This window comes from Salvia miltiorrhiza, chromosome 2 (assembly GCF_028751815.1).
Source record: "Salvia miltiorrhiza cultivar Shanhuang (shh) chromosome 2, IMPLAD_Smil_shh, whole genome shotgun sequence".
NCBI classification, from domain to species: Eukaryota; Viridiplantae; Streptophyta; class Magnoliopsida; order Lamiales; family Lamiaceae; genus Salvia; species Salvia miltiorrhiza.
In genome coordinates, this window is record NC_080388.1 from 53768452 (window position 1) to 53878127 (window position 109676).

The 109676-nt window shown below is 37.7% G+C and overlaps 7 protein-coding genes and 1 long non-coding RNA gene across 23 annotated transcripts; 3 read left to right on the top strand and 5 right to left on the bottom strand.

Annotated features, from left to right (window-relative positions):
* The first annotated feature begins 7324 nt into the window (after window positions 1-7324).
* Window positions 7325-10303, top strand: LOC131010234 (patellin-3-like). Its single transcript, XM_057937657.1, has 4 exons — window positions 7325-8825; window positions 9288-9412; window positions 9540-9681; window positions 9775-10303. Exons 1-4 carry the CDS (start codon window positions 7614-7616, stop codon window positions 10024-10026), a joined length of 1731 nt encoding a protein of 576 aa, XP_057793640.1. The 5' UTR covers window positions 7325-7613; the 3' UTR covers window positions 10027-10303.
* A 25707-nt stretch (window positions 10304-36010) lies between these two features.
* Window positions 36011-40671, bottom strand: LOC131010235 (uncharacterized). Its single transcript, XM_057937658.1, has 7 exons — window positions 39829-40671; window positions 39306-39384; window positions 38659-38810; window positions 38326-38449; window positions 37997-38182; window positions 37215-37286; window positions 36011-37113 (listed from the first exon to the last, which is right to left on the bottom strand). The coding sequence occupies exons 1-7, from the start codon at window positions 40242-40244 to the stop codon at window positions 36304-36306; spliced, it is 1839 nt and encodes a 612-aa protein (XP_057793641.1). The 5' UTR covers window positions 40245-40671; the 3' UTR covers window positions 36011-36303.
* Window positions 40672-46745: 6074 nt separating this feature from the next.
* Window positions 46746-49939, bottom strand: LOC131010236 (patellin-3-like). Its single transcript, XM_057937659.1, has 4 exons — window positions 48787-49939; window positions 47513-47637; window positions 47272-47422; window positions 46746-47185 (listed from the first exon to the last, which is right to left on the bottom strand). Exons 1-4 carry the CDS (start codon window positions 49765-49767, stop codon window positions 46943-46945), a joined length of 1500 nt encoding a protein of 499 aa, XP_057793642.1. The 5' UTR covers window positions 49768-49939; the 3' UTR covers window positions 46746-46942.
* Window positions 49940-57708: 7769 nt separating this feature from the next.
* On the top strand, window positions 57709-62565 carry LOC131010237 (pheophytinase, chloroplastic). 6 transcript variants are annotated; one of them, XR_009096514.1, is made up of 8 exons: window positions 57709-58415; window positions 60618-60729; window positions 60847-60940; window positions 61035-61212; window positions 61298-61367; window positions 61471-61791; window positions 61952-61994; window positions 62066-62565. XR_009096514.1 is itself a non-coding variant. In XM_057937663.1 (7 exons), exons 1-6 carry the CDS (start codon window positions 58015-58017, stop codon window positions 61780-61782), a joined length of 1167 nt encoding a protein of 388 aa, XP_057793646.1. In that variant the 5' UTR covers window positions 57779-58014; the 3' UTR covers window positions 61783-61791; window positions 61886-62565. The 6 variants fall into 6 exon arrangements, 4 of the variants coding, with proteins under 4 accessions (XP_057793646.1, XP_057793645.1, XP_057793644.1 ...); XR_009096515.1 differs by having other exon boundaries at window positions 57779-58415; window positions 61949-61994; XM_057937663.1 differs by having other exon boundaries at window positions 57779-58415; window positions 61886-62565.
* Window positions 62566-63324: 759 nt separating this feature from the next.
* Window positions 63325-66057, top strand: LOC131010238 (MICOS complex subunit MIC10-like). 4 transcript variants are annotated; one of them, XR_009096516.1, is made up of 4 exons: window positions 63325-63638; window positions 64136-64257; window positions 64959-65432; window positions 65781-66057. XR_009096516.1 is itself a non-coding variant. In XM_057937666.1 (3 exons), exons 1-3 carry the CDS (start codon window positions 63506-63508, stop codon window positions 64971-64973), a joined length of 270 nt encoding a protein of 89 aa, XP_057793649.1. In that variant the 5' UTR covers window positions 63325-63505; the 3' UTR covers window positions 64974-66057. The 4 variants fall into 4 exon arrangements, 3 of the variants coding, with proteins under 3 accessions (XP_057793649.1, XP_057793647.1, XP_057793648.1); XM_057937666.1 differs by having other exon boundaries at window positions 64959-66057; XM_057937664.1 differs by having other exon boundaries at window positions 63345-63638; window positions 64136-64261; window positions 64959-66057.
* A 1736-nt stretch (window positions 66058-67793) lies between these two features.
* Window positions 67794-73033, bottom strand: LOC131010239 (uncharacterized). Of its 8 annotated transcripts, none has more exons than XM_057937674.1 (13): window positions 72897-73033; window positions 72692-72775; window positions 72183-72560; window positions 71989-72100; window positions 71319-71794; window positions 70956-71177; window positions 70475-70801; window positions 69976-70335; window positions 69337-69414; window positions 69145-69243; window positions 68687-69058; window positions 68175-68306; window positions 67794-68085 (listed from the first exon to the last, which is right to left on the bottom strand). In XM_057937674.1, exons 3-13 carry the CDS (start codon window positions 72543-72545, stop codon window positions 67939-67941), a joined length of 2688 nt encoding a protein of 895 aa, XP_057793657.1. In that variant the 5' UTR covers window positions 72546-72560; window positions 72692-72775; window positions 72897-73033; the 3' UTR covers window positions 67794-67938. The 8 variants fall into 8 exon arrangements, with proteins under 8 accessions (XP_057793657.1, XP_057793654.1, XP_057793653.1 ...); XM_057937671.1 differs by having other exon boundaries at window positions 68687-69061; XM_057937670.1 differs by having other exon boundaries at window positions 69337-69417.
* Window positions 73034-93859: 20826 nt separating this feature from the next.
* On the bottom strand, window positions 93860-102909 carry LOC131010243 (uncharacterized). The gene is made up of 8 exons (XM_057937680.1): window positions 102654-102909; window positions 102086-102204; window positions 100640-100708; window positions 99941-100060; window positions 99786-99860; window positions 95575-95709; window positions 94895-95036; window positions 93860-94237 (listed from the first exon to the last, which is right to left on the bottom strand). Exons 1-8 carry the CDS (start codon window positions 102715-102717, stop codon window positions 94077-94079), a joined length of 885 nt encoding a protein of 294 aa, XP_057793663.1. The 5' UTR covers window positions 102718-102909; the 3' UTR covers window positions 93860-94076.
* On the bottom strand, window positions 96652-98397 carry LOC131010247 (uncharacterized). Its single transcript, XR_009096517.1, has 3 exons — window positions 98355-98397; window positions 97025-97112; window positions 96652-96679 (listed from the first exon to the last, which is right to left on the bottom strand). It is a non-coding gene; the product is annotated as an uncharacterized LOC131010247 (long non-coding RNA).
* Window positions 102910-109676: the final 6767 nt, after the last annotated feature.

Genomic DNA, 109676 nt, shown 5'->3' on the forward strand with positions numbered 1-109676 from the left:
ATAGGGTTAAGTATCAAATAAGCCCTTATCATAGTGGCCCTTATCACGTTTAGCTCCCTATAGTTGAAGTTGGGCCAACTAAACCCTTGAAGTCCTTAATTTCGAACAATCAGGTCCGCTGCCCTAACGGCGACTTAACACCGTTAACTATTTTTTTTTAACACGTTAATTTTCGTCGGAAACTGGCCGGAAACACCCCCTTCACCCTCCCCGTAGTGTCCGAAGAATATAGAATTGCCGCCATGTCGTCCTGGAATTGTCGTCCTCATCTCCCACTTCAATTTCCCACAATTTTTTTAGGAATTCGATCACAACAAACATGTCGACCTTCATCCTGCTCTCCCACCCTCTCTCCCCACACCTTCATCTCCCCAAACCCAAATTCTGTCCCCCCATACCCTCTAAATTATCTTGTTTCGAGCTAAAAAATGTTTCCATGCACTCACCCTTCAAATCCCACTTGACGGACGGCCCTCAAAAGCTCAGGAAACTCGTATTAGCGCGAGTGGTGGAAACTAAAGCCGAGAGAGGTGAAGTTTCTCCGCTGTTGGGTGAGGATTCTGCCGAATTCGTCTTGTCCGAGCAGAAAATTTCTTCGTGGGTTTATTTTGTTATTTGGTAGTGTAGAAAATAGAATGACGATAAATGGAAAAGATACAGAACCGAGGCGAGAATAAATTATCTCTCCGTAAGGCAAAATTACTTCCGCTCTGTGCTCGCGGATCTACAGTAATTGCCCCCAAGATACAACGGTTTCGGGATGATAGACGAGTCCTTAGCACTAGGAGATCGCTATCCAGTCGAACAGCTTTGATACCCGGGACTGAGTATGTAAACTAAACTAATATGACAAATTGATTATCTGAATTCGTTGGTGTGTTTAATCTCATTCTGGAGGGCCCTATTTATAGTAGTCCAGGGGTTTCCTTGAACTGATGTGACTGTTTGGCCAAACAGGAGGTCCGAACTGGCGTGTCTCTTCGGTCTTGAACCGTCGCCACGTGCCCTGTTTGGACAAACAGATCTGAACCATCGTGTCTCTTCGGTCCTCAACCGTTGTCACGTCGGTTTGGGCAAACAGGTGGTCCGAACCATGGATATCTTTGGGCATTAATTACTCATTCAATTCTTTACAGATTTGAACAAGTAAATATACCAAAATAATCTACTCAACATGTAGATTCCAAAAATATCATTTAATTCCATTAATTACAAAGTAATCATGACATTAAATAAGTTATTTATTCCAACATATTTCACTCTGGTTTTAGGCGTCGTGCTTTATATTCTCAACGTGGCTTGGATTGACAACTCCACCAGCTACGGTAAAGTATTCAGCGACGTTGTTTCGAGCGTTTTCGGCAGCCCCCAGGTTCGAACATGAGTTGATTCTTGTGTTAATTTTTGTGTGTGTTTTGCAATGCGGATTGATTTGGCGAAAGGCATATTTGTTGCTCGTGAATTTTAATGTTGATATAATGTTTTGAAATGTTGATTTTCGTGTGGTTTTAGGCTAGTGGGGGCTTGCAGGTAATATACTCTGTTTGGATTGAGGATTTTTCATTCAGGCGACATTTGCTTGAATTCGATCTGCCGGAGTGTTCCAGGATGACACGACGGCAATTCTCTATTCCTCGGACACTACGGGGAGGGTGAAGGGGGTGTTTCCGGCGAAAATTAACGGTGTTGAAATTAAAAAAAAAAGTAAAAAAAAAATAGTGAACGGTTTTAAGTCGTCGTTAGGGCAGAGGACCTGATTGTTCGAAATTAAGGACTTCAGGGGTTTAGTTGGCATAACTTCAACTATATATAGAGAGCTAAGCGTGATAAGGGTCACTATGATAGGGGCTTATTTGATACTTAACCCTTAATTATATATTAGATATTTCTTGTAATTTTTCTTAAAAAAATAATAAATTCAGCAGTAATTAGTTTTTAGTTGGCATTTTAATACTAATATAATTGGAATTTGGAAGCATTTATAAGCACTGACTATGATTTTTCTAATAAAAAATTAGTTAGAAACAATCCATTTGATGGGTATTAGTTCTCCATTCGTCCCTGAAATAAGTTTCTCTTTTTTCTTTTTGGGACGTCCCCAAATAAGTTCCTCTCTTTGATGAGTGTTAGAAACAGGTTTGTCATCCTTGTAAGTTGTAAGGACGAGTTGAACCCATATATTAATAATTTAATTGTAATTCTAACATAATTTTATAAAATTAAGAGGTTATATTATAATTGCAATATTTTAAAGTTTATGTTATAATTGTAAAGTTGTGTTAAATCAATAATTAATTTCGGCAACAAAGCACAATTCAATTAATAAAATATTTTTCCTCTAATCAATAAGGTTAGGAATCCGAATCACTCAATATTCATGAGTGTGGTATGTGTGAGAGTTATAACTAATTTATTTTAGCAATTAATCATTTTTTTTCCTAATTTTGTTGTTTAATTAACACTATATAAATTAAATGTTTAAGAGGTGGTCTTGGGTACAATCGAGTTGATCCGCACTCAAATCTTGACTTGCATTTTAATCCAAACCCGTATGCTGTTTCAAATTATGTAAATGACATTATTCGGTTATGCAAATGACACTGCCTGTAATTGACACTATTCTGTTATACAAATGACACAGTTTATAAATAACACTATAATATTGTAAATGATATTATGTATAATTGATAACATTCAGAAATATAAATGACATTTTTTGTAGTTGATACTATAATATTTTAAATGATACTATAAGATTCGTTTTTTAAAAAATGATACTATAAGATTGAAAATGACATTATAATATTTAAAATGTTAAAGTGTCATTATTATAATCGAGTATTGTCAATTATATACAGTTTTATTTAGATGATTTGAGTTAGAATGCGGGTTTGGATCATGATATGGATCAAAGTTTGAGTATAAGTCAATTCGATTGTACGGTACACTCAGTTGTACCCAAGTTTCCGTGAATATTTAACAAACCGTTTATTAGACTTGTTAAAAGAAATTCAGTGCATAATACAGAATATTTAGAACTCGAATGTCGTAAGCAATAATGCACGTATTATTTAACAAGTGTAATCATTTATTGGTTAAATACAATTTGGAATATAAGTAGCTGTTTGGTGAGCCGGCTTTTTAAAACGAGACGATGATTACAGAGAAACGTATGGGATTTTTTATACAAAATTGAGGTGGAGATCATACGACAGACTATTAGATCACACAAGTTTCTTAAAATAGATAATTTAGAAAAGAAATGAAATAATTTTTGGACTGTACGAGATTTATGGTAAAAATAATGTTGCCCCTTTCTTGATTTTATATAGTTATGACAGCCTTGTCGTGCTGGAAAAAGTTAAGTGGGATTTTATTTTGGGTACGAATGAAGGTGGCGATGACGAAGGTGAATCTTGTATATATATGACTTCAAATTATGAAAAAAGAATGATTAAATAATTCGTGGATTATTTATTTCTTATTTAAGTCTTTAGCCCTTTAAGTGTAGGAAAAAAGAATGATTAAATAATTCGTGGATGATTTATTTGTTATTTAAGTTTTTAGCCTTTTAAGCGTAGGAAATTTGTTACTGAGTTAATCAATATTTGACTAATTTTTTAAGTATTGAAAATATTTAATTTAGCATAATTAAATGGCATATAATCGATTTACGTTTCGAGTAGATGATCGTAGTATATTTGTTTACTCAAAACTAATTTCCGATGAGTGAGAAATAAATATTTTGGATACTTGAAATATGAAGTTGTGAGATAGTGATAAACAGATATATTAATGCTTATCCCACATTGATTTGTGGATAATAATTATTACAGTATATAAGTTATTACATCAATACATGTAATAAAACCGTGTGCACAAGTGATGGGTTGCAAAGCTTACACGCTCGCACGCCGCCTGCTCGGTCCCGACGTTCAACGTCCAAGGCCCAGCCTCGACCGTGGACTTAAATCCTGGCAATTGATGACTGGATTCAAACAGCCTGCTGTTACACTAGTAACTCCCCAACAATATTTGAATCTCCCTTAATGGGAGTTAAGGCTGCAGGCTTCCCCATGGGTGGGTTGTGTCTATAAATAAGACAACCTTAATGGGAGTCAAGGTTAAGGCTGCAGGCTTCCCCATGGGTGGACTGTGCCTATAAATAGGACAACCACTCCATGCATCCATACGCAGAAAATTCTGCATACAAACTTACTCTGCACTCTCTGCATTTCATATAGTTCGGAGCTCTGTCCTCGTCTCATTCCAGTTCACCAGAGCTCGTTGGTCTGCGGTGCTGCTACCTACGATACGAAGTCGTTTCATCTTTGGAGACGACACGCCAAATCGAGAGCACTACTGGGGCGTATCTCGTCTTGCGGATAGAGGATCATCTTCGGCTCAGCTACTATCTTTCTTGATTTCGTTTTCTTGTAATTTCTATATAGTTTATTTCAATGTAATCTGATCTTCTACATTTCCCATTACATCGGTAATCGCCCGCAAACTCTATCTCCAACAATAAGTTTTTTTTTTTTTTTTTTTTTTTTTTTTTTTTAGAATTAAGAAATGTATCTATTATATAATCCAATAAGCAACCCGCGTGCAAACGGGCTCACACAAAAGTGAAAAAAATAACCGCACGCAAGCGAGATCACTATCCACATAAAAGTGGAAAAACTACCCGCATGTAGGCAGGATCATATAAATCTAAAAAAATAACCGCACACCAAGACTTTTACCAGAGAAGAGCCTTTAAGTGCCTCGATTTTACCATTTGAGCTATGTCTCATTGGCCTTTAGCCTTTTAAGTTGATTATTTATTTAATCTGCCAGAGATTAAGGTAAAAAAATTTGATTCAAATTTTATTAGCATGGAGTAGAAAATAATTATTTTTTTCTAGATATACACTTTTCTTTAACTATATTCGTGATTCGAGTTCGGCCTCATTAGCTTTTAGCCTTCTAAGTTGATTATTTATTTAATCTGCTAGAGATTAAGGGGAAAATTCAAATTTTATTACTAGCATGGAGTAGAAAATATTTTTTTTTTCAAGATATCACTTTTTTTTTAATTATTCGTGATTTACACAAAATATGAATTTTGGTGGAATTTCGATTCATAAATATCATCGTAATTTATCTTAGATACAGTTATATGTGACATGTTTTCCATTTGTCTATTATTTTTATTACTTTCAAGAAAAAAATAAAAATAAAAATATATAAATAAATAACCATGAGGTTACGTAATCTTTTTTAACCAAAGTTTATCTGGTTGATATTGTGGCACATAAGATACCCACAAAGTCCACAATATTTCATTTTCTATCTCAATGATTTATTAAATTACAAGACTGTGTTTATTTATGAAATTGACAGGTTCTTTCCAGGTCGCAAGCCTTATCTAATTAGCCTAATACTATTCTATAGTATTTATTTCTCTAGACGATATCAATATCTGTTTGCCAAGTGTCACAAAATAATTATTATGTAAGTTTTATATCTGTGGATTGCTTGTGAGAATTGACTTATTACGCCATAGTTTATTTTATTTTCTTTATTTCTCATATCATGACAAAATTCCCTTTCAGTGGGTGAATCATTCATTCCAAAGAAATTCATAATTTCCCAAGTATTAGGTATGATGTAAAAACCTAATTTTATAACTGCCTTTTATTGGTAAATTTTAGTTACCAGACTATGCGCTAATATAGCTGTATTATTGTTGTTATAATATATGATAAACATGTGTTTATAATACAAAATATTATACTACGTAACAGTTTTAACAAAATATGTGGACTAAAATATTTGGAGAAGTCGATACGAATTATGTAACTGATGGTTCTATACTTCTATATATATATATATATGATTCCTCAAAACTCGTCATTGTAATTATTTTTCTTTTTCGAAAGGAAAACATTTTTTGTTTTGTTTTGAGAATGAAAGGAAATCTTATTAATTATTGTATTATTCTTACATCTGATCTGACCATGAATGAAGGCATGAACAAGTCAAGAGGGGAAAAAAAGGAAAGAAATAAAATACCCACTGGATTATGATTATTGATTAAAACAATAGACTAATAAATCATTATTAAACGATTATTAAATAATTTTGAAAACAGGATAACAGGTTGTACTTCAACTTCTTTTTAAAGTATGCAAATCTTTCATAGGCTTTCAAAGAATCAATGTATGCAATTATCATCACGGATGCAATCGGGTACTACGGCTACGGATAGTAGCTGTTCCTGTTCATATTCATACTCACAAATTAAATGAATAGTGAATTTTTAACCATAAAATTATTCATCGATATCAAATACTATTATCCAAATTCGCCACCCATCGATACCCGTCACCCATCCAGTATCCATCAACCCGCCACCCGTCATTTACCGGATACTCGCGAAACATAATTTAAATATAAATTAATAATAAATTTAACACACACAAAAAAAATCGACACAAATCATATAGTTCAAATTCACATCTTGCATCGATGTTCAAATTCACAAATAACAAAGTTTAAATCCAAAGTTAATATCTAAATTCATTAACTAAAATTTAAAATCCAAAGCCCATATTTTAAGGATATTTCACGGGTGTTTTTCGCAGGTAAATGAATTTTATGAATATGGATAGTAAGTATTCAAATTCATACATGCAACCAAAATGGATAGTGAATTGTAATTACGAAACTATTCGTGAATATCAAATATCCTTCAAACTCACACCTATTAGGGTCTGATAGTCGTGAATATCTGGTGCGCACGATTAAATTGTCATCGCTATATATTATTCTAAAAACAATAAAGAAAAATTCGAAGTTAGCTGCGGTAGCAAAAACGTTGTCTGGTATAAGAATTGACACTCGTTAACTTTTAGAAAAGAAATTAAACTCTTGATGTTATTATTGAGTAAATAAAAGAGCGTTTTTCTCCTTAAAAAGAGTTGTGACCAACTAAAGTATTAGTACTCCATAAATTCGTGGGCTTCTTCAAAATATATAATTAATTAAATCATTTATTCATTTGTTACGTTATTATAACATTTTTATATAACATAGTACTCCTATTTATTTTACTTCATCAATTCAATACATTTTGCATTGTAAAATATAAATATTTTTCTTTGATAATATAAATATTTAATATGGATAAATATGATGTGAGAAGATATTATTCTTCCAAATTTGTGTTATAAATTTGAAATATTGTAGTGGTAAAAAGTTAAAAACTAAAAAGGACATGATTTGCAGCGCAAGAAAAGTAAAAGAAATAACGGCGAAAAAAGTATTTTTAATTTGATTTTGGAGAAGAAAAAGAAGAGGGGTGTGTGGTGGAGGTGGGTCCCCTTTCGAGAGTGGTAACGAGCTGGCAAATTCCCAAAACTTGACAGACTGTTCCGCTTCACACACACTACACACACTCAGCCTCCTTCCTCTTCAAATTCCACCTAAAAAATCTCATTTCAATCCATTCGTCTCCCTCAATCACCCTCTCTCTCTCAAAAAGATTCAATCTTTCCACCTTTTTCTTATCAAAATCTCCAAAATTTTCCAGTTTCCTTTTCTGAAGTTAACAACGTTGTTGCTTCTACATGGCCGAGGAAACCAAGAAGACGGCGGCTCCCGAGGCGGCAGCATGCGCGGCTGAGGAGGTGCCGGTGACCGACGTGCCGGTGGCGGAGAAGCCCACTGCCCCGGAGAAGGACGTACCCCCGCAGCCGGAGCCCGAGCCCGAGCCGGAAAAGGTGGCGGCGCCTGCTGAGGAGAAGGAGAAAGATGAAGCGGCGACGGCGGATGAGAAGATTGCTGAATCCGCTTCCTTTAAAGAGGAGAGCAACAAAGTCGATGACCTCGTCGATCCGGAGAAGAAAGCTCTCGACGAATTCAAGCTCTTGATTCAGGAGGCTCTCAACAAGCACGAGTTCACCGCGCCGCCGCCTCCGCCGCCGGCGAAGGAGGAGGAGAAAAAGGAAGAAGCAGAAGCAAAACCAGAAGAAAAGAAAGAAGCGGAAAAAGAAGAGACCAAAACCGAAGAAGAGCCAAAAATCGAATCTTGCGAGGCCCCACCTGCTGAAATCCCGCCACCGAAGCCGGCAACGGAGGAGCCGGCGGTGGAGAAGAAGGTGGAAGAAGCAACACCACCACCATGCGAGGAGAAATCCGAAGCCGCGGAGGAGATCAAAGAGACCATAGTCCACGAAGTGACCGCCCCAACCCCACCCCCCTGCGAGGAGCCCGCCACAGCCCCGGCGGCGGAGGAGCCCGCCCCACCGCAGGCGCCGGAAGAGGTCTCCATCTGGGGCGTCCCCCTCCTCGCCGACGAGAGGAGCGACCTCATCCTTCTCAAGTTCCTCAGGGCCCGCGATTTCAAGGTGAAGGAGGCCTTCACCATGCTGAAAAACGTGGTTGCGTGGAGGAAGGAATTCAAGATCGACTCCCTCTTGGAGGAGGAGGAATCCGCCATTGTTGAAGGGCTTGAAAAAGTTGTGTACTTGCACGGCGTCGATAAAGAGGGCCACCCTATTTGCTACAACGCTTTTGGTGCGTTTCAAGACAAGGAGCTCTACAACAACACCTTTGGTGATGCTGAGAAAAGGTCCAAATTCTTGAGGTGGTATATCCTCTTGTTGGAGAAGAACATCAGGAAATTCGATTTCAGCCCTGATAGCATCTGCACCATTGTTCAAATCACTGATCTCAAGAATCTGCCTGGCTTGATTCTCTTCAAGAAAGATTTCAGACAGGCCACTAATGAGGCCCTCCAGCTTCTACAAGATAACTACCCTGAGTTTGTTGCCAAACAGGTACTCTCTCTCACACACACTAAGGGAGGTGTTCAATTTCGTAGTCTCATTATATGCTGTTCGTTTGGGTGGCCCTGAACTTAATTTCGAGCTACTGCCATGTAGGATTAGTCTGCCTCATGAATCTTGACCTCTCTCGTATGAGAATTAATCTCCGATAATTTCTAGCCAATTTAATCTCAACTAACGGAGCACCCCCTAAAGATCCGATGTTTTGACTTGGGGATGTTGTCTATATTGTCTGTATGTTTGTTCTTGAATTGGGTTGCTGTGGTTTTGATTGATGGATCGATTGTTTCTGTGTGTTTCTTGCAATTTCCTCTCACACACTTTAAAGATCCAATCTTTTGACTTTGGATGTTGTGTAAATTGATGGATTGATTGTTTGTGTGGTTCTTGCAATTTGGTTGTGTGTTTTTTTGGGTATATCTGTGTTTAACTAGAGCTGATTTTGTTGTGAAGGTGTTTATCAATGTTCCATGGTGGTATGTGGCTTACAATAGGTTGATCAGCCCATTCTTGACGCAAAGAACCAAGAGCAAGTTTGTGTTTGCTGGCCCTACTAAGACTGCTGAGACCCTCTTCAAGTCAGTGCAAATTATGACCATATTCTTTTTATTGCAATTGATGATTATTTGAATTCTTTGAGGTATATATGTATACTAGGTTATTATATGTTGTTTTAATTACTGAGTTTCCACTTGTTGTTATCAGATACATAGCACCTGAGCAAGTTCCAGTTCAATATGGTGGCCTAAGCAAGGAGGGTGAGACAGAATTCACCACTGCTGATTCTGCAATAGAGGAAACCATCAAGCCGACTGGCAAACACACCGTTGAGCTCCCGATCACCGAGGTGAGCTTCATTCTTGTTTCTTGAGCTTTGTTCGAGCTGACATCAATGGAAACCTCGATTTTAATGGTGATTCTTGAATTCTATATGATGCAGGCTTGCACACTGATTTGGGAGGTGAGGGTGGTGGGCTGGGAGATCTGCTACGGGGCGGAGTTCGTGCCCTCAGTCGAGGGGGGTTACACGTGGATTGTGCACAAGTCAAGGAAGATTGGGCCCGGGGACGAGCAGGTCGTCGGGTGCAGCTTCAAGATTGGTGAGACTGGCAAAGTTGTGCTCACATTTGACAACCAAACATCCAAGAAGAAGAAGCTTCTCTACAGGTTCAAGACTAAGCCCTCTGAATGAAAACATAAATGAATGTGCAGCAAAGAAATAAGGAGAGAAAAAGGGTGGTTTTCTTTCCTTTGTTCATTACATAATTCTTTTTTCTTGATTTGTGTTTAAAAAGAAGGAAAAAAACTTAGTTGGTTCTTGGAAATGTTGTTGATTCTATATTTGTTTGTTGGTTGGTTGTTATTATTACAATTGAAGTTTTTGGTTGTTGGATTCTGGTGTAACAAAATTTGGCAAGTACATATGCTTAAGGAATGAGTGGAATGTGAAACAGAAATATTTATTTTTTTGCTTCTTTGTTTATAGAGTGAAAATGTGGACATCCACTTTTATTACTACCTGGTTGGTATTTTTGTTGGTGTTAGATTTTATATCTTTTCTTACATTGTCCCTATTTCTTTTCATGGATGTTGATAGCTATCTCTCTCTCTCTATGGTAGTACATGATAGAAAATGCCAATCTGTCAAATTCTTGCATGTGTTATTAATTCATTGCAAAGTCCCAAGTGGGTGTTTTTATTGTGTACCCCAACCAATATATACCCTACAGATATGGGACCATATGCTAATTTGGAACACTAGTACCAGTTGTGATGTAACGGTATTTTTGCATCTATTTAAATTTTCCTAGTTCGAAGAAATTGATGAGATTGGCCTGAACATTTCATAAAAAAGAAGTATTAGGATCGAAAAAATTTAGTTCAAACATGATAAAGTTTGGCTTGAACTTATAAGCTCTTAAATAATTTATAAGCTGTTTTAAATAGCTTATAGGCTCAGCCAAACACTCTTAATTGTTCGATAATCAGGTGAGACTGGCTCAAAGTCAAATGGATAGGTAGTGTGAATTGACAATTTTATTTGGATGACTGTAATTGATGCTATCAAGGGGCCATTGCCCTCCCTATTAAGTTAAATTGTACTCCTTCCATCTCATTTGAAATATCTTATTTTTTATTTTAAATTGTCCCAATTAAAATGATCCAACCCATAAATAGAAAGAAATTTGCCCTTAATTTTAGATTTTTTAATTTAAAATGTTTCACTTCACATCTTTATTACACAATTTTTAATCTCTATTTTCATTTTTTGAGATATTTCAAATGGGACAGAGGGAGTACATATATATATATATATGAAGAGTTGAAAAAAAATTATCGTAAATTTTGATGATTTAAAGATTGAAAATAATTTTTATTTTACATGATATATATATATTTCTATATATATATATATATTAAATATAACAAAATGTTGTAGATATGGTATGTCAAGAAAAATATGAGCAAAATCATTGTGTTATTTCGTATACACCAAGACCGTGCACATGGGTAGTATAGTAGCATAGACTTAGTGGTATATTGTCAAAATTATTCACTTATTATATTAAAGTATTTAGGGAACAAAAAGGAGGCCATTGGCAGTCATATAACCTTGGAAATATCTAAATATAACATTTAAAATAAAAAAAGAAAGTAGAAAGCAAATACAGTTTGTTAGGCACTTTACAGACAAAAATGGTTTCATTTCAACAGTTTTAAAAATTGTAATAAGTTTGTCAGAAGCACACTTCTATTTGAACCAAACAAAGCAGATATTTAGACAACAGTCAGCTTAAGATTCTTTTTTCTGAAATTCCCATATTTTATTACTAAAACACCTGCAAATTAAATTGTATTTGCCTTAAAATAAAGTTTGGATTCTAATCATTCTTCCCACCTACTTAAATAAATAAAAAAGGTGTTTTCATCATCAATTATCAGCTCACGTTTGTAGCCCCACATTTTTAAATAATCACAGAAATGGATTCCACCAATAACGTTGCAAGCCCACAAACTAGACTTTTATCATTTTTTTGAATTTTTTCCCCAAAGATTCCTGGAATTTTTCTTTTTGCCTAATTTATCTTTATGAACTGGAAATATTTAAGGAAGATTTTTATTTTTATAATTCATCTTGAAGGTTAATTTCCATGTTAGGGTGATAGATTAGTTGAGTCGAATAATAACATACTCAAAATTATGAGTTTAAATTAATTTTAATTCGAATAAAATTATGATCTTGTGTGTGATTAAGGTGGAAAACAACTGCACGCAGCAGAATACTATCCACACAAAAGTGGAAAAACTACCCACACGAATGCGAGATTGAACCCAATACCTCTCACAAAGTAAAGTCTTTGAGTACCTCAATTTTGTCACTTCAATTATGTCTCATCGGCAATTAGAGTTCAATCTTGATAAGTATAAAATCATATACAAATAATATGAAAAAAAAAGAACCAATAACAAATGAGTTGAGCGCTCAAGTACAAGATTGTGAACAATTAAAAAAGTTTATAAATATATCGAGCTCACTTTTAACTCAATAATTAACAAGCAACTATATAAATAAGTATACATGGTAATATGTAGGAATGATTTCAATGAGATCCGTATATGGTGAAATCTTAGATTAATTATTAGTTGTAAATTTAATGTATTTTATGACTGATATTTAAAAAAGTTTATAAATATGTAGGAATGTATTTTAGGGTAAATATAGGGCTGTAAACGAGTCAAGCTACTAGTGAGATATTCGGCGTTTGATTCGATAAAAGTTCGATCGGTAATTTAATAAGCATCTCGTTTAGCTAAACGAGTCAAACTTGAGCATGACGATACTTGCCTTGTTAGCTCGTAAGATTATTAATTAAATGTCTTATATTTTAGGATTAATTGCATATAATATCACGAACTTTGTTCGAAATTCATTTTTCCCATGATCTTTAAAAATTTCATTTTTCATCAAATACTTTGACATTTGTTCAATTTCTCCACGATTTTTTTAACCCTCAAATCGGAATCGACGTGGCGCTGATGTGGCTCGCCGACACACACCATTCTGATAAATTAAACGATGCGTTTCAATTTAAACATTGAAACTCTCGTTTTAGCAATCAGCGCCACCAATGGGCGAAGCACTGACGCCAACAATCGGCGCACTGGTTTGGAAGACTTGAAACACGAAGCAATCGGCGCCACTGGTTTGGAAGACCTTGACACGAAAACTTCCACACTGGATTGGAGAGAAACCCTTCGACAGAGGTGGTGGCCAAGGAAAGTAATCGTTTTTTTCTAGCGCCAAAAGCAATATTTGATTTCCTTTTGCCCGATAAAAATGAGAAATTGAAAGAAATTAGGGCTTTTTTTATTATGATTTAATATTATATGTGTAATTTAAAATTCATATATATTCCACGTCAGTGTCACGTGTAAAATTAAATCCACATCACTGCTATGTCATTTTTTCGGTCATCGGAATAAAAAATCGTGGGAAAATTGAACAAATGTCAAAGTATTTGATAAAAAATAAATTTTTTAAAGATTGTGGGGTAAATGAATTTCGGGCAAGGTTCGTGATATTATATGCAATTAACCCTATATTTTATACTATAATTAGTAATATTTAAATTAAGTATCTAATTAACATAATTTATTTACAAGAAAATAGTAAATATATTACATTGTTGTGAATAAAATAATTTATATATTTGAAAAATAACTTATATATTAGGAAAATAACTAAAATTTTAAATTTAAAAAGTTTGATTAGGCTCGACATTGTATTTGATTCAATTAAAGCTAGATCGATAATTAAACGAGCAGCTCGATTAGCTAAACGAGTCAAGCTTGAGCAAGACAGTATTCGGCTCGACTCGACTCGATTACACCCCTAGGCAAATAGAGTCAAAATTCCTGAAATTTGGCGCGTTTCTAGTTTTTCCCCTGACTTAAAATTCTCGCATTAAAATCCATGACAGTTGCTCTGATTCTCGTTTTTTCCTTAGTGACGTTTTTCGGCTATTAATTAGATGACGTGTCACCAACGTGGCACACTTATGCTGAGTAGATTAATTAGAAGCTAAACGGTGTCGTTTTGCGTCTGAATTAAATACTCCATCCTTCCACCAAAAGTATGACACAATTATTATATTTGGTGTCCGCAAAAAGTATTTCACTTTTCTTTTAAAGCCATGGTCCCACCACCCACCTTTATATTTTATCCTTACAAACACTCTTTATTTACAAAAAATTCACCGCAAATTCAATCTCAACCACACATCTCATAAAGTGGTGGGGCCATTTCTCCACTACATTAACATCATCACCAATTTTATTAAATCCCGTGCCCAACCAAAATGTCATACTTTTGGCGGACGGAGGGAGTAACTTAATAGCGTCAAAATACCTAAAGTTTGACGCAGTTCTCGTTTTTCCCTTAACCGTAACAATTCTCCGATGCCAGATCGAACATCCGTTGGGTTGAAACAAGAACGAATCCACCGGAAACTCTGCAACAATTTAGAGCAGCGATCAATACTATCTTATACGTCTTCCATACTGTATAAAAATCCTAGTATAAAGAGAGAGAGAAAGACTAGTGATGGGTCCATTGTCTTCAACACACCGCCCTCTCTTTCCAGTCATCTCTCAACCGCCGGACTTGCACCGCTCCTTCTATGCCTACGATATGCTCATCTTCTGTCCCTTCAATTCCATTGCCAACGCACCTTCGGTTGTTCTCATCTTCGAGGCGGAGTGTTTTGGCCATTCTTCGTATTCAAATCTGAGAGTGTTTTGGGTATTTTTTTGGTGAGGAACCATAATTTGAAGAGGAATTTCAGTTAAATTCATTTAATCCCCAAACAAAATATAAAACGACGACGTTTAATGTTATGACTTAAACACAATTGTTCAATTCACCAGAAAATTAAGCCTACGTGGTTTTCCGATTGCCATGTCAGCATAAGTTTGGGTGAAAATTAATTTTATGGAAAAATTGATAATCGGCATCAAGTTCATTGATTTTAACGCGAGATTTTTAGGTCAGGACACTACAAGAAACTGGGCGATTAGCGACAGAATTTTTCGTCGCTAATGCCCAAAATTTCATCGCTAAAAACAATCACCGACGGATGACCAACGGAGACCGTGAGTCACCGTAAATATGGTCGCTAAGTTGAATACCGACGAAATTATACATCTGTCGCTAATTTTTCGACGGAGACGACGACGGTGCGGCCGTCGGCGGTGATTGACGACAAAGGCGTCGTCTGAAATCAGCGACAGAATTTTCCGTCGCTAATTTTTTTTCTTTTTTTCTAATATTTTTTTAATATATCAATCTAGCTTTATTCTCCACAAGTATTTTGGTATTTATAATGTATTTTGAACTTAATTGCATACGTTAAGACGAACTTCCCAGTGGGTCACCTATCTTGATTGTGCTCTAAGTCAAGCACGCTTAACTTGAAGTTCCTTTCGAGTGGTCACCAATACAAAACACACGTATTATTAATATAACTAACATCTATCATTTATTCATAACCTTAGAATATGTCGAGATGATGTCTAAGACTTGTGGTGCCGACGAAAGAATGACGGAAAATGTACGATCGAATTTAAAATAATAAAAAATTAATATTATCGTTAATTAAAAAATATATATTATTGTTGAAAATAACAATAAATTTTAAAATATTCTCAATAATTTAAAAATAAGAAAAAAAGGAATACTAATTAAAAAATAATAAAAAATATTTTTTAAAAAATAAAATAAAAATAACAAAAAAATTAATAATATTTACCGACGGATTATTTTCCGTCGCTTAATGAAATTAAAAAAAATAAAATAAAAAATAAAAAAATAATATTTAACGACGAATTATTTTCTATCGCTAATAATTCCGTCGCTATTCAGTTGGTAAGACTAAAAAAAATAATTTAAAAATAAAAAAATAATACTTAACGACATATTATTTTTCGTCACTAATAATTCCGTCATTATTCGGTCAATAAATCTAAAAATAATTAAAAAATAAATTAAAAATAAAAAATAATATTTAACGACGGATTATTTTCCGTCGTTAAAAATTTCGTCGGTAAACTTTTAAAAACATCTTCGTCGAAATTCCGCCGTTGTTTCGTCGGTAATCACCAATGGATTATTTTCCGTCGGTAATTTCGTTGGAGTCCGGTAATTTTTTTTGTAGTGGGTGAAAAACGAGAATCGCGCAAAACTTCATGAATTTTGACATTATTTACCCAAAATTTTACTAATTTTTTTTAATATCATTAATTAACACTATATGCTATCTTATTCATAATTATATATACTAATTTATTCATTAACAATATCACTACAACCTATAACCCTATATCCTATACCTTTACACTTGAGCTCTCGAGTCTCAACACAAAGAAATTCAAGCTCGAAACTGAAGTTAGCTCGGCACACTAAGGCCCAGTTTGATAGCCTTGTTATGGCTATATTAGCTCCTTAACTAGGCTAAAAACTGTGTTTGATAACCAATCACCCTTTACTTCTAAGCCCATGTTAAAAGGCAAGCCCGGGCCTAAAACACTGTTCCACCAGCGAAACGTGACTGGGGGTGCCCCTAGGTTACTGATACTCAATGCTACAGTGTTCCTAGTTTAATTTTTTGTTCTCACAAATGCCCCCATTTCCCATCGCCTGATTCCAATTCTATTTTAGCACCACCACCGCCGTATCCCTCCACCTGATTCCAATTTTATTTCCGGTGGTGGTGGAGCTTCCTATCGTGGAGGCTACTGGCCTTGCTCCTGCCGCTGGCGTAGACGTCGCCTTCGCTGGCGGTTTGGCAGGCGGTGAAGCAACAACGGAGGCGCTCGGAGGAGAGATCCATGTTTGGGAGTGAGCGCGCCGGTAAAAGTAGCAGTGGAGTAGAGAAGAAGAAAGTTGTACCACAGGAGGAATGGATTTAGACTATTAGCAACTGGTTCAAGATTGAGAAATATGATGATGATTATTGCGCGCTTGTCATCATATTCACGATTTGCAGCGTTTTGGTTGTAGAATCGTGGTGGCGCCGCAGATCTGGTGAATCGATGGGCATTGGGTGACCGACCCATTTTATGGTTGAAGCTTTAATTGTTGGTAACATTTTCTGTAGGTTTGCGATTGATTTGGGAAGGACATTTAGGTCATTTTATTCTAATTTCATGTTGGCAGGTGGTGCTATCAAATGGACTTATATTGTTTTCAGTCTTTTAAGACTCTCCTACCAAATACGCATGCCATTTTCCATTCCTGACCCAAACTCATTAACCTTTCCTTGGGTTTGGTAAAATGCCCTTAACCCAACAAAGTTTTCAAACACCCCCTAATTGAATAATTAAATTCTGAATGAGATTTCTTAAATAATTTTTTTATGCAGCTCACAAATAACCCGATTTAATTACCGCTTTTGCAAAAACGAACAAAACTATTTTTTAAATATTTATATCAAATTTGCAATTCTCTATGACTGCTTCAAACGTAAAACGAACAAAACTATATTTTTAATATTTAAATCAAATCTGCAATTCTCTATGACTGCTTCAAGCCTTCAAACGTCTTATTACACCCTTACATGGGCACACGATCGTTTGGATTTTTTTTATTTGTTCTTTATTTTATAATTATGTTTTGTTTATGTGAAGATACATCATTAAGTTGACAAAAGAAAACTTATAAAGTAGAAAAATATTAATCATAGTTTGAGCTGTTCTGCCTCTAATTGTGGAAACACATTTCTCCTCGCATGATCTTTTATCATGTTTTGGAAATCACTAACTTGATTTCTTTTTATTGTTCATCCAATTTTTTAATTCAAAGTTTGCCTTTTCTAGAAGTCATCAATATAGACAGCCTCTTCTTATTTAAGTCATTATTTATTTCGTGTATATATATATATCCTCTTGTTTCTTTCTGAATCTAGACTAAATTACCCTCCCCCAAAAAGTAGAATCTCATTTTTTTTTTTCAATTTAGAAACGGTAGGAAATTAGTTTTGTATTGACCAATGTTTGACTAATTTTAAAGTACCGAAAATATTCAATTTAACATAATTAAATAGCACAGGATCGAACTACATTTTGAATAGATAATCGTAGTATATTTATTTACTCAAAATCGATTTCCGGTGAGTGAGAAATAATTTATTAAAGTTGAGTATTTAAAATATGGAAGCGTGGGAAATGATAAGCATTAAAGAGTGATTAATGCTTATCACACATTGATTTGTGGATAACATTTATTACAGTATAAAAGTTAGTACATCAAAGCATGTAAAAACTGTGTGCACACGTGATGGATTGCAAAGCCCACACGCGCGTGCCGCTGCTGCCCGCCTGGCCCCGTCGCCCGACACACGACGCATGGTCGTGGCCGTGGACTTGGACTTGGATTTGGATCTTGACAATTGGTCTTTAGGTTCTCAGTCTAAAGAACGAGGCCCAATCCGTTTGGGCCTAGGGCTCGACCCGACGGGAGGACCCGTTGGTCTCCCAGCTAGAAGCTTCCACACCTCTGTAAATCCCGTCATAATGGGACGGGCCTGGCTGTTTCAAAACACCAGGGTTGTTACTCATATAACTCCAAGCAACATTTGAAATGAAAATCAATGCTGCAGGCTCCCCTATAAAAGTGGTTTGTGCCTATAAATAGGACAACCTCCATGCATCAACACATAACATAATACGCACTCTGCATACACGTACTCTCTGCATTCATAGTCGGAGCTCTGTTCTCGCCTCGTTTCAATTCGCCGGAACTCGTTGGTCTGCGGTGCTGCTACCCATGAGACGAAGCCGTTTCATCTTTGGAGACGATGCACCAAATCGAGAGCATTATCGGGGCGTATCTCGTCTTGTGGATAGAGGATCCACCTCGACTCGACTATTATTTCTAATTTCGTTTTATTTGTAATTTTCATTCAGCTTATTTTGCGTGTATTTCTGATCTTCTATATTTCTTTACATTGTAACTCCCGCATGCATTGTATTTCCAACAGAAACATGCATACTAAGATGTGAGATGATAATTTATGTGCACTTGTACTGTGCGCAATCAACATGAAATTTACTTCTTCTCCACCCAAAAAGTAAACACTAATCTTATACACGACAAATATTCTTTTATTTACTCAAACTATTTTTTTAATAATGTTGTAATACAATATATATAACCCTCTCTGATTTAATACTCCATAAATTAATAACTCATCTAATATAATAATTTTCTTCGATTCTGACTTGAGCCCAATAGGTAAATTAATAATTTTGATAAATTAATAAGATAATAACTTTCAAAAGACCCTTCTAGAAATTTATGGTCCCACCAACATTATAAATTATTTATCTGCTAACATTATAAATTAAAATAACTATATATGTAAAATATGAATTTATTATTGTTTGTTTTATACTGAAATTGAAATCAAAATGAATTTAACTTAGTATTCTCTCGTCCACGATATGGTTTTCACTTTTGTCATTTTAATCCGTTCATAATATTATTTTCACTTTTATTTATAATAGTAGGATTCTCAAACTCCACTCATAACAATACTCACTATTATCACTAATTTCTTAAAACTCGTATCGTCCACAAAGTGAAAACGATATCATGCACGAAGAAAGTATAATTTTTTTTACGGCACTTGAAAGCTTAGATACGACGTTCTTGCACAATAATAAGAAATTATATATGAATGATTTTTAGTTTAATTTTTTTTATGGCACTTGAAAGCTTAGGTCCGATGTTCTTGCATAGTAATAAGAAATTATATACGAATGATTTTTTCCTCTATTGCTTCTTTTCGCGTAACCAAATTCAATGGTATTACCATCCCATGTTTCATCGTCAATTATTCAATTGCGTTTTCAATGATGATATCAACAATTTCTTCGAAGCTTTACATTTCTTTTTTTTTGATCAGTAAAATTAAAATTTTATTAAGATAAAAAGCAAGGCACCAGGGATGCCAATCAAAACAAGAAGGAAAGATTGAAACCCTTTGAGCACCACATGGTGAAAGGGATTCTCAACTCCAAAACTTTATAGACCTCATTCCAACTCCAAAGTCTACCCTTGATCTGTAAAACAAGTCTCTCAATATCCCAAATCTTTCCTTGAAAACGACTCTCGTTTCTTTTTTCCCATAGTGTCCAAACCGTTCCCACCCATAACGCATTTAGCAATCTTCTTCCTTTCTTCTTTTTGGCAGCAGAGATGAAGGAAGTGTAATGATGGAGAGTACCTCTAGGATTTGTCGTTTTGATGTGTAACCATTGGAAGATTTGGTCCCACACCGCCGCAGCTTTCGGGCAATGAAGAAACAGATGTTCCGTCGTCTCCTCTCCAGCGACACAGGCGTTGCATCCTCTCTCTTCCCAGCTAATTTGAATTTGTCGTCTTCTTAAGTTGTCACATGTAGCCAAACGATTTCTAAGACATCTCCACGCTGTCACCTTGGCTTTGTGCGATGTTGGAGCCTCCCAAACCATAGCCATCTCAGCCGGTTGAGTTTGTTGCGCCTCTCTGGAGGCCGCCACCAAATCATAAGCCGACTTTGTTGAGAATTTACCGTCCGTAGTTGCCCTCCAACTCCATCCATCAGTTAAACCTGTAGAAGGGACAAAAGCAGCAACAAGTCTCAAAAGTTCCTCCACCTGTCCATTCTCTCTTTCCCTCAAATCCCTCCTCCAATTCACCGACCACACCCACTCTTCTCCTTCCCAAAACCCACTCTCTCCGACAAGGGCTTTCTTATTCGAGCACAAGTTATACAATCTCGGGAAAGAGAACTTGAGAGGTTTGTTAACAGCCCACACGTCCTCCCAGAACATTGTATTCATCCCATCCCTGAGACTGTGTTGAAGGTGATCAATGAACCATCTATCGTCTCTTCCTCCCCCTTTCTCCACAATTTTCGCCCACCACCCCAACTGTCCACTTCTTCCCACCATCGAGCAATCCCCCTCTTCGCCCCAGACAAGTTCCCCATAAATCGATTTGATCACTCTCGCCCACAAAGCTCCCCCATCCACCAAAAATCTCCAAAGTCATTTAATTAACAGAACATGATTAAACAATTCCACATCCCGAAACCCAAGACCTCCTGTTTTCTTATTGGAACATAAGGAGCTCCATTTAAACCAGGTGATTCTTCTCGACTGAGAGTCTCCACCCCACAGAAATCTTGAGAACAAGGAATTGAGGTTCTTGAGCACAGTCTTGGGAATGAAAGCGTAGGCCAGTTGATATACCGGAATAGATTGAAGCACCGCTTTGACAAGAGTGATCCTCCCTGCCAACGAGAGAGGTCTTTTTCTCCAGCTTGCAATTTTGTTTGAGACTTTATCCACCAAGAACTTCCACTCGCTAACACCATTGCTTCGGCCTCCAATTTTGGTTCCCAAGTAAAGACACGGGAAGTAACCAATCTTGCAATGGAGAAACGAAGCCCATGTCCTCTCGAGTGACACATTCACTCCCACCGTCATCAGGCTGCTCTTCGCAAAGTTGACAGCAAGACCCGAGACAAAATGAAAGAGAAGCAACATACTTTTCAGTGATTCCACATTACGCTCATCAGCCTCTAAAATAAAGATGGTGTCATCCGCGTACTGGAGGTGTGTAATCGGCACTTCATCCTTACCAATCTTAACAGGAAACAATAACTGTCGTTCCACTGCTCTCTCAACAAGCGCATTCAATCCTTCCGCAACAATGAGGAATAAGAAGGGAGACATCGGGTCACCCTGTCTCAAGCCTCTCTCCATTTTGAAATCTCCCGTTGATGACCCGTTAATAAGGACACTTGCCGTGGCTGACTGTAGACACCCTTGAATCCATTTCCTCCAAATCCCATCGAAGTTCATTCTATCAAGCAAAGTATCCAAAAAATCCCATTGAACTGAGTCGAAAGCTTTGGCAAAGTCAATCTTAAAGAATATCCGGCTTCGTCGCTTCTTTTTTGACTCAAGAACAACTTCATTCAAAATGACCGCACCATCGAGAATGAACCGCCCTTTAACGAAAGCGCTTTGATTATCAGAGATGATCGATCCCATCACCTTCGTCAGTCTCCCCGCCAAGATCTTTGCAATGATTTTATACAAGCTGGTAATGAGCGAGATTGGACGAAATTCGTTCAACGAATCAGCCCCTTCTTTCTTCGGTATTAAAACGATGAAAGAAGCATTACCTCCTTTAGGAATTTTACCGTTCGCGTGGAAGTCCTTCAAGACCTGGAGGATATCCTCCTTAACCACATGCCAAGCCGATCTCCAGAATGAAAAGTTAAAGCCATCAGGTCCTGGACTTTTATCGCCAGAGCAGCTCCAGACCGCTTCTTTAACTTCTTCGGGTTCGAAACCTCTAATCAGCCAATTTCTCTCCTCATCAGAGATTTTCCTTCTCACAAAGTCAATGGGAATAACAGGCATCTGTCTATCTTTCCGCTTGAAAAAGGTTTCAAAATGATTTCTCACCCTAGCTTTTACCTCTTCCGGTTTGGAGATCCATGAGTTATCAAAGATCAGTCCGCCTATGTCATTCTTCAACCGCCTCCCTTTAATCGCCTTATGGAAGAAGCCGGAATTCACATCTCCCTCCTTAAGCCATTTCAGTTTAGCCTTCTGTTGTAAAGTCATCTGCTTATGCTTCATCTGAAGGGAAATGAGAGCTTGGAGCTCATTTCTCCTGATAACATCCACTTCGCCTAAACAACTCTGCTCGTCAAGCTCATCTTTCTGTTGTAACTCCTTCTTTAATTCGTGAATTTTAGAATCAATCTCACCAAAGGATGTACGATTCCAAACTTTTAAAGCCTCGCGAAGTTTCTTCAATTTCTCCTTAACCACGAAAAAGCTCCATCCCTGATAGTCAGTCCCCGTCCACACTTTCTTTACAACATCTTCAAACTCCGGGTGATTCGTCCAAGCATTTAGGAACCTAAAAGGTCTTGGTCCCCAATCCTCCGTTCTAGTAGTGAGAACAATTGGGCAGTGATCCGAGATCTAACGCTGAAGACCGCGTGCAGAACTTCCTTCCCAAGTAAGCATCCAAGTTTCGTTAACAAGGAAACGATCGATCTTGCTCTTGCATTTGCCATTTGGCTTGTACCAAGTGTACTTTCGACCTTGTGTATGAATTTCCTTCAGATCGTTCCCCCTAATAAAATCCTCGAAAAACCTCGCATCCGACGCTCGAAACGTCTCCCCGCTGCCCACCCTCTCTTCTCTTCTCCTGACTGCGTTAAAATCTCCCAAAATACACACACTTCGATCCGCATTCTGTTCAACAATAGAACCAATTGCATCCCAGAGAATCCTCTTTTCCTTTAATTCAGTTGGCGCATAAACATTGATAATGCAACACAATAGACCGTCCTCCTTGTACCTACCGTTAACAACCACGGCCCCCGGTAAATCCCAAGAACTAGATGCTTCGAACACCTCCCTATTCCATAAACACACAATTCCCCCAGCTCTCCCCTCAGAGTTCCTGATTGCCTTATCTGTGTTATTAAACCCCCACCAAGAATTACAAAAAACATCACTAAAAGTCTCCATTTTTGTCTCTTGTAAACAACAAATATCAATCTTATGCCCTCTTACAAGATCCATAACATCTCGCTGTTTCGCAATACTCCCCAAGCCCCTAATGTTGTATGACAGTAAATTCATGGACAATTCATCTGACTCCCAGCATTATTGAAGGAAAGGAAGTTACCTTGCATCTCGATTTGGCGCACAATCACCTCTTCTTCAATCTGACTTGAAAGACCTAACTTCTTCCCAAAGTCCCAGATTTTCTGACCTGAAATTCCCCCCTCCTCTGTCAAAAGCAACCCTTTTTGTCTCTCCCCAATGTCTTCCTCCTCTGCGACCTCCTCCTCTCTCCCATTTAGTGGTTCTATTTCAGAGATGAAACGCCCCCAATTTTCCTTCTCCCTTGCTCTATTCTTCTTTTTCCCTTTACCTTTTTTTCCTTTTGTGCATCGGTGATCAGCCCTTTTGTTGTTGGAAGGCAGCCTAGCTTCCCCTGCTTGGGAGCCCGAAGAATCATCCTTTTCGGTCCTAGACACTCCCTCAGAATGGTTGTTTTCTTCTACAAAAACATTCCCGTCGAGATTCTCACTGTTATCTTCCAGATCATCAATACCCCCTTGTAGAAGAATGGGTTCCTTTTCTCTCTTTTCTCTCACAGCAGGAACCGTGGGCAAGGAAATAGGTACCTCGCAAAGAGAGGCCTGCTCGGCCCTGCAAGAAGACTGGCTTAAAACTGCGACAGCACTCGCATTCAAAAGCAGTCTCGAGCCTCCCAATGTTTTCTCCTCATGATTGGTTACCTCTACTGACGTATCTGCAACGGTTTGTTGCGAAGGAATCGGAGAGTTCAATTCTTGGAGAACTGAGACGTCTTGCGAAGGAATCGAAGAGTTCAATTCTTGGAGAACCGAAACGTCTCCATCTTCCACACCGATGCCATCCATCATTCCAATGGTAGCGTTAGCCTGATCCATAGATTCCACTCCATCCGACCATCCTGGATCCGATTCTGATTCCGACTCGTCTAAATCCGGTTCTCCGAACAAGGACGAGAGTGGGTTATCCTGAATTTCTTCAATGCGAAGTGTGAAACTAGCTCCATCAATGCAGCACTCCACTACTTGCTCAATGGATTTGAGACCTGTAGAGATTTGGATCAAAGCTTCGTCCAATTTCTCTCTTTCTTTCGTGAGTTCGTGAATTTTCAAAACCCGCCCAAATTTTGCCGTCACCGAATCAAAGAAACGAGAGTTCCATGCATGAAGCGGGATCCCAATCCATTTCGTCCAAATAGATTGCTGCTGGTGAACATCCACGAAGTTCCATTTCCTCTTCCAAAGAAACCAGAAGTCACTCCATTCATCTAACTCCATGAGAACTTCTTGTGTTGACAGTTCGCAAATACTTCGGATGAGCACCAAACTTCCCCCCATCGTCGAAACTTTCAGTTTCCCGGCACATTCGCTGTTGATTTCTTCTTTGATTTCATCCCAGGAGAAATCATCTTTGATGAAACCTGTGAATGTTCCTTCAAGCCACTTTGAATCCTCCTCTGAAGTTTTGAATTGTAGCTTTTCTCTTGTGCTGGGTTCTCCTTCAGAGACTCCAGTGAGAACTTCTTTAAAGGAAATTCCCGGCTTCTTCTTTGCAGAATCCAAAAAATGGAAGTAGTCCGGTTTCTTTCCAATATCTCTTTTGGCGTCGAACCCCTTTTTTTCCTCATCCCTCACCACCCTCTCAAACCTTGGTTTAAAAAATCTAATTTTGTAGCTTCCAATCCAAAGTTTGTTCAACTGTTCAAGCAAACCTTCCGTATCCTTGACACCTTCGAATCGGACAAAGCCGAAAGGCTTCCCTTTTTTATCTCTCTTATTGGGACAGAAAATGTCTGTCGGAACGCGGACGGCACCAAACTTCCTTCTTAAGAAATCAAAGCTGCAATGTTCGGGGATGTTGTTGAAGAAGAAGGTGATTCTCTGTGATCTCGGAGGAGGTTTAACCTCTCCAGTCGATCGACCAGCACCAGTCCTCCAAGTCTTCGGCTGTCTATGAAAGTTATTGCTCCGTTGATACACCTCATTGCCTTCTTCTCTGGTCCTCTCGTGCCCTCTTCTCCTCACCACCCTCCAAACCTCCTCGCGACTCATGCTCTCCGGTCAATGAAATAGGAAAAAACTCTCAACCAAGCAACTTCAAGTTACTCCACAATTAATTCAACTCAACAGCCACTGATCAGTTGTAAAACATTCAAGGTAATCCACTATTGCAAATATCCATTCCAGTAAGCATTCATATCCAAGGAAAATAAGTTTGTAGAAGATGAATCCGTAAACTGCCTCTATTCGAAGTATTGTGAAATCCAAATCTCAAACTCCAAACCATACGCCATTTTCATAGTAGAGAAGAGACTACGATAAGGATGAAGGACGGCACAACGACAGAGCTTTCAACCATTACTAGAAAGCTTACATTGGCGTTGGAACTTGGGTACAGTGACAGCAGATGACGCCGGCCAGAGCGGGAGGAATCGGCCGAGAGAGACTGCAGGCGTTGAGATAGGTGGCTGGTAGGCGTGATTCAGAGCATAGCGTCGTGACTACCGGCGTTGACCGATCTTGCGCAAAGGTGATGTCTGCTGGGAGTATTGCACGCTGCGTCGGCGGATCCGGTGGCAGCTACGACTCTGTCTCCTAAGCGTCGGAGATCTGCTGGGAGCCGGACTGCTGGGTGGCGGCGCCGAACGATCTGCTTGGTGGCGTAGGAGATGCGCCGGTCTGCTGCTGTCTCAAATCTGCACGGCTGCAGATCTGCTGGAAGCCTGGTGGATGGCGCAAGAACAGCGCCGATCTGCTGCGGAGGCGGCCTTTGACGAGGCGGCAAGGGGTGGTCGCGGGGTCACCGGAATAGCTGCGGCTGCTGGGGAATGGGTGCCTGGGAATAGGCACGAGTCGGAGTCCGGGCCGTTGGCCGTTGGGCGAGGCGGCGAGGGGTGGCAGCTGCTGCTGGGGACTGGGGGCTCGGTATGAAATTCGAAGCTTTACATTTCTAAACATGCTTCATTTTCACCTGAATGTCCAATAGGTGATTGGCATCCATTTTACTTATGTTACCAAAATTATTAGTCATTGTGTCAAAGCTTATGAATGTGTTCGAGTGCTGCTCCATTTAAATTTATTGAAGCTCCTTCATCCCCTTAACTAATTTTACCAATAATTGACTATTGTTTCTTGCTGAAACTTAAATTTATTAAACTCATATGTAGTTAAATTTAAATTCGTTAAATATAAAATATCTCTTTTAATTTAATTAATAAATTATTAATTTATAGATTAATTAATACTACCTCTTTATATATGATAATAAAATTCCACAATCCCTAATAATTTATAGAGATTCTACTGTATAGTTTTTTTAAACTGGGAATATGAATCCCTACTGGTTGGAGTTTTTATAGCAATATATGAACTGGCTCATAATTAATGTCTTGATATAGAGGGAATCTGAGTCAACTTTGCTAAAATAATGTTTTAAGGTTGTCTTGAATCATTTGTTGTCTTTGAGTGGCTTGCATTGTTTTCTTCTAGAAAATTCTCTCTTTGTTTTTTTTTTCTTTTTCTTATTGTGCGATTAATCGATTTAGTTTAAGCAATCGGAACCAACAAAAAAAAATCAATAAATCAAACCGAATCAAATTAATGAATATTTATGCCTTAAACAAAATCTGATATGGTTATGAACTTATGAGTTTTTTTTATCTGGGAAATTCAATTTGATTCAATTTTTTAATTAGACAGAGTATAAAACTAACAAACCAAATAAATAATAATAAAAAAAATAGTCAATGTTGTTTTAATGGTTATATAATTACACTTTATACCTCGATTTTTTTAGTTGAGTTGCAAATATGACATGATTTCTAGAATATGCGAATTAAATATGGACCTTTCTGAAAGCTGCAAATATAATGCAATACAAAATTTTCGGCCTTAGAAAAATGAGCAAAACTGTTTTGTTACAGAATCATTTTGCTAAATAAAGTTTTCGAAAGTCCAGCTCATTTTTTCAATAGTGAAAATTTTGTCACGTGCCATATTTGCAATATGTTTTAAAGATCAATTTTTTCTTTACATATTTTAAAAGCCAAATCATTTTTACAACTCGAATCCTTTTGTTTTCAAATCAAACTTATAAAATAACAAAATCATACCAAAGTGGTATATTCGATCGGCTCCATTTCGTTTAATTGTCTCGATTTGTAATTACAAAATTAAATATATATATCTCACACCTATACAGTACTTAAAAATATAAATGTAGTAATTTGGAATGTTGTTTGTCTAGGTTAAAAATGTTGCCATTTTACAAAATGTTTATATTTATATATTTATATTTGTCCTTTTTTGGCTTTTGCTGTCCAAAGAAAAGGACCAGATAGTTCTATTAATGTCACCTCATGAGAAAAAAAGTACAATAATTCTCTGACAATTCCCATGAACATTTAAAATTTTGCAGGGTGCAAAGTGTTCGGTAAAACACCTCTTTGCACATTCTTGTGTTACTATCAACTTATTTATGGTAGTGCGATTTCCTGTCTTTTGCAAAATAATGTTGCGGCGGGGAGTGAGAATTTAACTAATAAAATATAAATATATATAAATGGATGAATATTATTGTAATTTATTAGATATAAAATTATTTTTATTTTATACTCTTCGTCCCACGAATCTTGATGCATTTATTTTCGGCATGAGAATTAAATAATTGTAGATTAATGTTTTAAGTGTGTAGATAATAAAATAGAAAATTGATAAAGTAGAAGTGTGTAGGTAATAAAATAGAAAAGTGATAAAGTAGAAAAATGTGTAGGTAATAAAGTGATAAAGTAGGTAATTAAGAACCCTTATTTTTTAGCTAATTGTTACTATATTTAGAAATGCATCAAGATTCATGTGACGTCCCAAAAAGGAATATGCATCAAGATTCGTGGGACGGAGGGAGTACTCCTTATGTTTCATTTTCAATGGCCCATTATTGTTTGACACAGTTATTGAGAAGAATAGTAATTAAAAGATAAAAATAATAGAAAGTGGTGAAACCTATAACATTTTATGAGAGAATGTGGTTTCTAGAATATGTCATTATCAATAGAATAGATGAAAAAAATAAAGTGAGTCATTATCAATTAAACGAAAGTAATATTAATATATAAAGGGGCGACGCTTATTTTACATGATTGATAAAATGCATAATTGAATATTTTTGTGCTCAAGAGTAGGATCACTCCAATCTCATACATTTAGAAAGATATTAATCAAGCAAAAATAGCTCAAATGATGGAAATAATCAATAACGCCTTAGGATATTTTGAAATTTTAATTTATCAAAGTAAACAAATGATTAGTCTTACTATTTTTATGTATCAATGCTAATCCTACAGAGTAAACGCTCCAAAATGTATATATATCGGGACTTGATCATATAGAAAAACATGAATATTTCTATTTTTGTGCACTATCTTACTATAATTACTTTTTACCTCTATCTTTATAAAGTGAGATCCATTTTTCGCTCACAACACATATTTATCTAATATTACTTAAAACATATGCTATTTATAAATGTTCATATTTTTGTGATAGGGAGAGAGTAGTATTGTAGTAATATATTTGTTTGACTCTTTCCTCCACGTTGAAACACTGAAAAGAAAAGGAAGAATTTTCTTATCAAGCTCAATCTTTTAAAGAGAGTAATAGTGCAGTTTTCATTTTGATGAAGAATAAAATTTTCTTTTAAAGAGAGTAATATTTTGGATTTCAAGAATTACTGCAAAAAAGTGAAGACTTGCGCAAAGTAGAAGAGAAAGGGAGGAGCCGTAATATTTACGAAGAAGAAGCATGTGATATTGCGCAGCAGAGCAGTCTGATCACTCAAAATTTGTATATATATCCATTAATTTGGTCAAATACTTAGCATGTGATCACATGTTGTCTTTGGGCCCTTCCTTTTCCTTTTCCTTTCTCCAGATGCACAGAATCAATAGAGACCACCCTAATCCAACACCTATATACACTGGCCATCAGGTCCTCACTTAAGTGAAGTGACCCGGGTTCGATCCCTCTTGGGAGCGAATTGGAGATTGGAGATATAAGGTGGATTTGGTGAATGGAGAGATAAGGTGGTTCTTGGAGTGGATGGGGAACTAACTACTAACATCTAACATGACTTTGCCCGATCAAAAAAAAAAAAAAAAAAAAAAAAAAAAAAATCCAACACCTATATATCTCACTCAAAACATCAACTTTTACAAGATTATAAAGCTAGATTAGATGTAATAAGTAATTATATATCTCTTCCTTATCTAGGATTCCTTCTTATTTGTAGTCCTTGAGAGGAACTTGATGCAAATGTAGATTAATAAATAAACCACCACCTTTTCTTGCCTAAAACGCTCTAATGAGAAGAGAAACGCTGCTGCAAATGCATAGCATATATAGCTTCATACTCCCAACTGTCAGGGTTATATATATTATGAAAATGTTTTAGATGCTTGTATACTTGTATTAATCTTTTCTTATTTATGAGAATAAATATTTCTTTTACATAGTTTGCATATATTTAGGGTAAGTATCATTTTAAACCTCAAACTATTTTCGCACTATCAATTATATCCCGAATTACCAAAAATATTTTTTTAACGTCGAACTATTTATTTTGTATCAATTGTACCCTTTATACATTTTTCACCCATTGAATTTTCAATTAGTAAGGCATATAACGACATCGTTTTGTACAATGTAAGTTAAAAAATGAATAATTCTAAATAAACTTTGACATCTGACAAGCCACGTTAAATTTTTGGAGCAAAGAAAATGGACGGATGGTACAATTCATACATAGTTGATAATTCAAGATTTAAAAAGCAAAAAAATTAATAGTGCAGGATAATATTGATAGTCGAAAAATAGTTTCAAATTTAAAGTGTATTTACCTTTATATTTATTTGTTAATGATATTGTAATATGTCCAGATTCTATATAAAGATCATGTGGTGATCAGCGATCACAAAAGATCACATGAATAATATGTTATAAAATAAATTAAGTTCACAATCTAAATAGATTTGGACAATATATTGACAACGACTGAAGCATCTAAGGTGTGAAATTAGCTTATCTTGGTTAATTATAAATACTTGTGTGGTATAACATTGAAATTGGATTTACAATGAGATAGTTCTAAATGACTGACAGAATTAGAAGGAGATCTCGGGAAATTATTTTCTTGCACAAAGATCATATATTTCGAACTACCAAAAACCAAATATCTAGGTATCTTTGTAGGGGTGAGCATCGGTTCGGTTCGGTGCAAAACCGAACCAAAAACTCAAAACCGAAAACCGAACCGATGGTGAAAATTGAAACCGAACCGCACCAATAGGGGACTCGGAACCGAACCAAAACCGAACCGGTAAAACCGTCGGTTTTGGTTCGGTTCACCGAACCGAAATGTGCAGTTTTTTTTTTGCTTTTTTTCGAAATTACCTATTAAAAATGGTAAAAAATGCACAAATTTCAAATGTCAAATCCCCAATGATAATACCAACATCACAAAAACACAAATTCTAACGTCAAAGTTTAACAAATAGCAACATAAACAAGTCTTAGGGTTTCTTAGTCTAGGTTAAAACTTAAAACTAAAATTAAATATATTATAAAATATAAATATTTAATAAAATATTAATATTAGTCGGTTCGGTTCGGTGCAAAACCGAACCAAAACTTCAGAACCGAAACCGAACCGAATTTTTTCGGTTTTTGAATTTTGGAACCGAACCGAACCGAACCGACCACCAATAGAATTGGCACCGAACCGCACCAATACGGTTCGGTTCGGTTCGATTTTGACTATCGGTTCGGTTTCTGCTCACCCCTATATCTTTGGCAGGGGTAATTTAATGGGCTTATGGCCAAAAAATACACTAACTTTGAAAAAAAATTATAATTTTCACCTGAACTTTCAATTAAGCCTCAAAATACATGAATTTATATTTTTGTTGCAATTTTCACCTAATATGACTTTCAACAAAATTAGAGATTAATTGACAGTCGAAAATTCACCTGATGTCGGTCTAACTTCTAATGATAATGAGTATTTAGAAGCTCGGAGGCCTAAGAAGGCAAAAATTAATATATTTGACTTAATTTCAACTGTCTAATTTCGTTGAAAGTCAAACTTTGATGAAAATTACAACAAAAATATTAATTCATGTATTTTGGGGCTTAATTGAAAGTTCACGGGAAAATTGCAACTTTTTTCAAAATTCGTGTATTTTTTTGCCATAACCCCTAATTTAATCTTGAGAAATGTTGTTATATTATTATATAAAATCGCGTCTTGATGCGTCGAGTTGATTATATCCCTTAAGGTGCTCATAAGTTTTATTGTACTACAAACTTAGCATGTTGTAATTAATTTCAGGTACAATAATAATGTTAGAGCAGTTAAAAATCTTGGATAATATATTAATTAACTAAAGATATTATTAAATTGCAATTTTATTAAAAAGGAAAAGAAAAAACCTAAGAAAAATTTGAAAGCACAAGAAAAGCAGACTAAGGGCCGAGCCTCGTTAAAACATTTTTACAGAAAACCCAGAGGGAAAAACCGTAAAAAGGAAAAAGAGTACCCGTCTAAAAAAGGTAAAAGGGGAAGAGAGCGGAAGGGAAAGTTTCCGGAACTCCGGCCTAACCATCGTCCCCAAACCAACCCGGCTCTCACCCCGCAAAACATGACAGAACAGAGGCAAAAGGCCGGTGAGACGCCGTCGCCAAATTGCCAAGAGAAAAAAGTTATACGGCCGGTTAGACGCCATCGCCGTTAGCTCGAACAAAATAAACAAACGAAAGGAAGCAACACAGCCGGTTATACGCCGTCGCTGTGAGCTTACCACGAAACCAAAAACAAAACCAAAGGGGTAAAAAATCGGCCGATTATACTCCGTCGCCGAGATTACCACATAAACAAAGACCAAAGACGAGAAGCTAATAGTTTCGGCCGGTGAGACGCCGTCGCCGGAAACTAAATCGCCATGAGGAGCATCGGTAAAACAAGCTGTCAAGCAAGCCGCAGCCACGCCATATCCGAGGCGAGCACCGGATCTGCCCAAAATATACAGCAACGCCGGCGTATCAGAGAACCGAGAACCAGCACCACTTGCCCACCATGTGTTCGACAAAAGAATAGCAGCCACAAAGCCCCAAGTGTTCAACTGAGCAGAACAGCCAAACAAGCCCACCAGATGTTCGATCAAAGTGCAGAGCCACCAACTTCGATCAACCGAAACCGCTCCAACAGAATTCATCTACCAGAACAGAGTAACATTCGCCGCTCCCTCCAAATCCTCCAAGAAGGGCACCGCAACCCAGCTGCCATCCCCGGCATTAACGGGAAATGCGAACAAAATAATGTACCGCCATATCCTGTAGGGCAGCATTTTTTATTTCTTCAATCTCATGAGGCCACCATCCCTCTTCACGTGAGGGATTCGCCATTAAGTCCGCAACCTTATTTCCTTCCCGATAGATATGTGTAATGTGCAGTTGGAACGAGGCCAGAGAGTTCAAGGTGTCTTCCCAAGAAGCTTTAAACCGCCAAGGCACGTTTTTAGCTTTTTCACGAAGAAGACCAACAACATAAGTGGAGTCCGATTCGACCCAGAGCTTAGTCCAGTTTCTCGCCCGAGCAATGCGAATGGCCATAATAACCGCCAACAATTCCGCCTCGAAAGCATATCCCAAGCTATATTTGTAGTGAAAACATCCCCGAACCCATCCCCAGTGATCCCGGAAGACATCTCCATAACTTATAGCCCCCGATGCGCCCAGAGCCGACCCATCCGTATTGACTTTCATCCAAGGCGTCGTAGGTGGCCACCAACTAACAGAAATATAAGTCGGCGGTGGCGCCGCACGACCTTGAATACCAATATTTTGTAAAACAATATAGTCCGCCCAACTATTGTTCATATGGCCAAGTTTCTTAAAGTTCATCTCCATTTCCAGGAAAGCCACTCTCACCATATGAAGAATGCGCCTCTGACAAAACTTATAATTGTCAAAAACACACTTGTTGCGTTGACTCCAAATAGCCCAGATCATAGCGATAATCCCAGCTTTCCAGTATTTACTTATCTGAGAGCTCAGCTTTCTACCCCAAGCAAGAACCAAAAAGCTGTGAATATCAGCCGAATGCAAAGCCTCCGGGAAACAAAACCAATTGCAGAAATTATTCCAGACAGATCGCACCAACTCACAATCCCAGAAAATATGCTCCGACGTCTCAGAATCTCTATGGCAAAGGGAACACCAGTTCGGCATAATCATGCCATGTCTAATAAGTCTATCATAAGTCGGCATTCTATCATGAAGCAGTCGCCAGCAAACCAAGGACCGACGAATCGGAATGTAGGGCTCCCAAATCCAAGTTCCCCAAGAAACCTTAGGAAATTTGTGCCCATGATGAGAGAAAGCAAGGGCGACCGTCACTTTGCCTTGCAACGAAGGCTTTAATTAACTAAAGATATCAATTAGCTTAAATTAATTAATGGATAAAACGTTATCTTAAACACGACAAAAAAAATTAGAAATAATGGTGTCAAATGGCCACATTGAACATGCAAACACAATATTTGATCACTAGTTGAAAAAACACAAATTATGGCCATTAATTAGGCAATATGCCTAATATACCCTTAATTGGGCGGACTGGATAGGGTCAGGAGCGCGGGTCGCGTGCCGGGTAGAATCAGGCACGCGGGTCGGGTTAGGCACTTATGGCACTATTAGTGCCATAAGTGCCAACGGAATTTTTTTTTAGTCCCCCTGCCCTGTCTACCCCCCAGACCCCCGACCCCACCCACCCCCAAGCCAAAATGAACTTTTTAAGCACTTCCCCTAGGGTTTAGATATTCCATTTAGGGTTTAGATTATCCATTTAGGGTTTAGATGATGTTGTTGTTTCTATATTTGTTCTGCATGTTTGGCACTTATGGCACTAATAGTGCCATAAGTGCTAAAAAGACCATTTTACTTTATTTTATTTTGGATTTTCGTTGGCGCTTATGGCACTATTAGTGCCATAAAATAAAATAACAAAAGTAAAATTTGATTTATTTTTATCTAGGGGAGTAAAAAAAATTTTGTTTTTGGCTTAGGGGTGGGTGGGGTCGGGGGTCTGGGGGGTAGACAAGGCAGGGGGAGTAAAAAAAAAATTCGTTGGCACTTATGGCACTAATAGTGCCATAAGTGCCTAACCCGACCCGCGCTCCTGACCCTACCCAGTCCGCCCAATTAAGGGCAAAAACGTCCCAAAGCTATAAAAATGGCCGAAATTTATGTTTTTTCAATGAGTGGCCATAATTTGTGTTTTATGATCCATTTTGGCTATTCCAAAATTTTACTCAAAAAATTAAATGAAAATTAGTCATATTCGTAATATGATTGGGAATAGATAGTGCATTATTAATTTTTTAATGAAATAGATTAAGATTGAAGAAATTAAATTTAAGTTATAATTGACTTATTGTTATTTAAACATATCAGGAGATCTTACCATAATCCTCATAGAAATCTCTAGCTTAGCTCATTCACATCCAAATATAGGGAAGTGAAAAAATTAAACGAAAGTTTATATTTTATGCAGTTTTTATTAAATAAATTTTGAATCCCAAATCCTTTTTTCATCAAGCTTTACATATTCAAAATTTAAATTGAATAATATATTTTGTATTCTTTAGTCAATTTTTTTAAATTACACATCGATATTTCTTTAGACTTTACAAATTGAAAATATAAATAAAATGGTGCAATTTAAAACTTACATAGTATATTAGTTTACGTAAAATTCAAATACCACACACCCAAGTAGTCAAAAGTAAAATTCTAATCTTCTTTTCTTTCCCGAAAGATGTGAACATACCGAAGTATCTTTCAATTAGATTTGGGCGGGCCGTTGTGATTCCCAGCCAGAGCTGCAGCACATTCCAAACCTCCTCCGTCTTTGGACAAAGAAGAAACAAGTGATTGGTCGATTCTTCCTGCATTTCACACTCGTTGCATTTAGCCTCCTTTGTGGTCACCGAGATCTTCCTCTTCACTCGAGTTCTATCACCAAATTACTTGTAATACTCCATCCGTCTTATTCTAATAGGCTCGTTTTCTTTTTTGGAACGTCCCATTAGAATAAGCTCAATTTTTATTTTGAGTAAAAAAAAAGGTACTTAATTAATGTGGACCACACCACTTTCCTCCTAAAAGGTAAGTTTCTTAATTTCCGTACCCAAAAGAAGTTAGTCTATTAAAATAAGATGAAGAAAGTAATAAATAGCACCAAAAGCGGCAGGAATTGCCTTGTAAAATATCCCATTGCTTAGCTGACAAACAGATAAAAGGAAGGAGGTGAAGACAGTCAGTCAAGTAGTAGTAGCCACTCCTGAAATCATGATACCACAAGAATTCCTCCATCCCATTGCAAAGATGGCTTGGTTGACACAATCAATCAATTCAAACTAGTATTAAATTACTGTAGCATATCACTTGACTCTTAATCACGGAAACTAGCAAGTTGGAAAATCATCATAAATGTGAAGTTACAATCACTCAAATCAGGAAAAATTAAAAGGAATTCACATCAATAGCCAATCGAAATTCACTCAATCAGCTCATCTATACATTTCTCATTGTCTTATCATATTTCTCATTATCGTATCATCACTGTCGAGACAGTTTATGCTGGAGCTCACAGGAAAAGATCCATCCTTCCCCGCCCATGTTCAAACCCAGATCAATAGAGCCACCTGTCATCCCAAAAAAGAAAATCGATCAAGAAATCAGACAATGCTGGGTGCATCCCCATCCCAGTTGCATACAGCACTGGGCCACCGCGTCCTAATGCAATCAACCAGAGGTGCGTGTTGAGGACAAGATGCTTGAGTCGCGTTGGAATCATTTGTAGCTGAGGTAGAGGCCACAGGTAGACTAACCGTCAATTCCTCAGACGTCCACCTTGGTGGAATACTTACTTTCACCTTCGTTAACCTAGGTCTTTGAATCGGGATTTCATTTCCAGACGACACCTGTCTGCCACTCACACTCGATTTTGCAATCCCATTAAAATGGTAAAGATGAAAAACCTCCTTCCCCATCAGTCCAGTTGGGTCCTTCAGGCCACCTAAACTCTTGTCTAGATCCAGTAGAGCCTGCCACAACTCGTTCCATACGATGAAATCTGTACTACAAAGCTGCTCGACCTTCTCACGTGCAAGGTTAATCCTCAATTCCTTGATAATTTGATGGAATGCTTCAACACTTATGAAGCCACCGCCACCACTTTGATCATGAGCATCAAAAGCTTTCCGAATCTGTGATTCTCTATTCTCAAGCTCATTCTCCTCCTGGACTTTGGTGTCGAGAGCAAATAAGACTGTATAGTGAGATTCACTTCCGACTACCCATATTGGCCAGTTTGGGCATTTAAGATACTGGCCAACCTTACAATAGTTGAGGGACTCCAACAGCGTGAGGAATCCAACTTGTACTGTCGTTGAAATGCCTTTCACGAACATGCCACCCCCCAAGTCCATCTCCCCGTCGAACACATTAGCAACAGCATTCCCAGAGAGCAATAAGTTCACAATTTCCTATTTGCCATGTTAAAAGGTCAGATAATACAAAGACTAGCGGCGAATGAGCAAAACCACAATCGTCAAGCACAAAGGCAAAGTGTTCGATCCATTAATACCTGAGATGCATGCCCAAAAGGAGCAGTCACTAATGGTTGACTTGGGTCATCCCTGTCCTCTTGAACAGTGTGCTGATGAAAAATAACGAGAAGTGCATTACTTAAAACATATATAAATCAAAACAGAGATTTAACTGAGACTGCATGGATATATGAAATTTATTTCAAAATCTTGTAGCATAAAAGATCCTAGAAGCTTTCAGTTTTTTATTGAACAGCCACATGACATTCATCTGCATAAGAGAGCGAAATGCAATACCTTCTAACTAATTTGTCAAAATTCCCTACCATCGCTTAAAATAACAAGGTCAAAATGATTTTGGTTAGTTATCTACATTCTTGAGATGGAGAGACATAACCTGGGTTAGCATATTGAGAATACAAAATCCATCTGGTTTAAATTCACCAAAATTAATCAATTAGTTTATTTTTGCAGGTAAGATAACCAGTAAACGGCATCAAGAGTCACAAAAAACACTAGCATACATGGATGGAAGGAATGATCCTTGAAAGTGACAAACTACCTAACAAATTCTTTCATGAAAAAAGTGCCAAGGATTCTGTCTTTTGGCAACATAATTACAATCAATAGTAACAACTAACAAAGATCTGTGCTATTTCAGTTCCTAATTTAAGAGTCAAATTTATCACCAGATGCTTAATAAGCCAGCAATGCTCCTTTCTATTTGATTTGATTAGGAAGAATGTCAATGAGATATGTATATATATATATATATATATATATATATATATATATATATTAATATGGTGGAGTAGTATACCAGTCCTCGAGATAATAATGCGGATATTAAGAAGAGCAATGCTCCAAAGCGACTTCGGAAAACAGGAAGCAGAGCTTCAAGCACTTGAATTGCTCTTGATCGAGAAGTGCAAGTATTAACTCTCAGAACTTTCTGTAAGTGAGACCCGGATTCAACCGAAAGACCTCCAAGTAACTTTGCAATGACCTGGGTAACAAGGGTCATACATATCAATAAAAGAATCAAGAACTGTAAACAATATAATCACAAAAACCCAATTATCCAAAAATAGGAGACCCCATAGAAATGCTGCATGAACTAAGGAATATCGAGTATTTAACAAAACTCACCTCATCCTCTGAGCCCTGTGCAGCCCTTGCGGTTTCATCACCAAGAATATTCAAAGATGCTATTACTGCTTCTTTATTGCCTCCACATAGAAAGAGTATTTCGCTCATACTCCTCACTAAGGCTCTGTTTAGAAGAAGCAGAATGTACTCAGTAACAAAGAAAGCAACTACAGAACAATAGCACACTTATTCTTTTTATGTGTAATTATTATAAGTTCTAAAGCAGAAAAAACAAAATAGAGATGAACACAGTATAGATAGATTTATGAGCTTTTGGAGCTTTCGGGAAAGGCAAAACAACAACTTCAGAGAAAAGATTGAGCAGATCAAGACCTAGACTTTTTTCCCTCTGAAAGCGATGAGAACATATCTGCTGCAACGGGCACATAATTTGACTCCCTTCTAATAGCCAAATTCGAGAAATTATTTGGCACAACATTACCGGTTTCCTCCGGAGAAAATAAAAGATATTTGAGTACAAAACCCTGCATAGCCAAGAGTTTAAATTGTTAGAAGAAAACAATGACAAGGAATAAAAGTTATGCACTGAAATTGAAGGTGGAAATGGAATTCTTTTCAATTCTCTAATGCAAATGACACAGAGATAGAAGATAAGAAAATCAAAGCTAACTAATCAGAAACAATAATCTCAACCAAAAAAGATAAAATTTTGCTGCATACAAGAATCACAAGATATTACCAGAAGGTCCAAAACTAAAGAACACTTGAAAATGATCCCTCTATACTTCTATCCTTCCACCTTCTATTTTAACCTCCTTTATCTAGAATTCAATTAGCAGTCCTCCATCAAATTCCTTGGCTATAGAACATTCCTGTCAACATTCGAGGTACCTTTTTCTGCCATTTTTTATACCTATGCATTGAATAGAGGAATCTACCCCAAGCTAACTAGGAATGATAGAAATGATATTTGTAAATATGATCACCATGAGAGGTGATACGAGTAATAAAATTATTACTTGTATAGCTGCTAAGACGCCACAGGGCCCACCTTCTTGCTGTACTAGCCCCATAGATGTTTCAGGATCCAAACTAAACCTACAAGGAGTCGATTTCCACTGAGTCAGAAATAACACCAGCACAAGCTCATTTTGCAATGACAGATAAATTGTTGGATCCAGGGCAACCTATGGTAATTCCCACAATGAGAAAAACAAAATGTTTTTTTGTAAAATATTTGTTCCTCCATTCGTGCATTCGACTTAACCAAGGAATAATGATTCATAAAATTCGATAACCAGTCACTAGTAGGACAATAAAACACACGCATACACACAAACTGGAGAAAGCTGGCTTCAAAGATAACTCTAATCTATTAACAAATAACAACACATAAAATATCAAATTCACAGCCCTTTGCTTTTATAGGTTATCACAATTTCTCGCTGTTAATTTGATTATTGGAACTAGACATTATATCAATAGTTCATATATGAATTGAGTTGAAAATGACACAAACTTGTAAGCAAAACAAACTTTTACCTAATTCCCTGATTGCACCATTGTGCAAGCACCTCTTTACTAACTCCTTCACCGAAAATCATCGAGAAAAGCTGGTTAGCCTCCGCAACCGGTAGCTCCATCCCTGAATCTCTATTTTTGGCCTCACCTTCATCCAAGCTCAAGCCTTTCCCTTTAGCCTCATCATCTGGACCCACCATATACACATCCTCCACAACTTCCACGCTCGAGGCGGCAGCCATCCGCTTCTCAGCAGCAGCAGCCATTATTTCCCGTTGCACCTGCCTGTTCTTCGCCTCCGGAGACTCCTCCGGCGACCCTTCTGCGCCGGAGTCCTCCTTGGACTTGCTCCGCTTCGGCTCAGGCGACTCGTGTTGCTGCATGCTCAGTCGCAGCGCCATCTTCAAATCCTCATCTTCTTGATCCGCAATCGACATTGATGAAGAACCAATTTGTGAATTTGAGAATTGAGGGTTTTACTTTGAGAAGATGAAGAAACTCAAAATTTCTGAGGTTTGATCGAATAATTAGGGTTTGGACTGGTATCTGTACAGACTCGTTTGTATATGAGACCATAGAATGCGAGATAATATGTACACAGAAATTAATTCAAACTTAATAATGGAATTTGCAGGAACAATCATAAGCATGGAGAAGCAGAATAGCAGTTTGGCGTAAATATCAGATTTGCAACATCAGGAATTCGAGAAAACAGTGAGTGGGGTTTTTAAATCTAAAATATTTTAACGGAAAATTTTCCGGTTGGGCGAGGGAGGGGAATACGGTGACGTTTCGAGCGAGTGTCGACGCGGCTGTGTGTGCGCTTTTTCGGAAATTACAGCTGTATCCTTCAAAGGCAAAATTGAATTGAGCTAAATGCCATTAACGCCGTTTCTAAAAAAACAAAAAAACTGAAAATAGCGAATAATAAATAATGGTGTGATTTATGTGAATTTTATATGTTGACGAATCAGCAACAAAATCCCTTTGGTGCTATGAATAAAAAATTTATTATTATTTTAACTAGTAAACTCATCCGTCGAATTTAAATATTATATTAAATAAATAATATAAATGTTAAATAAAATTAAAGTATACTTAAATATAATTATTTTAAAATAAAATAATTCACATATAAATTTTCAACTTATATCCAAATGAATAGAATAAAATAAAATGAAAAATAATATTTAGATATTGTATTGATATGACCTATATTTTATGTATGTAACTTCAAATCTCATAACTTTATGAGAAATATTTACTATAAGAAAAATACTCTTTAAAGCATCCGCAGCGCGCCTTGGGGAGAACCGGACCAAGCCGGCAGACGACACGCACCATGCGCGGGGTGAGTGCTCGGGTGTAAGCAAAGTGCTGGGCAGTTTGGGGGAGGAGTGGAACGCGTCTGTTGGACGCGCCAATTTTTTTAAAAAAATGAAAAAACGTTTTTAAAAAAATGATCGTTTGCAAAAAAAATTTAATAAATTTTGTACCGTTGCGGGAGGGGGTTTAACGGATAAATTATAGGCCTTTTTTTAATTTTTATTTATTTCCTTTCATATATACCTCTACATATACTATTCTTCAATGAAAATTTCATATTTACCTTTCAAAAAATTTACACAACTATATTCCTCAGATTCATTCACTTCTTTCTCCCTCAAATTTTCTCACATCAAATTTTTGTTTCTTAAATTTATTTTCAAGCAATGGATCACGAATTTGATGATTATTTAGATAAACACACCGGAGGCTCGGGTGTGCCTACTTCCAACCCGATGATGGGGTTCGCTCCATCTCGCAAGCCTCCAATATTTTGGCTCTCGGCTCTCTTCCAACCTGGAGACGGCCACCCACCCTCGAAGAAGTCGAAGAGACTATGAAGCCAAAGTCTTCAAAAATCCGCAATGGGTACACGTGCATCGAGACGGAGCTCATTTGCATGTTGTGGGCGGAGGCTACCCACAACATTGTTTTGGGAACGTCCCAAAGGGCTCTCCAATATTGGGGAGCTATCGCCGATAAGTTCAATGCTCTCAAACTAAAGGGAGCTCCTGTTTGTGAGAATAGGCACATCAAATCTCTTTCCAACGCGTCTAAATGGACTTTAAAGTGTGGGAGTCTTTTTACGACAAATGCAAGGCGACTTGGGGCAGCTGGATGAGCGATGAGCAAATCACCGAACGACCCAAGAGATGTACGAGGCGAACCATGGGCAAAGATTCAAGCATATCAAAGCTTGGATTGTCATGCGCGACTGTTAGAGGTTCGCATCGCAGGCCCGGGATGTACACCCCTCGAAGAAGTCAAACGGCTCCGAAGGACAAGCCACAACATCTTCGGAGCCAAGTATCACGACAAGGCCCCAATGCCAGAAAGTAGCGAAGAAAGTAGCGAAGCGCGATAAAGGCAAGGGAAAGGGGGTGGAATCCTGGTCGGAGAAGTCGACATACTACAAGGCACTTGAAAAAGTCGCCGAGAACATAAAGGAACATGTCATCCAAAGTGGTAACATCGACGAAGCAAAAGTCAAAGTTGCCGACGCCAAAAAATTTGCAGCCGGGGTGAGAAGGGAGGAGCTCGATCTAAAGATCCTCAACATGGACACTTCGGGGATGACAGAAGCTCAATTGGCATGGCACAACAACATGATCCAAGAGGTGCTCAAGCGTAGGGGATTCATATAGTTTAAGTTTTTCATTTATCGTAATTTTTTAAAAATATTTAAAATATGTAATTTTTATTTTAGTTATTTAAATTATGTAATTTTTACTTTAATTAATATAATATTTAATTTTAATTTCAATGATTAAAATAATATTCAAAACTTAAAGTTATAATACATATTTAAACTTAAATTTGAATTCTATTGTATATATCAGCTATTCAAATTGTACCTATTTGTGGGTTGGTGAATTTTGAATTTTTTTTTTTTTATTTTGTTTAAAAGAAGGTTTGTTGGTATAATCCGATTTGAAAACTTAAGTTGTAATTGTTCAGAGTTTTGGAGAAAGGTTGAATGGTTTTCTTTTGTAGGGATGATAGGTTTGATTTCTGAAAAAATGAGAGAGGAAAATCTATACATCCTTGTTGATGGAGGGATTGGACAATTATTTTTCGTTAGATTCGTGATTTTGTGGTTTAAGATGTGAAGCAGAAAAAACTGCAGAATTTTATCAGTAAAAATAACTTTCCTAAAATGGCGCCAAAAAGTTTTACGTCAATAACTGTATTTTCATACATAGATATATAGCATATAGATATAGATCAAAGGACAATGGTTAGTAAAAATTAGGACTATGAATAGAATAGAATACGAGACCCAATACAAGAGCTCAACACTTTGGACTTGGGCCCTCAGCCTATTTCCAAGCCCATCATAATATCTATTTGTTTTCTTAATTATCCATTGTGAATTAAAATCTGAAAACATAATGCAAGGCGAAGCTATGGAAACTCCAGCGCCGCTCGTTGAAGATCCATCGGAAGTCCCGCCTAGGGCTGAGCATCGGTTCAAAATCGAACTGAACCGACCTATTTTAAGAAAATCGAAATCGAACCGAACTCATCAGAAGCTGGACCGAACCGAACCGCCTAAAGCCTGAAAACCGACCAAAATCGAACTGGTCGAAACCGATCGGTTTCGGTCGGTTTCCGAACCAACCGATGCTTTATATTTTTTTTGTTTTTTTTTCAAAATAACAGAAAATCTGCCAATGCATTAAAAAACAGCCTATTGAATTAAAAAAAAATGTTAAACTCTACCTAAATTTACTAAAAAGGTCACTAAAATAGCATAAATTAAAATCGACCAACAAAGCATAAGAAATTGGCTTACCTTTCAGAGGAGGGGAGAATGGTGGCGGGGGGAGGTCTGCGTCAGCGGCAGTTCGACGGAGGAGACGCGGGCGGCGGGTCTGCTCGTCAGTCGTGGGCCTTGTGGCTCGTGCTGGTGTGCTCGCCCTGGAGGAGAATCGGCGGAAGTCGAAACCACGGCGCAGAGGAAACGCTGGGGTGGGGGGCCTAGGGGCGGTCGCCGATCAGAGTGGCGCCGGCTGGGCAATGTGGAGAAGGGAGGCGCGGCTGGGAGGAAGGTGATGAGACTAGGGTTTTCGAAATGGAGAAGGGAAGCGCGGCTGAGCACTTTAGAAATCTGAAATGGAGTGACTTACTAGGGTTTTAGACTTTTAGTTGTAATATAAAATATAAAATAAATAATATATATATTAATATACATGTATCGGTTCGGTTCGGTTCATAATCGAACCAAGAACAGAAAACCGAAACCGAACCGATACATGATCGGTTTTTTACTTCAAAAACCGAACCGAAAACCAAACCAGAAAACTTAAAACCGAACCGAACCAAAAATGGTCGGTTCGATCGATTTTTTTGGTCCGGTTCGGTTTATGCTCTGCCCTAGTCCCGCCGCCATGCATGCTGATGCAGCGGAGGAGGTATGGTTCCAAGCTGGAATGATTGGACGTTACTTGAATAAATGGAATGAAGAAAATTTTGTGATTCATCAAATCTAATGTATTCGAAATTTCTTATTAGGGTTATGATGTGAATGTGTATCCTTATGTCCCCTTTCCAATCGAGGCCTATTGATAAAGTTAAACTTAACAAAATTGAGTTTGAAAACTTGGAGTGCAAAGGTAAAGTTTGAAAGAGAAAGAATGAAGCAACTTCAATCCATCAATGTCAATGCCAATCCGTTCAAGCTATGGTGTATGCGCCACCTCGCAACCAATTCCATTTCGAGACTGGAGGTTTAAACCTCAACGTATTACTACTATCTTTACTACTTGCAACAAAACTCACTTGTTTATTAATTTTTCACATCTACCTTGTTAAAGCAAATTAATACTACGTACCTTTTGGTTTTTAGATATTGTTAGCGATTGCCTTGTTAGAAGAAGGGGGCGGCGCCGATCTAGGGTTTGCAGAGGGTTTGCGGCGGCGCATATTAACCCAACCAGAGGAAGGTTTCTCAGCCATCAATCGGAATAGATCACGGGAGAAAAGAGGAGAGAGGCCGGAGGGAGATGAAGAGGTGAGAGGCAGACATGAAATGACTTAGGTCTCGAACCCTTCCAATTTGGCAAATGTTTTAATTGTAATAAGGGATACTTAATTAACACTTAATTAGTGTTAATTAAGTGCTTAAATTCCCTTATTTTTTCCAAATATGGAAATGTAGCAACTTTGTTGGGACGGCCCAAAAAGGAATATGTAGCATCTTGAGCGGGACGGAGGGAGTATATGATTATGCTATATGTCCAAGCACAAGTTTAAGCTGTATATAGGCCACTCATAATGAGGTGTTAATTATTTACTCCACTTTTTAAAAGGGACAGCAGTCTCTAAACTGAAACGTGTCCTCAACCTGATGAAAATCAGTGTTGAACATGCTATTTTCTTGAATAAGTTGTTATGAGACTACTATATATAGTTAATATATATGACTGTTTATTTTCTATGTATATACTTTTTTTTAGAGAGATGAAAGCCACCACATCTATTATTAATGACAATAAAGATATATATATATATATATATATATATATATATATGATTATACAATTAATTATTTGAAATTACATCTTTGAGTTTCCACACAATCCATATACGATTGAGTTGATGATACCAGAAATGGTCAGTGATACTAAACATGGTCAGACTACTCGCAAAGGATCTATAAGAAAAGAAGATACAAAATGATGACCCTTAAAAAAGAGATGAGTTTTTGAGAAAGATATTCGTTTATCTTTGTTGTGATGAATATAGAGTACTAAAATACTTACAATTAATTTAGACTTAGATCACCTCCAACACGAACCCCCATAGGCTGTTGTGCGTGGTGGCTCGGGGAGGAGCTCGCAAAAGCAAGCGGGGCGCAAAGCATTTTATTTAAGGCACATGCTTGCACCGTCGATAAAAAATAAAATAAAACTAAAGTTAGGGTCTGTGAATCATCAGTTAGCATCGTACGTGCTGCAAAGCCCGGTGGCTCGAGAAGGGGGGACCACTTAAGAGCCCGATGGCTCAAAAGTCTCTTGCCTTAACGATGGGTTGGCTCGATTTTGAGCCGAGTCAAAAGATCGAACTTGTTTGACCCGATCCAACTTGTTTGCTTGTATAAAAAGTAGCTTATTGCCGTTGAAATCGCAGCCCAAAAAATCTGATCCGATTCATTTGACAGCTTTAGCCCATCTCTAATCTTTACCTAATCAAACAACATAAGCCTCCAACAATAATCTAAAGTCCGACTATACACGAGTTCTCAATTTACCATCTAAAGCCTTTCACAATTTTGGCTATGAATATGATGATATACTTTAGCTTAATGTTTGACAAAATGGAAATTAAAAGGTGCAACGTTACGTGATAATCAAGTGATATATATTTTATTGAAAGCTCAACTGCACCCATCTTTATTCACTCAAGTCTTTGACGTGATTGCATGGTTATTATTACTAGTGTAGTGAATGACTAACTAACCGACAGGTTTTAATTATTTTCTCCACGTCCATAATAATAAACATTGGAGTAATAATGTTGGCTGTTTGTCGTTAGAAATCTGTTATAGCAATTATTTTTTCCTTTTTTAAATGTGATGACATATTCCCACATGTTTCATTTATTTAGTTACAAGGTGAATCAAATTTCATGCCCATTAATTGGAAAGAAAAATATCTTTATCAACTAAATTGCGCTTGTTTCATTTTCTATTATAACTTTGGTATTAACCGCTTTACTACCAGGCCAACTCACACACACCAATAATTAGTCCTCTTGAACGACCTAGTGATAAAGTGCGTATTTAAAAAAAAAAATTGATAAATTAACAATTAAATAAGTAAATTTAAAGATTGCGGCACGATGGACTGAAACCTAATTTGAGCTAGCGGTAAAGACATGGAAAGAAAAGATGAAAAGAAAGCTTTGATAATCAAAGCTATGACAATATTTCTTTGCTTAGTACAAACATATCATTAACAATGAGAAATACATAACAAAACACATCGTACGAGGCATCATATCTATGACTGAGAAAACACACCAATTTGAGCTTAACCTAAAACATGTTTCTTCAAAGAAAATCATAAGAAACAAGACATCTCTTACCTCAGAGAACCTTGAACCGGTAGACGAGCTTCTTCTTCTTCGTGGTAGTGTTGTCAACGGTGAGGAATATCTTCCCTAGTTCGGTCACGTTGAAACTTCCCAACACAACAGGCTCATCCGTTGGGAGCATCTTCCTAGTCTTGTGCACGATCACCGTGTAACCCCGTTCATCATTTGGCACGTATTCTGCACCGTATCTCACTTCCCACCCGACCACACGGAGCTCCCAACACAAAGTGCATTTCTGCAGATCATTTCAATTTCAGATCATTCATCCGAGTAATGGGATCAAGATTCAAGTATCAATGACCTAAACATGTCCTAGCAAACCTCGTTCACGATGATCTCAACGATCTGCTTTGTTGCAGGTTTGATAGTGATCTCTGTGGCCGGATCTTCCACAGTAAACTCGGGGTTGCACTCGCAGAAATCTACACTAAGGCCACCATATTGAGTTGGCACTTGCTCCGGTGTTATGTACCTGTTCAACCACGATGAAACAGAAAGTTAAGGTATCCCGACACCTCAAACAATGAACGAATACTTCAACATTAGAGAAAGCTTTACGCACTTGAAAAGCGTTTCAGGGGTTTTTGATGGGCTGGCAAAGACAAATTTGCTTTTGGTTCGCTGAGTCAAGAACGGACTCATCATCGTGTAGAAAGCCAGATACCACCATGGAACGTTGATGAACACCTACGAGCAAGAAAAGAGTGAGGTTACTGGTAAAACACATTCTCAATCCAAAAACACCACAACCTGTACAAAACAAACAAAGTGGGCTAAGCCTTAACAACACCACATAAATTTAGACAATCAATGACATTCTCTAAATAAGGCTAACTTCGCAAACCAAGAATGCATTTTTACGCCTCAAAATTCAAGATGTCAAACTCCACATATATATGATAATCGAACTGAACACTTCTCTGCCAAAAAAATCCAACTATATTAAACCCACAAAAATTATACAATCAATGGCATTATCTAAATAGTATTGCTACTTCACCACACCATGAATGCATTTTAAGTTTTACAACTCAAAATCTAAGATCTCAAGCACAATTGCACTAAAATCCTCTCTGCAACTAAACCCTAAACCCTAAACTAAACCACCTTACACAATAGATAGAGTTGGTAAATCATCAGCAACACTACACGCGCCTAACCTAATGTAACACCCTAATACCTCAACATAAAGTCAATGAATATTGCAGGTCATGAGATCTTCTATGAAAATTTTGTACTACATCTCGTGTTCCACCTTCAACACCGTTTTTTTCCCAAAAGAAGTATGCAAACCTCAATTCCATAAATTTATACAAATGTCAACAACATTATCTTAATAGCATTGCTAGCTTCACAAAACCAAGAACGCACTCGTATTCGACCCTCATCACCTTTTCTGCCCCAAACATAATGCGTAAACCTAAATTCCACATAGATTTACACGCAATCAACAACATGATCTAAATAGCATTACTAACTTCACCACACCAAGAATGCATTTGTATTACATCTCACGTTACAGACCCCCATCACTTTTCTCCCCCAAACATAGTGTGTAAACCTAAATCCCACATCAATTTACACAATCACAACATGATCTAAATTGCATTGCTAACTCAACCACGCCAAGAATGCATTTCCCCAGCTCATAATCAAAGATATCGAGCTCAAACACATAGCTAATCGAATCAAAACTTCCTCCACCTATGCAACAAACAGAGTTAGCTAGTGAAATGATCATCAACACTACTGCAAACATAATTTCATTAAAAAATAAAACATGAAATCTTCATTAACATTTTCCAATTTTTGCATCACATCTCATGCTCTCAATACCTGCTTGGTCACGAATTCAGGATAGTTATCCTGCAGGATGAGCAGAGCCTGTTTTGTAGCAATCCGAAGCTCCTTCTTCCCCGGCCCGGGTGAGTTCTTCAAATCGCTAATTTGAAATATCGTATTAATCCCCCCCGGATTGAAATCCAGCTTCCTGATACTCCTCTCTAAGAACTGAATCCTCCACCTCAAGAACCTCTGCCTCTTCTCCTCATCTCCAAACGTCTTAGCATACAATTCCTTATTCTGAAACTCTCCATACACATTGTAGCAAACGGGGTGGCCTTCTTTGTCGCAGCCGTGCATAAACACCACTTTTTCAAGATCGTCGCCCAAATCCTCCTTGAGCAGCTCGTCCACCCCAAAATCCTTTCTCCATTTTAGGGTGTTTTTTAGCATGGAGAGGGATTCCTTCACTTTGAAGTCGCGGGCGCGGAGGAATTTCAGCAAAACGACGTCGCTGCGGTCGTCCTTCAGCAGCGGCACGCCCCATATGGAGGCCTCGTCGCCGAATTCGGCGGCGGCGATTTGGTTCTTGAATTCGTGGAGGGATTTGAGTTCGGACTGCGAGAGATCTGAGATTCGGTTGCTCTCCTCTTTGAAGGAGCCGAGCGATTGCGGCGGCGGTTTCGTTTTCGTCTCTGTTTCTGTGACTTCTTCAGATTCTTGGGGCACCGACAGCGCGGCGGCTAGCGGCTGGGTGGTGGTGAGGGTGACCGTGGCGGTGGCGGTGGGGGACTCCGGCGGCGGCGGCGGGAGAGGAGAGTCTCTTTCGACGATGGTTACTGGGGATTCTTTCGGGTGTTCTTCGACGGTGGCGGCGGCGGCGGGGGGTGGTGCTTCGTCTAGTGAGAGTGATGCTAGCGGCGGTTCGGGAATGGGCTCCGACTGCTGCGGAGGTGGTGTTTGGGTTTCCTCAGCCGTGGCCGGCGGCGGCTGTGCCGCTTCCGGTGGATGTATTAGGTGGGCTTCCTCCGCCATTTTGTGGAGAGAGAGAGCGAGAGAGAGAGATTGAGGGGTGTGAGTGGAGTGAGAATTCTAGAGTTGGTGAAGAGAGAAGAATGAGGAAGATGAAGACAAAACAGAAGCGAAAACGAATTACGTTTTTCTTGCTCAGGTTTTTCTTCAGACACAATTCTAGGTCGTGTTTGGCATGGTATAAAAAATAAGGTGATTCCCTTATTTTATGAACCCTAAGTTAGAGGGTGTTTGGCTAAGCTTATTTTAAAGAGTATAGCTTATAAGATGTTTTAAGAGCTTATAATTATCAAAGTGTTTGAATAATTGAGCTTATATGTTAGAGAGAAAAAAAATTGAAGAGAAATGAACTTAAATGATTAATGATGAAAATATTAAATTATAGTTGAAAAACATTAGTAAAATGATTGTTGCATATGAGATTATAAAAAAATAAGTTGGAGTAGACGAGCTTATTTTTTGAGGAGCATATAAGTTTTTTGAGCTTATAAGCTGTTTAGGAGCTTATTTTGCCAAACACTTTGAATGAGCTTATAAGCTCCTAAACAGCTTATAAGTTATTTTGAGGAGCTTATAAGCTCAGTCAAACACCCTCTTAGTTAAATTCCAAATTTATTTCACAATAAGGTTCGTAATTTGGGAGATCTATTCATAGACCATAGTGGTGGCAATACATGGTACTCCCTCCATCCCAGACCAATAGACTCACTTCTTTTCAGCACGAAAATTAAGAAACTCATTTTTTGGTAGTTAAATGGTGTGTGGTCCACCAAAAATTAACCTTTTAAGTGTACTCCCCTTATGAAAAGATTAAATAGTACTCCCTCCGTCCCAATATTCAAGTCCCGTATTTCTTTTTGGGCCGTCCCAATATTCAAGTCCCCTTTCCTTTTTTGGCAATAATTAGAATACAATTAATAGATTTAATTATCTCTCTCTCCTCTCACAACCCAACCCACCTGCCCCTCTCTCTCTCCTCACTTCTCTCTTCTCTCTTCGTCATCTCCCCCCTCTCTCCTCTTCTTCTTTCACCACCTCCAATCTCCAATCCATCCACCTTCCACCGCCTCCACCACCTTCCACCTTCCACCTTCCTCTGCCGCAATCCTCTTGCACCGCCTCCAACGCCACCACTGCAAACCCTAGATTTCCCTCTGCCTCTTCCTCCCCTGCCCCTCTCTCTCTCTCTCTCTCTCTCTCTCTCTCTCTCTCTCTCAATCATCCCCCCTCTCTCCTCTTGTTCCACCGCCTCCGCCGACTTCACCTTCCATCCGCCTTCTTCCACCGCCTCGCACCTCTGGCGCCTCGCGCCTTCGCCACCATCCTCATGCCTCCGCCACCTTCCTCCTGCTCTGCCTCCAACGCCTCCGCCGCCTCGCGCCTCCGCGGGCTCCAACGCCGCCTCTGCCGCAACAGCCGCTGCCCTCGCGCCTCCGCGGGCTCCAACACCGCCTCTGCCCTCCGCCTCTCGCCCACCACCTGCTCTTCCATTTTTTTGATTTCTCTGTGGTGTTTTGGTGTTCCGGCTCAGAAATTGAAATTAAGGCCCAATGTTTTGGTGTTTTGGGCAGGGTTCGCCTCCGTTTTTTTAATTTCCGGTGGTGTGGTTCAGAAATTGTGGTGGTGCGGTGGTGCACAGGCGGTGGCGCGACAGTGGCACAGGCGGTGGTGCAGCAGTGTTAATGAGCCTGAGACCCTTAATTAAAGTAACATTAACCTTTTCAAATATACCATTTAACTCTTAATTTTAGTCTCCTAAATACCCGTGCCCAAAAGAAAGGGGACTTGATTAACGGGACGGAGAGAGTACTCATTTATTGTTACTTAATAGCCCTAAATATTTCCATATTAAGATTGGGCTTATTGGAGTGGGACGGAGGGAATAATAGCTTATTTGATAAAATAAATGAATTTTTAATTCACTTTTATAAAACAGTTTTTTTAAAAAATCACTTTTATAAAACTATGAATTTGGTAGCATTTTGGCCTTAAAAAGTGTTATTGTTGACTTGCACGAATATATAACTCTTTCTCATTTAATTTCTTATATTATTAAATTGAAGTTTTATTAAAAAGATAAAGGAAAAACCAGTGAAAGCACAAGTACGCAAACAAGGGCCCCGAGGCTCGAGAAGGAGCTCGTCAAAAGAAAGAAAAAAACCAAAATAGGAAACGCAGAAAGCCTAAAACTTCAGCGTACAGAAACTCAATCTCAACAATGATCCATATTGTTGCAGAAGTCGTCCATCTCCATTTCATCCGACCAACGTCCTTTGGAGATATTATTCATAACACAGATACTATCACTTCTGCTTTTATTGAAAACAAACTCCCTCGGCTTATAACCCATTTTCTCCGCATGACGGAGTCGATTCTTTATGCTATCTTCCAAAGGTTGTGGGACGCGCGGGCGTTCCATACCCTTTGGAGGACGTCCCCGTCGTTTAGTCGGTGCTTGATCAACAAGTAATTGTATTCCCTGGCTAACCTGCTCCTCTAACCGATTAATACGACTTGCAAAATCTGGAGTAGGAGAGTCCTTAACATTCTTCCCAGACGGGGTGGTCTCCATCTCAAGATCCTCGTCCACCTCCTCATCACTATTAGCTGGCTGAATAATCTGCTTCAAAACATCCGTATCCGGCCCGTAAACTGTATGGTCAGCCATCTCGCTTGATTGCTCTGCCGTCACCAAAGGGGCAAAGGAATTCCCAGACTTCTGCTCTACCGTGGTCTGCTCCACTTGAGCACGCTCCGTCAGAGCAGACTTCACCTCAACAGCTTTAACAGATGTAACTTTTAAATGATCCGAGGAGTCATTATTATCTACCGCTTCCAAAGCCTCAGTGTTATGCAACACCGAATCTTGTACCACCGCCTTCCCGATAGCGTGCCATTCCGGTCCGTTGTTCCTCTTTTCCACCTCATCTGTTGTCTTTCCCTGTGATTTGTCACTCTTGCGACATTTCTCCATCGAATGGCCCGTAATCTTGCATCGATGACAAAAAATAGGTATATATTCATAACTGAACTCCACCGAAAACTCGTAGTCCCCTCCATCAATATTAAGCGTCATCGGCAAAGTCTGTGCCAAATCAATTTCAACCAACATACGCACAAAGTGTCCTACATCTTCAGTCATAGAATTTCCATCAATTTTCAACGGCTGTCCAAGCCAACTTCCAATACCCGAAATAATTTCAGGATGCCAAAACTCCACAGGCAAATGATAAATCCGAACCCACATCTGAGCGAGAGAAGAAGATTCCTTGTAGGGATTAAAGTAACGAACCCAATCACGTAACCGAAGCGATCCAACAGATAAATTCCATAAAAGATTAGCTTTTGCAGTGGCTTTATCCTCTTTCGACTGAAATCTAAGAGTATAGTAACCCTTACCCATCGGCATCAAGTGCCAGGGAGAAGAAATTTTCCAAAGCGATTGAAGTTCCGCCTTTAACTCACGAGATTGCCTCGGCTTATCGCCTTTATTTAACAAAAGTCTGCCTATAAGAGCATGCTTAAACTTCTTCAATTGAGAATCCTGAATATCACGTGGTATAACAAGAGTACCTTGATCACCATGCCTAACCGGACGGAGGGCACGAAAATTATGCGCTGGTAAATCCGGCTGTCGAAACTTTTGAGGGGCAGTAATCCGAGCGTATGAAACGTTCTGTTGTTCAGTCGAATTCACAGAAACAGGTGCAGCAGGGACATCCACCGTGCTCCTGAGATTAACTTGAAAGTTTTGTTTAGAAACCCCATTCGAGGGTTTCAAATGATGTTCAAAATTTGCAGAAACCGAAGGGAGATTGAGGGCCCCTCTGTCTGATGTCGGAGGGGAAGCAATCGGCGCAGCAACGGCGCTTGAGTCTTCAGACTCACGCAGAGCAGAAGGGTGAGGGAACTTCTGGGGAGAAAGAACAGTCGGGGGGCGCTGCTGGGGAGACGCGCCCGATGTTCGTGGAGAAACATTGCCGGAGACCTCTGCCGTCGAAACCATCGGAAACTGATGGGGAGAGGCACCCGACGTTCGTGGAGAGTTGCCGGAGATCTCCGCTGTCAAAACCATCGGAAGATGGTTGAGCAAGCCGGCGAGGACGGCGGCACGGAGAGGCCGGAAAGCGGCGCTGCCAAGAGTGATAAAACCGATCTCAATCCATCGAGCTGCTGACCGTCAACCTCAGGCAGCAACTGTGGCGGCAGGTGGCGTTTCAGGGTGGTCGCGGCTGCCGGACTTCCAGCTGGTGACGGCGGCGGCGGCTTCGAGCGAGACGGACTGCTGGAGGTCAGATCCGTCGACCTCAGCGAAGCAGCAACAGTTCCAGACGGTGGCGGCTACTTTGCTGGGCAACTGCCGGCAACGAGAATCCGAGGCTGGATGGAGGAGATCTGAGGAGCAGATCTCTTCTTCAGCGACAGCAGCGGCGGAGCTTCTTCAGCGGCGGCGGCGGGAGCGGACCTTCTCCAGTGGCGGCAGGGAGACGTCGGAGGCGGAGGGGTCGAACGTCGGGTGGCGGTGGGGTCGGCCCGGTCGCCGGTTAATGGGAACCGGAGCACGTGAAGGTCAAAGCCCGTGGGCTGCGCCTACTACAAGCTCTCGTCAATGAGTGAGAACTCCAAAATTCAAAATTAATTTCTTATACTCTCTCCGTCTGACGAATTTTGATATGTTTGTTTTCGGCACGAAAATTAATGAGTTGTAGATTAATGTTTTAAGTGTGTAGTTAATAAAGTATAAAAGTGATAAAGTATGAGAGAGAAGATAAATCCTCCTCATTTATGAACCAAATCAAATCTCACCAATAAACATTTAGTCCATTTATTGGGATTGTACATTTCGCATTTATTGAGTTAAAGTTTTGAACTTCATTTTAATTAAGGCTGTTGAAACATAAATTATTTAAAAAACTTAAAGTGAGAAACCCAAAAAATACATCAGAACCACTCTCAAAAAATCGTTTATTGATTCGTCCACAGTTTGTCAAAGTAACATAATACTTTAATCTGAAGTTGATGATTCAAGAACAGTATATAAGGTATGAAAATTGTTAAAATTTTATGCGTATTCTTAATTAAACTGTTGGCGTACATGGTGGACACGATTGCCTTTTTTTTAAGATGGGAGATGTTATAATGATAATTTTATACTTAAAGAATATTAAGTTAATGATTAAGATCATTTATTGGGCGAATAACAGTGCATAAGGTATAAAAATTGTTACATTTTTATGTATGTTCTTACATACAGGGTTAGCGTATACGGTACACGATTACTTATTTTTAGATTAGAGATGTTATAATGATAATTTTATTCTTAATGAATATTAATTTAATGATTGAGACATTTATTGGGCGAATAACACATTAATTCGATGTTAATCTAGGTAATAAGGTTGAAAAGTATCTGTACATGGTTTATGATTCTTTTTTACACGGATGCACGCGGTTTCATTTATATGCACACAGTTGTATTTTTTTTTTTTTAATTCTGCAAGGTTCCATTTGCATTTTATGTTATAAATAAGAGTTTTTAGTTGTTTTTTACTTATTTTTAGTATTATAGTAAAATTTTATAAAGCAAAATTATAGAAAGCAATGTCACACACGTTTTAGAGTTCTTCGCTGCACGAATTGTGTACACGGATATATTTTTTTAATTATGCTTTTCTTCCAAGATGAGCAGGACTCGATTGGCCGTTGAGACTTCTTGTAACACACACAGTCAAGTAAGCTCATGCTGCAAAGGTCAAGGCCACAAGAGGCGTGCATGTACAACATCGCTTGCATTAGGAGGGGTGGATTTGAATGTCCCACCGAATGAGCAAGAAGAACATCACTCGTGCTATCGTAGCCCTAATCGTGTAACAGTGTGCCCTAAACCGTGAATTGTAGGGGAATGATTAAAAAAATGATACTAATTTTGAACTGATTATTTATTATTAGTGAATGTTATCGCCATATATATGATTATAAGAGGACGTGACACGAGTTTTAAGAAAAATGTTGTTTAGTGTATTTTTTAAGAATTACAAGAGGGTATCTGATAAATAATCTAATAAGCAATCCGCACGCAGACAGGACCCATATCACACAAAGGTGGAAAAACAACCGCACGCAGGCGGAACCACTACTCACACAAAAGTGAAAACACTCCCACACAAAAGTGAGAAAACTACCGCACGCATGCGGGAATTGAACCCAATACCTCTCGCAAAGGAGAGTCTGTGGGTGCCTCAGCTTTGCTACTTGAGCTAGGCCTCATCGGCAAGGTTGCTTAGTGTATTTAGAGAGGAGAAAATGTTGTTGAGTGTATTAAGAATGATGAAAAATGTGTTTTAATTAGTATTGAAAGTGGTGGAAAGGTAAAAAGTAAGAGCAAATGAGATACTTATAAATGGTGGGGATAGTCCAAAAATAGATTAAAAATTCTTTTATAGACATTTCAAAAAGGAAAAGTAAGAAGTCCTTTTGTGTACGAAGGTAGTATGATTAATCGTCCTGTATAGTTTGCAAGTATTGCATAGAAATGTGAGTTTACCAAATGCGCACCAAATACCTATGAAAAATATATATATATATATATATATATATATATATATATATAATCACAAATTAAAATAAAGGATAAAAATGTGTTGTGTATGGTGGAGTGGAGGACACAAGTTTAATAAATACTCGTCTATAAAGTGTAGAAGAGGATCCATCAAAATTGAGTGGAGAAAGGAATCCATTCAAATTGATGTGTTAAATAATTGAGTATTTCGTAAATATTGAGTGTGGAAGTTTAAAATATAAGAGTAGTTTTTTTTTAATCGTACAATCTTTGTGGACGGACAAATATAATTTTTCCTCCGTCCATCAAAAGTATAAGATTTAGGGCTATGATACTTTTGACGGGCACAAATTTTAATAAAATGAGTAGTGATTTTTATGTAGTGAAAAAATGGTTCCACTATTATATGAATTGAGTGGTTAGGATTGAACTAAATGTGATTTTTTTATAAATAAAGAAAAAATTGTAAGGATAAAAAGATAAAGAAAATATGTTGTATATAGAAGAAAAAGTATAATATGATGGTTCAAAAAGTTAAATATAATTCTTTTTTATAGATAAAAAAAGAGAGTAAGTAGGACCTTTTTTTCGTGTCCACGGACAATATGTTCTTTTTTTATATATAAATTTACAATATTAAATAAAGAAATTAAATGACCGCACCATATGAGACTTGAACCCAAGACCTTTGGCCTTAGGCATTAATCTTTTATCGCTAGGCCAACACACGCACACGACAATATGTTCTTTCTTCATATGTGTAACGTGTCGAAGTTGAAAAAAAAAAAGAAAGAAAGAAAGAGAGAGAGAAACATGTCAAAGTTGGCATTCAATTTTAGACCTGCAAACACGGCCTTAGTGAGAATGAGATTTGTATTACTTTTTGAAATTTTAATACAAAAGGAGAGAGAGAATGATGGAATCCGAGGTTAAACATTTATCCATTTGTCGGCAATGTGAATATTATCCGCCTATTTTTATTTTATTTTATTTTATTATTTATACAAACGAATACACATAACTTTAAATTCAAAACTTTTTATAATCTTTTTTCATATATACATATTTTTTATAAATAAAATACAAAATAATAATCATTGAAGTACCAAATCGATGGAAATATGGAATCTTCATGATCTGTTGTAACAAATAGAAATAGTGATAGTGAAAAATAAAAAGAAAATGTTAATTTATTGTATCGTAGGAGCTACTATATTCTGTTTTGTCCTTTATCCTTTTCTGAGGGCCCAAATATCTCCAGGCCCAATGTAATACTTATTGGGCCAAGATTGAATGGCCCATAGGAAAGTGGAGTGCATAGTATTTGTTTTTTGGAAATAAATACCACTTGAAATTTGGTGTCCCCCATTTACGTATCATTTTTCTTCCATTTTAATTTCAATTTATTATATTTTAATTTATTTTTTATAAGATTGATCATACTCATGTGGAGTATATAAATGAATTTTTAATTCTTTAGAATTTTTTAAGTTAATAAATTGTTAAGGTTGATTACTTACTTCATAGGATATTATTTTAAGCTTAAAACTCAGTGGCTGTCAGCTCCGAATTTTCTGCCAATTTCTGTGAACACTATTATCTCTTCATAATTTTGGCGGGGACTGTGAATTTTGATGCAATATTTCTGCTAGTTAATTGGGGAAAAGAATATTTATTTTTGGTTTGTTATTATGGCCGTTAATCTTGCTGCTAGCCATGTTTTTTTCCTATCATTTTCATCATCGTCGTCGTCATTTGCTCCGCGCCAAATACAGCAGAATCCCAGTTGCAGTTTGGGGAATTTGCTCAAGTTTCCTTCTTCTCGGACAATTCCCAAGAATCCCATTTCCGCCGTAGTGCGTGCTAGCGCAGCTGCAGCGGACGCAGAGGCGGCGGTGGCCACCGGAAAGGAGGAGTCTTTGCCGCCGTTGGAGGTGGGCGAGATTGATAGGAAGTGCAAGAAGTGGGCGTGGAGGGGTTACGCCATTAATTACTTTGTTTATCCAGAAATAAGCAGTGAAGCTACTGCTGATGTGAAACCTCCCCTCCTTCTGGTTCATGGTTTTGGTGCATCGATTGCTCATTGGCGCAGGTGAATCTCTCTCTCCCTCTCTCTCTTTCTCTCTATGTTTCTTGTTCAATTGATGAGAGTGGTTCGAATCAGTTCAAGTATATATCATTTTCGGGCTTTAAGTTTACGATCTACGTTTGATTCATCACCTTGCTGAATGAATTCGTGGTCTAAGGATCGAATCGCATAAGTGCATGGAGAAAATTTTCATAGTTTTTAATTCATCATTTTTCTCAGGGAATTCACAGTGAACACATTTTATATGATAAATCCAGTTTGTATAATAACCACTCACTCTATGGCCTACTTGATTCAAGAAGCTGTTTTTTCCCCTCAAAAGTGTTGATTATCTTTATAGTTAAAAATGGCTAGAGAATGTGACGGTGAAACTGTGTTTCATTGGTATATCACTCATTTAGAATGGATAATTGCTACGAGACAGAGAATTCATTAATCAAAAATCGTGTCTACCCCTTGAGGGTGTTTTAAAGTGACTCCCTTGCTTGTCGAATCGAGTTTTTCTAGTGCTGTTTATCTCTTCTGCGTTGTTTGGTGTGCTATTGTATATTTAAAGTGATTCTTGAGCTTGTTGCACAGTATCGTGTTGTTTGGTGGGCTATTTTTTAGTTGAAAGTGATTCTTGAGCTTCTTGCATAGGGTTCTCCGAGTATGGTTTGGAGTGATTCTTGAGCTTGCTCCACGTTGTTTGTTGGGGTATTATATAGTTTTAAGTGAGTATTGAGCTTGATTTTGGGGAAGCATTTGGTGTGAATCTGCAGAGAGCATCTTCAAGGGCTGCCGGTTCTCATGGTTTACTTGAAATTAGGTGTTCAGACAGTATTTTTGTTAGTGAAGTGGTGGGACCTGGTGAGGAGGCCCATGTGGATAGCCATGAATCTTTAAAGAATGACAGTGCTGTTGCTATTCAGATGCTGAGTGTTGAAGAAACCCAAAGTTTTGCAGTGTCAATGGAGAATCGTGCAGATATTAAAAGCAATTTTGTGCACCTGTTTGGCCAATCATTCCGCTGTCATCTCGACTGCCGCTTGGGGATGTAGTTGTAGATAGGTTAGTCTTTTTTTTTTTTTTTGACTTGGGGGAGTTGGGGAGGGGGAGCAGTGGGGTTTGAACCCGGGACCTCACTGTTCACACACAGAATGTCGCACCGCTTGGTGTCCTCATGGGGACTATAGATACGTTAGTCTTAATAGGTCGTTGGCTCCACCATTTATCTCCTTCTACAACATGCTGTTTTAGTCGCCATATTCCATATGTCACTTAGTCATCTCCGCTAAGTAGACTCACTCTACCGAGGGGCAAAATTTCAGTTTAAAACTCATGTAATGAACCTCTTTGGTTAACCCGAAAAATGGGGTACATCCGCGAGAAATCCCATTCATTAGATATGATAACGGGACACTAAAAGCGCATTGATGGTCCTTTTTCCTTTTCTTTTTTGTGCTCTCTCCGCCTAGTTAGAGGAGTAGGCTCTCTAGCGTAAACTCCGAATCTGATAAGAGGTTCTCTGTCTTGATGTTTAGTATGGCTAGTCTAGGGCGCTCTCAGTCATCAATCGGTTACGAAAAGCCAGGGCCAAACACTAGGAACTTGAGTAAGGAGTAGATCTTTTTGTTTTGGGGTTTTCTAGAATTTGAAAGCGAGAACCCCTTTATTTAGTTGGCGTACCTACTTGAGCCGGATGAAAGGAAACTTTCACGTCCAATTTTGTTGCTTAGTAAGGTTTGCCTCACCTAGATTGTATCGTGGGCTATTGCACAGAGACGAAGTTACCTTTAGGGTGCGTACTCTTTAGTTGTAAATTTATTATGAGAAAATGAGGGATAAAAAAAATCTTCATTTAAATCTCTCATTTCTTTTCCCTCATTTTATAAATTCTCTTTTGTAGAAAATGAGGGAAAAGAAATGAGAGATTTAAATGGAGATTTTTTTTTTCTCTTACTTGCTCATGATAAATTTACAAACAAAGAGAACCACACCCTTAGTGAAGATCTTCCCATTCCCTTGAAAAGGTTGTATAATGCATCAAAATCATTCTGAAAGTGAAAGCATCCCATTCTTACCTCGAGATTTCATAGGGTGATTCATATTTTTTTCATGGAAAATTTATCTGACTTATCCTGATATGGTTGCTTTCACCTTCATTGACAAGTGTGTGTGTGTGTGTGTGTGTTTGTTGCTGAGCTGTATATCTATGTCATCTAGGAATATCCCGACACTGGCTCAAAGCCATACGGTCTACACCATCGACCTCCTTGGCTTTGGTGCTTCAGATAAGCCTGCAGGCTTTCAATACACCATGGAAGCATGGTCTCAGGTGAACTGGCGATGCCCATTTTCTTCCATCTATGTTCTCGTATTATCTTGGTAGGAACTGCGCGTGTCAAGATGGTTCTTCTCTTCTTTTGATTGTGACAAATGATGGTATCTGCAGTTGATACTTGATTTCTTGGATGAGGTTGTTCAAAAGCCGACCGTGCTTTTGGGGAACTCCGTTGGTAGCCTTGCTTGTGTAATTGCTGCTGCAGGTGTTGTTTTTTTTATCATCTTCCCCGAAATCATTTACATTTTTAGGACTGATTGGCGTGAAGTCTGATTTTTATTATATATATCTTATTACAGAGTCTAGTCAGTCCCTTGTTCGAGCGCTCGTGCTGCTCAATTGCGCTGGTGGCATGAACAACAAGGCTATAGTCGACGACTGGAGGATAAAGCTGTTCTTGCCTTTGCTTTGGTTGATTGATTTCTTGCTGAAGCAAAGAGGAATCGCTTCTTATTTGTTTGAACGCGCCAGGCAAAGGTACTGACTCGTCTCTCTTTCCATTTATAGAGAGTCGTTGAGAGAGGAAGGCAACGAGCTTCGTATTGTTGCTACATTTGTGCAGAGAAACTCTGAGAAACGTGTTGTTGTCCGTTTATGGAAATAAGGAACACGTGGATGAGGACCTCGTAGAGGTACTAAATTCTTTCAATTCGTTCGAAATTAATCTAACAATGATCATTTATATTGTACACAGATTGATGTTGATGTTTCTCAAATCTATTGAAAATGCTGCAGATAATTAGGAGGCCAGCGCTTGATGAAGGAGCTCTTGATGCTTTTGTTTCGATCATCACGGGCCCACCGGGGCCGAATCCAGTCCAGTTGATGCCGAAGATCAAGCTGCCTGTGTTGCTCCTATGGGGCGATCAAGATCCGTTTACGCCAATTGATGGCCCGGTTGGGAAATACTTCTCGTCCTTACCTGCTCGACTGCCCTCGGTGAGCCTATCTATGTTGGAGGGAGTCGGGCATTGCCCCCATGATGACAGGCCGGACTTGGTCCATGAGAAGTTGCTCCCTTGGCTGGCTGCTCTTCCCTGTCCATAAACTGTATATGTACGGAGCCATATCTGTCGTTGATCAATTGATCAAGAACAGAATCGTATTTCTGCTCTGTTTTTTTATTCAAATCATTGATCTTCCATTTCAGTGCTTGTTAGCCTCTGACTTGGTGGTTTCTTGATGCATGTTTACACCATTCAAAATCGTCAAGCAGATGAATTGTGTGAAGGAAATGATCCAAAATCGTCAACAAGCAGGTGATATCTGTGGCATATTAGCACAAAACTACAAGTATAAGTATGTGATGAAGTATTTCTTATGGATGCAGATTTAGAGTTGGATATATGCCATACACTCTAATTTTGCAAAATAGCATAGCAAATGGCCTCTGTGGTCAATGTGTCGTGTGGCGCTATAATTTTCAAGTATTTGAAAATGGTGGTCAACAATTCAAATCGCTGCATCAAAAATGGAAGAGGCTTAGAGCATCCACACTGAGCGAGCTCGCAGGTGGGCGCCTCTGTCCGAAGCCACCGGGCCCTGCACCAGTAGAGCCCCACCTCACAGCCCGGCTCGCCCTATGCCTCCGGCAGTATTTGCACGCGCCTCTCTCTTCATTCTTCTGCGTTCGGGGCGCAAAGGCACGTCTCGCTTCGATCCCACCAGCATCGGTGCAAGGCTCGTGCGAGCCGTACTGCAGATGCTTTTATGTACAAGTTTGAGGCTTAGGGGCCAGCGTTTGCATTTGCATTTCATTTCGATTCTTGCTAAAATCGAAATGAATTGAATTTGTAATTTTTTTTATGAAATAAAATAATTCAAACCGAATTGAATGTCCGATAATCCAAGGCGAAAATTCTGAAATTTTAGAATCAAAATCTGAACCGAATCGTAGGAGAAAATCCAAAAACTTTATAATTTATAATTTCATTTTTCATCCAATTATGTTTAGATTATAGGAATTAAAATTAGAATATAATAAAATCAATAGTATTAATAGATGTGTAATTTGGATTTCGATTTTGTTCGATTTTAGAAATACTAATTTGAATCGAACAAAAAAAATTGAATTTTAAAAGATTTTCCTTTTTGCTTCGAACTCAATGTTAAAGAAACTGATCCGAATTTAATATTTTGATTTTTCAAATTTTGAATACCTTAATTAGAAATCTTTAGTTTTTGTTGGTGGTGTCAAATTTTGGCCCGATTGAACTATATATGCATTGGCGTAAAAGGTTCACATAGTGAAAAAAATTTGCTATGCAGGTGGACATACAACCTCTTAACAATTAACCTAAACAATCTTTGGATTGTTGGATCGAACCGATAGTGTGACAACACAAGTAGTTGCTTATGCATTTTAATTTAATTATGGTTGTTGTTTATGGCTATATATTAAGATGCTGTATTTTATTTCATCAATGTACATGTACTAAAACGAAATATGATCATAAAAAAATATGTTACTCTTTTCTCTAGGGGAAATAAATCTATTACTATTATTTGGGCCTAATGACTCTTAATAACGTTGAAAGATCTATTAAGGCCCAAACAAATTAAAAACTAATGGATTTTTTTAAAAAATTTAAAATAAAGAAAGCCGAAAAATAAAATATCAGAGGCCAATGGAAAAAAGAAAAGCGGAAAAATTTAGAAATTCAGACACATAGCGTAACCCTGGGTTGAAACGGAGAGAAGTTTGTTGTTGATTGAGAGGGGGATAGATTCCAGAGTCAAATTGTAGCGATTTTGTTGAAAACAACTCAAAATGGTTGAAAACAGAGCTGAGATTCCTGAGAAATACGATTTGAATGCGAAATGGGATGCCTGTGTCGATTTGAGCGTGCACCGCTTCGTGTACTCGTCATTCACCGGCGGTTTCGTCGGACTTCTTTTCTTCCGTGAGTGTTCCTCTCAAATTTACGCGCTTTTAGTTTTGTTAGTCGTTGATGTTGCGGAATTTGTGGTTTTGGTGTTTTGAGCTCGATAATTTGGTACTTAGGTTTTGTGTTCTGGCGAGGAAGAGAATGTATGCGACTGGGAGTAGATCTTACTGTTGTCATGTGCATAGTAGACTAATCTGTTGCGAAATGGATGTGTGTTTGTGTATGGTTTTGTTTTTCCTAGTGTTGCAAATGTGGAATGCAGAATGTATGCTGATTTTGTTTTTTGGAAGTAAATGGTTGTTAATGTAGAATGCAGAATTTATGCTGATTTTGTTTCTCCAATTCAACATTTTGTTATAGAGTATTGCGATTAGGAGAGTTTCTCAATCATGCTAAGAAAGATCCCTTTTCTCTTTTTGCATTTTCTTACCAATTGCTTTGATGCATATTCACGTGGATTAGTTTATCGATCAATTTCACCAATCAGTCAGCTATGTTGAATGTTGCACTAGGAAGTCCTGTAACACGTTGGGCTTCTGTAGCATTTGGTGTTGGGGTGGGGATCGGCTCTGCATACTCTGAATGCGCTAAAAAATTTAATACATCTGCACCGAAATTGACTCCTCTGCCTGAGGTAAGTAAGTGAAAATTCTGCTTTTCGTGATGTACCAATCACGGGTTGTATGCTTTCATTTGGAGATATGATTGTTCCTTGAATGAAATTCTTTAGTCGTTTGTGAAGACGTGACATTGCTTTGAACATGTTCCATTCAAGGTAGGAATTCATGAGTTTTGGGTTAACAAGAGTTCGGGTGCACACTATTTTATTTATTTTTTCGGGTATGCAATTAGCATTGTATACACTTGAGCTCAATAAGTGAATATCTCTATGAAAATTTTATTGTGGTGTGTCTGCATTTCTTGGTAAACAATGACGTCTAGATATCATAATCCGTGGATAGTTTGGATTCGTCGGGACAAATTTATCTATGCTATAGTACGAAGTTTGGATGTTTCTGTTATCTTTCTTATAAAATTATGCATCTGTTTCTGGTTTTGAAATATTTGATGTGAGTCAAAGAATGAGACATAAATTTGAGATTAGGGGTAACTGGAAGTAGATGAGAATGGTTCAGCCTAGACAGTCGGTCTTATAATGTGAGTTTGGTTTCACCGTTTCTCGTAATGTCTCTGTAATAGTGTTAAATGTTATTTCTTACTTTGTTTTCCTTTTCCACTTATTATTGTGATTGATCGTATATATATTTTTGCATCTTGTTCGCCTCATATTCCACCCATATGTGCATTTTGAATAAATGAATTTACTTATGGCAGGCTGGAGATGAATAAAGCAACGACAACTTCAGAGCATGTTTTCATAGGATTTCAACTTTCATTTCCATATATTTGCCTTTTGTCTACTCAGAGAATGTATTGCCAGGATTTCTGCTTAAATAACATAGCGATTTATTGCATTGTTTTCATGAATGCGAGCTCTTTCTTTTGAATCTCTGTCCGGGAGAAGCTGAACACAAGACAAAAGAAGATAATAATCAGTATTGTTTCGAGATAATTGAAGAGGACATGTTTCCTGTCTATCAATGCTCTTATTTCCCTCCTGAGTATACACTAAAAGAATTCTCGGTCCGATGTTCGGATTGAATCTCTAATGAGTTTATCGGAGAACTTTTTACACATTTTTTGTCTTTTTTTTTGGGATCGATTGGATTTGACTGAACCAATCAAATGCCACTCGTTGTGGGAGATTGCCTTGCTCCCTATTCATGGATGTTGGCTCGTATTTTCGAGGTTAATTTTACTTACCTTTTGGCTCTTCCATGTTTTGGATATAGTTGCTTTGCTATAGTATGTTAATCATCAATAACTAGTTCATTATATTTCAATAAAGAATATGTATACTTTATTCTCTTTTGATAGACTCAACCGAAAATAGTTCAAATCAAACCTGATAAGTTAGTATAACTAAACTGTCTCTAAATGCTCAAGAACTCTTCCTTCTTTTTTCGTTTTTCTTTTTCACAAAGATCAAATCATAAATTGAAAAACAAGTTTGTTTCCTCATCCTATTCACAACTCATTATTGATTCTTGAGTCGATTTTTTTTAGTTCTAATGGTGCATGGTTTGATAAATATAGGAGAAGAACACACTCCCAGCAGAGAAGAAGGATGACCAGAAGACTGTTGATGCCCCCTTGTTAAAGGCTTTGGAGGTGTCCCAGATTTGAAGGCTTATTTCGGGGCAAGGTTCTCGTTGAAGGCCGGCATGAATTGGCGTTTTAGAGGAGAAGTGCGTTTGAGACATAGCAGTATTTTTTATCTGCTTTTGTATCCTTTGAACCTAATCATGTTAGGGCTTGTATTGAGAACAAATATTTCTCTCTGGTATAAACGTTATGAAAGTTTTGCTTGCCATATTACTAGATTTTATATGATATTTACTTATGATAATTTCTTAGTATGATCATTGATGCTGAAGCTGAATCTTTTATTGTGCCCCCGGTGGGAGGCACAACGCGTTCTCGTTGTTGAGCCCTCCGGCGGGAGGGTCTACGCGTTTTCGCGCACTTGATGCAAAGAGGAGGGAGGACGTGTGACATACATGTCCAATCTGAAAATTGCATAAATTAAATATAAAAAACAATTGGGATGGCCAATTTTGGATGTTCAATGGTTTTTTTTTTCTATAAATACTACACTCTCCCATCTTATTTCCACACAAATTTCGTCATCTTTTTCATCATATTTCAATTTTTCTTCCTTTCCTTTTATTGTGATAAAAAAATAATAATAAAGCGTGGTTGGGGAAATTGATGAAACAACCACCCCTAAAATCCAGCCCTATCACCAGCCAATCCAAAATTTGTTCGTTTGAGCTTTCTCACCGTTCTCTCAAGAATCAAACGCCTTCACTCTGGTCGGTTTTGGGGGGGGAAGACGATGTGGTCGAGATACCGTCCATGACGACAACGACGAAGCAACAAGGTGACTATACTCCGGCAGAGACGACACCCATATGCACCTTGTGCGCCGAGGCTACTCTAAGCTTTGTTAAAGTAGTCGATCGGTCAGTTCAAATATCCCCACGCTTGGCGTGTGCTCTGCGAATCTCAAAGATTCGCTTCTATCGGCTCGGATATTCACTCCTCCAAATGTTCGAAGGGATCTGACAGTCTCCCCATGACATCTTCTAGCGAGCCGAGTATCACAACGAGGCCCCAAGGTCAAAATGCGGCAAAAAGAGACAAGAGAAAATGAAATAAAAATGAAGAGTCGTTGGACGAGCAACAAAGAGTAGTCATTGCCGTGGAAAATATGATCAAAGTCATGAATGTTTTCTCCCAAACTCAATGAGACCTCACCGACTCCATCATCATGGGTGAAGATACGTCACAAATGAATCTCACCGAGTTGGAGTTTCACCTTAGTATGGTTGCACAAATTTGACGTCGTCAAGAACTTTAATTTTTATTATTGTAGGATTTATTTTTATTTTAATGTTATTTTAATTTCAATTAAGGTATAATATTATTTTTAATTTAATTTTTTAATTGATGAGTGTTAAATTTTAATTTTAATGAAATTTATGTTGTTAAATTCCATGTTTAATTTAATTAAAAATAAAAATAAAAATAAAATAAAATAAAATAAAATAAATAAATTTAAAAATCCGAATTTAGTGACGGTTGTAGAGAGCGTTATTGTGAAAAAAAAAAAAAAAAAAAAAAAAAAAAAAAAAAAAAAAACTCTTAAAGAGCCTCTTTGGGGGCTCTAGGCTATAGGTGCCCTTAATTCGATCATGTAAATGCTGGATTGGGTGGATCTTCTTGTATAATGATGTCACTTGACTCATCGATTGAACGTTTCAAAAGTTGAGGGGTTGAAGATTTTTTAATAGAAAACGCTAGTTGGCGATATATTTTGAAAAATGTCGAATGTTAGTCACATAACATGATTGACCCTTAATTTTACGGCTTTTGATTGATCCAGCGTCATATTTACATTGTTTTATGAAATTTCATAACATATTTTCAAATATTATTTTTGTGACATGCAAGAACAATATTGTAGGCCATGTAATGAAATATTTTGGAAATTCATGGAACACTCAATGAGTGACTGAAACACAATGTGGCTTCTTTAGATGTGACAAGAAATATGAAACATTTCATAAGGCCAAAAATGGATGCAGATGTCTACAAAATTTGGTTCAACTAAAACACTACAGACCAACCAATAAATTAAAATAAATAAAAATATACAACAATAATTATTGCCAAAATTTTGCTACTATACTTAAACAGTAATCTTTTTCTTTGAACGATTTTTGTCGTTACCTTTGCGTTGTTTCTGAGTGTTGCGCTTGTGGCTTTCGCCTCTCTCGTGGACGCTCACATCCTCATATTCAATTGGTTTGATTATGACACCGGCTTTCTTCACCACCTGTCCATAAATAGCACAAAAAATGAATCTTCAATCTCAAGATCAAGGTATGGCGTGGACGAAATGTAATGTAATGCAGTGAATAGTACCTCCGGGCGGTTGAGGGCTCCAATGGCAGTTGCCGGGTTGAATTCAGGTCCGATTGGCATCCGGATGCTTTGTTCGAAAACTTCCTTTGATGTGTAAGGATAAGGTAGTGTCTTCGTGTGGAGTTTTTCAGCCTACGAGGACAAAATGGTAATCAGTCAAGATGTTTTCTACCACCAACTGAATGAGGATAGTTGGAACTTCTCGATGCATTTCCTTGCAAGGAAGCAACTCGATTGATGAGGTTTAAAACATCTTGTTCAGATAATCGATCCCATGAACGAAATCAGATACAACATATAACACACAAGAAATTCTTTCAACGGTTCCACCTTATTTGTAATTCAATCACAAAAAAGAGGATAAAAAATATCATCATTTTGTGCACTAGCTACAACTCTGAAACAAAATATGGACTTTTTACAATAGTCTGACCTAAACATAGAGATTGCTTCACAAAGACGTATAACCCGTTGGAACAATTAAGAAAATGACAAAAGATAGATAGGCTAACCTTTTTACCAAGCTTCTCTGAGATGATGACATTATTAAGATGTGCATCCTTCCTCTTCTTCAGAGATTCGGACCTTTTCTGTTTTGCAGCCTCATGCTCTTTCAACATCCAAGAAGGTAAACCTCTCTTTTTTTGTACACCGGTCCACTGACCCCAGCCGGGAAGTAATACGGGCTTTTCTGGTTCTGGATTTTCCTCATCCAAGACGGCCTCTTTTTGTTTCAGAAAATCTTCTTCTACATCATCACCAGCAAAAGCCCGTTGTATCAGTTCTGCTTGAGATGGAAGTTCATAAGTAGACTTGTGGCCTGAAGATAAAATTCCATCAACCATTTCCCCTCCACTATCTGTATCAGAATCTTCATCGTTGTCCTGCTAACAATTTTTTTAAGGACAGTTAGTTACTAATCCGTTACTTGACACAATAAGAAGATCAATTACATCTTCAAACAAAATACCTCAGATTCCAGATCCTCTGCTGTTTGTGCTACAATGCCAGGCTTGCGAACAATTCGGTTGTCTTCAGTCCCTGTAACAGCATCTGATGATTGTCTTACCTATTTATCACCACACCATTGATTTTCATTTAATGAGTCGGTTCTCTAACAAGCATTTACATGAGTTAGAAGCCAGAGCGAGACAGAACTAACCTTTTTCCAGGAATCAGAAGATAGATAAGCAACCTCATAAGTTGTCTTAGGCTCAGGATCTTCAGCATCTCCCGAGCTCTGCTATAGTTGCATGTAAGAAAAAAATTGATTAGAAAAGGGACATTTCTAGAATCAAACACAAACATCACATACTAAAAAGAAGTATTTAGGGGGAAATATCCTAGTAGCTTGAATTACAGGCAAACCTAAATAAAAGGAATCAGATGAGGATCATTTCTAGAGTCAGATACAAAGGCTGGAACCTAGAGACATAGAGTGTTTACAACAAAATTGGGTTACCTGATCTAACATGGATGACAATGCATTTCATAGAAATGTGACTTTCAGGCCATATGTCATCTTCTCTTAAACCAACATATTCAGTAACATCTCTTCTAAAAAAAACATATTCAGTAACATTGTTAAATCTTAATGATTGATTTTAGTTTGCCTAGAGACTCAGGTTTACACAAGTTATCATAATGATAAACTAGTTTGCCTAATTTTTCAATAGCTTGTTCCACAAAATAATTACTTGAGCATTTGACCGAACTGAAGATTTGCAATAAACTATGTTCTATCAAATAAACAAGAAAGAATACATAAATTGATGAAGACGAAGAGAACAAATATATTCACCTTAAATACTGAATCGTGACTAAAACCAAATTCTTCCCGAAGTAAACTAGGGTCAATATCCATCTCTTTTAGAGATTTTCCAGTTTGATCATGTTGAGTATTATCCTCTGTGGCCTCAGCATCACTTTCACTATCACTATTACCATAGTAGTTATTCACTTTTTCCTTCTTTCTTGTTACACTAACCACCTTTTCAGGAGCACCAAACACCCTCCTACCACCTGGGGCATCCTTGCCATCCTTGTCTGAGCTTCCCGACTTACTTGTATCACCCAACTGCTTCAAAGATGACTCATACTCTTCAAGAGCAAGTTTTGCTTCTTCATCAGCAGCCTCTTTTCTCTTTTTCAGCCCTCGCACCTGTGAAAATATAAGGCAAAGGACTATGCTTCAACAACTACATTACCAGATGAGGGCAGTTATTCTGGTAAGAATTGACCCAATGTTTCAGGAGATTTTAAGAGGTCAACTGAAGATATGAAAGATGCACCAAGATTACCATGAAAGGTAAAGAAAGCACTCCCGATGTAGGTAATTCATCATTCCCTTCTAGGACTTGAAGTGTCTTCTCCTTAGCCTTCTTGATCAATTTTTCCGCAACTTCCTGGTCGGAACCAGCTGACATGTCATCACTGTCATCACTGTCGCTGCTATCATCACTACCACTGCTTTCTTTGATAGAATTTATTTTTCTTGTCAAGGCAGCATGTTGACTAAGTTGCTCACTAAAGGCTGCTTTGGTAGCATCATCTTGGGCGTCTAAACCACGTTTTAAGATCCGCCTAGCCCATCGAGAGCTGTTTTTATGCTTCAAGGTCATACGTTCCTGCATGAATCAAGGCATTAAGTAATGGTTTTGACACACAAAAAGTTTCTTCAAATCAAGAATTATGACACCACTGGGAACAGGAAAAACAAATGCCAAGGAATCCAAAAAAAAAATCAGCTGTCAAAGCCAATATGAAGATACGAAAAGTTACCTCAGCCCTTTTGAACTCTATCTTCATGGCATGTTCCTTGGCAGCTTCTGGGTCCATTCGAATTGAAGCTTCTGCTGACTTTGCCTTATCTTTCTTCATCAGCCGGTGATACGTTTTGGACTTTATCTTTTTAACTCGTTTTGCCTTCAATTCATGACGGAAAAGAAGATCACGCATTTTTGCAAGCCGTTCCTGCCTTTCCTTTACATCTTCAATGGATATCTGCAATATACCATTAAGAAATTTGTTGCATTGCTTAATAAAATTTTATGCTTCTTTTGCTAGGATAAAACATGAAAAGAAAATTTCTAGAGGATCAGGGATGCGAACACATGATTGTTATGGATTATATAGCCATGATACCTCGTTCAGTTCGAGAAGCCTGGCACCATCTTTTTTGTGAGCTTCAACAACTTCACTTTGGTTGACCAACGAAGCCATTTTCTTCTCAAAATCAGTTCTTGGTTTAAATTCAGAAGCAATTGCTCCTATAGTTGAATATCCAATGTCCTTATCCTCACCAAAAAACAACGTAGGTGCCTCTCTGTTCCTCTTGACCAAAGGTTCCCACCTGGTAATATCCTTCTTAGATAGTTCATAGGCAGTCTTCCGCTCAATCATCTCTTGAACGGTCTTGGACACCGGTTCCAGAGTAGGACCAGATTTCGTCCTCATCCGCTGGAAGTCCTTCATGAGTTTGCTGGAGCCAGACTTGCCATGTAATGGGTCTAGAAGGTCGTTAATGCTAATACGGCCATCCCCATCAAGAATATCACCACTGGGATTATACTCAGACTCTGGATATGCCTCGGATATGATTAAATCCTTTTTCTTTTTACCTGGGATTAGATTAGGGAAGCAAATTTTTGTGAGTTCAGGAAAAATAAATCCAAAACCAAGGACATCAGTATCAATATCGACCAAAATATTCTAGAGCCAAACTAAATCAGTTGCTCAACATACATCATGTTATGATATCAAAACTACAGGAACCTCGATGAATTCTACAAGGAGAATTGCAAGAGAAAAATACCTCCAAAAGCATCAGCAGGAAGTCCAGTAATCTCCTCCAACATTCGAGCATGTCTTCCTGGATCTTCATTCTCATCATCATCCTCTTCTCCATCAGATGCAACCTTCCAATCCTATAATTGAAATACAAATACTTTAGCATGGTGCGAATTTTGATGTGTTTGTCTATTCATGCATATAGATAGAGAGAGAGACCTCAAAGTCTTCAGGAAGCTCAAACTCATAGTTTTCAACAGGATCGTACCGCCTATTCCTCGTGGACTCCTCTTCCGCAACACCTTCTTCATATTCATAAACGTCATTGCCAACTGCACCATCGGAATCAATCTCTTCATCGCCATCCGAAGCCTCTCCATTGAGGGTCGGATTAAGATGCTCGAGCTCCTTCTTCAAAGCATTCGGCAGCCGAGGTCCACTCCGGCGCTTCTTCTCACTGCCTTTCTCCTCCTTATGCTTACCATTCGAGCTCAAATTCTTCCTCTTTTTGCTCCTAACCTCTCCCCCCTCTCTCCTTCGACGATGCGTGATGTCACCCCTAGATTTCCCCTTCTCCGCCATGATTTCCCGCAGTTCCTGGTATAAATTCCCCGCTCAGTTAACAAACTTTCCATACAGTAGCTCACCTCCTCACAGTATTCAATCACGAACAAAAAAATATAAATTCACACAAATTCAGATATAACTAACCACGAATTGCAGCTGACCTTGTACTCGGCGTATTGGAACTGACGAAACGATGCGGAAAAGCTAACTTCAGCTGTTTATCTCCAAGACCAACTCCAACGGTACTGCAAAACGCATAATGCAGTAAGCAATTTGCTCCAATGGAACTCCAAATCTTTGTGTATTTTAGAAAGAAAAAAAGTGAAGAGAAATACCGTAATGAAGAAGAAGAAGAAGAAGCCTTACCAGGAGAAATAAGTAAAGAAGAAGCTTGGCGCGGCGGTTCTGAGTAATGAGCGTGAAGAAGACAGCGATTAGGGATTCTTTCTTTTGTGGTATTTTATAATTTTGGGCTTCAAATTAATTATTGAACTTAATTAAATTTGGGCTTGAAAGTAATCATTTTGATCAGAGAAAAAATTGGGGGAAGTAAGTGTCTTACCCGAAACAGGTTAAAGCGCTGTTAAAAAAGGTAATTCTATTTGTAACCTCTATTTTACTTATTAGTTATTACTAAGTGTGTAACCGTGGAAATTCGACGAGTAATTATTTTATATTATTATTTAAATTATATGATATTATTTTTATATAAAAAATTATTTATATATAAATTAATTTTAAATTTATTTAATTTGAGATAATATAATTGAAATTATATTAATTTGAACCATATTCTTTGATTAAATGTTAACTTTTTGTTAGAATAATAAATATTATTTTTATATAAATTTTTATTTAATAATGTTTTGAAAAAGGTCGATATAAGATTGAAGATTTTCTTCATCTGAGCATCATCTCGTCTAAACTATGTAGGATCATATCATCATCTAACGCCTGAAAGACGATATCTAACGTTTGAACACCAGACTTTTGAGCATCATCTCATGTAAACCTTAAAATACAAAAATTGAGTTTTTATGCGTCAATTTTTTTAACACCACTATTTGGAGGTTTAAAACTCAAAGTTGACTTGTAGATTGTATGATTTGGAGCTTCCAACATCATAACTAACTTGTAAACATCATTTTTTATGGAAGTTGAAAAAATTTTGACAAAATTTTATGCATTATTAGCTTCAAATATTATAATTGGGTTTCGAGAATCATCTCATTTGAAGTTTGAAATAACAAATTTAACTTGTGAGTATCATCTCATTTGAACTTTTAATGACCACAACTAATTTTATCGTGTGCAACTTTAAAGATCATTATCATCTTAAACTTGTAGGATCATAACTACTTCTAAACATATATATTGTATGCAACTTGAAAAATCTTGACAAATGTTTGTGCATTATTTTATTGTGGAGTTTGAAATATCATAAATGAGTTTCGAGCACCACCCCGTTTAAAATTTGAAAGAAAAAAATTGACTCATGAACATTATCTCATATAAAGTTTGAAAGACCATAACTAAGAGCACCCACAGTGGGGTACTCGATCCCACCTACTCGAGTAAGTGGGAGATCGAGTACCCCACTGCAACTCTTCCTTACTTGAGGGAGACCCGATAGATCGGGTATGCCCTGATAGCTTTAAGAATTGGCGCGTGTTACACACGCGCCTATTTAAAAAAATCAAAATTTGAAAATTCAAACGACTATGGCAGATTTTCAATTTTTTTTTCTTCTCCTTTTGATTCCCAAGAATCCCAACGGCTTTCTAGCCGTTTTCTCTATCTCTCTCTCTCTCTTTATATTTTTTTTTTATTTCCCTCACTCCTCCACTTCATTCACACATTTAACCTTTCCCTCTTTCTCTATTACATTTTCATTCTTTACCTTTAAAAAATGACCGAAGGGTTCGATGATACTTTGTCATCTTCTTCCGACGGGGTAGCGCAGGAGATCATCAATGAGATCGAGTTGCACAAACAATTGATTGCTCAAATGTACTTCCAACCGGAGCCGGAATAGTTATTTTAGGATATGTTTTTAAATTTTTAAGATTTATGTAATTAATGAAATTTAAATTTGAAGTAAATTGTGTTATTTAAATTTGTGCAAATAATTTAAATGAAAAATACAAAAATCAAAACTAAAAAGATCAAGCCTGTGACCTCTTTACTCATTGTGATCCCCCTTCTATCAAGTAAGCTTTCAAATCACCCCCACTGTGGATGCTCTAAGTTCTGAAAATAATCTCATGTGAAGCTTAAGAAACTTGATTCGAGATTCAAATTGTATTAATTTATTTAGTAATTTGATTGATAAATTTTCATAAAAATCAATGTATATCCAAATTTTATTTTTAGAAATATATACAAATGTATTATTTTGTAACTAAATGAAATTGAATAAATAATTTACTTAATCACACCAATTTATTTTTAAAAATTAAATTAATTAAATTATGTATTTAATTAAATAAATTTGGTCAAATTGAATTGACAAAGCAATTCGAATTCTATTAATCGCAATCATACCGCTAATTAAAGAGAGCAAGAGCTTCTTCATGTATAGGATTTATTTTGGTGAAATCTTATTTTAAAAAAAAAATCAATGTGAATGAGGTGATTTATATGAATTCTTCATCCGATTGAGATTATTATAAATTTGATAGAGGATTAAAGATTTCAAATACTATATTTTAACATCACATCATTTATTGTTCTTTATCTAAATTCTTTATTTATGCATTACTAATTTCATAATTTATTTATAGTTATAGTTATTATTATTATTATTATTATTATTGAAAAATATACATCTAATTACTAACATTTAATTAAAATCATTTATCGTATATAAATTATAATTTTTTTTCTTTTCAGACATGTAAATCTATTTTTTATCGAGATAAAATAAATAATAAAATTTATAACTTAGATTATATGTAATGTTAATATTATATATATATATATATATCTACAATTAATTATATTTATTAAGATTAATGAATCTTTATATGGAATGTAATAGTTAATTAATTAATAAATAATGAAGAATATATATGGTACGTTTTTGAAATGGAGCAATTCTAAGCATGCCACGTAGGCTAAGGCCTAATGGTATTATAAAGAAATGTCACGTAGGCTAAGGCCTAATTGGTATTATAAAGAAGATAGCCCCTAGTTAAAATAATAATAATAATAATAAATTATTATAAATTTACCATCTTATTCCGTAGTCATAACCCCCAAAATGAACGCTATCTAATAATTCATCTCTTCTTTATCGCCGTCGCTTATTCTTTGTCGAACATTCGGTGGGTGACTTAGTCATTGCCGTCTCTCCCTTCTCTTACTGCTCTCTCACCGGTCTCCCTCGTTCCCTCGGTCAGACGGTTAACGATGAAGAATCGTCATAGCTGCGGCTCTGCTGTCTATCAAGCCGACCACTGCCGATCGCCTCTCTCATTATACTCGATTCACACAGAAACCCTTCTCACTGATCCCCTTTCTTGCCTTGGCCAAACAACAATGGTCTAAATCACCACCAATGGTCTGATCAAACATGCAAAGGGTCGATCATAGCCTATTTTTCCAAATAAAGTAGCTTTAATTAGCATCATTCATGTATTCCACATTGGGCTTCCAAGCATCACTACTAATACTAATTTGGCTATTTGAGTGAATTGATATGCACGAAGGCAGATGGCAATTGAAAACCATATCAATTTCATATATATCTTTTATTACTTTTCCTTAGCCATCACACGATGTTCGACAAAAGAATCAAACAACTTGTAGAGTTGAGGCCGTAATTTTTTTTTTAAACTTGAGCGTCACATCTGCCGCCGCAGCAAGGAGGGATCTTCGAGCCGCAACATAACGTGTAGCGCATTGTGTGAATAATTGCGACAGTTGGATGTTATTAAAGATAGTGCTACTTTAGAGTGTTGGCAAAAAGAATCTAAGATTGATGTGGGTAAAAGAAAGTTTCTTGGAGTGATAAAGTATGGCTGAGAAATATGTTGTTCTACTTCTCTTTGACTGTTGTGAGTTCAAGCAAAACGGGGCTACGAAAATCGACGATAATTTTAAAGAGAGATTAAATGATTTAGGAATTGAATCTGAGGATCGTAGGGGTAAACTAGTAAAATTTATATTACTTTTATTATTTTATTAAATGTGAGGCTATATTGAGTAAAATGGGAGCTGTGAATAGAATTACCCGTAAAAGAAACACGTTCAGCAACGGACGGAACGAAATCTTTGATACACTCCAAAGTTATTTGCTTTTCGGTCCAAACAAGAGAATTTGTTCTGAGTGTTTCTCTTGATTTTTGTTATAGAGTGATCTAAAATTGGGCGTGTTCGTTTACGTTGGTGGCGCCGCCGCCGTAGAGATAAGGATGGAGATGGCGGTTGACAGAGAGTATGTTGATAGTGAGAGACGACTGCAGAGAGCTTTACTACACAGACAGGGTAGAAGGTAGGCCCATAAATGGGCTTCACAACTACTCTTTAAACCCTAGGCCCAAATTGTCTAGGCTCATATATGGATATAATGGGCCTCTTGTTTTACATGTCCAATAATCATATACCTTTTGTAGTTAATACACGATATGTATACATCATGCTTCTTTTGGATAATTCTATATAAATTATAGCTCAAATTTTGATTTTATGGCCACTTTTTAATCCTAATTTTAAAATATTACAAATATAATATATACTTATATTCGTTGTCCACTTAGTAGCACATTTTTTTTTATCAATTTAAAGTGATGTATCTTTAAAGAATTAGGCATCGAAAGATTCAAAATTATTGATATACTTACAAACAACTAGATTTTTTTAAAAATGTTAAAAAAAAAATAACAAAAAATCTCTTAAATTGTTTGAAAAATATCTTACAGGCTATTAGGTCAATAACATAGGTATGCTTTTTCTCTCTCCATGCATGCGTGCGTGACTTTTGAGAAAGAAAGGAGGCGTGAGTGACTGGCGTGCGATCTCCGCCGCGCCCATACGGAGGAGCCAAAAAGGGGATCTGCACGCAGCCGCGCTAGCCGCCGCCCGAGGCGCCCCGCCCCTCCTCCTCCGGCATCACACCACGGCACGTCGGCAGCAGCCTCCGCCAGCTGCACTCGACGTGCTCTGTGAGCATTCTCCCTTTGAGATCTCTGGTTCCTTCAGCTGCGCCACCCCGCAGCTCGCCGTCGCGCCTCTCCCCGTTCGCAGGCACCTGACCAGACACCGAGAGCACGCCGCGACTCCAGGCATCCAGTTGCCGATCCACCGGCGCTCAAGGTTCTGCTGCTTACACGAGTTTTTGACGGTCTGACCTCGATCCGGTCGGCGGCGCTGATAGCACGCCGCGCCTGCCGATCCAGACTCCCCACCGCGAGGGCTCTTTTCCGGCCGGCCGCGATCTGCACGCAGCCGCCGCCGCCGCTGCTCGCCTCTGTCGCCGCTGTCCTAAACTACCGTTCTCCTGCCGGTGATGGATTCGAGTTCGCCGGAAATCCATCGTGACAAGGGGGGCCTGAATCTTCCCCTGGTCTCTTCTAATTTTGACAGGTCTCGATCTAAGTCCCCTGCCAATGTTCCGTCTCAGCACCCGCCTCTCGTTAAGCCGGGTTATTCTTCCGGCGCAGTGGCTGTTGGGCAGCGCTCGTCGGGTTTTTCACCGGCGCAGAGTTTGATCGGTGATCCTAACCAGGCCATCCCTGGTTTGATACAGCCGCTGCCATCTGTTGTTACTTCAGTAGCGCAGGTGCCGGGTACTGCTCCGGCTGTTTCTTTCGCTGCCAAAGTAGCTAATAAAGTCCAACCAAAATCCCTTAAGAAGCCGGATGTTACAGCGTATGGCCTCCGAGGCCTTCAAATACAGCGAGAATGAGAGGTTGTCACCCTCTCAGTGCCCAAATCGGAATATCAAACAAAGTTGGAAGAGTTTCAATTTGCACTAATCAGTAGACTTATCCAACGTAAAGGGGACAAGCCACGCACGTTCGCCGACCTCTCTCATGAACTTCGAACCATATGGCAATGCACCGACTGTCAACTGGTGCCCATGGCTAAGGGATTCTTCGTTGTTAAATTTTTGACGATGGAAGCGAAAAAGAAAGCTAAGGGGAGTTCTTTTCTCCAACTGTCAATCGGCCACGTACGCTTCCGTGAATGGACTAGGTATTTCGATCCGTATAAGGAAGTGTCGTCTCTGGCTCAGGTATGGGTTCGGATATATTATCTTCCTGTGGAGTTATGGACTCCGGTGATTATTGCTGGTATAGGTCGTGTGCTTGGTCATCCTATGCGAATTGATAATGCCTCCGCAACTGGTCATGTGGGACACTTTGCGCGGGTTTTGGTGGAACTTGACATGGCTTTGCCTATTCTCAACTCGATGTACATTGATGACGGCGATAGATCGTTCTACATTGAGTTTGGTTTTGAATCTATGCCCCTTTTTTGCTCGCGTTGTAAACTTACAGGTCATTCAACGGATAAATGCCGGAGAGCTGATAGGGCCACGAGCAAGCAAAAGATCACTGAGCCTCCTGCTATGGTTGTGAAGAATCTTGATAAGGGAGAGGGTCCGACTCCTGCATGGCAGCCCAAAGTTGATATTCTTAAACCTCTATCAGGTCCTGATCTTCAAGAAGCGTCTATAGTACTTTTTAAGAAAAATGATCTCCCTCTGGCGGGGGATGCTAACCGATATCAAGCGCTAGATGAGGATGAGGAAGAGGAAGTGGAGGAGACTATCATTGCGGACTCCAATTATGAAGCAGAGCCTTTACATGAGGAAGAAAATGATGGATCGCCTCACACGGACAAGACTAGTAATAAGGAGGGCTCGAATGTAGAGGGAACTTTGGAGTTGGATTCTGGAACGAATAGTGGATCTGTAGTAGAGCAACAACCGGTAGTTGGGGCAGAAGATTCAGCGAGCCAGCGGGTTAATTCGCCGATTAAGGAAGTTGATTTTGATAATAAATCAATTTCTTCTCCGGATGACATGGCGAGTCGTATTATTAGGTTAGAGGAGCAAGTTAATCAGGGGATGCAGTTACTCTCGGAGCAGAAGCGCGGACGTGGTCGTCCAAAGGGTTCGGTAAAGGGACGAGAGCCTATACATGCAATTCCGGAAGGTTGTATTAAAAGTCGTCTCAGGAATGCGGAAGAAATGGGTAACAAGCCGAGGGAGTTTGTGGTTGACGTCACCAATAGGCCTAGTATGATTGCAATGAATAATGTCGTCCATAGGCGTTGGTCGGATGATTTGGATAATGATCCTGACTTTCCTTTTTGAGTTGTTCTCCTTCGCTTTTTAAGTTTTGTGCCCTTAGTCTGCATCTTGTGCTTTCAAGGGATGTTTTTTCTTTTTCACTTTATAATAAACCTCAATTTAATAAGGTCAATAACATAGGTAAATACATACTCTAATATTTTTAAATTCGAACTAAAAATTTCATCAAACTAGTTTTTTACATACAATTATATAAACTTTAATATAGTGTGATAGCTACTACACTAATGATTTAATCTGATTTTGCTAACGAACCAAATTTTATAATGACATGGTCGTCAAAAAATCTGAGGTGGCCAAATAGGCCGAAAAATAAAACGACGTCATTTTTAATCACCAAGATATCGTTTATAAAATTTTGAACTTTGATCAAATTTTAATTTTGCACACCAACTTAAAAATTTATCTAATAATTACTAAAATTTTAAATTCATCTAATTTTGTTAACGAGTTGGAATGCTGCCAAATTTACTACTGGTTCATAGGCTTGAAAGTCTGAGGTGCCTAAATAAGCCCACAAATAAAATGATGTCCCAACTTTTAGTATCCATATTTTCATATTTGGATGTTTCATATTTTTGTATCCATTTTTATTTTTAGTAAAAGTAGGTGGAACTCTTACTGCACTTTAATTATTTTAACACTCACATAAAATGTGAGACACTTATTCTACTCATAATATATCCAATTACTTTATTAAAATTTGTTCCACTTTCAATTGGATACTAAAAATTGGGACAGAGGAAGTACGTAATAAACTGAATTAAATGATTAGAATATGGGGACAAAATTTCCAAAGCGATACAGTCTCACAAAACCCTAAATCTCATTTTGTAGAATTTGAACACGTCTTCACGACTCATACTCGAACACAAAGTGAGTAATGAAGCATCATCTAACAAATTTGTAAATATTATGGAAAAATAGAGTTTAACCTGAGTACCGTGATCAGAATGAAATTGGTGATGATAAAAGACTTAAAACACAGGGAAATAAGAACACATTTCAGAAATCTTTCTCTCCAAGTAAAAAGTTGTATATATTATCTAATCTCTCTTACAAAATTAATACAATGCTCTATTTATACAACTAATACAAGGAGGGGTAAAACAGTAACTCTCTGAATATTCACGTACACTGCATGCTAATATCTAACTAACTATGTCTATCAAGAGCACTAATAATAACTAATTGTTCAGCCTTTGTCGGGTGTCGCTATCCTTCGGATATTAGCCATTTGCTATTGGGTTCAGGCCAGCGCTGGCGCGACTTCATCTTGCTTCGATCTCTTGTAACAGTATTGATGGCAGCGCTGACCATCATTCTTGGCCTTGCCTTCAATCTTTCTCCTAATTATTTTATCGACGTTGACCTCTTCCAGTATCAGTGTTGTCCTTAACTCTGTAGGATTCCTTGTTCTCTGAATCTTCCGGAAGCCAGCGTTGGCCTCAACTTCTCCAGGAGCCAGCGTTGCCCTCAGGCGCTCCGTGGGTTGATGCTGCTCTCAAGTTTTCTGGCGATATACTTATTTATATATAAAAAAATATAATTGTTTAATCTTTAAAAGGTATTCTCAGCGCTGATGTAGGGTTTACTCCTCATCGGTGAGAATACAAAATAAGTTAAATTGGAGAAAAAAATCTGTAATATATATTAAAAAGGCAACTTTCAATTGGAAATCAATTTCAAAATTGAGTGGTAATTTTATAGTTATGCAATATTTTGATTAAAATGTAAAAGTTTATTTATTTAAATATTAAAAATTAAAAAAAAATCTCTCTCCTCTCTCATCTTTTTTTGAACAAATCTATTTTTCAATTCTTTTCTATTCTTCTTTTTCATTTTTTTAAACTTATTCTTTTTCTCTTTTATAATATCATTTTTTATTATTGTGAATTCTTAATTATTTTTTTTTAATATTCAATTTAAATATATTCAATTAAAATTAATTTTTTATATAAATATAATAATTGAATTGGTTTCAATTTTATATAAACATAGATATATAAAAACATATTCCGCGCATTGCACATAGTGCAAATGCTAGTCTATTAAAAAGTCAACTTTCAAATTGAAATCAATTTCAAAAATTAATTTGAATATTGAGTGGAAATTTTGTAATTATAATAAAATTAAAATTTTATTTGTAAATTATATTTTTTTTTATTTTCTTTTTCATTAACTTCTTATTTTTTTTGTTTTATTTTTTTGCAAAATTGTAAACTTCGATTAGTTATAAAATATTTAATATATATATATATATATATATATATATATCAAATTAAAGATCACGATAAGAGCTTTAATTTGATATTGCCTCTGTCTTATAAAAATAGTCTTATTCTATTTATAGACACTACCTCACAATAGATTACTCTTCATACTCCCTCTGTCCCGCTATTCATGGCACGTATTCCATTTCGGGTTGTCCCACCGATAATGGCTCGTTTCTATTTTAGGAAATAATAAGGGATAGTTAATCTTAGTTAAAGCACTAATTAAATGCCTAATAAAACTTACTTTAATTACAAACAAAACACTCTCACTCGAACTTTGTCTCTCCCGATTACTCTCTCTCTCTCTCTCTCAGCTGCTACACCCTCGTCGCCTCTCCTCCTCCATGGCGACGACGCGGCGACTTCGCGTCCACCCACCCTCCTCCGCTGCCTCCACCCACGCCGCCTCTTCTTCTCCCTCCTACCTCCGTTTTCTCTTTGAATTTTCGCCCCTTTTGTGAGTCCCGCCATCGCTATTGCCGTCGCACTGCCGCCCCCTGTCTCAGGTAACCCCATTCTTTCTCTCTCTCTCTCTCGAGATCTCTTTCTCACTGCCCTCTCTCTGCTCCCCCTCTCGATCTCCCTTTATCTCTTGTTCACGGCGGCCGCTGCGAGTCGCGGCGGTGCATGCAGCGCCGGTCGCCGCCGTCGCCTCTGCTCCCTCTTTCTTCCTCGTTCACTCTGCCTCCATGTCCCTCTCAGATTGATTGAAGTTTTTCTAGAAATGCAGATTTTTGCATATTTTTGAATTGCAGATTGATTGAAGTTTTTTTTTTGCAGATTTTGAATTGAGTTCTAGATGTCATCATGATTGGTAAATGTACCAATTTTGAGCCAGACTTCGAATGATTCCCCATCAAGCTTGAAGCACTTCAAGGGCACGTTCGACATCCTTTCGTGCCGATTCTTGCACCGGTGGACTCTTCACGAACATTGGCCAATCCGGATATATGTTATCGCACAAGTAGTAGCCCATCTGGTTAGTAGTGCTGGTTGACCTCAAAGATTATCGGCGATGACGTTCCTCCCAAGACGTCGGAGAATAGAGGCAACTGGTTCAAAACGTTAATGTCGATGTTCGAGCCGGCGACACCGAAGAAGGCATGCCAAATTCACAAATCATGAGATGCAACGGCCTCTAAGATCAAGGTGGGCTCTTCTTGATCACCGTGTGTAAATGCGTCATGCCACGCCTTTGGACAATTCTTCCACGTCTAATGCATACAATCAAGACTCCTAAGCATCCCGAAAAATCCATGTCGCGCCTCGTGCATCTGAAGAAGTCGTCGGACATCCGCCGTCATTGGACGTCGAAGATACTCGACACCGTATGCTCAGATGACAGCTTGGCAGAATTTCTTCAGACATAGACGCCCCGTCGTGTCAGCAATTTTCAGATACTCGTCAAAAGTATCCGCACTAACACTGGTGGCTAATTGTCGGATAGCCACCGTGCATTTCTGCAACGGCGTGAGAGAGTCCCAGCCCGCAGCATCCACCCCCATCCGGAAGTAACCATCAACACCTTACACAACATCGACGATGCACAAGAAAATAGCTCCTTCTGCATTCGAAAATGCCGTTAGAAAAATGTTGGCCCGTACGTCGGGTAATCTTGCATAAGACGTAGATGGGTAGCCTCATAATCACGATAAACGAACCCCATGTTGCTAATAACACGGGGTTGGGGTTCCGATTGAGATGAACAACCACTTTTTTTACTCGACGATGATATCCATGATTTTTTGCGCAGCCCCGTCAGACGAAGAAGTATCATCGAACCATTCAACCATTTTTTTGGTAGATGAGAAAGAAATGAAGAAGAAATAGAGAGAAATAGTGAAAGGGGTGAATGAAATGGAAAAAATGGGGAGGGGGATTTACATAGGAAGAAAAATGGGGACAAAAAATTAAAGAAACGGTCATATAGCCATTGGAAGAAATGAAGGAAAAATAAATAAATCGGCTAAAAATAGTCGTTTCTTTAAAAAAAATTGATTTTTTTTTAATTAGGCGCGTGCACTGCACGATCCTCATATTTCGTCGATTGAGTCATACTCGATTAAACGAGTAAGCCTCGAGCCCCCCTTGCTCCACATCGGCTTACTCAATAGGAAGCTTACTCGAGTAAGCCCCATCGAGTAAGCCGATGTGGATGCTCTAACTTATTTACCTATTATACCACATGGTGAGACTATTTACATATTTAACCACTTTTATTCAAACTCGTAAAACTCCCTCCTATGACTATTTTTACAAGACGGAGGGAGTATATTTTATGTAAATATTTGATTTAAAATGTAAAAATTATATTTGTTTAAATATTAAAAAATTTAAAAAAATTCTCTCATCTCTCGTCTTTTTTGAATAAATATATTTTTAATTCTTTTTTATTAGTAGTATTTTTTATTTTTTAACTTTTTTTTTACATTTTATAATATCAAATTTTATAATTGTGAATTCTTATTTCTTTTTTTATTTTTTGAATATTCAATTCAAATATATTCAGTTAAAACTATTTTTTTATTATATTTATAAGTATGATAATTAAATTAGTACTCCCTCCGTCCCACCTTCATAGTCTCTTATTCTTTTTTTAGATGTCCCACAATATAGTCCACTTTTTAAATTAAATTAGCATTAAATTTTTTTTACCAAAGTAACCTTATTTAAATATAGTCAAACATAGAATAAATAAGGGCAAAATTGAATAATTACATATATTTTGTATTTTCCAAGTACTATTTGAATTTTTCAAGCACTATTTATTACATTTTCTTAATATGTGTGAAAAAATGAAGTGGACTATGGAGATGGGACGAAAAAAGTATTAATTTATATAAATATGAAGGTTTAAAAATATTTTTTCATGCATTGCACGGGTTGCAAATGCTAGTAATAACAACTACAATAAAATTTAATGTCAAGTTTGTGCCATACGGCTATAGTAACTAGGTTAGCGACAAATCATTTTCTTGTTTGACTGAAATTCGAAATCGTTAGCAAAATTAGATTAAACTAAAGATTAATAGTAATTATTAAATGGATTTTTAAATTGATGTGCAAAATAAAAATTTAATCAAATTTCAGTAATTTACAAACTATTACCCTATGTTTAAATTTTAATATCACGTGTGCCACATACCCATAATTATATCACATCAGCGACATGTCATTTTAGGTTTACCCGAAATCCTATCACATTAGCAAATTTATGCAGTAATATATAAGAGAGGAGTTATAACGTTAACCTTTTCCCATCCAAATTTCTCTCTCTTCATTTTTTTTTAATTCTCTTTTGAAAATCATCAATTTTGATTCATAAAAAAATATTTATTATGAATATTAAAATTAAAAATAATGACAAGATCTTTAATTTGATACAAAAATTATAAAAAAATAAATTTGAAACGAATAAGTTATTATCGTTTAAAGTAATTAAATTATCATTTAAAAAATATTTATCGGTAAAATAACACAAACAAAAATTTTGATGCATAGAAAAATAATTGTTGTCATGTTTATTCAAATTACATGCATGACATGTATATGCTTACGGCTTGCCGACAGAACTAATTTTTAGATATTTTTTTATTAAAATCGAAACCAAACTAAAATAATGCAACATCATTGTTCAATATTATAATATTAAACTTAATAAATTGACCAATTTTATTTATGAAAATAAATCATGTTTTTGTCTGCAAAATCAAATATTTGGATATTGCATAGGAACTTTATTTTAAAATTTGTATTTAAACAAAATGACCACATAAATATGATATAATGCATTCAAAAAATATATTAAACTAAATAAAAATAAATAGTTTTGTAATATGATATGATACATAATAATGCTGAAATAAGATTTTATTAAAAAGAAAAGAAACAACAATGGAGAACCAAAAACCCTTGAAAGCACAAAGCTGCAGACTAAGGGCCGAGCCTCGTTAAAACCTCATAATAGCTGAGGAAAAAGAGTACTCGTCAAGGACCAAGGTTGACAGAGCTGAGTTAGGAGATCTCAAGGATTCCGGCCGAACCATTACCCTTAGGCCTCCCGGCTCACAACCGATCCAGAACGAAGAGAAAAAAACCAAAAAATCAAGCGAAACGAGAAAAATAGGGAATAGAAACATCCTCCTTGACAAAATCATTTAAACCAGCAATGGCATGAGGCCAAAAACCCTCCTCCGAAGCTTGAGAAGCTAAAAAATCCGCCGATCTGTTGCCCTCACGAAAAATGTGAGAAATGCGCCACGTGAAAAAATGGAGTTTGGAGAGAGCAAGCTGCCACCGAGGCTTGAATCTCCAAGGAACCGTCTCAGAAAGCGACTGAAGAAGCTGAACCACGTAAGAAGAATCCGACTCAAACCAAACTCTCTCCCATTTGGCGCGATGTGCAGATTCAATCGCAATAATAATAGCTAAAAGCTCTGCTTCGAACGCAACCCCATGGCCGCCTGAAAAATGATAACAACCAAGAACGTCGTTGAAGGCATTCCTAAAGACGCCCCCCGCATGAATCCTCCCTTCACGGACCGAGCCATCAGTATTAACTTTAATCCAAGACGGCGGGGGAAGGTGCCAAGCAACGAAAATAAAGGAGAAAGGCTTCCTGGGTTGTCCAGCGATGGAAAGATTCTTAAGAATGAGAAGATCAGTAACCGAGTTGGCCATAGTCCCAAGGACGAAATTGTTGGCAGCTTCACAAAGAAAAACCCGGACCTGCTTGAGAATTAGGTGGCGCGAAGGTGCTAAATTGTTGTGTATGACGTTATTGCGGTGAGACCAGAGACTCCAGAGGAGAGAGACCACCCCAACTTTCCACAAATTGCCAACTTGTTTGCTGTAATTCTGGTGGATAGAGAAGCGAATCATGCTGCCCACGTCCAACGGTAAAGTTTGGTCAATCAAAAACCAACGAAAGACATCCGCCCAAATAGAAGCCGAGAAGGAGCAGTTCAACAGAACGTGATCCATCGTCTCTTCTACCGCCGAGCATAAAGGGCAGCGGTTAGGCCCCTGAAAACCAAGGAGGCGATTCATATCAAAGGTAGGGAGCTTGCCAACAATAGTGCGCCAGACAAAGAGAGATCGTCGAGCAGGGATAAAAGGGGCCCAAATCCAGGATCCCCAGTCGACCTTAGGGAACTGAGGTCGAATGTGAGCAAAGGCCGAGGCAGCAGTAATGTTCCCGAAACCCGAGTGAATCCAGGATCTGTCGTCCGTCAATCCAGGAATGGGGGTAGATATGATGTCGAGAGAAATGCGCGGGAAAGACTGTATAAAACTAAAAGTGAGGTGCCACTTATTATTAAAGAAGAAGTCTGAAATCTTCTGAGAGAAATAGGGTGTCATGAACTCCGGAATATGAAGTTTGTCGATCAGCCGATACCCGAGCCAATTATCTCTCCAAAAATAAATCGTATCTCCATTGCCAATCGTGCAGAAGGTATCCGAAACAATCTCCCGAATCGTCCTTCTAACACCAGTCCAAATCGACGAACTCGCCCATTGGGAAGCCCAATCCATGGTCTGAGTGAGATATTTCTGACGAAGCAGCCGATAGCCGAAGCTGTTCATGTTCAGAATATACCAACCAAGCCGAAACATGAAACTATTATTGATGTCAGAGAAAGATTTGACTCCAATGCCGCCATGTTCCTTCAGAGCACGAGCTCTGATCCAACTCACAGAAAAAGAAGGTTTCTTCAACGTACTCCCAGTCCAGATGAACGATCTACAAGCTCTGTCAAGATTCTGCAGAAGTTTCACCGGCCATTTATAAACCAGCATACTATGAACCGCAGCACTGTTGATAACAGAAGAAACTAAGCAGAGCCTGCCCGCCATAGAGAGTTGACTACCTTGCCACCTAGGGAAATGTGCAAGAATCCGATCAAAGATAGGTCGAAGTTTAGCGCAAGAAGGTCTACCCGAGAAAATAGGCACTCCCAAGTATGTGAAAGGCATGGAGCCAATGTTGAAGTTCAAAATCCGTTGTAGCGTAGAACGTCGCCCGGGCGACACCCCTTTCCCGAAGTAAAGAGTAGACTTATTCTTGTTACAATATTGACCAGAGACCGTGGCATAGAGCTGAATAATCGAGTCAATCATAATGCAATTACGCTTGGAGGCCTGACAGAACAGGAGCACATCGTCAGCGTAAAGCAAATGAGAAGGGAAACTCAAAGATCTCGAGAAACGCATGCCGGCAATTAAACCCCGATTACCAGCATCCAGAAAAATACGGCTAAGAACATCTTCCGCCAAGGCAAAAAGAATGGGAGACAAAGGATCTCCTTGTCTCACTCCCCGACCGCATTCGAAATAGCCATAGAGAGCACCATTGAACCGAATAGAGATGCGAGCCGAGCTGAGAATAGTTTTGATCCAAGAGCAGAAAATATTGGGGAAGCCAAACTGTTGAAGCACGAACAGAAGAAAATCCCATCTAAGCGTATCAAAGGCCTTATGAATGTCGACTTTAAGAGCCATGTTTTTGCCGTGTAAAGATCTCTCCATGCAGTTCGCCCCTTCTGAGGCAAGAGTGATGCACTCATGAATAGAACGTCCCAAAATAAAGCCAAATTGGTTGTTGGAGACGATGGTGGCCGCAGCAGCATTCAGTCGGATCGCCAGAATCTTGGAAATAACTTTGAAAAAGAAATTGCCAAGAACGATGGGCCGATAGTCAGAGATAACCTTGGCATTAACTTTCTTGGGAAGAAGGCTCAGAGTATTGGAATTGAGACCCGAAGGGAGATAATGATGAGTGAAGAATCTTCTGATGGCGGAAGTGAAATCATGCTCAATAATTTCCCAAGCGGAACGATAAAAAGTACCTCCAAAGCCATCCGGGCCGGGAGCGCTATCTTTGTCCAAAGCAAAGACCACCGCTTTGATCTCCGTCGCAGTCGGACAAGTAACCAAAGCCGATTTATGTTCCAAAGTGAGGCTACTGGGGATATAATTAGCAATCCACGAGAGATCGGCCCCAGGATTGATATCCGCCGCAAAAAGAGATTTATAAAAGTTTTCCACATGAGACGCCAAAGTGTTATGATCTTCAACCAGGACGTCGTTAATCTCAAGATGCTTGATAGTATGGCTAGCGCGCTTCATTCTCAACATGTTATGATAAAACTTTGTATTTCGATCGCCATCCTGGAGCCATCGAATTCTACTTTTCTGGCGAAGTAGGTTCTCTTGCCGAGAGAGCATGACCGAGATAGAGGCTTCAAGCTCAACTTCTTGATCAAAGAGCGTCTCAGAATATCCAACATTATCGATATGTGCCTGAAGAGAAGAGAGCTTATAATAGAGTTCCTCAAGCGAAGTGTTGAAGTTCCCAAAAGTGGATTTATTCCACATTTTGAGCTCTTTCCTCAAACGCTTCAACTTGTGCATCATACGCACCATGGGGCAGTTCGTGTCAACAACAGGAGCCCAAGAACGCTGAACCATTGGAATAAAATCAGAGTGAGAACTCCACATGTTCAGGAAACGAAAAGGACGGGCGCCATAGGTATTAGGAGGAGTGGAACATTTAAACAAAATAGGAGCATGGTCAGAGCCAAGACGAGGCAACACCCGGCTCTCAGTAGAATGCCATTGCGTAGCAAAATCCTCTGAGAAAAGAGTGCGGTCCAGGACAGACTCAGTAGTCATAGGAAATTTACGCCTGTCCGTCCAAGTAAAAAAAGGCCCAGAGGTGGGAGCTTGAATGAGAGTATGGCGATCGATGAAAGCTTGAAAATCTCTACAGGAAGCACGGCTGGGAAACCTGCGTCCACGCCGCTCATGAGCTCCAAGCACAGCATTAAAGTCCCCAAGAATCACCATTTGAGGGACCATACAAGAAGAGATATCATCCCAAAGAATCCTGCGAGTGATATAATTACAACTTCCGTGAACAATAGCCACTCTGAAAGAATAGCTAGAAAACAAGATGTCAAAAATAACCATCTGCTCCGTGGACATAATCAACGAGCAGGAAACCCCGTTGGCGATGAGAATCCAGATGTTGGAAGCATGAGGGGCGCGATCATTTTGATGGAAAGGAGTCAAATTGATAGAGTTCCAGAATGAGGTCGGAATATGCAGAAAGTTAGTCTTAGGCTCAATAATGCCTAGAATAATAGGATGATGAACATGACAGTAATTGTGAAGCAAGTTACGTGCCGTGTCCGTCATACCACGAATATTCCAAGAGAGAATGTTCATTGAGGAAGGTGGATATTATCGTCCTCCTCTTGAGGATCATAATCATCATCCACCAAATCACCCCATTTCCGTGAAGAAGCTGTGTCCATACTTTTACCAGCAGCAGAAGAAGTTTGAGAGATGAGGAACTCTGAAATTTGAACGCCTTTATCTACCGCTTCCTTAACCAAAGAGTTAAACTCCGTCGTGGTCCCCTGAAGTTGTCCAACCTGATCCCCAATATTAGCTGCCTGATTGTGTCGAAGACGATCTTTCAAAGTCGGAGTTGCCGTGCGCACCAACTGTTCGACAGTTTGCTTAGGCGGCCTACCCCGCCCCCGTTTGATTGGTACAGCTTCAATCATCTCGTTTGTAGTACGACTAATGGCACAAACTGTTCGACAGTTTGTCTCTTGTTCTTGCCTTTCACTAGCACTATCAGCCTTTTGATTTTGTGTTAATGTTGTTTCAAAAATCTGCACTTTCATCATGTTTCCTAAGGCCACCTCTTTATCAGCAAAAGTACCCGTGTCAGTGCTCTTGTTATTACTATCATCTTCGGGTATAATCAGTGGTACGATGTTCGAATCATGAACAGGTCTGCACGCAGCTGCAAGCAAATCAGGTCCGGACAATCCTTCTTTACGCTGGGGCAAATTCTGTGCCCCATCTGTCTGACGAAACTCCTCAGGGGGAGTGTGATTAATATGTTCTGAAGCGCTGATATTGGAAGTCCTCTCCTTCTCAATAAGAGGCTCCTGATTGACGTCCTCATCTCCGGAAGGCTCTAGAGGTAAAGCTTCGAAAGAATTACCGATCGGAATCTCTTTATTTTTCTGCCATTCTTTCCCCATAGTTTTGTTGTGAATGGTTTTGAGAGGAGGTTGATCCGAGCTTGTAGGCTTCGTGATGTCCGTGTTGTTGTCCTGCTGTTTCTTGCGGCGGCATTGAGCAATGTTATGACCTGCAAGATTGCAAAAGCCACAAAAATGCGGCAAATTTTCATATACGAATTCAACCTCGAACGAGCGCGTTCCCTTATCCACTGTGAGAGTTTCGGGAATAGGTTTAGAGACATCCATGTCGACAAGAACACGAGCAAAGTGACCCACTTGCCCAGAAAATGCAAAACCATCAAGTTTAATAGGAAGACCGACATATCTGGCGATGCCGATTATCACTTCCGGATGCCAGTATTCGTGAGGAAGATAATAGATTCTCAGCCAGACTTGGGAGAGAGCAGATGATTCTTTGTATGGGTCAAAATCCGGAACCCATTCCCTGATTCGAATAATACCTTTGCTCAATTTCCAAGTAGCCCTAGATTTTGCCGTACCAATCTCATATTCATTCGCGAAAATTATTGAAAAGAAACCTTTTCCAAGTGGCACCACACGGATTGCATCCGAGGTTTTCCATAAAGCCATGAGTTCTTGCTTAATGTCAGAAGCAAATCTGGGGGCGTCTCCCTTATTCAGCAAAAGCCTGGCGTGAACAGCGAACTCAAATTCCTTGAGTTTACTTTGATACAGGGCTTCTGGAATCCGAAGAATAGATTTGTTGCCAATGTTTACGGGGTGAAGAGCGTTGTAGTCCTGGGCGAAAACATCTGCTGGTTTGGGAACTGATCGCTGGACCGTTCGCGCAAAAGAGAGTTTGTTCCTTTTCGCCTCAGTGCTAGGGCTAGATATTCCATGCAGCGTCGATTTGACAAGAGTCTCGGAATGACTCTTGCCGTTCTCAGAATCGGGTTTGAGATTGGAACTCAAGGGAACATCCGACGGCCGATTGTGGTTCTTACCGGAGGAAGAAGGCATAGGTCTAACAAAGTTGTTGGAGATGGGAGGAAAATCGGAAGTCATGAAAGCAGGCGGGTTGCTCATGTCATCCAAAAATTCCTTCTTGGGCCAAAGTTCGAAATATCCGATAAGAGACCAGGATCGATCAGATTCGAGCAAAACAACCAACGAAGAAAAGAAGAAGAAATTCGAACAGAACTCACCTCTCTACTAGAGATTAACAACAAAGAGGTGATAAAGAAGCTTACAAGGAATTTCGATCGGAGATAGAGGACGAGAACCGCATCATCCGTTCCGGAGGAAGTTTTCTCGTAGATGAGGTTGACGGAGGCTGCTGTGGACGGCTGCGTGCAGATCTCAGTTGCTCAATCGGTGGATGCTAGATCAGCGGCGGATGATCGGAGAGGAGGGGATGACGCTGCAGCAGGTGGAGTGGCGGCGACCGGGCACCGGCGCTCTGGCAGCTCCAGTAGCAAGGAGGATCGGGAGCCAGTTGAGGAGCTGTGGCAGTTTCGGCGCTCTTTCGCTCTGGCAGCTTCAGCGGCTCGGATCGTGATCTTGCAGCTCCAGCAGCTCGGACGACAACGATCTGAAAGCTCCGGCGTTCTCTCCCGCTGCGACAGATCGCCGCCGAAGAGTGGAGGCCGGCGCCGGGAGCAATCGGTCGGTCGTCGAGGAAGGAGGAGAACTTGATTCACGAGCGGGCGCTGGCGGATCTGTTCCAGCAGCAGCTGCAGATGAGGCGGAACGGCGCCGTTCGAAAGGTTGGCGTTGTTGAGGTATCTGAACGGGAATTCCCCCGTCGTAAAGGTACCCGAACGGGAATTCCTCTTTGCTACAGTAGCATAATGCTTTTTCTCGTCCGAAAATAGAACCCCTCTGCGTGTGTGTCTCTTTAGATATGATACATAATAATACTCATTATCATTTATACTTGCTTTTGATATGATACACATTATCAATTAAAATTAAAGGATATTTGCTTTAAAATACATGAACTTTCAGCAAATTCTGATTTTTCCCATAACTTCTAAAATTTGGAAAAAAATACACCATCTTTTCGATTATTTCTGATTTTTCTCATGGGTATGAAATACCCCCAAATAGAAGTTGAACTTAGGACTTTTGACTTAGATTTTTTGATATTTAAGCGTGACGGATAATAAAGGTAGCATAATAAAGCCGATGCATCGGCTTAGGTATCAACAAATCTAAGTCAAAAGCACTAAAATCAGCTTATATTTGGGGGTATTTCATACTTGTGGGAAAAATAAGAAAAAATCGAAAGGTGGTGTATTTTTTTTTTCAAATAAAGGTCATGAGAAAAATCAGAATTTGCTGAAAGTTCGTGTATTTTACGGCAAATTAATTGGTATTTCAAAAAATGAAAATTCAAATATTTTCAAATTCATGTTTTTTATTATTGAAAATTGAAATTATGTCGTGGATAATTCTATTTTTTTAGATTCATGCTTGCATTTACTTATACTTAAATTATGTTTAATATGTATATTTATTTATTTAAATATCATTTAATTTTGATTTTTAGTCGTGCATTGCACGAGTAGGCGTAGTAGTCAAATTAAATCAACAATTCAATAATTATCACGCTATATTTTAAAAGTTGTAAACAAAACCAAAATTTGATAAAATTTCAGTCAATTAATCCATTAAAGATTAACCCTTTTTTTCAAAGTGTATAATGCATACTTTTTAATCACAAAATGACATACAATGGATGATCTCGTGTAATAGTCATAGAGCCTTGATACGGTACATATTGGAGAAAATACATGTCTCTCTGATTTTTTTTCCAAACAAAACCAAGTTTTCAAAACTACTCCCAAACACGGCTTCACATAAAAGGGACTCAAATACTTCCTTTTATTCGTAAACACAAGTAGTCAGTTGACATACAAAATTTTCAATTTTGTACAAAGCCTCATTGCCTCTCTAGAGATTGAATGGCAAGCTTAGCTGCAAGCATTGAGATATTGTCTCTGGCTAATTGGGCAGTTTTCTCTAGTCTTTGGAGTGTGTCCGTTGTTTCCATCGCCGCCAGTTTTTCTTTCTGCAACTTTGCCAATTCTGATTGAGTGGAACCTGCAGTTTGAAGATAAAAAAGATTCAAAAACCACGAATGCACAAAAACAGCTGTCTGTTTTCCAAGTAATGCAATGACTGAAAAATGCAAAGTTCAAGCATATGTAAAGAGGAGCAGCAACTTCAAATCTTCTAATGCATTCTTTACTTTCCCATCAAGCAGTTCATTTCCTCATATGCAGCAATCTAGCATTTTTTTTTATTTTTTATTTTTTTATTTTTGATAAATTAACCATTAAATAAGGAAATTTAAACAACGTGCCACCGTGGACTCGAACCCAAGACCTTCGACTTTAAACGTGCCACCGTGGACTTGAACACACTGCAATCGAGCATTTTTTTAAAACAATTTTGTTTGACTTGCATATAAACGATATCTGGTAAGCTTGAAACTTGAATGTTTGGAAATCTCCTCATGGCAAGGATCACAGGTGCAGTAATTTATAGTATTATACATGTGCGTGTGTGTGCTTCGTTTTCTTTCTTCACATGTTTAGTTGTATTCATTCATTTGCGAAGTCTAGAAACAGGATTAATACCAATAACCAGGAGATTGTTTACCAGTTAATTAATCGATTTAACATGAAGCCAATATCAGATAAAGTGGGTTCAATAGTTGGGGGTGAAACTTGCAAGTAATGGTAGTAAATGTCTTACCCGAAACAGGTTGAAGCGCTGCAAAAGAAACACGTTCAGCAACAGATGGAACAAAATCTTTGATACAATCCAAAGTTATTTGCTTTTCGGTCCAAACAAGAGAATTTGTAATTTGTGTTTGCAATAATGTTTCCCCTGGTGTCTGTCATAGAGAGTTCAAAAAAGTAATTAGGATCTGTACCTCAGGCAATTCAAGCTCATCTAGTCCACCAATAAATTAATGTAAAGCAAACAGTTCTTCCACTATTTCCCTAGTCATACGTGTTTATGCTTTCAAACTTCAATACTTTCCAAATTTGTATAACTAAATGATTCGGCAATGCAATTTAAAATATGACCAAGTTGGGCAGCAAAACAGTTCTCCATTAACGGGGGAAATGACCAAACTTTTTACACATTCAAGGAGCTACCGATGCATTTACTGTAAGCTCAAGGAGCTGGATGGTTCAAATTTAAATTGAAGGAATAAAATGACTAAATTTAATATGTTTGGGGGCACATAATTATTTTGCCTATACATATACATATGTATTCTTTAAGTACCCAATGACCGTGACAGCTCAAGAACACCGCATACACAGATAATCAAAATGTACTTACAAGACACAGATAATAGAAAAACATGCACACAATGTTGAGTGTAAGCCCTTTGCTGGAGAGAGAGAGAGAGAGAGAGAGACCTTCAATTTTATCTCCAACCTTTTCAAATTGTGAAGAACTTCCTTCAATTTCAGAACTTCCGAGTTTATTTCGATCATGTTGAGAGGAACATTGTCTTGCATCGGTGTAACTTCTCCAGTCAAGTACGGTTGAGCCTGACATGGAGCTTACAAGTAAGCAATAGGAATTAATTCAACATGACTAACTTTCAATCTTTTATGAAAATCATTTGTAAAAGCAATAACATAGGAAAGGCTTTTAAATATAAGTTTATTCACAATAATGTACTTTGTGTAAAGCTTGTGCCATTTTTAAATCATTGTGTAGGGAAAACCACAAAAAAAAAAAATTAATAAGCAGCAGTAACCAACATCCTCTATCATAATTTTAAAAAGTTATTTGGACAAGTAAATCTTCTTAAATCCAATATAGAAAGCCTAGAAGGAACATGCAACACACCAAGTTAAAAGATATTAAAAATACTAAATTGTTAATAATGAGTTATGATATATCTGGAGAAACATTCATGCCTACCTCTTACCTTGTTTCACTGTTCCTATAGATCTAGTAAAAGAATTAAAAATGGCATGAGTTGGTCAGTTAAAACTCCTGCAATAAAACTTGAACTCATTTCACGAATTTATAATATACAGTTAACCACCATAACAAATGAAATGGCGCAAATAAAAATTAAGGTTGGTGCATTAACCAAATTGGAAGACTAATTAGCTACTCTTTTTCATTACCGGTTCTTATATTTGGTTTTTCATTTCACTAAACCTAAAGAAAAAGTATTACTTATTTCTTATGTACATATTAAAAATCTACTATTTTTACTTCCATTCCCAGATTGAGAAATAAATATTGATGCAATAAAGATATCGCTATTTCACTTTTGTAGCATTCACCAACTTCTACATACAATTAATTACCGAAATCCTTGAACTGGAAAATGAAATAATTCAATTAGCCACCGAACAAAACCAATTCTTTAAGACACTAAGTAAATATAGTACTTAAACATTGAAGCAACCTTCAAATGAAATCAACAAAATTAATACCGTTCATTATAAATGGATTTGATCATGTACCATCTTCTCATTGATCACCTATCACCCAAAGCATCTACATGTGCACATTGCCGAATACGACCAAACCAAATCACAAAAGCGATATTTTAGTCAACAAAAGTTTTGGCTAGTCAGAATCCCAAACATAAAATAGAATGAAATTAAATGATTGATTCGGTCATTATCCAAATCAGGTATTTAGTTACCTGAAAAAGAAAATAGAAATCCTAATGGAATCATACGCCACCTCCTAACTATAATTAATTTGTAAGCCACAACAATCACAATCAGATGAAAAAATCATGCAAAGAACTATAATTAATTTGTAAGCCACAACAATCACAATCAGATGAAAAAATCATGCAAAGAAAACATTTGTCTCTATTAAACTAATTAGTACCAAAAATGCATCCACTTTCGGTGCTTGCCAACTCACACGTATCGCTATTGGGTGGACGTCACTCGTGAATACCTTCATATTTGCACACCTAAGGTGATTACCGAAATATATAATTAGCATACAGATTTATAATTTACTATCCTTAGAATTTGCACTTGTAAGATGGAAAGTTGAGGAAGTAATTTAAGAGGAAAGTGAAGGAGAAAGTAGGTTAGCTTGGATAACTCCATAAATGTTTGATAATTCATTCACTTTGGCATAACAAAGTTTGGGAAACTAAAGCGGTTGGTATTTAAACGCCAAACCAAATATCGTTTTTATATCTATATTATTATGTGCTATGTAAAGTTATATATAAATAAAAACAAATTTAAGACATGGTGGCTACAAGAGATATTTGCTCAGCATTACCATGCTTGTTTATTAACCAATGTGAAAGAAAAAAAATACTACCTTACTCTTTAGGAGCTACTATGCATTTTCTCCATAAAATGAATATTTGGAGATTGGTGGAGGTGTGTCAGATATTAGGTCGAATTGAGGTTTTCAGGATGTTTGTTCTCGCAAAGCCTATTGTGAGTCTTCCTTTCTCTACTACTTGCTCATTTTCATTGTCCGAAGCCATTTGGCAAATGTTGGTGCCGACCAAGGTCCAACTTTCTTGGTGGCTTATGATTTCCGTTCATGATGTAGCATAACTGATATTCTTCTCTCTCTTACTTGGTGCGTTTGTTTTGCTAGAGTTTTTAAAGTTGAAGAGGATATTTCACTATTCTCTTGCGCAAAACCTTTGAAGCAAAGTTTAAAGTAAACTTAGACTTGTTAGGGACACTTGTATCATGTTGGGATGTAGTTACAATCTATATAGGGTGGTTCATTAGAAATGAACGTAAGGTGTTCTAGAGACCCATGTTGGCCATTATTTGCTAGTCCACTTGGTTGGAGATGAATTGGATAATTTCAATGATAAGGTAGGACGTGTAACTAGTGATAGGCTAGAACTTAGCTTTGAGGACGGTTCATCAATTCGAAAGCATAAGGAACTCAGGCACTTACTTGTTTCAAACTTCTTTCTAAGATTGGCGAATTAGCCTTTTCTAATTGTAGCCTTGATTCTATAATTTAGGGGGAGGATCGCCTATCTCCGGTATGTATCTTCTTTCTTTTAATCTAATAAATGTTTTTACTTCTTATCAAAATTAACTATAAAAGGACAGAGAATAAAAATAACACAGAAAAAGAAATAATCAAGCAAAAACGAAATAGCGACTACAGCCTTCAGATAAATAGCATCTTTAGAAGAGCTTCATGTAAGGATTAAAGTAAGTACTGCTTAAATTGAGATGTGATTCCATGAGGATTCTTCAAATGGGTTGTTTCCCCTTTCCATGATAAAGTTCACAGTTTCTCCCTCTTGCTCTTGTAGTCATAATCGAACTAGAAGGCCCAATATCAGCAATCTTACGATCAACTAGTTCAATCTTCCTCTCCAATAGGCGAAGCATCTCGTGCAATTCCTTAGAATTGCTTACATCCACTTGTTCCTTGGTCAGACAGTCGGCTAAGAGTAGTTCCTTCTCTAGAAATTGAACCTTCCTGGTCTCTTTATCCAAGTTCTTGGATATCCTAGACAAATTTTGCCTAAGAAAACCAGACTGGCCTACCATGTTATTTGTTTGGGAAGAAGAAGGTAAGTTTAAGAACCTTCGTACAACTTGGGATGTTGCAGGCATTGATGGCCAAACTTCAGACTGAGTCCCATCTTCATTGATGACAATGCCACAAGCTTCAACGTCGCACAATGTTTTCAATTCATTTAGTTTTTTAAACAAGCCTGACTTTCTTTTCTTAAATGTCTCACGTCGTGTACGATCATCAGCAATTAACTCGTATTTGATCTTTGAGCGAACCATGGTAAAATTATTTAAAGCTACAAAAGATGATAAAGAATTTAAAGGTTGTAAGGAATTGGAGATAACAAATAATAAAAATTGTAATATGTATGATAATATACGTAAGATAAAACCATACTATTTATATAAAGTCCCGCGCTAATATCATTATGCACTATTATATTCTTATTTATATACCCAAATACTAATCACATAATATTGACCTTAAATCAATTCATGGAGATTTAGGGCTAATTCATTATATTACACCTTGACATGTCTGATGTCTCAATAGAAATGATAACCGCTTCATTTGGACATAGATCAAAAAATCTATCACTGGTTCCATCAGTGTCAATAATTTCCTAAAAAGTTATTACCACGTTAATAACTAATACAACCCTAAGATATGGTAATTCAATTTACTTTATATAAAATTGCACACATGTTACCATAATGACTATCCCATAAAAGACCATGTCAATTAAAAAACAAAATATCTAAAAAGTGTATGATGAATACTAGACTCGTGCATCAATTTAATAAATACATCATCAACAACTCAATTACCTTTTGGTTATTAGTTCATGCAATTATTGATGCCACAAGTTTCACTAGTGACACTTGTATGGCTATCAATCAACCTAGATCTTGCCACCTTTTACAGTGTTGACATTATGATCCGAATATTGCTTCAAATTTTTATACACAAACTTCAATACAGTGTTAATCATATAAAACCAACATAAACAAGCCAATATATGGTGAGATGCATGACTTGCTCATTTCAACACATCAACATTAATGAAATTGAAACATTTTCACAAGAAATGTTAACAAAGTAGTCTAAGAATATTAAAATGGCCTACCTTTTTGAACTCCAATAGTTTTACTCGACCTACACCTCTTATCAGGACCAACGCACCAATTTCTAGTTTTTCGACCTGCACAAAGTGAGAGAGAATGTAGAATGAGTACGCATAAAACTTAATACATACAAGTATATTGAAGCATGAAAACTCACTTTCTCTATTGTGACCAAACAACCATATCTAGCAGCAAAGGATGCCTCTATTGACGTACCACCAAGACCAATTGGATCTAGCACAAAGTGCACAAACAACTTGTTCTTCTTAAATAAAGACTGCATTGAAGAAAATAACAAAAAAAGAATTACATAAGACAATACTAAAGAGTGGAAGTATATGCTTAAGCATACTTATTTTAGTTTGGCCTGTTGATAATCAAAACAACTGATGTTGAAGCCCTTTTGATACCAAGCTCCATCCAACAAATAAAAACAAAGACCACGACATGTCTTGATGCTTGGGACTGAGGTGCTGAAGCTAGTGACCCATTGTTATGATGCAGAATTCAAACACTATGTGAACTCTTAAGGGCAATGCAATAAAGACACAAAGACATCTCGAGGACATAGATGAGATTCCTAGGTGCGAATCAAAGCATTGAAACCTGGTCGTGCTGTGTTCAACATTTAAATATGTAGAATTTAAACTCATTAAAAACTAATGCAGCCAAGTGAGATGAACTGGTCGTTATCACTTATGAAAAATAATAAATTAATATTATTTAATTACATAATGAGTTAGCCATATATGTGAAAATATGATAAGAATCCATACTCCTTACCAATACTCCCAAAAGAAATAGGCTTCAAAGATAGAAAAGGTTATGTTACTTTCCCTGGATATAGTTTCTATACCTCTTCCAGCAGCGCTATATACCTTGCTTCATATAGATGAAGGCTTTTAACCTCAGATGGAATCAGGACCTATACATACAAAAGACAGAAGAGAAAAGAATCATCATCCCCGTAACGAATATCAACAACCAGAATATACACAAAGGAAACTTAGTTAATTTTGGTGACAACGAAGTGCAGCTCAATTGGTAAGACGCTCCCCTCCAATCATTAGATTGGGGGTTCGAGTAACCATGGGGGAAAATGGGGAACCATTATTGATCGATCCTCTTTTGTCTTTTAAAAAAAAACTCAGTTATTTTTGGTTTAATGTACTTCTGTATAGAGCATCAAGTTTAGCAATCCATAAAATGATTTTTTTAAATCAGTTTTAATCCAACTATAAACTTTATTATCATGTTTGAGTGCCAAGAAGCTCAGAAAGTCAAAGCATGTGTCAAGATGTATCCCATTGCTGTACGGAACCACCACTCCTGGAAATACATCAAATTCACCTCTGACAGCCAAAATTCTTGAACCGTGACGTTTTTCTCTGTTTCGGTAATAAAAAGATATGCCATGAAATCTATGAAGCACTATAGTCATATAATGTCTCAATTACTTGGGAGTTGGATCAACTGCTTCACTTTCATATTATATACCCCTAAATTCCAATGTTGAATAACTCAATAGATACATGCAGGTGCTACCACTAGGCTAAACTATAGTTGTTAGCAGCAGCACCTTTTTTTTTGCTTAAACTTGGTAATGCAGAACACTGCCATTAGATAACATTCCAAACTCACTCCATAAGTCTAGAAATGTTGAGAATTCCAACAACAATCTCTAGGACATAACCAAAACTCTGCTGAAAATCCCAACAATCTCCTCCAACAGCAGTCTAGGGAATTCAAATCCACACCTTGCTCTGTTGCCAATATTTAGATCAATCGCTAGTAGCTATCTGTTAAAAGAAACACCAAATATATATCGCCCTTATTCCAGACAACAATATTTTGATCGCAAAGCATTGAAACCCCAAAATTGCACATCTAGTCCATTAGTTCGCTCAAGTGTACAAAAATTTCAAGTGTGACCATATATGGTAAGCGTATAAAATCAAAATCTTCCAGTCGAACAACACGGGTCGTGATTAATTGTGAACCAGATAACTCCTTGTGCACAATTAAGTCATCTATATATGTCCCTCAATGAAGGTAAATGCACAAAAACATGTTCCAACAGTGCACGTGCAAATGACATGCACACAAGCTCACACACACTCACACATACATTTATGCAGTTTCCAAAACCGGACGACCTATCAACCAATTGAATCCATTTCCAAACAAACTCAGAACTACGCCTCAAAACTTTCCAAATTTTTCGAAAACGGTTACACAGTCCACTTCTCGACAAAATAAACTACGCACGAACCGAAATCAAAACACAAACGAAAAACTTAACCTGGTCGATGGGGAAAGGCAGAAGCGGGAGCACCAGAGACGAAGCCCGGAGCTGGAAACGGCGGCGGCGGCGTCGAAATGGGGAAGTGAGAGGCGAAGCAAATGAGGAATGGGGATTAGCTGTAAATAAAGAGGGGATTAATGGTGGCAGATTTGGGATTATGGCTATCATAATTGCAACACCAATAATCTGTGCTGGATTTCTTTGCTTGTTATGGTGGGAACACAATCGTTGCGGATTTTCGCAGCTGAGGTTCAAATTCAATGCAATTTAACCATTTCGGATTTTAGAATTTTATTTGCGTTTTGGTCCTCCAAGAGTGCTGTTATACATTTTCAGAGATATTAACACTTCAAGGCAAATATTAAAATAGTCATTTTAATTAAGTAAAAGTTGATTATAGCCACAAAAATAGTAGTAATATATTAATTTTAAACACTCCTACCAAAATATCCATTATTATTTTATTTTAAAATTTATCAATAATTAAAATTTTAAAAATTTAAATTTATTAATTACAATAATTAAAATAAAAAAGATTCAACTCAACCCACAATTTCACCGTCACCTTTCCCCGGCGTATCTCTGCGGCCTAGACCTTGCACTACCAACTTCTCCATCGCCGTCGCCATCAAAACTAATTGTATGCATCTAATAATTTTCACAGCAATAGTTAAGGCGAATAAAAGGAAGGAATAGAATAGGAGTAACTTTCCTTCACTTGCAAAGAAGAAGCAAAACAGCAGTTTTGATGGGAAATTGGGGAAGGGGATGTGAAGGTAGACGAAGGGATTTTGTGGGGGTTGGGGGGGCCTTGGAAAGGGGGCGGCAGATGGGGGTGGGGTGGGGGGAGTTATTTTTATTTACTTGTTAGGTTTTTTTTTTCTCAAAATTTCAGTTATATTTTTTAATTCTATTTATATATATATATATATATTCATTAAGAGTAAAGTAGTATATTTGCATAAAAAATGATTAGAAATAATATATTTATATTTTTATGTCTAATATTAACCTTTTGTTAAGAAAATTGGTTATTAAGAGATATTAACACTTCATGAAAACTTAACACACAGAACCCCTCTCCCCGAATAAAAAATTCTAATTTTCTTTTTTGAGTTGTCTACTAATAATCATATTTTATTTATGATCACTATTTCATAATATATTATTTTTAATATATTAATTTATTTACCTATTTTATCATATAATGAGCTTTTTTTTTTCATTCACAATACAATTAATTATAATTATTAACAACTACCTTTGATGTTATTCAAACTTGTGTCACTCCCTCCTAAAATTAATTTTTCAAGATGAAAAAAGTAATTTTTTAAAAAAACTGATTTATATCTCGTTTTATAGAATATGATGATAGAATTATAAGTTCTCGTCAAAAAATTTAGAATTTGTTTTTCTACTTCACTCACTAAACATAGTCATATTACCAAAAAAAAAAAAAAAAATAACAACACCACCAAAAAATATCACCTAAAGAAAAAGAGACAAGAACATACTCATAGAGAGAGCATAACACATAAGAGAAAGCAAAACTTCTACGAATGAGAGCATAATTAACTCGTTAAATTTTATAAAGTGGTATATAAATTCAACCTTTTTAAAAGTTATAAAGTTTTTTTAATAGAAAATATTGATTGATGATTCAAATAATGACAATGAAAAACACATGATTTTTTTCATATTTTTTAGGGTTAAGCACAAAATTTCCTTCTATCAATAGTGTCTCTATTGCTTACAGGACCCTATAGTTAGGGGTGATCAAAATATCCGAAATCTAAATATCCGATCTGAACCAAACCGAAATTTAAAATTTGGTTCAGATTTTTTTGGATTTACAGATCGGATCAGATTGAAGTTTAAGTAAATTTCAAATTTTCGGATCGGATCGGATTGACACTTTTAAAATCCGAAAAAATTCGAAATCCGAATTATATTTATAATATAAATATTTTGTAATATTATATATAATTATTAGTTCTTAAATAGTTAAATGTTTCTAAATTATAACCTTATACTCTCATATTGGTTGATTATAATTAATGATTTGTTAATTAGGATCTTAATTCGATCGTAATTATCTAATTGGTTAGGTTGATATGCATTTTGGATTGTTCAGATTTATTCGGTTTTCGGATTTTTTTTCACATTTCGGATTTCTTTTAATATTTTGAATTTCTCGGTTCGGATCGAATTTTATCCAATTTTTCAGATTTTCGGATTCGGATTTTCGGATAATATGGTTCGGATCGGATTACATTTTAGGAAAATTTCGGATTTTCGGATCGGATCGGATTAGGCAAAAATCTAATATGAAAGCTCACCCCTACCTATAGTCAGGGTCAAAGCTGTTTACTACCTCAACGTGGCAAAATCACACCAAATACCCCCGCGTTTTAATGGGGGTTAACAACGTTAGAAATTTTTATTTTTTTAATTATGCTCTCTCCTCGAACCCAGGTGCCTATCGTCCCCGCTCATTCCCGATGGATTTCTTCCCCAGGAAAAAGGGGCAGTTAAGGAACATCCCTCGCAGATTGAGGCCAAGTGTGGGTATCTGGAGGCAAGGCAGAGCGGTGGCAATGGCTTGTCGCTGCGGTTGCCGACTTTTTGACGTGGTGCAAAGGCGCGTTCGCCGGAGTGGAGCGACGTCGATGTCCAAATCTGAGAGGACAGGGGCCGAGGGAGGTCAGGCGGCGGCGGATGGCTTCAGCGCTTGCCTGGTTTCAGGGGGAGTCGAGGGAGACGGGGGTAGAGTGACCGACAACAGCGCCACTTGACCAACGAGCGGCGGCTGGTTGCTAGTGTGTCGCTGGAGTCCAGTGAGAACCGAGAGAGATGAGGCGGAGGCGGTGGTTCTCGTCACTGCTTCGCCGCCGGATTGGGTGTGATTTTGTTGAGTCGGAGTGAGGAGATGGAGGTCGGCTGACGGCCCTTCGCTGGAGAAGGAGCCGCAGCGGCAGAGCTTGAGAGAGGGAGAGGCGGATTGAGAGAGAGAGATAGGCGGCTGGGTGCTGGTGTACGTGGCCGAAAACAACGTGCTGATGTTCAGGGGGCGGTACTACGCGGCGGCGGTGGGGCGGAGCGGGTAGAAAGGGGAGGTCAAAGTGGTGGAGGTTCAAGAAGATAGCATAATTAAAAATAAAAAAATAATAATTTTTCTAACGGTGTTAACCCCCGTTAAAACGCGGGGGGTATTTGGTGCGATTTTGCCACGTTGAGGTAGCAAACAGCTTTGACCCTGACTATAGGGTCCTGTGCGCGATAGGAACGCCATCGATAGAGGGGATTTGGTACTTAACCCTATTTTTTATGGCGTGTAATAAAGTTGCTCAACAATTCGTAGTTCAAAAATAAATTTTTTTAGTGATACCATTATGACTAATTTTAAATTAATTAAATAAAAATAAATTTAATTATTTTTTAAAAAATAAGCTTTAGCTATTTAAATGTACAATATAGCAATTTTTTGTACTTAAAAAAAACACAATAGTCATATGGTTGCACGGGTTTATTATTTTTTACTTCAACATAAATTAAGGTTGTTTACTGGGTTAAAAAACAACATTCACCGTTGTTTACCGGGTTGTTAAGTTGGACCGAGCTTGAAGGGATATATTTAAGGCGTGTGTTATGCACACGTAATTATTGAAAGAATGAATTTTGGAATTTGAGCGCAACGACTATTCAGCTGGAAAAAATTTATATTTTAAAATAAAATTATAGCCGTTGCCAATGGCTAATTTCAATATTTTTTTAGGATACCCGGCTCAAACAACAATATCAATGTGCTCAACGCATCGTCGTTGTTTAACGAAGTTCTTGAAGGAAGGGCTCCCGCTCCACCAATGACATTCCAGTCCAATGGCTCCTACTACACGATGGAGTACTACTTAACTGACGACATCTACCCTGATTGGCCCACTTTCGTGAAGAGTCCTCCATTCCTATTGAACACGAAGGATAGACGATTCAAGTTTATGCAAGAAGTGTCTCGAAAGGATATAAAATGAGCTTTTGGCGTATTTCAAGCTCGTTGAGCTATTATCAAAATACCAGCTCGTCTTTGGAATAAAGAGCAGTTGAGCAGCATCGTGTTTGCGTGCATAATTTTGCACAACATGCTAATCGAAGACGAAAGCGACTACGCATCAGAATGGGAAGATGAGGGCAACGACGAGGCGTCAAGTAGCTCGACTGCATCTCGTCCTCACACCGGAGCTACGTCGGAAATTCGATTGTATTTGGCTCGACGATCCTCCCTTCACGACCGCCAAATTCACAATTGCCTAAACTTATATTTAATCGAGCATATTTAGGCTCGATTTGATCCGATAGAGCCATGATTAAACTATTGTAATTTTATTTTAATTATTGTAATTTTGTTTTAATTATTGTATCTTATTTTAATTAATGTAATGTGGCAATGTTAATTTTAGTGAAATGTTGAATTTTAAAATTGAAAAAGTAAATTAGAATTAAATGAAAATAAAATAATCAAAGTCCCTTATCGTGGAGTGGAGGCTCTTAAGTGGGGACCATCCTCTTACAGCCCCTTTGGGCTTTGGGGGCTATACCATTATGGATGCTCTTAAATGCAATTTAATTTCCCATTTGTGAAATCATAATTGAAATAAATGGTATTTTCCCAAGTATTTTTCTACAATCGATTTTATTAATCTATATATACAAAAGCTAAACCACTTCCTACCATTCCTGCCAAATAGATTTGATGTGCTGAGCGCTCTTTTGAGCGACTATCTTAAGCACCAATCTTTATTCCATTTTAATTAATTCCTTATCTTTTTATTCTACTTTTTATTAATTTCCTTTATTATTAATAATACATATCTTTACAGTTGATATGCACATATATCCAATTCGTGGTCTTCTTCTTTTTTTCTCTTGACGCGCGCCGCCTCATCATACTCCTCTCTCCCAATATCGCCTCTCTCCATCTCGCCGGCGATCACGACTCATTATTGGCTGTGATACCGACCCCCCTCAGTACTCCTCACCTTCACCCGCAACAACGAAGCTTGACGTCGGAGATTTCTCTTCGGAGGCCCTGTTCTGCAGCGAAACTTGACGTCAGATTCTTTCGGTTCCCTGGTCTGTTCGTCATGGGATGGGTGGCGCCGGGGATGGCGTGGTTGATTAAGAGTTTTTGTGGCTGAGCTGGGTCGTTCATTTCAATGGTGTTGTAGTTGCTGGAAATTTTTCTTTGAGGCATTTTGTCGATCACTTGGCGTGCGCAATAAATTTGACGTACTAATTAATTAGATTGAAGCCTTTGTGCAAGTTGTGGTTGTGTGCCGCAACCTTCAAGTGTTTTTGGCCTTTTGTTTTCTGTTTCTTAATAAAATTTCAATTATTTGCTTTTTAATCACCGTCGTTCATCATTCATTTTTCTTTGATCCGAAAGAGTAGTTCGTGCTATCATTAGTTGTTAGCTCTTGCTAGTGTTTAGTCAGTAGATATTGCTACAATCATTTCATTCACGAAAGAATCTGACGTCAAGTTTCGCTGCAGAACAGGGCCTCCGAAGAGAAATCTCCGACGTCAAGCTTCGTTGTTGCGGGTGAAGGTGAGGAGTACTGAGGGGGTCGGTATCACAGCCAATAATGAGTCGTGATCGCCGGCGAGATGGAGAGAGGCGATATTGGGAGAGAGGAGTATGATGAGGCGGCGCGCGTCAAGAGAAAAAAAGAAGAAGACCACGAATTGGATATATGTGCATATCAACTGTAAAGATATGTATTATTAATAATAAAGGAAATTAATAAAAAGTAGAATAAAAAGATAAGGAATTAATTAAAATGGAATAAAGATTGGTGCTTAAGATAGTCGCTCAAAAGAGCGCTCAGCACATCAAATCTGTCCTGCCAAAACATCATTCATACCATCATTTACCGGTACATTTATTTGTGTGATGCATGAAATCATTAAAATTAAATGATATTAATAATTAATAAATCAATTTAAATATTAAACATGCATGAGTTATAAATAAAAAAATTAAATTATCAATAATCCAACAAAAAGAAAAATAAGAACACAAAATTATTTATTTTATAATATTTGTTTATATATAATGGTTGTGGTTCTATGATCCATAAAAATTAAAAATTATATTTGCGATCTCATACTCTTGACATAGACATATATACAATTGATGATGTATGAAAATTGATCATAACAAGAAAAAATTCACATAAGAAATTGATTGTCTTGAACTTGTTCGTTATTGCATAAGACATATTGTTAGAGGAGCTCAAACTTGAATGATCATCTGGAATACTACTTATTAGTCAAATATATTTAAATTAAGAAAAATATTTTTATGATAGTTCAAGGTGTGATTATAGTGAGAACTATAATTTTCGTAAGAACGTGAGAATCATTAAAATTACTGCATTTACTGTAAAAAAATAATGCATCCACTGTAAAATTTACTGTACTCGAAAAAATTAAAAATTTCGATCCTTTCAGGATTCGAACCCAAGTGTTATATTCATCCATCAAGATGATGCATTCACCATATATCTTAATGATCGAAGGGTTAAAGATGGTTTCGGTTATTATTTTATTTAGTGGTTCAACTTCTTCCTACATATTAAAGCCTAAATTTTAAATATTACTCCATCCGTCCCTGAAAATTGTGACTTTATTAATATATTTGGATGTTCCTAAAAATTGTGATATTTCCTTATTTGAAAATGACACCACAAACTTTTACTCTCACTATTTACAAAAAGGTGTGAGACTCAATCTCCACTAAAATACAACTACCACACTTTCTCTTAAAACCTGTGACACCTCCATTGGGTTACAATTTTTAGAGACGGAGGGAATATGTAGGAGTATTAAAGATTATACATAATACAAACTTAACAAATTTTGGTGAACTTTTTAAAATTTTGAAATTTCTATAATATATCTCAAATGTAAGACAATTTTTTTTTTTCTAATTTGATTATTATTTTCTCTAAAAATTAAAATAAACAAATGCTTTTTATAATACTGATGTGTAAGATTTAGTTGTCTAGATTCGAGTTTTTTACCGTGTGTTTTATTTGATATTGCCCAAGTTTGTTGATATTTTGTGTAGGATTCACATGAATGGTGAATGAAAGCTAGTGGATGTTAAGAATTGAACAAAGGCGTGAATTCATGGAAGTAGACGTTGATCTTGAAGAGGAGTTAGAAATTGGACTTGGAGTTAATTATTCTAAATTTATTTAAGCTCAAAACTCTTGTTTTAATTATTTTTGGGCCTTATTATTTTGGAGGGGCTGATTAGCCCATCTTTGGTGGCTTAGAGATGGTCACTAGGGATTTTAATCCCTAGTTCTTTTGTTTTAAGGGAGCCGCTAGTTTAGTAGATAGAATCATAGAAGTGAGGTTTTTATTTTAATTTTAATTCCTATTGATACTATTTGAGCCGAGTTATCTTTTTTGATTGAATTCTATTAATTGTTTATTTGAGTTATTTGTTTTCTTATTTAATTAATAATTCTTCTCAAAATTAAGGTGTGGTGGCTACACCAATTTAGATCTCTAGGAAATTGAT

Coding starts and splice junctions, on each gene's coding strand:
- LOC131010234 (XM_057937657.1), top strand. CDS start 7,614: ATGGCCGAGGAAACCAAGAAGACGGCGGCTCCCGAGGCGGCAGCATGC. Junction 8,826..9,287: donor CTGAGTTTGTTGCCAAACAG/GTACTCTCTCTC, acceptor TTTGTTGTGAAG/GTGTTTATCAATGTTCCATG. Junction 9,413..9,539: donor ACTGCTGAGACCCTCTTCAA/GTCAGTGCAAAT, acceptor TGTTGTTATCAG/ATACATAGCACCTGAGCAAG.
- LOC131010235 (XM_057937658.1), bottom strand. CDS start 40,244: ATGTCGATTGCGGATCAAGAAGATGAGGATTTGAAGATGGCGCTGCGA. Junction 38,183..38,325: donor CACAGGGCTCAGAGGATGAG/GTGAGTTTTGTT, acceptor CTTGTTACCCAG/GTCATTGCAAAGTTACTTGG. Junction 37,287..37,996: donor CATTATTATCTCGAGGACTG/GTATACTACTCC, acceptor ATTTTTCATCAG/CACACTGTTCAAGAGGACAG.
- LOC131010236 (XM_057937659.1), bottom strand. CDS start 49,767: ATGGCGGAGGAAGCCCACCTAATACATCCACCGGAAGCGGCACAGCCG. Junction 47,638..48,786: donor CTGAATTCGTGACCAAGCAG/GTATTGAGAGCA, acceptor TCTTGCTCGTAG/GTGTTCATCAACGTTCCATG. Junction 47,186..47,271: donor TTGAGATCATCGTGAACGAG/GTTTGCTAGGAC, acceptor AATGATCTGCAG/AAATGCACTTTGTGTTGGGA.
- LOC131010237 (XM_057937663.1), top strand. CDS start 58,015: ATGGCCGTTAATCTTGCTGCTAGCCATGTTTTTTTCCTATCATTTTCA. Junction 60,730..60,846: donor CCATGGAAGCATGGTCTCAG/GTGAACTGGCGA, acceptor TGGTATCTGCAG/TTGATACTTGATTTCTTGGA. Junction 60,941..61,034: donor TTGTGTAATTGCTGCTGCAG/GTGTTGTTTTTT, acceptor ATCTTATTACAG/AGTCTAGTCAGTCCCTTGTT.
- LOC131010238 (XM_057937666.1), top strand. CDS start 63,506: ATGGTTGAAAACAGAGCTGAGATTCCTGAGAAATACGATTTGAATGCG. Junction 63,639..64,135: donor CGTCGGACTTCTTTTCTTCC/GTGAGTGTTCCT, acceptor ATGTTGCACTAG/GAAGTCCTGTAACACGTTGG.
- LOC131010239 (XM_057937667.1), bottom strand. CDS start 72,545: ATGGCGGAGAAGGGGAAATCTAGGGGTGACATCACGCATCGTCGAAGG. Junction 69,244..69,336: donor CTTCTGATTCCTGGAAAAAG/GTTAGTTCTGTC, acceptor GGTGATAAATAG/GTAAGACAATCATCAGATGC. Junction 68,307..68,686: donor CAGAGAAGCTTGGTAAAAAG/GTTAGCCTATCT, acceptor TTGTCCTCGTAG/GCTGAAAAACTCCACACGAA.
- LOC131010243 (XM_057937680.1), bottom strand. CDS start 102,717: ATGGCGACGGCGATGGAGAAGTTGGTAGTGCAAGGTCTAGGCCGCAGA. Junction 102,205..102,653: donor CAGAGATACGCCGGGGAAAG/GTGACGGTGAAA, acceptor CTTTATTTACAG/CTAATCCCCATTCCTCATTT. Junction 100,061..100,639: donor ATATAGCGCTGCTGGAAGAG/GTATAGAAACTA, acceptor TCTTCAATGCAG/TCTTTATTTAAGAAGAACAA.